General features: G+C 38.4%; 2 protein-coding genes and 3 long non-coding RNA genes across 14 annotated transcripts in view; 3 read left to right on the forward strand and 2 right to left on the reverse strand.

The window, feature by feature from the left end:
* Positions 1–272: 272 nt before the first annotated feature.
* On the forward strand, positions 273–49936 carry HFM1 (helicase for meiosis 1). 8 transcript variants are annotated; one of them, XM_068199860.1, is made up of 38 exons: positions 17679–17824; positions 18703–18801; positions 19175–19296; positions 20752–21058; positions 21858–22123; positions 23655–23702; positions 25398–25468; positions 25947–26079; positions 27709–27860; positions 28238–28315; positions 28459–28620; positions 29055–29255; positions 29337–29425; positions 30079–30122; positions 30214–30315; positions 31671–31816; positions 32223–32317; positions 33093–33226; positions 34105–34152; positions 36108–36188; positions 36810–36901; positions 37719–37825; positions 37907–37954; positions 38140–38237; positions 38327–38458; positions 41278–41363; positions 42288–42371; positions 43389–43546; positions 44260–44363; positions 45009–45164; positions 45404–45499; positions 45914–46032; positions 46838–46920; positions 47009–47325; positions 47757–47847; positions 48113–48218; positions 48588–48745; positions 49010–49936. In XM_068199860.1, the coding sequence occupies exons 2-38, from the start codon at positions 18731–18733 to the stop codon at positions 49074–49076; spliced, it is 4452 nt and encodes a 1483-aa protein (XP_068055961.1). In that variant the 5' UTR covers positions 17679–17824; positions 18703–18730; the 3' UTR covers positions 49077–49936. The 8 variants fall into 8 exon arrangements, with proteins under 8 accessions (XP_068055960.1, XP_068055961.1, XP_068055964.1 ...); XM_068199859.1 differs by lacking the exons at positions 17679–17824; positions 18703–18801 and adding an exon at positions 273–585; XM_068199863.1 differs by lacking the exon at positions 18703–18801 and having other exon boundaries at positions 17709–17824.
* A 25545-nt stretch (positions 49937–75481) lies between these two features.
* LOC137479406 (uncharacterized) lies at positions 75482–77542 on the reverse strand. The gene is made up of 2 exons (XR_011002217.1): positions 76402–77542; positions 75482–75751 (listed from the first exon to the last, which is right to left on the reverse strand). It is a non-coding gene; the product is annotated as an uncharacterized lncRNA (long non-coding RNA).
* A 31937-nt stretch (positions 77543–109479) lies between these two features.
* Positions 109480–111083, reverse strand: LOC137479408 (uncharacterized). The gene is made up of 2 exons (XR_011002219.1): positions 110830–111083; positions 109480–110759 (listed from the first exon to the last, which is right to left on the reverse strand). It is a non-coding gene; the product is annotated as an uncharacterized lncRNA (long non-coding RNA).
* An 8932-nt stretch (positions 111084–120015) lies between these two features.
* ZNF644 (zinc finger protein 644) lies at positions 120016–136301 on the forward strand. 3 transcript variants are annotated; one of them, XR_011002218.1, is made up of 7 exons: positions 120016–122345; positions 122775–123330; positions 123501–124106; positions 126629–126751; positions 127387–131037; positions 134014–134116; positions 134610–134687. XR_011002218.1 is itself a non-coding variant. In XM_068199866.1 (6 exons), exons 1-6 carry the CDS (start codon positions 120333–120335, stop codon positions 134800–134802), a joined length of 3594 nt encoding a protein of 1197 aa, XP_068055967.1. In that variant the 5' UTR covers positions 120016–120332; the 3' UTR covers positions 134803–136301. The 3 variants fall into 3 exon arrangements, 2 of the variants coding, with proteins under 2 accessions (XP_068055967.1, XP_068055966.1); XM_068199866.1 differs by lacking the exon at positions 127387–131037 and having other exon boundaries at positions 134610–136301; XM_068199865.1 differs by lacking the exons at positions 126629–126751; positions 127387–131037 and having other exon boundaries at positions 120016–123330; positions 134610–136301.
* A 6754-nt stretch (positions 136302–143055) lies between these two features.
* Positions 143056–144179, forward strand: part of LOC137479409 (uncharacterized) — a 9804-nt gene continuing 8680 nt past the window's right edge. Inside the window, exon 1 of the long non-coding RNA XR_011002220.1 lies at positions 143056–144179. This exon is cut by the window's right edge and continues 63 nt beyond it. This is a non-coding gene — a long non-coding RNA (uncharacterized lncRNA).

Here is a 144179-nt window from a genome sequence, read left to right on the forward strand (position 1 = left end):
TGTTTTGAATGAGAAGATTCCTGAAAAAAACACCTACTTTTCATGCTAGTTTGTATAACCACTTATTTTATTTCTATAACATTGAATAAGACCCGAAGACACTACACCTAAAGTATTCATTGCATTAATTTCTGAATAATAACTCTGTAACTTTCATTTCTGGAGTTTAATTAAAAAGAAAAAACTCAATACAATAACGATGAGCCTGGTCATCCCCACCTGGGGCCTCTCTCCACCCTGCACACCTCCCTGTTTCAGCCCAGCCTGGGTTCATTGCCTTGGGGTTGGTGATGTGACAGTGCTGCTCTCTTGCTCCCTCCAGCCCTGCTTGGTTGTGGGCTGATGTCCTGGGCTGTCCCTGTGCCCAGGGAGGTGACAGAGGGCTGTGGGGGCTGTCTCCTCCCTGCCCTGCTCAGGTCCTGCTCACACTGGAGGTCCCTCCCAGCACTCCAAGGTTATATTATGCCTGGATCATTACAGGTGAATTTTACTGAGGATGCAATGCCACACTCGGCTCTCCTTTACTCCTCTCCTTCAGAGCAAAGATGTTCAGCAGAGACTCTCCGTGCCAGCCTTCCAGAGCAGGTGGGTTTTGACCCAGGTTTCCAGCCTGGCAGCTCTCTTTGCACATAACTGTATGTGCTGCTGGTTCAGACTCCCAGGTTCTTTGGCCAAAGGAAACAAATACAGAAATTTAAATTAGTCATCACATATCATAGTCTGGGCAACTAGGCAGCCTAATTTTTAGGCTCTTACAGCCCAGCAGTAAATTGGAAGAATTCCTTGCTCTGGACTGTGATATACTTGTAACTTTCTCCTGTTGCCACTTCAATTTTTCCTTGGGGCAGAAACACTAAAATCCGAGAAAAATTATTAATTTCTTGTAATCTCTCATACTGAAAGTAGTTATATTTCCAAGTCAGCTGCCTCCAATGCTACTGCAGTGCTTGCCAGCTACTGTAGGAATAACAGTACTGAATTTGAATATAGAGCCTTTTTTCAGTTATTTTTTGCTTTGGATTGTTTTTCCTTTCACTGAGAGGATAATATGGCTTGGAAAGGCTTTATTTTAAGTGTGTACTGGTGCACTGCAGAGTTTGTTCTGTATTACATTCCAAAGATGAATTCTCTTGTGAGTAGTTTGCTGTGACTTTACTGATTCATTTATTTTTAAAGACAATTGTCTGGGGTCTGGTTTTTGTTGTTTGTTTGTTTGTTTTGTTTTGTTTTTTTTTCCCTCCCAGCTACAGGTGATGAAGTGAAAACCAGCTTCATTGTTATTATATGAAAAACTACAATGAGGTGAGTTTTCTAGTGCCAGAATGAGATGGTAACTTCTGTGGGCTGGCAGAGGACTATGTTGAAGTTTACTGTGTCTTCAGCCCCATGTGACAGGCACAGCTCTGTGTCAGGATACAGCAGAAGGCTTTTCTCAGGCTCTGGCACAGGGAAGGCAGGGAGGTGATCATGTGCAAAGGCAGTTCTGCTTCTCTTCCTCCCTGCATGGAAAAGCATGCCATTTTTCTAGTCTACTGTGACCTCTGGCAAATAAATGGGAGCCACATTCTCCTTGTTATCTAGTTACATGTCCAGGTGTCTCAGACAAGCCCTCTCCCCACAGGTGAGGCAGTGGACCAAATAGCACATATGGCTGCATCTGGGATAGACAGGACACTCACTTAAAAAGGAACTTTTTTTGAGCCCTCAAGTGCCTCAATCTTCTAATGTTCCTTTAAGCATAGAAACTCACCTAGAATATTTTATTATGTGACACTGTCTTGCCTGTATCTCGTTGCTTGCTTTCTGCTGTAATATGTTTTTTGTGGGGAGGCATATAGAACATTAGTTATTGCAAAATTCCTCCTACACAACACCATTTCTGGAGTTTGTGGACCCCTTTCATATCCTCAGTGAGGAAACATTTTAGTGCTGTAATTTGGTGTGAGCATGCTCCAAATAGTGGGGTTTGCTGCACATGAGCTTTCCAGGGGGACTTTTGGTGACTACATTCTGGTTTTAGTTCTGTTTTTCACTCTGGTATGCAACCCACAGGTACCATACAGCCATATGGTACAGCCACAGAAATATGTGCACTCATTATGCAACTGCTTCCTATTACAGCTATAAAATATGGAAACTTTGAGTTAAATTGATGGAAAGTTATGTCACTATTCAAGAAAGCAGCAAGCCCCAAACACTTACCTGTGAAAATGGAAATGTTGTCTAATAGGCATTTCTAAAATATCTAATGTTAAGAAGAAAACTGAAAATTAATTTAATTCACAAATAGCACAGGGAGTACTCCAGATATTTTACCTGAGAACAGATTTTCTACTAGGATTCCCTGAAAGAGGCATGAGGGATGCAATGGTTGCTGTTCATATTTTGTCCATAGGAGCTGTTAGCTACCTAGTAACTAATACATGTATTCAACAAACATGGGGTGTTGAAATGTCCATGCTTTTGGTACAAATGTGGTAGCAAACTGACCTTTATGCAAGTCCGTGGCATTCTCAGACATTGCTCTCTGTCACTGACATCTCTCATATTCTCTCTTTTGACCCTCTGTTAACTGAAATTTGTATCAAAGTACAAGGAGTCACTCAAAACTGGTATTATCAAATGAATTCTGAAAACAAATGGGAAAGCAATAGGATTGGATGGAAGGACTGAAAAAAGGTTTTTTTTACAGATAGCAGAAGCAGTTTTGTAAACAATGCTGGTGAAACTCTAACAAAGGACAGAACAGACTGGAGCCAGTGGTGCTTAATGGGGGGGTGAGAACTCACAGGACCATTACAGTGCTCATTTGGAGTGGCTGGGGAGAGCTGAAGTCTTCATGTTTGTTCTTCTAGGAAGGACCGTGAAGGTGTTGTGGAAATGCACAACTTAGCAGGGTGTCTTCCTTCAGAGATTTGAGTAAGGGGAAGGAAATAAGGCAACTGTAATGCCTCCCTCCACTATGAACACTGCCTTTCATGCCAGAAGAAAGGCATAGCCTCTCAGCCTTTCTGATCCCTATTATATTCAATATTTGTATAGCCACAGGCTTTGTGTCCTAACCATTCCCTCTCAACTCAGAAAACTCAATTTCCTCTTGGTTTTTATCCAAAATACACCCTTTGGGTACAGTTAGGGGTATTGTGTTGAAGATGGTCTGTTTATCCCAGGGCATTCTTGCATAGCACTGACCAACGGGACCTTATTCTCTGCTGACTTTATCTGCATTTGCATATATACAATGCAAACAAAGCTGTGTGTAACAGTTTTACTTGATGGCATTTGGTATCCACACAGCTCTGATGAAAGTTACTTCCTAAGGAGAGGTGGAATCAGCCTCAGATGAAAAGGTAGTCTGGAGAAAATCCATGGAGGAAAACAAGGAGAGACATTTTTTAACAGATACTGCAATCAATGAAGAGCTGGTAGGGATAGCTGAAGATGAAAACTGACATAATTTTACATTAAAATTGGCCTTTAGAGGATTAATTTTAATGTTTCTGCAGGGTGCTTATACTGAGAAACATTAAGGTCAAAATACAAGTATTTCAAATTAGGAAAGCAAACAGCTTGGATGATAGCTTGAAATGATCAGATTTCTTAATGGGAGACTTCACTGAGGATGAAATTACGGTAAAAAACAGACTGCTAAAGCAATGAGAGCAGTAATGTGCAGCCACAGGAGAATCGGGGTGTGGAAGAAAGCCAGGGTCAAGGATGAAGTCAGCATCCCAGCCAGCAGGGACAGCCAATAGGTCAGGCTGGAGCAAAACAAGAGAGGGAGCAGCACATGTATAATAAATGTGATAGGCAGGGCCAAATCCTGCCCGATTCTACATCAGTACAACTTCAATGGCTAAAACCTCTTAACACAATGTCACTTCCAATATGATCTAACATACGTGCAGGCTTGTATTTCATTCAGTGCACAAGGCTAGATTTTCCAGTCTCCTATGCTGTTTCTAGGCAATTGTAACTTCGTTGTTCCACTGTTGTTACTATTGGGGTCTTAGATGCTGCTGAATTTCTTCTCTAGTGTATCTTCCATGAGTAAAAATTCACCTGTTTCTGGCCTTCTGTTTTAGCAAGACTAAATTCTTCAAGTTAAAAGATCATTTTAGGAAAGCATGCTATTGTCCACTATTTCTTGAATAGTATACTATTTTATTCAGATTTTAAAACTGAATTATTTGTGCTTCTATGCACTGATCCTCATTTTTTAAAAATTGAGGGGTTTTTTTTGGTTTTTTTTTTTTTTTTGCTACACTGCTGGTATTCATGCTTCCCATATTTTGGCATCAGTGGTTTAAAAAATGGTGATAAAGAAGAGAGTCAGCTCCCAGAATTAGTAAGCTGGAAAACGGACTTTGTTTGAAACACCTTTCTTGTAATATCTTTTATACTTGTAGCATTTATATTATTTCTGAAGTTGTCACTGATGTGAGAACAGTTATTTTAATCTAACACTTGGCTTTCCATACAAGTAAAACTGTGCCCACTTATATGCAAGTATGCATGCACACAAGGATTTACTACTCTAAACCTAGAAGAAGTTTTATGTACTTATGGCTTTGTATTTATGTTTTTGAACTCTAGCTTTTAAAACTCTGGTTCTTTTACTTTTGTTGTTTGGCAAAAAAAGAAACAAACCCCTACGGGTGATGTTACAAATAAAAATCAAAAAATTGCAAATCTCTAAAAGCCGCCACATCCCTGCCCCAAAACTCTAGGCTTTAGTTACTCCTTTTCATGTACTCTTTCTCTTAAATTAGCATTATAGAGAAGACTCTATTTCCTCCTTGTTTCCATCAGTGTAACAGAGGTAGAGTTAACCCTCAGCTCACTAAGGCACAGCCACAGTGGGACCGCCTGGGGTTTCCCTGTGCCTGCTGCACTTTCCTCCCAAGAGCTGCCACCACAGGAGCAGAGAGCCACGGTCCCTGGCAGAAGGGTTCCAGAGCTGCATGCAGAAGGAGGAGGAAAGGCACACAGGAAAAGCTGTGCTGTGCCCAGCTGGCAGCATCCCTGGCAGAGCTGTGCCAGCATCCCAGTGGGCACAGGGAGCCCCCTGCAGATGGTAGCACCGGGGCCCTCGCACCAAAGCAGTCTGTCAAAGAGGAGTGGGATACTGAAAGGACAGTAATACATATATCACTTAAGGCATCTAGCTTGAAATATTAAAAAGGAGGACAGAACTGTGGGAAGGAGAGTTCTTTTAGAAAATTGCCTGTGGACTGTATTTTAATGTACTGAAGCTGTTCCCTCAAGCTATTTTACACAATACCCAGTTTTCTTGACTTTCAGAAGTACTAATGATTCAATGGATGAAGAATAACAGAAAGCTCCTGAACTCATCTCATACTCTCCACCACTGCCTCGAAGTCTTATTTTCAGCTAGTGGTTCAGAACTATAGAGCATTGCAAAGGGGCAAAAAATTCTCTGTAGTGTTAACTGATACCTTCTTTGAAATAAATTAATTTTAAACCAGAGCAACTGGATGTATATGGATGAAATTTTGTTTCTTTTTCCTGAGAGCTGGTAGATTACAAACATAGATGCTTGGTTTAACACAACAATTATAGTAATGAAATGCCGCACTGTCTTTTGTGTTTGGTGTGAGGGTTTTTTTCTCTCTTTTCCAGTATTTCTGTAGATATTGCTTGAGGGTTCTTATGTTTAAAATAGAAATTACTTGAAACACTGTAAATATTAATAGAAATAATGTAAGTAGCAAGCCCCTGTCCCCAGTTGAATATGAGGATAGTGCTTTTTTAATCCTTTCCAAACATATGGCAAACAATTCCTTGTATAATGTCAAAATATAACCTAGAAATACCATTTTATGCAAATTTCAGTTTTATAGGACTTAAGATACATTCTGCATACTGTCTAGCTATAGAAATCATCAGGGGAAAGTTGGCTTGTTTTTATGACAATAGCAAATAATGTTTCTGAGATTTTTCACTATTCACGTAAAACTAGGAAAAATTTAGATCATGCAAAAATAGAACTGAAATTTTTAAAAATCCTGCATCAAAAAAAATTTTATTTTAATGCTTTTTTCTACAAGACTGTTCTGAATTAATTAGAAGCTACTGAAGTACTATTGAAGTGAAGCCATGATCTGCTGAATTTTTATTATAAGAAGAATATTCCACTTGAAGATAGAAACTTGGCCTAAGATTTTTATGGAAGTCTCAAAACAATTGGATATTTTAAAATAGAAGTAGTCTTAAGTAAAAGATTTTACCAGGTTGAAAACTCTGTTTTTCAACCTGCCATAAATAGAAATGTGCTGTTTAATTCCCATGTCATTTTAATTTCACTAGCTTTTACTTACCTGTCCTGTCAGCAATGAAAAGTGGTCTTGGTCTGGAGAACAGACTTCACTCTATCTTACTCTACCATATTGTTTGAAATAGTCTTCAGCAGAAAAAAGGCAGTTTTAACAAATTAAAGCACAAACTCCTCAATCACCATCTTGAATCTGTACCAAATTGTCCAAATATAAAGACAAAGCCAACAAAACTGGCTAACATCAGTATCATGTATGGTAAAATCTTACACTGTGATTATGATGCCAGTAGGCTTCCCAGAAATCAACAAAGGTATCATTAGTTATAACCATTAAAAATAAAGCTATGATTTACTATCAGAGAAGTGAGGTGGCAGTAACAGGGAAATCAGTCTGAGTCATTGAAATTCCTTGTTTTTCAGTGACACATGGCAAAACTGTTTAATTGGTAGGAAAGGAATAATGTGAAAATGCTGATTTCAGGCTGAATGTGCTGCAGTGGTAGTTTCACAGGAGAAATTGTGCTGTCTCTAAGCTAACTGTGCTGTGTGTTCCCTAAGATAATGACTGTAGTTTATGCTCTTAGAATGATATGTGCTAGTACATGTGTGTGTTTATGTTTCTGGGCTTCCCATGTATGGGGGTCTCTGTTTAGTGCAGGAGGCATGTTTCATGCCCTCAGTGTCAGGTAAAAAGGCCCAGGTAACACCCCAGCTGTGTTTTCAACCCTTGAAATAGACACAATGCACGCCCATAAGCTAATGATAAATCCCCTTTAGACGCCGGGAAACGGATGACAAGAAGCAGTAGTGACAACCTTGATTAAAAGCTTGGAACACATTTGGAGAAATAGGAATTTACTTTTGAAACATGAAATACCTGTAAGTAAATGTAACCAGACCTTTCTTTTGGTGCTGATCTAGGCAGGTGCTACAGAAGGTGAGGCTTCAGGGTCCAGGTGCCCCTCCCAGGAGCCCCAGCCACTCTTGGAGACCTTTGCTATGTTTTTGTTTGTTGGTTGGTTTGGTTTTGGTGTGGTTTTTTCTGGGGGGGGGGGTTTGTTTGTGGGTTTTTTTGAGTAAACTTCCTCTGCTTTTCTGCTGTCTCCTGTTTTGTTGCAGAGTTGTTCTTGTGGTGATGGATCTCAGCTCCATCAGGATAACTGCCTTGTGCATCTGCTCTCCTCTGGCATCTGGAAAGCAGTGGCTGGAGCTGCCTTGCAGAGCTCTCAGCTCTGACTGGCAACATGATTAATATGTGCTCTAAAACTGCATGGTTGCTGGGCTTTGTCTTAACATTTGAGTGCATTTCTCTTGCTCATGGTCCAATTTTTAATTACTATTGTTTTTAACAAATACTGTGAGTTTTAGTTAATTCTGAAGTTCTGTAGATATATATTCTGTACCTTGTGCACAGGTGATAAAGGTTCTTCCCCATAGCTATAGAGTCGCTATAAGGAACACCTTTTTTTTTTGTTTTTTTTTTTTTTTGGTTAGGATGAGATTTATCCTAACACTTTGTTTTCCTTGGTACTCCTGCTGTTACCGCTTCTATTGCCCAAGGAAATGTTTCTACCTCAAATCCCTCTGCTTCCACAGTCTATGCACAGACTGTGAATCTAGGCCATAGGTCACAATTTGGAGAAAACAGAAGGGTGGAGGGACAAGGAAAAGCTACAGGTCTCAAAAAGGGGGTGACTTAGTGAACTTTAATGGCTTTTTACATGAAGCAGCTCAGGTTGGGGATTCCTACAGCCTCCTTGGTCATACCATTCTGGCTTTCCAGAGGTAGTCAGAAGAAAGAGCTAAAACAAGGAGACAAGAGATGGATTTCTTTTTGTGTGTGTATATATATATATATAAGAATACTGTCTAAATATCATGAGAATTTTATCTATCAGCAACTTGTCAACAAAGAAAATAAGACTTTTCATGAAAAAAAATTATTTTCAGATTGGGTATTTTGTAGTCAGCTTATGAAGACCAAATGTTAAAGTAATTTGCCTAGATGTGGCAAATCTAGCTTGTTTAACAGGAAAGCACAACACTTAAATAAGTACAAAGAAGTGATGAATGGCTAATAAGCACTTGAAATTCACACTTTGTAACATTTAGCAATGCTACAGCAATAGTTTAAGTTAGGCTGATATTTTTTGTAAGTTAGTATGACTTGCAGAAACATTCTGATAAGGCATGGGTTTTTAATCTTTAGTTTCTTTCATACTAAATTAAACAGTTTAAAGACCTATATAAAATCCACTCCTGCAATTCAATGTTATTAGCATGAGAAATATTTTTCACTTTTAAATAGTGATTTGACTTTTTGGCTTTTCTTGCAAGTGTGATCCAAACATCACTGATGTCACTAGAAATACTTTGCTTATTTATAGCGGGTATTTAGTTCCCAGATATAGTGGATTTAATTCCTTTGCACAAAATAAACATTTGGGCAAGAGCACAAATGACTGTATTCTCTTGTAGCTAGGGGAATGCAGTGATTTGGTATTGGGGGGGGGTGGGTCTCAGAAGTCTAAGGTGATCTTCCTGAGTCAAACAGTGGTATTGGCACATATGTGCTCTTTCTGTCTAAGGTTTAATTATTCCATACAACTTTAAATGGTTTTACCCTCAAAGAGCTGGTACAGGCTTGGATCACAAAACCCAGTAATGAAGTAACTGGAGTAATTCATGAGCTGGCAGATGTGAACTGAAATCACAGAAAGGGAAGGGATCTCAAGTGAATACTATAATGCTGTTTGGTAAAATGAGAAGGGAGAACCCTACCATACTTCATAGTACTGGGCTAGACTTTATAAATTCCCAAGTCCTCTTCAGAAATTTATAGGAAGCCAGGGCTTTCAATTTTCTACAGAATGTTCCAGCAGAAAACACACATATCACCTTCCAGAAGAAGACTCACAAAACTGTCAGATCATTATGACACCCTGAATTCTTCTGTAGACAAAGTCCAGTGATCATTCCATCTTTTCTTTGTGTATTTGAATGTACATGTCCTCTTCTGAACAACTTAACCCAAAATTTACCAGTAGGTCTGTATGGTCTGAATTAATACATGAAAGGGTTGATTAGTGAATAGCTGGACTAAATATGCAAATTACAAAGTTTTCTTTGAGGCTTTATATGAGAAGATGTTTTAAAAACTTTATCAATGTCAACATGTCAGACTGCATTTCTCTGTGAAATCTTGAAACTGCTCTTTCATCTATGTTGTAAACACATCAACAAGTATGTACAATGTCTTGACTTTGAAATGCTGTCACCTACTTTCTGTATCGTTGTCAGTAGTCAGCTTGTTATAAAAGTGTTTCATATCTAACTCTGTTTCTTTTGGTACTGTCTCGACATACTGCATTTTTCAGCTGTGCTCCTTGCTGCCTCTTCCATTTTTATCAAAAATTCTGTGTGACAGAAGTTTTTCTTTGCAACATGTTGATATCTCAGGTTCTCCACTGTCACCAAAGCAGTTGTACTACTTTGAGGATAAGCTGAGTATGTGTAAACCATCTTCAGTGTTTTGTGCCAAAGTGCAGTGGGATTTTGTACTCAAATGTTTTTGTGATGATGAGAAGTCCCCAAGCTTCTGTCATTGTCTTTACTTCTTAGTTTGGAAGTTTCCCAGAATGTGTTCTGTTTAGTACTGTGCCTACTTCTGAGATGCTTGGCTGTTTGGAGTCCACAGTTTGCTTGGAACAAACCCATCTGGTGATGGACAGTTTCTTAAATGTGAGTGTACTCAGACATTCTATTCTGCTGTTTCTCATATAGTTTTTTGTTTTGTTTTGGGGTTTGTTTCCAGAACATATAAGGAACAATTGCCTCAAGTGCCCCAACTGGAATCTGAACATCTGTATTTAGTTACTGCGTTCCAAAATGTAAGACACTTGCTACTTTAAAAATTTGAATTATACTGCTTCACAAGGATTTTCAGTTCCAAAATACAATACTACTGGAGTTTACAGTGGTACAAATTTGGTTGAGTTGGAAAAAAATACTCTGTTCAAATGCCTTTGAGACTTGTGCAATGGAATTGCATAGATTTGTACATGAAGGGCAGTGTGCCCATGGACTGTGATGAAGTACTGGACAGATAACTTAATCATAGAATCCTTTAGTTTGGAAAAACTTTTGATATCAAGTCCAACTGTTAACTCAGCACTGCCAAGTCCACCACTAAACCATATCCCTCAGAACCATGTTTGCAGGCATTTTAAATCCCCCCCACAGATGGCCACTCCACCACTTCCCTGGGCAGCCTGTTCAATGCCTGATAACCCTTCCCATGAAGAATATCCAGTCTATATCCTGCCTGGTGCATCTTGAGGCCATTTCTTCTTATCCTGATATCAGATACTTGTGTCATTCTTGTGTATTGCATCTTGCTGCATCTACAAGAGTACAGTTTCAAAAGTCAAGTCATGTTGAGTTCCTACATCAGTTTGGTTCCAGTGCTGTAGAACACAATTTCCTGGTATCTGATATGAGTTGGGGGGTTGGCTTGTGTCCATTCCATCATCTGCAAGGATGCACAATACTTCTGCACTTGTATTTTCTGTTGTGTGTTACTTGCACTGCAATAATATCCCAATGATCTCCTCAGGACTGGACCACAATTTGTTACCTGTGTACAAGACACACAGTTTTGCACTTTACCTTCTTGTGATGTATCAGTAAATATATTATCAAACATTGAATTGGTAAATTTAAAATCATTAAGGCAATGATCATGAAAGTTGATACAGGAAGAAAATATAAACTTTGAAGAATGTATGCTTTTACCTTAATGCAAGGAGGATAAACTTCATTTTTGAAGAAAGATCAGTGCATGAACTTGTTTCCTCCTCTATCAGTATAGATAACATTCCTGATAACTAACATATAAAGAAACATTTTCTAGTTATGGTATGTTTCAAAACCAGGTTGACATGAACCAGAGATCAAACAAAATCTGTATACACGGACCTACTTTGAAAGAGCGGAGGATCTGTAGGGTGTTCAGATCATATAGTCTGCAGAAATTTAATTGGCATATTGTTGCTGTTTAACTTAAAATGCACAGCATAGCTACACTATGGAAGATTATTAGAAATAACTGAGTAGGTAGGCTGTCATTCTAGGAAAGACAGTTTCAAATTAAAAGAATTATCTTTGGAATACATATGTGTCTTAGCCCTGACTACATCAAGCCATTAATCATATTGGCTGGACCACCCCACACTTTGCATATGGATCACACTGCTGCTTTAAACACTGTTTGTGGTTGAGTTGTTTTATTCCACCTTAATCAGTATAAATTTAATAATTAGGATGTGACCAGGGAAGGCAGAAAGTGAAGATTAAGATTTCTAGAAATGTTTAGATGAGCATTTCAAAGAGAACAGTGCCTAAAATAATTGTTTCTCTCTTTTTTTTTTTTTTTTTTTTTCCAAACAAAATTGAGTGGACACAAAGCCAAGAAAATAAATTCTGTTGAAGAGGAATCAGATCCATAGTTGGTAAGTGGCCATAGTATAGCCATATAATGGTTTCCTCAAATCACTGTTTGCCAGAATCATAAATCACATTTGAAAAAACAGAAACTTTCTTGGTGAATAAAAATGCTATGTGTAAAACAAAATAGATTCTAGAAATTCATAATATACCCAACCTGTATTTTCAAAATTCACAAATTTTTGTCTGTTCCTTGACTACAGACAAATATTTATTTTTTGCAATTGAAAAAATTATTCTAGGGAAATAATCTATAAATTTCCTAGTACACATGTATTTAAAGGAAGAACTCTAAAATGTGTTAACTTTTCAGGAGTTCTGAATATTTTTTAATTATAGAATTATAATTTCTAATCCAATGCAAGAATTCTTGCTGACAGCAAACATTTTCAAAGTGCATGAGCCATTAGATGATCTGGAATCCAGATGTTAGCTGTATAGCTGTAAACAGAATTGATTCATAATAATTTAAAACAAAAAACTTAAAAACAAGTGCATTTGTTGTACTTCTGTTGAGAATCGGCTTCAACAAAACAGGTCTAGCTTAAAAAAATCCATTCCATCCCTACCTTTAAAAAAGTACATTGTTGGAATTGACAAGATGGAAACAGCCAGATATTTTCCAAAACAGTGGTTGCAGATATAACTTTCGGGTTTGTCATCTGTGCAAAAGCAGACTCCATGGACGCTTTTCAATGAGACATTTTTGTTTCATTTTTAAGGGAAGCAGCAGTGACTTGGCTCCTAGGAGGTGCATTGCAAAAGAGCAAATACCACTACAGCATTCATCTCATTTTCTTTCCTTCTGTGTATGTCTTATTTTATCAGCTTAGCATTTGATTTAGATATACAGAAGTTGTAAATTATCAACTATGTGAACTATAAAGTCTATATTCAATGTGATATCTCCTTTGTCTATGTGCAAAATTGCTAATGTCTCTAATTAGTATGGGACATACAATAAGTGCGCGTACATGACAAGATTTGTTCGGGGTGGGGTTGTAAATGTGGAATGTGCTTGTTTTGTTAATTTGAAGCATGAGCCTAATGCTATACATAATGAAAATAGTTCTTGGTTAGCCTATACCTGAGGGGTTCATCTCTTAAACGTGTTTTAAAAAAAATCAAAACAAAGAAACGTGTATGGGTAAGAAATTGAAAACGTAAACAAAGGTAAAAAGTACAGAAAAGAGCACTTTCTCCACTTCACCATGAAAAAAAAACCCAATAGTGCTAAAAATATTTTAGTTTAGCCACATACGAATCAAAGCTCAGGAGCTAAGCTTTCCGGAGCAGCATCTGCTGGGGCACGGCAGAGCCGGCTGCCGGCAGCGCCCTGGGAGCCGTGCCTTGCCCAGCGCTGGGACAGCCCTGGGGCGGACACGCAGAGCGCGATTGCCGCGGCCCCGCGGGAGCCGCCGCCAGCTCTCCTAAGGCCCAGCCCTGCGAACTCAGGCACGTGAGCCACCTCAGCTGCCACAAATCTACTTATTCGCCTGTTCTCAGGTTTTGTGCAACATCCGGCCCCTATTTGTAAATCCTACATTTAAAAATTTTGGTGTAAATCCACCAAAGCCAACAGGATAAAATGGAAGGAACTCCCCTTTTCCTCACCTAACTAGATAACTTCATATTTGCTGTATTTTTATTTGTATTTTATTTTACTGGAAAAGGTAAGAGGTGCAAATACTTTTTAATTATTGAGTTTTACAATTTCTTTAATAAATTAACGATTGCAACCACCTCAAGCACTGATAAAAGTCATGCAGCTCGGGGGCTGCCTGTGACTTCATGCCTTCTAACCTTTCCCAGTGATTTCTACCATGAGGAAGGGTGCTTCCTAGAGACCAGTGGTTTTGTCATGGCTCTGAAATGGTGGATAAAGCTCAGCTAAGGAAACTCAGAGAAGTCAGCACTGATTGTGAGCTCACTTACATCTTCCTACTTCTCTACACCTAATTTGTCGCTGATTTGTTCAGTTTGTGAGTTCTGGAGAAAATGGAATGTTCTAACAGCTCTGTATTTAGCAAATATGAGAATTATTCTGTTGTCATATGGATCACTGACCGATGTCTGGTGTTCATGATTTTCTAGTTGTGTTGCTCCAGAACACGCAAGTTTATGACTTAGTATGTGATGTCCATGAGCTGGAAAGACTCAAAACATATGGCGGATCAGATGTTAGGCTTGGGGAAAATCAAAAATTAAACTGTCTCAGAGCAGTCGAGAGACTGCTTTGCTATATATTTTATGGGATTTGTGTGTGTGTTGAGGGAGATGTCACCTAGGGAAAGGAATCGAAGGAAAAAATAGCTTTAAAAAATGAACTGTTTGTATTATGGCTTTAAACATTAAAGTCTGGTCAGCTAAAAGCAGATGTTGTGAACTAAGATGGAAACTTGCCTGAGGCCGGAATCAAAGAAGGCATTCACTAATAGTAAGAAGGAAAAATGCTTTCTGGTTTCAGAATTTATTGTAAGCAAAAAAATGAATGCTTGCTGCATGCTTATGCACATTTTCCCACTTTTATTCAGATTATTGAATAAGATTGATGGCTTCAGAATCTAATTTCAGACAATGGGTTCATTATCAATCCTGATTGTATTCTAAGCTCCTTATAAAATCTTTTGTTATTCCGTGCTGGCCGAGATCCGAGATCCTGTCGTGTTGGAAGTAGGAATGAAGTGCTTCTCACCTTTGGCTGTCTGCCCAGTAATTAGATGGGGAGGTGGGTTAAAACATCTAAATGTGTGATATAAAACTTGGAATATTGTAATATGACACAAGTCTGATGCAAGTCTTTTCAAAGGAAGAATAAATAATGGAAAGACATAAATATACACTGTATAGTAAAAATAAACATTATATTTCTTGCATTGACCTAGGTCTTAATTGATCTGGGCTTGCACAATTTGAGTGAACACACATTAAGTAAATATACACAAAGTGTAAGAATTTGAAATGAAAAGTTAAAAATTGATATTTTCAAGAAAGAAAAACAAAAAAGTTGATTAAATAAAAATTATTTATGTTAAAATCAATCAATATTTGAGAAAATATTCTCCTTTTCATCTATTTATGTATGAGGAAATACATATTTACAGTAGCTGCCTCTATAGTATTTGTTGAATGTCATGAAGCTTTGAACCAGCTTAAAATTTAGACTTTCTTAGACAGTTGTGCTATTTATTGAAAATTTGCTAGTTCAAAAGCTATGCTCTAATGGCAAGTCCAGAATTTTAAGTTGCAGTATTTCAGGGAGGAGCAGGGTAAGTGACCTAATTCTGCATTTTACAAAAACTTTGTCATATTGTTTCAATTCAAATAATTTGAAGAATTTTGTTGCACCACTCGAATAGCAAGGGAAAAAACCTTATTATTTTCAAAAATCCACTAAAAGGATCAATATTTTTGCTATCTATATTTCTTCCTGCAGGAATAATTTTCTTAACCGAGTTGTATGGCTCAGGGATCAGCCGCCTTTTCTAATTTACATCAGGGTTGAAGTGAGTAAGGACTTCTCAAGAGAGTAATTCCCAATAAATCCATGCTTGGACAAGCTCTAAATCCAGCAGCAGTGGAGTGTCCGCACATTCCTCTCTGGCAGTTTTACGGGGAATTTAGGCCAATTCTTTCCCATTAGAGGATCTCCGAGTAGGGGGTCTGTCAGGTGCTGGGCCCGGGCCGCCCCTCAGAGGGCAGGCAGCGGCCGTGAGGCGGGCCCGCGCCCTCCATTTCGCGCCGGCGGGAGCGCCGAGCCCCGGAGCGGCGCGGGCGCCTCGGAGCGAGCGCCGAGCCCCGGAGCGAGCGCCGGGGCCCTCAGCGAGCGCCGGGGCCCTCAGCGAGCGCCGAGCCCCGGAGCGAGTGCCGGGGCCCTCAGCGAGCGCCGGGCGCGCACAGCGAGTGCCGAGCCCCTCAGCGAGTGCCGGGGCCCTCAGCGAGCGCCGAGCCCCTCAGCGAGCGCCGGGCGCGCACAGCGCGGAGCAGGCGCGGCCGCCATCGCCGCCTCCCGCCGGCCCCGCTGAGGCGGCTCCAGCGCGCGGCCCCCGCGGCCGCCATTTTGCGCGGTAGAAGCGTCGGGAGGCGCTAGCGGTGCGGCGAGAGGCACGGAGTTGTCGTTCCTCGGTGGAGGGAGCCTGGCCGTGAGGGGCCTCAGGGCCTCGCAGGCCGGGGGAGCAGCGCAGTGAGCCGGGGACGCGCTCTGAGCCGCCGGGGCACCGGGCCGTTGAGGTTTTTTTGGGTCAGCACCCTTGAAGGTTGTGACTTTAACTTTGGGCCCCTGGAGAGAGCACTGTGATGAAATACGTGTACTAAGGAATGGATTTGTTTTAGGAGGAAGGTGAAAAGTAAAGTGGCTTCAAAACTGAGCACATTCCCTCGTGGCTTGCAGTGTTTGTAGTGTTTGTTAAAGCAGATACATGAGAGAGGTCTTTGCTCCCAGGATTTGGCAAACACCTCTCAGTAAATGTGATTCAGCGGTCTGTGCTACTCCTGCGAACACCTACTCCCTCATTCTGCCACCTGGAATATGCATTTTCCCTTTGCAATCCAACAGCACTGAAGCGTGTGGAACACTCTCTTTCCTGGCCATCTTGGAAACGTTTCGGGCTCCTCCCCACCCACTCCCACACCCGCCTGTTTTGCGTTCTTTTTCTTTAGAAGTGTGAGGGACTTTTCACTGTTTCCCAGCTGGAGCGGGTGGGTGAATGCAGAGCTGCTTAAAGGAGTGTGTTTCTTTTAGATTCCCAGTCTTGTAGAATGACCACGAAAACTCTTTTTATTTTTATTTACATTATCAAGCAATTGGGATTAATAGAGCTGGTCAAGGAAAAAAAATACACATAGAGAGCAGAGCAGGGGCCCGGGAGATCAAACATTGTACATTACAAAGGCTACTCAAGAATGGGAATCATAAATCCAGACTATTTAAATGGAAGTAGCATAATCACATTAGGAGATTCCCCACCTGAGGTGGGAAAACCATGTCATACTGGTGTGCTGTGTTTGAAGCTCCTTGTAGCTGATGGAGCAGTGGTTATTCACTTGGATAGGCACTAACACAGATTATTACTACTTCAATAACATCTTGATTGATTCAATAACATCTCTTCACAGATAATTTCTGCTGCCACTATGGATACCAAGCCTGAGAGTTCTTGCTTGAGATTAAAAGCATGGAGGCAAAATTAAACACCTTTGTTAGATTTATCAGTGTGATTTCTAAATTCTGTATTTATTAATGTGAAGGGGAAGGTGGCAAACCCTGGCAGTGGGGGAGTGGCGGAAGTTGGCATAGGTGGTACTGCAGTCTTATGGTTTGTAAAACCTGCATTGACAGATCTCTGGTTTGAAGTTCTTCATTGTGTTCCCAGATAATTTTGATTACGTGCTCTATATTCTGGTATTGGGAAATGTTTTGTTTTTTAAATTTAAAACCTCTCTCTGGAATATTTGAAGGTTTATAGATTCTGTGAAAGAAAAGTACTTTTAAAATTTTTTGATTCACAGCTGACAGTGTACAGTAATTAAGTAAACCTGAAGCCTATTTGCAAAGCACTCTTAAAGATCCTTTTCATATATTACTAATGAGATGCTGGAGTACAAAAGAAGTGTCACATTTGGTTTTGTCTCTGTAGATAAAGAAGAAAGCTTTGCTTTGTTATTTTACCCGCAGAGTTGGCCTTTATTGAACTTCATAAACTTAATTTGTATTTTACCGTTTGTTTCAGTGAGTCTCAGGTTTTTGATTCATGAAATCATCTGTGTGATATTCTTTTAGTAAGATCTTAGCTTTTTAAAGTTGTCCTCAATATTAAGAGCTGTAAAACTTCTCAACAGAAAGGCATAAAGAAGCGTTTCTAATGCCTACTGATGGTGCTAAATGAAAAACACTGAAATTAGCTGGAGTATTTTTAATACTGGTGTATACAATAAATAATTTAGAAATAATCTCTTGTCCTGATGTTTCAGAACAAACCTGTTAACATCTTTATGTGTTGGGCCCATACTCCAATTATCCAGGTAAGCAATTTGCATGTATGTTTTAAAAAGTCTAATTTGCTTGTAAGCTAAAATAATTGTTGGGGTAGCAGTATAATTTTATTTTTTTAGATAATAGTATAATTTTGTTTCGCAAAAACTTGACAGACTGTGATCATAACAAAACAATTGGAGAAAAAACATACTGGCTGCAGTTGTGTAAAATAATCACAGAATATGCTGGGTTGGAAGGGACTCAGGGATCATCGAGTTTAACTCCTGGCCCTGCACAGGACACCCCAAGAATCACACCCTGTGCCTGAGAGCATTGTCCAAGTGCTTCTTGACCTCTGTCAGACTGCTGCTGTGACCACTGCCCTGGGGAGCCTGTTCCAGTGCCCAGCCACCCTCTGGGGGAAGAACCCTTTTCTAATGTCCATCCTAAACCACTCCTGACACAGTTTCAGGCCACTCTCTTGGGTCCTGTCACTGGTCACCGCAGAGAAGAGATCAGTGCCTGCCCATCTCTTCCCCTCATGAGGAAGTTGAAGAATGTGGTGTGTCGCCTCAGTCTCCTCTTCTCTAGGCTGAATTTTAGCATTGTTCTTAGAATTGAAATACTTTAACATAAACTTTATCTGGATCTTCACTCCTACCCACTTTTTCTTCATGATATGTCATGGTAGTAAAGGTTGCTTCAAGTGCTGCCCTATAGGGCTTTTTTAGCAGAAACAATAGGAACCATATTTTATCAGGAGAGAGAGTCTCTATTTGAAGAGGGATTAAGAATGCAGTCAAGAGCTCTAAAAGATAACAATGGAGAAATTAAATATTGACACAACTAATAAACTTTGTATTGCTTTAGACAGGTTCAAGTCTAATAATTTCAGTTTTATATTTTCTTGTGCTGCCCTTTGCAGACTAAGAGACTTCACATTTGATCTAAAAATGTTCAACTCTGCAGACATGGTCTTTTCACTGGATAATTTATTTTATGAAAAACCAGTTATGAGACAAAGGTAAATCTTTATTATTCGATATATATAATTGTTTTCCAAATAGAATGATTTTGCAGCAGTGCTTTTTCTTATGACTCACTTTTTCGTCCACTCATAGAAATCAGGGGCTAGAAATTTCTGGTTCTATAACTCATACTTTGAAATGTTTCTCCAAGCACATTCAATGATGCAGATGTATCTTAGGGCTGTACGAAATAAGGGTTAGCCCAAGTTTTGCCTCTGTAATTTTGTTGTTAGAAGTCACATGAATTGAAGAACAAGAATATGTTTTAGAGGGAGAAACAGTAGGTTATTTATGACTAGTGATTTTGAGCTAGTTGTTGTGGAGGGTGCTTAAAAATGCTTTTACCTCACATTTGTGTGTTAAAAATAGGTGTCTGGGAAATGAAGATCGTAAGACTTGGTTTATTCCACCTGCTCCAGCTATTGCTGAAATTCCAGCTGCAGAGGAGTTACAGAGGGAGCTGGAAAAAAACTCAGCCAACACCCACATGGGTAAAGTATCACAGAATAGAATCACAGAATCATTGCAGTGGTTGGAAAAGATGTTTAGGATGATCAAGTCCACCCATAAACCTAACACTGCAAAGTTCAAGTAGTGTCGGACAATGTCAGGTATTACTTGATTTCAATATTAAATTACTCAATAAATAATTGGTGTGACAGATCATTCCTCTTTTGCTGTGAAAAATGAAATATTCTAGATATGCAAGTAGAGACAAAGAATGTATTTGAGTTGAGAATGATGGTGTTAGATGTGCCAGAAGCATAGCAGTCCTCTTTAGGCATATACATGCCACAGGTTTACTGTGCAGAAATGTGCAAGGTAAGAAGTATAATCAAAATATCAGTTACTGCACATTGTTTCATGAAGCATTGTAACACAGTGCGAAGTGGCTGTAAGGGCATAACGTTGTCACATGGATGATGGCCTGTCTGCCACTCAAGGAACAGAGAGTTTATATGAAACTCACTTTTTTCTTCCCCTTTTTGGGGCGTTAATCGAATTGTTCAGGCGGTCAAATCTGAATCTGGTCATTAATCGCTGCTAAGTGGCATATTCCTAGACATTCAGTATTATCTTAATGAAATGTATTTTAAAGAATGTCATTGCTTTATTTCTGTCAACTAGATTTGTACCTTTCTTAGCTGCTGTGCTGATTTATAATATTCTCTATTTAGGAATTATAGTAAAGGAGAAGGTGGGTTTTTTTCTGCTTTATGCAAGAATAATGCCATTAAGAGCTACTTATTCAAATAAGGTTTTGATGTTTATAGAATTAGAACTGTTGGGGTTGTATCGCAAACAGGGCATTGTAATTTTGAGTTTCTGGATGGATACCATTGAAACTGAGACATAAGAATAGAGCTGTTGTTATCTTGTTGCATTTAGTTGCTTATTTCTGTTTGTGCCTTTCCCTTCCTGTTGCCAACAGCAATGCTTGTTGATCTGGTCAGCCAGATCAGGACACTGATTCTACTGAGAATTAACCCTGCAAAATGTGATAATTAACCAAGAAGGTTATGAAACCAGCCTGTCACCAACATCAGTACCAGTACTGACTGTTGAGATTGCAGTGTTTATCTCAGCTATTTGTACCAGGAACTTCAAGCTTGGTCATTGTGTCATTTTTTTAAAAGACCATTTTTGTTCTGGGGCAGGGTGAAGAGTTCTGTCATACAAACTGTTTTGTAATTCTGAAGAATAGTTTTTATCCTTTATGTTGCATAGGAAGGAAAGAAAGGGACCTTACTTTTATAACTTTTTAATTGACAACACATGCATTACATTCATTAGCATAACTCATAAAATACACACTAAAGTTCTTGCAATAAGATAGAAATACCAGTTTGTATAATAGATAATAATTTGTCTGATTCTGTGTGAAAGATACTTGATTAAATGACTGTGAATAAGAATATGAATATTAATGAAATAATAATTTATAGTTTTTGTAGGAGGGAGAAAGCAGGAGAAGTTTATACAACAATGTAAGAGTAACACAGAGAAAATAGAAGATAAATCATCAGCACCTGTTCATTTTGGCATAGCCCCTGAAAAAGAAGTCCTACAATTAAGTCTAGGAGAAAGAGATAAAATTAGTTTTCAGCATGAAAATCTGAAAGTGGTTTCATCTTTTCTCTCCTTTGATGAAAATAAATCTACAAGAGTAATAGATTTTTCTCAGCAACCACAAAATAAAGCATTCAGTGAAAACAGTGATGATGAGAGTGTCCATTCAACATTAAGAAAAAGGTATGTGTCTAGTCAACTCAAATAATTTATCACTGTCAGAATCATCTTATTATTTTAGATAAATCTGTTGAACACAAACTTGGGATCCTTCGATTGAAGGTACTTTAGTAGGCTCCAGATGCTAATTCTTTCAGTATAAGGAAAAAAATGTTTCATTTTGGCAGTATTTTAGTACTTTAATTAAATGTGAGTCCTGAGTCCTTTAGTACTTTAATTAAATGTAAGTCCTGAGCTCAGCCTCATTCATGAGAAAATTAAGCATCAGTTTGTTGCTTCAATTTTAAATAATTTTTTAGATAACAAAGCTTTTGGAAAATACTGCTCTGAATTCTTTATCTGCATGGGGATAAGGAAGAAGGCTGAGATCATTTGCTTTGCTGAGCAGAGGTCAGCCAGTCAGGAATACCTTGAGCAGCTCTCAGTGTGATTTCAGTGCTGCCTGGGAGGAGAGGTTTTATCAATAAACTAAACTGCTCTTCTGTGTCCAGCTCCTCCCATTCCTCAGAACCTGGATGTCTCTATTGGTTTTAATGATGCAGAAATTCAGAATTAATCTGCTATCAGGAGTCAGAGCCCATCTGGACAGGCAGTTTATTCTTTCATGTTCTTTCTGGAATGAAAGTGAAGTTAAAATGTATCTTGAAAGGAGTCTTTAAGTCAGATTACATAAAGTTAGATACAATTTTATTATTTATCTTAACTAGTTCTGCTGCTAATACAAATGTATATCTAATATTTTTAAAATATTAGATAAACTGTAACATTGCTACAAGCTAAAAAAATTCTGGATCTTTTGCAGCTTATTTAAAAAGTCTGGCGATGTGCATAAAAATACAGAATTTAAAACTGATTCTGTTGATGTGAAAGAAGTTGGTACTTACTTAAATACAAGTGAAAACATGAAAGAAGTGACAAGAGAAGGTTTTTTGAGAAATAATCATCATGCTTCAATAACTAAAGACTCGGATTTTACTTTGCATGGGGTAAATAATGAGGAGATTGTGTCTGTAAATGGAATTAAAATTCAATCATTTTCTAATGCTTCAGAGATTCTGGATATGACAGGTAATTATTTTTACTCTATTTCAAGAAAAATTGTCCATTGTCTGTCTTTGGTATATAATAATAAAGGGTATCCAAGATCTGAGGTAGAGTGAAGAACATTTTCCCACCAGCTCAAGGTGAGATAATTGGCTAAAATTGATACAATGTTTTGCAGTCCTGTGGAACTTAATTGCATTGTTGTTTAATATGAACTGGCTAAACAATTTATGAAGAAGATTCACATTTTCACAAGTGCTAAGTCATGTAAACCGGTTTGAAAATGTCATTTCACATCCCCTCAGCAGTTTGAAAAAAAAACAGCCTTGTCCCTTTGTGTGGTAAAGAGTTTAATCTTCATTTGAAAACAGAAATTGAAAATGAAATGTCTATTTGTGGTGTTGCTCATCTTTGTATCTTTGTAGATATAGATTTTAAGTAGGAGATTCCTAGAAAATGGAGGGAAGTGGTGAGATTTTGATGAAATTGTAAAATATGTGGTTTAGAAATTATTTTTGCGTTTTAATAGTTTTTAAGTAAGTGCAGTTTATTTCTAGATTTTAAACTTTTTGGGACATGACACATCTGTGGAATGTACCTTAAATGCCTGACTACTACAGAAATATGGAGTAGAAAATTAGTTCTAGCAGAAAAATGTAGGGCAGAGCAGTGGCTTAGGATGGGATTTGGAAACAGGTCAGGAATGAAAAGCGTGATTTGTCTGATTGCCATATGAGCAGTGGTGGTTCCATTTGTGGGTGAGGACAGCAGTGGATACTGTTCACTTTGCCTTCAGCGAGGGTTTTCATACCACACAGTGGTTGCGAAACACCCATCTTCCACAGCATTCTGGTACCCACACAGAGCACTAGGAGTGGATCAACAGCTGCCTGGTGTAAAAGTGTGGCCAGGCTCAAAGGGTGGTGGTGAATGGGTCACAATGCCCACGTGCCAGCAGCAAGGGGAGTACTGCAGGGGTCTGCCCTACAGGAGGGGGATGACAGCAATCTCAAGAAATTCACCAGGAACAAATCCACAGTCCTGCCCTGGGGAAAGAGAAGAACCCCTGGGGTTCCTCTGGGATGGTTTGGCTGAGGGCAGCTCATGGAAGACTGCCCAGGGTCTGGCGAGCAGCTTGCTGAACTTGAGTGAGCAGTGTGTCCCAGCAGTAACAAAGGCCAGCAGCATCCTGGGCTTTGTTAACAAAGCTAGGAAGTTTGGAGAAGTGATTATCTGTGGTAGTAGCTGTAGCTGGAGTAGCTGTGGTACTTTTGAGACCACAGCTAGATACTGCATCAAATGTTGAGTCTCTGATACTTGCAAGATATCCTTAAACTGGAGTGAGTTCATCAAAGGGCCACCACTGTGGCCTTTTTAAATGATGAGCTAGTGACCTCCCTGTCCTATCCCATCTTCTCCTTTCTATCACCTGGACCTTGTTGCAGCCTTGAAGCTCTTTTACAGAACGTACAGCTTGGGGTCAGGAAGATACTTCTCATGGTTATTGGTTGAAAATCAATCTGATTTTATAAATGTTCTATTTTTACTTCTTTAGGAACTACAGGAAGAAAATTGGAAATTTTGAGGGCTGTTACAGAAATACGTATCCTTGTATTTGCTGGATCTGATTTTCCTGATTTTATTACAGTGCTTTTACATTTGCAAAATTATAGTGCTTAATTTGTAGCCATAGGAATTAATGCATTATATTGTAATAGTTTCAATTTGTAGCATAATGCTGGGAATCAAATGTTCAATAGGTGTTTATCCTGTTGACTTCCAAAGCAAGAATGAAAATAAGACAACTTGTAGATCATTCATTCCTGAGAAAGCTTATTCTTATTTCAAACATTCAAATTTTATCCTCAAAACTTTATTTTTAAAATATTAAATGTAAAATTTTAGTTTGCATAATATATATGTCAGACATTTTCTATGCAAACACACATATACACATATATCTCCATACACTTTAAATAAAGGAAAAATGAATTATTATTTCGGCTTATTAGGAAAACTGAGTCTTACTTTCTGTCCCATTTTCTTAGAAGAAAATTAATGTATTCCTTGTTGGTCTGTACTCATGTTGTAGTGTGCCTATACTGCATTTCCATTCTTTAACCAGATTTTACCATAATTTTCTTTTTTCTTGGCCCTGCCTTGAACATGAAATATAATCAAGCATTCATTTATATCTATCAAACTTCTGGATTTTTTACACACTCTTTTCAATACTTTGTTTCTAGGAACCTTTCAAATGGCAGGTTAAATATCAGGAAGAGGAAATGTCTGAATTTAGGCACCTTAAATTCATGTAAATAGCTTTGAAAAGTCACAATTTTCAAAATTAGTAAGGATTCCATTGTTGTGAATTTACTAATTAAGGATTATTAATGCTTTGTAGTTTGAAAGCATATCACTTATTTAGAGCAGGGAATTTAAATAAGTTCTTTTTTAAATCCTTATTTTCTTTAGTCTAATATTATTTGCTTTTCTTTACCCATTTTTAACTGCTTTTATTTTTTGTTTTACTTCTGTATCTTTTCCCTTGTAGTCTTTTAATGTGACATGGATCTGAGGCCTCGGCAGTTGATTGTTCTGTTGCTGTCAGTGTCACACCTGACTGTGTGCTCACCCTCAGCCTGAGGAGATGGTCACAGTCAGGCTGCTTGTGTGGCTGCTCTGCGCGTGCAGGCAGGGATCAGCTCACTCCTCTGGAGCTGTAAGCTAACAGTGCTCCCTTTTCATCTCCCGCATATTTTAGATAATAATGTTGTCTGAAGAACACACATTATTGGCAACTGAAAAATATCTTTAAAACCACTTTAAAAGTAATCATAGGTGAATTTTTTTGCTACTGTTATTTCTGGGCATACAGTATTATGATAAATAATTTTTGTTGTATTACAAATACTATGTGATCACTGACACCTTAGATAGACTGACAGCAGTGTTCTGCTTGTTCATGTATCTGGTTTGTCCCTTGCAGTTTCACATTCCAGAATTGTCTGCCATTCCATGAAGCCTGTGCCAGCAAGGAGGTTCTTAATCATTCGGATAACCCTAAGACCTCTCAAATAAGTTGTGGTTTTTTCAGTGATACGGAATACATGGCACACCAAGAATCTAAAAACTACTGAATCATTTAATAGGTTACTTTTGGGTTACTTTTTACAAGCCTGTGTGATATTGTGGTATGTTTTAAGTTTGCATTTAGATTGCAAGGACAGGATGCATTTGCATTCCTCCAATTTTATAATTTATGCTTTAGTATTTTAAATTCCTTAATGCTCTCAAGCAACCCAATTTAGAAGCATTTTTAAGGAGTTCCCATATTTTAACTATGCACAGTCAAAAGCTTTGGATGATGTAAGTATGGAACATAAACTGCAGCTGCAAGTAGTACTTTGTAGATAAATTTAGGTGGTACTTTGATATTTGGAGCATAAAAGGAATTAGAAAACTATAATATATCTAGAACTTCTTCCTGGAATAGTTTATCAGGGTTATTGCACTTAGCTGGGAGAAGGGACCAGAAGAACTTTAAAAAGTGTTTTTCTCAGTTGAAAGTACGTTTGTGTGAAGATTAGAATTGTATTTATGCATACAGATTGGTAATATATTTGCACGGAGGAGGAAGGGTGGGTGAATGATACGGGTGAGTGACACTGCGGAGGAGGAAAGAGGGGAGAATCAATCTTGTCAGAGGAAAATGAGGGAGCTTGACATGGACATACCTGGCTTCTAAGGTGGTCGTGGATAAAATGTGTGGGAAGGAAGCACAGTCATGCAAACCTTTCATTTGTCATTATTGAAAACTTAACAGAACTTGGCAATTCTTTCCTAGCTTTTATATACAGATAGGAACTTTGTGATTTGTGCTCCAACTGGCTCTGGAAAGACTGTAATGTTCGAACTAGCAATTACCAGATTACTCATGGAAGCCCCACTGCCTTGGTTAAGTATTAAAGTTGTTTACAGTAAGTACTGGTGATTTTGTCCCAGTTTTAATTTATTTGTACACTGATATGTTTGTCAGCCTTGCTATTAAAGGTTTCATCCTTATATTTACTAAAGCTTCATATATGTTTTTTTATTCCATTTTGTTCAACTTCTTACAATAAAGCTAGTGTTGCTTTAGAGTTTACTGTGTATTGTAAACTGATCTTAGAAGCAGGCATGTGCTACAGGTTCTCTGTCAGCTGGACCAGGTTGAGTATATGGTAATAGTTTCCACTTACCTTGTTAGAATTGCTATGACTTGGTTGGTTGGAACTGTCAGTAAGGAGTTACCTGCTAGTGGAGTTAAATCTGCTGACCTTCCCAGTTTCCACAGTGACGGAGAAGGAGACTTGTCAGTTTTCTGAATGTTGGAACAGAGACGGTAATCAGACTATGTCCTGCTGATGTGAGCACTGGTGCCTGGTTCATCAGTGGCCCCATATATCTGAATTAGCTTGCAATAGTTCTGTGGAGTTGTTTTCCAGTAGCTTTACCTTGAAGGACTGGTGACTGTAGTTCCAGGAACAATCACTTGCTTCTCACATTCTTGCATTGCTGAAGATGATTAGCTCTGTGATTTTGTGAATTACTTGCTGGTAGCTTAATCAGTTTTCTGGAGCTAATTGTTTCTCTGATACTCTTATGCAATTTTACACCTCTTTCTGAAGCAGAGACTGGTTCTTTAAATCTCGTAGTTTTAGAGATCATTAGTGAGCTAATATGCAGAAATCATTCATATTTCAGTGCCTCTAACTAGCCTAGAATGTAATCACTGCAAGATCTACTATACTAGGGCCGTTTAGGGGTCATGCATAGATTGCCTCTTTCACTTAAATCACTGCATTTTCTATCTAGATTAATCATCTAGTATAGCCTTACGTGTATTGTTAATATCAGTCCTTATTGAGAATGACATCTGATTTCTGGGAGAAAAGAGTCTGCAGAAGTACAGTGTGTATTCTCAGGAAAAAAAATACGAGTAGATTGTTTTAGGACTCTGTTCATGAGAACCAGCATGAAAACTGCTACCTGCTGTGTTAGCTGCTTCTTATGACCCTACACTTAACTATACATTTGATTTTGATAGAATACCAGAAAAAATAAAAGTCTGTCTCTTGCTCTTGGATGGTTTCTCACTTATACTTTGCTCTCTGAATACAGAGTACTCAAATCATTCTTAACTGGGAAAAGGTTGGTATTTGTATGACCTTTCATTAGAAAATATGTATTTCCTGTGGTTTCTTCCACCTGTGAGAAAACATTTGATAGCTGAATGATTGTTTCCATGTGGTACTGCAAAGAAAATCAAACCCAATAGGATAAAGGATTAAGAGAGAGCATAAATAATCTTGATTAAAGGGTTCTGTTCCTGCTTGCTGATGGGAAGAGCTAAGGGCCCAAAGCTCAACATGGATTGTGCACATGGAGTATAATAATGAGAACAGTAATACCAGTTACAGATTTTATGGTTCTGGAAGCAAAGCTGAAAATTAGGGAAATTAAATTTAAGAAGGCATCTTGCTAAAGAAATGAAATGCATACATTTCTAATACAGCAGAAGATTTGATTTTCCTGATTTAATTCTCATTATTTGGTGTTGTTTTTAGTGGCTCCAATAAAAGCTCTATGCAGTCAGCGTTTTGATGACTGGAAAGAAAAATTTGGACCTATAGGACTCACCTGCAAGGAGTTGACAGGAGATACACTGATGGATGATTTATTTGAAATACATCATGCTGACATTATTATCACTACACCTGTAGGTTTCATTCCCAGTTCTTACAAGAACTTAGAATAAACAGACATTAGCAGTCTTCTAATTGTATGCTGCAAAGGAGTGCTCTGTTTTGTTTTGTTTTGTTTTTTGGTAGTGCACAGTAATTTTATGTTTGTTTGCTTTTGTTTGTCTGCACACTGCTGTACACACTCTCAGTTCATATAAACAAAAGTTAATAATATAATAATGTGCCTGATGAAACATAGACTGCATTAGCTTGAATGCATTTAATTGTTTCTGTTTAAAGATTTATTGAAGTTTAAGCATGTCTCCATGTACTATAGTTGTGGCACATGTTGGTATTTAAAACATTTTTCAGCTTTTGTTGTTGTTTTGATGTGTTGTTTTATTCCTCCAAGGAAAAGTGGGATAGCATGACTAGAAGGTGGAGAGACAACTCTATAGTCCAGCTTGTGCGACTGTTTCTCATTGATGAGGTAAGAAAATGAATGAGGATTTATGCACTGCTTTTGTATCTTTTGTGAAGATAAAAGGAACCTTAGAAAATATTAAATGTATTTAGCACATGTCCAGATTGTAACTGGAAGATATTTAGCACATCTTTTAAAATTCCTGATAGGTACATGTTATAAAGGATGAAAGCCGTGGTGCAACTTTGGAAGTTGTAGTCAGTCGGATGAAAACTATTCAGTCTTCTCTTTGGCGTCTCTTAGAGAAGCATGATGCTGTTCCTCCCTTGAGATTTGTAGCTGTTTCTGCAACAATCCCAAATACTCAAGATGTAAGAGTTACATTTTAACTGTATTTTGATCGGTGGAGTTGTGTTTTATAAAATTTGTCTGGAATTACAATTTTAGATTGATAGCAAAATAGTAATTTTTAAGCTGTCATCTGAAGACAGCTATGAGGCTGCTGCTAATGTAAGATTACCTTCAACCATATGGAAATGTCAGTCATGTATGGACATGCTTCAGTTTTAGATTTCTGCTTGTGATTTTTGCCTCTTACGTACAAATCACAACAGATTTGAGATTTCAGTCCAAATTATATTGGTCCTGCAAAAAGCAGAACCTCACCTGTGATTTTAAATTATAAAAAAATGTGTTAGTAGTTTACACGTGACAAAAGCTAAGTTAATTATTTTGTGATGCTATTAGAGCTGGAGTACAATTAAAAGAAGAAATTTATCTTTTCTGTTCTACTTCTTTTTTAAAGATTGCAGAATGGCTTTCAGATAGTAAGATGCCTGCTGTATGCCTGAAAATAGATGAGGATCAACGACCAGTGAAGCTACGCAAAATTGTGCTTGGTTTTCCTTGCAGTGACAATCAGACAGAATTCAAATTTGACTTAACTCTTAACTACAAGATAGCTAGCATTATACAAACATACTCGGAGCAAAAACCAGCACTTGTGGTACAACAGCTTTTTTAAATCATGTTTAAAATTGTTTCTTTCTTGAAAGTGTTGATTAAAAAAAATATCTTTTATTTATAGTTTTGTGCCACAAGAAAAGGAGTACAGCAGGCTGCTTCTGTTCTTGCAAAAGATGCTAAATTTCTACTGAGTATAGAACAGAAACAAAGGTATTTTTCTATTTAAATTGGAAATAAGTGTTTGTACATTTTAGTAAACCTGTGATATCTGTGAAGAAAGCTGTTGAGCTAATACAGTTTCTAGCAGAGGAGTGTGCAACAAAATCATCACCACAGTTGACATTCTTTTTGGTAAATTGGCACTCTTCTTGGGAGGTTTTATTTTCTTCTCAGAGTTTTAGGATACCTTTCACAAACATTAAGTTGTTTCTCAAAGCTGCTTTCTAAACATAAAAATGCTAATTCTTATGGCCCTCTGAGACCTTGTAGTGCAAAGATTTAAGCATAAGAATAGTTGAATTGGATGACTTTACTGGTGTTTTAAGTTGTCTTTATCAGATACTGTTATTAAATGCAGCCACATTAATTATTATTTACTTCAGGGTTGCCTAGTCATGGCAGCTGCAGAAGCTACTCCTGACTTTGGACCTGAAATATGATCTTATTTGCTTTATGTGAACAGCACATAAGGATTGTTGATTGTCGCTTGGAAAGATGACTAGACTCGAAAAGCTGCAATAGCTGCCCCAGAGAGTCAGTCTCTTCTTTCTGTGAAGATGGGAAATGTGGTGGTTGAAAATAATCAAAGAATGTATATTTTTAATTTGATTTTTCTTTGTTTTGTGTGTGTCTCTGTTGCTTAGATTACAGGGGTTTGCAAACTCATTGAAAGACTCCAAACTGAGAGGTAAATATAACCTACAACTTCTCTGCTCTGTGATTGAATATTTGCTTGAGTAAACCTAGTTAAATGATGTATATAATAATTTCATTATCAGACCTTTTGACGTATGGTGTGGCTTATCATCATGCGGGTATGGAGATAGCGGACAGAAAAATAATTGAAGGCGCTTTTACTGTAGGAGACTTGCCAGTACTTTGTAAGTAAAATTAATTTTGAAAGCCAAAATTTCATTTATGTATCCTGAGAAGATTGCAGTTTGGAAGTAATATTTTATGGTTCTGTAGTTTGCTTAATCTTTGGAAGTTGTGAAATCCAGCAGAAGGTGTTTTTGTGTTTCACATGTACTTTCACCCTGTGAGCCTACATACGCACTGTTACTAAGGAGCATAGAACTTCTTTTCACCACACATGGAGGTCACCCCCCTCCTATGTCCATATAGGTCTGGCCTTTTCCTCCCATTGATCCCTCCCATTGAGGTGGAGTTCTGTGCTAGTGAATCTTTCCTCTGAGTTTCCAAGATGTTTTCTTCGTCTGTTTTCTTTGCAGCTGTGGTTTCCCTGAAGGTAATCGTCTACATTTATGCCTCTTAGGTGGGCAGGAGGCTATTTTCAACTCCATGTAAGGTGGTGTGACTGGGGAGGTCCTTAAGAAATATTCCATCTGTTGTTACGTGAAATGAGAAGGGATCTAAGATGTGATTGTCTCATCTCATCCAGGCTTTCTCTTTCTGTAAAAAAAGGATCCAGACCCTATAAGGAATTGTCTGTATGGTTCACGTACAACGTTAAATGATTTGTGTATTTTTTTCTTTCCTGCTACAATGGTCATAAGAAAAAATAATATAATTAGTGATTTTAATTTTAATTTCAAAAAGAATTGGAAATTTCAATAATCCTTCGTTTTCCTAGCAGAATAGTAATATCAATTGGCCCATATGACTGGCTTTCTGTGTTGAATTCTTGCCATTCCATATATTCTTTAGAGAGAGTGAATTAGGAAACATGAATGTAAGATTACTTACCACATATTTGACTGATGTTTTCCATGTGAGAGTGTGTATTGGTAAAGTGTGGTAATTGTACTAGTGGTGATACTGGTTTGGTACCATGGATATAAACAGTGCTAATGACTGATGACTTAAAAAATATATCTTAATATTGACCACTACTAAGCAAGATGAAGCCATGGCTCTATTCAAATACATACCCTGGAAGAAGCAAGAGTAAGGTTTCTTCATTGTGTGTCTGTTATATTGAACAGGAATCATATTCTGGATTATCTCCAAGTATGAAGGAATGTTTAAGTAAAAGTATCTGGGATGTAATTTGTTAAAGAATATGAGAACAAATGAATGCTGATGATCAGATAAACAGAAACTGTTATGCAAGTACTTGTCTGTAATCTGCATCAAAATTTTTGTGGTGCAGAATGCCCGCTGATTCCACTAGAAGCTAAGAAGTCTTGGGCATCAAGAATAAGTTACCTATTTGCTGCTTATTTAGTGTCTGCTAGACATTCTGATGGTGTTCATATAATTTGATCCAATGCAGTTACTACTAGCACCTTAGCTATGGGAGTCAATCTGCCTGCACACCTGGTGGTTATAAAATCCACAATGCATTACGTTGGAGGAGTGTTTCAAGAGTACAGTGAAACTGATATTCTGCAAATGATTGGGAGAGCTGGAAGGCCTCAGGTAAGTGAATGTTTTATTGTATTGATGCTGTCTATAGGCAGATTAGTAGAAATTGTTTTTGCTGAAGAAAGTACAATGCCAGGAATTTTACTGCAGGATTTGGTTTTTAAAGGGTTATTAATACTTAAATTACTCCTAGGTAACTTTTCTGTTGAGAAAGAAATCTATTTGCTTTTGTATTGTCCATCAAAAATTACTGCTTCACCTTGCAGTGGAAAAAAGATCTGAAGATTACATTTGGGTTATGTAGTGAATGGGGATTAGAGAGTAGGAAACTGGCATACAATACCCATTTCAGACAGGATTTTAAGAAAAAAGTTTTAATGGATTAAGGTATATGATGCATGTTGTTTTTTGGTTTTTTTTTTAATAAAGAGCAGCTTTTATTTGGGGTTTTATTTTTCAGTTTGACACTACCGCTACAGCAGTTATTATGACTCGTTGCAGTACCAGGGAGAGATACATACAGATGTTAAATGGTGCTGATATAATAGAAAGCAGGTAACTAAGTATTTTTTATAAGACTCTGTAGATAGTGGCTAAACTTCATAGTTTTTACAGAATGTGTTTTTTTCACATGGGTTTTGGGCTGTTTCTTTGGTCTGCTTAGAAGAAATCAAGAAAGAATTAAGAAAAATAAAGCCAAGCTATTCAGTAGTTAGTGGTCTCTTGTATTATCAGCCAAAACAACCTTTAGGACATCTTAAGCTCAAAAAAAAAAAGGTTTTAGATTCCTTCTGGAAAACTGAGGAAGCTGAAAGAGTATGTATTGCAAAGACAAAAAGCAGGAATTGAATGCAGCCCATATCTCTGAATTTCTGGGTTATAGAATCTGGAAAATACTAGACCTATATTTGTTGTTAACAGATTATCATGAGAAATATGTAGCGAAGTTAGGACGTTAAAAGGTAAAATAGGAAATTTTACTAATGTAATTTTGTTAACATTTAATTTTTCAAATATATTTAGAATATCAACAACACAGAATGTCTGTGCTGTAATTTTTAAGTGTATGTAACTTTGTTTTCTAGTAAATGTGGAACTTCACAGTTGACAGTTTATTTTTGCTTGCTAGGCATTATGCCATAAAACCAATGACATTGTTGATTACTCACATAATCTTTACTGTATTCTATCAATTTCACTGATTACTGTGACCAGTTGTGGTTTGGGGGGAGGGGTTTGTTTGATTTTGTTTCTTCCCAAAAATTAGTTTTAGCACTTTTTGTATTGCTCATTGGTAAATGTCCTTAACTCTTGTTTTTTTTTGCACTAGCTTGCACAGGCACCTTGTTGAACACTTAAATGCAGAAATAGTGCTGCATACTGTCACGGATGTCAGTGTAGCTTTGGAATGGATACGATCAACATTCTTGTACATTAGAGCCTTAAAAAATCCAACTCATTATGGTTAGTTTGGTTTTATTTTTTTAATTCATCTAACTATGGCATTAGAATGTGTTATGTCCATATTGCTCATTTCTATAATTTTCTTAAGGGCTGTTATTTCATAATGTGATGAAAACAAGATATGCAGTGTGGCCAGTAACATTTTGTTCTTTAACATAAGTAGTGGGAGTTTCAGTATGGTATAACATTTAAAAACTGTGAAGAAGCCATTTACAGCTTCATAATCCATTTCTTTTTATCTTAATATGCTGGACCATGTATTAATACAGTATCAGCCATTATGTATTTTGCACTGCTGAATATGTAATCTGCTAAGAAAAAGAATAGTCCAGTATTTCATAGTTTTTTCTAGAATAAAATTCTAGTTATCTTAATTCCGGTGTCTTCAGTTTGTCTTGTCCAGAGCATAATCCCAGTCCCCAGCCCTGACCATATCTATGTTCCTGCCACTTTTGAAGTTATTGTGTAATTGCCGGAGACAATTTTTTATAAGGATTTATAGCTGGAACATAGCACATCTAGTATTTGAGTGGATGCTACAATTCAGGTGGCTTCCTGTATTTCAAAATAAAAAAACTGTACCTGGAAGTTTCTACTGACATTTCTGAAACGTTTAGGACTCTGATATTTTCCATGGGGGAATGTCTGCAGCTTTTACCTTTGCACATCTGTTCTAGCAGCCTCTTACTGATACTTAGATAGTTACACTCTGTAAGACTTCTGACTTGTTTGCAGTATAATAAATATTCCCACATTTTTTACTTTGGGGTATTTGTCTGCCTCCTAAAAATCAGCAAATCAGTTTTAATGGGTAATGACTTTAAGGAGAAAGTGTATGATAGTACTAGGTTAATACAACTTTTGTCTTTGCCATGAAGGTTTTTCATCTGGATTAGATAAAGTTGGAATTGAAGCAAAATTACAAGGTAAGTGCCTTCTTAGTTTTTTTCAGTAAAAAGCTACAATTTAGGGCAAGTTCACCCATGTTTATTATTAATATCCATTAATTTCGATAGATCCATTTGCAAAACAATTGTAATTTACTGTGTGTTATTAATTTTATTTTTAATTAATATTTTTGAAATACTATCGGTACATTTTAACTGGTAGAAAATTTTTTCTCGTATAGAGGAAAATCATTAAATACCTTTACCCACCTCATTTCCATATACATGCTCTGAAATAATCAAACTTTTATTTTGATTACTTGTCATTCTTCCTAATTTTCCTTTGATTTTTCTCACTTGCTTTCATTAATTTCTGTTACTGTACTCTCAAAAAAGTTATTTTCAGAAAATGTCATCTTCCATTCATAAATTAAGCCTTGAAAGCAAAGGATATAAAAGGTAAACTTCTTTGCCTTGTCCAAAAACAATTTAAAATTGCATGGGTTTCAGAGGCTTTTTTTTGCTAAGACTTAAATAAAATGCAGTTATTAATCTTTTTCTAAAAATACTGCATTTTAGCTATTTACAATTCCATTAGAAATAGAGCTGACAAAATAGTTTGGGAATTGGTGTCCATTAACTTTAAATACAGAAATAGCATACAACTCTTCAGGTGGTTTTGTTTTGTTAATTTATTTTAATGTAAGTTTTCTGGTACTTTAAATTTTAGTATATTTATGAAAGAGTACTTGTTGTCAAGTTCTGTAAACCTACAAATACAGTCTTCTTTCTTTGATGAAAGTCCTCATGTCCATCCAGACCATTTGGTGCTAAAATATCTGGAGGAGGGTCTGGTCCATGAAAACATGGACAGATAAAATGCCTGGAAATTTGTAGAGCTTGTACTTGGACTCCACTTACACATTTTTTACATAATTGTGTAGGAAACATTTGTGATTGATTTTGGGCTTGGTGGAATGAGGCTGTTCATTGTGGAAGGGCTTCAAGGGCCTTCAGGAGCACAGTATATTTGCTACCACTTGAAATCCCCAAATGTGAGAGATGTTGACTCTCACTTGAAGACAGTGAGGAGTACTTATCAGTAGGAAAATTTGCCTCTTTCAGTAGTTTTCTGTCTCTTCCTGTCCTTTACATCAGGACTTTTCTATTCTTGCCGTGTAGGTTGAAAGGAATAGAGGGAACAAATCATGATACTACCTAAATAAGCTGCTATGGAAGAAGGCACGGTTTAAAATTTACAGATAATGCTAGAAGAATTCAATTAGTGCTTTTTCGGTGTGGATTATATTTCCTTGAAGTTCTGATGTTAAAAACTAGCTCCTCTTGCCTGCAACATGAAATATTTTGTAGTAATGAGTATAATGTGTTCATAGATTTCATTTGTAAAGTGAATGATTTCAGGTTGCTAAGAGAAATATCTCTTTGAGTGCTGTTCTAACTGACTTTTAAATTCTGAATATTGCCTTGGTCTTGAAAAAGAGAGAACAAAAGCACTTTGGTCATTCTTATGCAGAAACCTGACACAATGGGTTTAGTGAAATAAATACAAATGCAACTGATACAGTACAAAAATTTCTAATGAAGGATTCATGAATATTTGTGTGTATTTGAAATTTGAACCATTTAGGTGTTAACTCTGTAGCAGAAGTCTTTTATATAAGTGCTTGTGGGCTCTCTGATCTGTCATTCAATATTAAATATGGCAACCTACATTCCAGCATCTAGTTTCTTTTCCTTTGCAACTTTTGCCTTACGGAAAAAGAGTTGGCTTGTCCTGTATCAATTATCTTTGAGTGAGTTTCCCCAGAGAGAAGTTAACCACCAACTTTGATAGAAGGATTCCAAAACCTTTACTTGAGTTCAGTGGAATTACTTGGATATACCTTCATACAATTTGATGATGATGTTGCTGGTGTGTACATGGATAAGGTATTTTTAGTACATGCAGAAAACATTTTTCAAATTTTTGACAGAACTGTGTCTGAAGAACTTAAACGATTTATCATCTTTTGATTTGATCAGGATGGATGAAGCAAATAATTTCAAACCAACAGGTAACACTTGCTTCAAATAAACTAATTTTCAGAAGTGATGTAGAGATAGTAGTGAACTATGAAGGATCTCAACTACCCTTGTGCCCCATTAATAATAGTACATAAATGTCGTAAAATCTGAGGGATTGTTTGAGTAGAATATATGGATAAGTTTGTTGACCAAGTCATAGATGTTCATTCTCGTAATCTTGTTTCATGAATAGATCTTCTCTTGTTGCTGAAAATTTGTTGCAGATGAGAAGATTGCGGAACACTGTGACAGGATAATTGGTTGTGGCACAGTGCAATGAAGGACAGGTTTTACCAATGCCTGCTCTTCTCTACAGTCCTCTGCTAGAGGTGTTTGGCTTCTTAGCAACCACAGTTCTCTGCTTGGTGTGTTAGTGGACTTAATCTCCACTGGAGAGAATTGCCACTGGCACATGGCTCTTTCTGCCACTCTGTGATCGCGTCAGTAATGTCCATCACACAGCTGGGGGCAGTAACATACTGAGTAGTGGGAGTAAATCTTACAGAGGCCTGTAATAAGACAATTAATTTAATTTTGTGGCTTAAAAAGCTCTAAGCCAATGAAATATACTTGACATATTTATTTTTTAAAGGTATTTACTTGTTTTACAGAGACTGGAAGATTAATGGCATGGTATTACATTGCATTTGATACAGTGAAGCAATTTTTCACAATTAAGGGAACTGAGACGCTAAATGAATTGGTAATTTGGCTTTTGTTTTTCATTACATGTGTTCAAATGTTTTTAAATAGTCTAAAAAAGAAGCATAAGGTTATTTATTTTAAAGAGCTGAGGCTTTGTATAAAGTTTTAGAGAATACATCTAATTATATTCTATATGGAGTATCTTTGAGGCTTTGTACTGTGAGATCTTTTGATTTCCAACTCTTCCTCCCCTCACTAACCTTACTTATGAAAATGCAAAGTTGTTGAAGCTGTTCTGTTTATATATTAAAAGCCTTAATGTTTTCTGCTTTACTAGGTTTTTTTTGTTGCAAAAACCAGCTGCATCAAGAGCAGGTTTTACTTTTTAAGGGAATTGTCTTTCTGTTTCAGGCAACTGTCCTCTTTCAGGTAACAGGTTGTTATCTGAATCACAAGACATTTTGTTTTCTAACAAATACCATGGTAAAACAGATTTGCCGTGAAAAAATGGAACACTTGTTCTCCTGTGACTATCTTTGTTGTTAAAGTGTGAAGAAAGCAAGGTGGAATACATAACAGAAAAAGTTTGTATTTGCCTTGTATAAAGTGTTCACAATATGTGTGGATGATTTCAAATAACCTCAACTGAAATATTAATCTAAAAGCTGAAAGAAAAATTTTCCCCTTTCATTAATAGCCTTTATAGGAAGAAGAAAGAAAGTTGGTCAGTATTAAAAAGAACTGGTGGATTGTGTCTTCATGGTCAAACTGCTGAGGCAATAAGTTTTTTAAAGTGTTTTTTAAAAAAAGTTAGAAGAAATGATAGAAAAAATGGCAAATTAAAAAAATTCCTAAAAAAACTTTAATTATTACAGATTACAATGATCTCCAACTGCACAGAATTTGTGGATGTGAAGTTAAGAACAAATGAAAAGAAAATATTGAATACTTTGAATAAAGACAAAGACAAAATAACTATCAGGTATTTTAAAAGTACATTGAAAGTACCTTTTTAACAATAAATAAGATGAATTGTAGAAAATATGTTTGTTTTCATGCATAGGTTTCCAATGGAGGGGAAGATAAAAACAAGAGAAATGAAAGTAAACTGGTAAATATTATATTGCCTTTTAATTTTATTGGAAAGCTGCCATTTTATAGCAGTTGAAGTCCCTGCTTAATTTTTTGTCATTTTGCATAGGACCAGATCTTGTATTCTGTTGTTTCTATTCTGAATTTTTTTCCCCATTAAAAACTTTATGTTGTTCTTTGTTTACAAGCCCATTCTTTTTCCAGTCTCATTCAGGCTCAGCTGGGATGTATTCCTATTCAAGACTTCACTTTGACACAAGATACTGGCAGAATATTTAGAAATGGCCTGAGAGTTACTAGATGTATGGTAAAATTTAATTTTTTTTTTATGGTACATATCCTAATAAGCTACATTTTAGTTTATTAACATAAGTCAATCTTCTTTTTACAGGGCTATCTGACTTTCTGGCATCATCTAAGAACAACTTCTCTGCTTTATTAAACTCTTTGATTTTAGCAAAGTGTTTCAGGTGCAGACTCTGGGAAAATTCACTTCACGTGTCTAAACAATTGGAAAAAATTGGTAGGTACTAGTTAAATGTTATAAAAGTGTACTCTTGACAGAGAATCAAAAATCATAATTAGCCTTCTGATTTCTGTGGTATCGCCGTACATAATTGAATTAGTCTGCTAATTACTTATTTGCCACAATTGAGTACCACAGTTGTCAGAAGTATCTGCCATAACAAAAGCAAGCTGTTTAGTAATTCTCTTAAGGCTTTCAAAATATTTCAGAATTGTTCTTATTCCTTAATGTTCCTCTCAGTATCCCAGGCATGTTCCACATTGATGTGATTGCCTGTCCCTGACTAGGCTATGCCTTCCTTTCCAGGCATCTGTTGCTGTAGGTCCTCTTACTTGTATGCATTAAAACCTTTTAATTCACATTGAAAAGGACAGCAGTCATGAAATAGAAATCAATTTATTATGCATGAGGTTCTTATACACATGATGATCAAAAGTTTATTATGATCTTCCTTTCACTGTATCATGTTATTGAATGAACTTCTAGCTGGAAGTACAGGCTTGTCATAATTATTTGAAAAGGAGTTCAGAAATGTTTGAGTCCTCTGTTTTATAAAAATGTAGTCATACTTGTTTGAGGTAGTAGTGTATCTTCCTGCTTTGATGTCTGGTCTTATCATACCTTCATGCTTTGAAAATTCACTGCAGCATTCTCTGTATTTCTTCTTTAGAGACACATCAGCTCTGCACTGAACCGTATAGTACAGAGATCTGTAAATTAGAGAATGGCTAAAGCCAGAGGTCCATTGGGTACAGTACCTTACAGCCTCGCCTGCTCTAGGGCAGAGGCTGTAATGCTTCATTCATGTGGATTCAAAGCAAGGGCAGGGCTTGTTAGCCTGTGCACAGCACAGTGCTGGGAACACATTTCCACTATCCCACCTGTGGCAATGTCAACACAATCATCTGAGGAATCTGCCTCATGTTCAGCTTTTCTGTGGAGTGAGGATGAGTGGGATAAATATGGCACTTGCAGTGTAGACAAATCCTTCCCTGTATACTATATTCAGTAGAATAAAGTCACATTTAGTTTTTAATAAGAGGTGTATATACAAACATCTCTGTCCAATTTTCCTTTTCTTGGGTACTTTTTTCTTATGCTGTCATAGCTCTTGCAGCATATGTTACAAAGAACTGCTAGCTTCCAAAGTGTCATTTGTTCCCCTCACAAGCTTCTTTTGAACATTCTTGACAGTTCACTCTTTTTCTGAATCAAACACAGAATTGACGCCTGTAGTATGATGTGATTTATAACCTCTGCCTATGGCTGCTAATCATCTTCTGTTTCTTTCTGAAGTTAAATGAATAAAGTTCTTAGAAATCTGCTGATACCATGTAGCATATTCAGAAATCCTTAATTTTTAAACTCTTATCTCAGTGTGCTATTTTTGAACCTTAAAAGTGCCTTATTAGTTAGTATTTCCATTATAAGAGTTGACTGTTCTTTGACTGACAATTGGCCTCACTGAGACTGATATTTCAGTTGAATTCTTACTGCATTTCTACAACTCTTGTCCAATAATGATGCTCCCTCTTGTTGCTGAATGGTAGATTTGATTTCTGTTTGCTTGTTCTGACAGACAGGATAATGATCAGTTGTCATACAGGATTTATGATGTTTACTATTTGCTCAATTTTATTTCCACCCCCATTTTTTTTTTTTTGCTCAGAAGTGTAGATGAAAATAAAGAGAAAAATTCTTACTTATTTCTGGTATTCTCTTCACTGGCAGAAATCCTTCTACCATTTTAGAAATTAGGATAAAAGAGTTAATCTTGAGCTTCAGTTATAAAGAAACAGGGCAGCAGCTCTAGCAGCAGAAGTAATATGTGAGAGTTTTCAGTATTCAGACAGCAGAGCTTCTGCAAAGGAGCAGGAAGATGGTAAGAGATGTTTTCCCTAAGTCAGACCCAAAAGATGTTCAAATACACATAAAAATACAAAAGGTCTTCTGTTTCTCTTAATTATTAAATTCTTGAGTTAAGTATTTTCTTATAAGACTTCTGTAATGTCTTCCAAGAAGCAACCTACAAGTATCTAAAGAGGTTTCCCACTTAATTTTCAGATTTCTTACACTGTTTAACACAACTGTGTGAGAAGCATCTAAATACTCATTGTAACTATTTGGTACTATTTTTTACCTACAATCATTGCAGTTATTATACCAGGCTGCAATGCCAGGTGAGTTAAATGGCTTTTCATATGCTGTGATAACTCTAAGTCTCACTGGAAGTACTGTGAATCACGAAGAGACGTAAAAGTGTATTTGGAATTCTCTTCGCTTGTGGTGTACATGCCATGGGAAAGTTTTTTGCTAACGATGGAATGACTTGTAGAAGATTATAATAAAACATCTTTTTCAGTGAATTTCATTATTAACTTGCTCAAAAACATTGAGGTCTTTATGACTTTAACATAATTAAATAATTTCTTGAATAGGGAAAGAGTTCTGAGACAAAGAATACTGCATGGCATGCTTTTTTATCATATATATACAGAACACATTTCTTGACTCCTGCAGAAAGTCATCTAAAATCTGTTCTACTGTAGAAAATGCAAAAGTTGTCATAATTGAAATATTGTATATTTTTATGTTTGGTTTGTATTGCATTTCTTTTTCTCTTTAGTAATGGATAAATTAATACTGAAATACTTAAATGAAAATGAATTTAGTGATTTGCTGGGCAGCAAGCTGTATCAAATGTAACATAAAATTATTTATGCTTTGGGTTTACCTGCTCTAATGCAGTTGTTAGAATAATTTGAGGTATTGATTGTCCTTTAACAGCATAAAACTTGTATACATGTTTTTCACAGGTGTATCATTGTCAAATGCTATGGTAAATGCTGGGCTGACATCATTTAAAAAAATCGAAGACATAAATGCAAGGGAGCTTGAATTGGTAACTTATTATTTTTTACATATATAAATATGATAAGGAAAATACTGAGGATTATTACTGTTACCAGTAAAAGCAGTATAGTTAATATATATTTGCTATATGATCACAGCAAAATTTAGATGTTTAGGTGATTTATTCATTTTAACTAGTAGAATTAAAAAAATATGTAGCTACTGCAAGTTTTCCTTGAAAATCTGTATGATGTTTTGTTGTAGCAAATTTAATGTGAATGAGGATTTCACTGATTTGGCTGGCTGTGGAAAGCAGATGCTTAAATATGTAGAGTTTCATCATTAACATGCTTTGAAACAAAGGACAATGTGCACTTCTCTGTTAGGTGTGTTGGAAAAATATAAAAGGGAATATGTATTTACAGTTTCTCTTAGTGTATCTTAATTATGAAAATCCCAAATTTCCATTATTGCAAGTTTGAGACAGAAGTAGAATAAAAATCTTCTATATCATCTGTAAAGCACTTCTTATTTTAGGAAAGGTAAGTGCTACCCTAGGACTGGTTCTGTGGTTTTGGCTTCTTTTCTGTGGAAACTGTTTTTCCAGTGTTCTGGAAGATGTAACAGACCCAAGTCTTACCCAAGTCTTACTTGGGTTTTTCTGTTTTGACTTTGGAAATTTGATTTCTCATTTCTGGCTCCTTTTGTATTTTTTCTTGTCATTTGTTCTGTTTTAGTTAAAGCTTGTACAGCATAGAAGAGTCATCTCATATAAGACCTGAGTAGTCATTGGTAGTGGATTGGCTGTTAACTGAACAGAAGCAGTAGCAACATGTAAAAGTGTTGGAATTTTCTTTTGGTAGTGTTGCTATTCTGGGCATCACTGACAGTAGAGAACCAAGAGTGAAAGGGGCTTTTGTTGCTTACATAATTACTCAGGTGACTTTGATTCCTTGTATTTACATCTTTGCAGATTTTAAACAGACATCCTCCTTTTGGAAACCAGATAAAAGAGACTGTTTTGCATCTTCCAAAATATGAACTTGAAATTGAACAGGTACATTCTTTTATATTTATTTTATGTTTTTATGCTGTTATTATTAAATGAAAAAGCAAGTACTGGCTTAAAGCAATTCTGAGTCTTCATGGATAGAAGATCACACAATATTGTGACCTCCTTCCAGCTTAGCAGGTAGAATGAAACTCCTAAATCTCAAAGGAGAGCCTTGGAACAGACATTCCCAATAATATATTGGACTATCTCGTTGATAGCATTTTATGTTACAGATGTATACCGGTATATTCACATTCTAGCATTATATGTGAGTCTGAGAGGTCTTTTCTATCTTGAATTTAAACAAACTCTAGAGATAGCAAAACATCCAAATACAGCTTACTGAAATGGTATTAATGCATGTTTATTTTCTACAGCATGCTTAGGAATATAGAGAAACAGTAAATTACTACATTAACCTAGCTGGTGCCCTTTCAAAGGAAGGGTACAATTCTATGTGTAATCAAGAGCTTTGAGATTCTAATATGCATTTTGTCTTTATATGGATGAAAAAGACACTCTAGCTTTCTAAAATGCAAAATTTTAAAAGTAACCCTAAAGTTGGTAGACATGAAGACACATTTGAAGTTAAAAGCTCAATAGATGTGTGAAATTCTATTGGTATAACAATTAGTTCTAGTTTATTTTTCATTTGACATAATACCAGATGACTATTACTCTATACTCAATTCTCAGAATGGAGATTTAACAGTTATAAATATCTTATAGAGGAATGTTGGGATGCCAAAATATAACTTCTATATAACGAGTCTTATTCTTGCATATTTCTCTTTGCATTTGTCCTTGATTCTCAGTACTGAATCAAACTTAGGATATTCATCTTATGGCCAAGTTAGTACTGATAATCAGTGTCTCAGAAAAACAAATAAAATTGTACCACAAATTCAAATTGCTTGAGTTGACTTTTTGTGCTTGTATCAACAGATAGAAATTTATGGAAGGGCATACATTTTACTTTTCATACTTTAGCAGTTATGTCTTCTGTATCATTTTCTCTAGCTTCCCAAGTACAGTGACACATCGGCCGAAATCTTAGTAACTGTCAAATTAACAAACTATGAGCAGCTCCAGACAAAGAGAACAGCGCCAGACTTTCACTATGTTACATTGGTCATAGGAGATGCTGACAACCAAGTCATTTTTAATCAGAAAATTATGTATGTATGATCAGGGTTATTTGTCTCACATAGTTTTATGGCGTTGACTTTTCATCTGTTCTGTGACTTGCAGATTTTCAATACTTCCCACTGATGTCTAATAGTACAGAATTATTCTTTATCGTGCAGCATTTTCTAGTTACTGTTGTCATTTAAAAACGCTGCACAAGATTCAGAAACTCCCAAAACATGCCAGTTTGCTTGTCAGTGAAGAGAGCACATGTAAATAACTGTTCAACATCAATGTCATACTATGGAAAAGTCATAATAATTTTCCCATAAATATAAAACAAGTAAAATACCTATTAAAAGGACAGCTAAAACAGTTGTTACTTACTCCTGTTAGCTATATTTCTTCAATTATATTTTTAAAAATCTTTTTTTCCCCTCAGAGATGGATTTTAATTCTCCAGTTGGCTAAGAGATGCTTAGAGCAAATGGGAAAAGGGGAACAAAATCTTTTCTAACTGCTTGACCTTCATGAGAATTCCAGCTGAAATCTGGCACTTTTGGCAAAATAGAAACTGATCTGTAGGATCCTGGCCCTCTTACGGCCGTAAATCGTACATTATTGAAAAGTTATTCTTGGCCAATTATCAAGCAAAACTAAAGAACTAGGACCAAATACAGGCTGCTTCACATGGTTACAGGTACCATAGTGTGCAGTCATGTTTTCATTGTCCTTGTCTAACAACTTTGCTGATGCATTACAGGGATTCTGTGCTCCTGAAAACTGGAAATTGGATGAAGAAAATTGAAGTTAAAAGAGCTCTTAAATCAGAAGACATTAGTATAAATTTAATTAGTTCTGATTATGGTAGGTTAAGGTATTCTTTGAATTAAAAAACAATATGCATAAGATTTTGGAACAAATTACTAAAACACTTTCTATTAAGCCAAAGTATAATAAAGTGAGCCCGTCTGGAAACAAACCTCCGTAACATGTATTTTACTGGGTTGCATACTACCTCTCACAATTACTTATCTGTTTATCTAATTTACTACCACATTAAGGAACTGGGAAGCATCAAAACTATTACTAGGAGACAGTTGATACAGACCAGGATTCTCTTTTGTCTTTCTCCGTCAAGTGACTTAACTGTCAGTAGGGATACCCTATCAGCCTGACAGGTTATTTATGCTGAGCAGAGCTGTCTTTGCAAATGGTTAGGTTTTGCATTGTAGTAAAGAGGTGTTGGATATGGTTCATCTCCACTTTGGTAACTAATATTGTTTTTCTTCTAGTAACTATGTCTGTAATCCTAAAAAATGTTTGGGTTTTTAATCTCAATCCTAAAGAATCTAGTCATACAAGAGTGTGCTTTAAGAGCAAATTATCTTTAAAAATTTCCATGGTCTTTGAGTAACATTTACTTGCTTTAACACTTTAGAAAGCTAAGATAATTGTAGTATAGAAACAGTTTAAAGCAGTTTTAATATTTTTGTCTTTTTATTTTCCAAGTTGGCCTTGATATACAGCGAGCATATACAGCCTTCTACTTAACACCAAAACCAGAGGGACGTAAGGTGGTTACAAATCAAAAATTGAAAGCTGAATCTGCACTTGATATATGTTATGGCTCACCCCAAAGCTTGCCAGCAGCAAAAGTAGATACAGGTAAATGGTCAGATCACAGTATCTGGCTAATACTAAAGTCAACAGAAAATTGAATTTTGCTTTCACTAGGGAACTAGATCTTTATTTATCCCTGCTGTTTCTTTCTCAAAGGTAATAAAAATACAACTCTGCTGCTTCTATTTGTAAAGTACTACACTGCAATTCTTTGATGATTTTGAAAGTAAGAAAAATCATGGGTGTTTGGTATTCAATATTACTTCTGTATTATATTTGTCTAGGAGGCAGATCTAAACAGGAGATTGCTTACAAGAAATATGGAAACAGAGAATGCAACCACCGCTGTAAAAATAAAGATGTGTGTGGGCATGACTGCTGTGAGTTTCATTAAATCTACTACTTCTTACAGTTTTAGAGAAATGCAATTTAGAACAGCTCACATCATACCAATGGCTATGTTAACAGAAACAATACAAGCAAGAGAATGGAGCCTGAGTTGTCATAATGCAGTCATAAAGACAATTATAAGTAGCTTTGATATTAGCACTTTTATAGGCACTACAATGATTAATAATAATTTTTGTACTTAGCATATGATTTTTAAAAATGTCAAGCTTGTTTTACTTTTATATAAATACTGTCTTAGATCTTGTAGTTAGCATGCTGAATCTTTTAGAATCTTTCAACAGAAGATATTAAGCTTAGTGGCAAAGTTTTTCAAAGTAATTTGAAAATAATTAGGATTTATCTCTTATAACTAATCTAAAGATTATTTTGCTTCATTTTCTCAGGTAAAACTGGAGTACCTCCAAAGTCACAGATGAGTGGAGACACAAAGTTTTCTTTGTACCTAGCTGATTTAAGGAGCAGGAACTCAGTTTCATCTATACCCCCAGCAAAACGTCTAAAGGTTCACTTGAATGCAGTCAGCCATTTCATTGGTTTATTTTAATCTGTTACATATTTTTAGGCATTATTCGCAGAGAGAATTTTATCACTGAAAATGAACATTCAAATTTGACTTTTCTGTGTGTAGTGCAAAAAGTAAAGAAGTACAAAGGTCCAGGAATCTTTGAGAGGTTCTGCTGTTCTTTGGATGATTTCCATTGGTCCATCCTCTATATTTTTTCTTTTATAGCATTTGATAGGTGTGGTTGGTGAGGTTCAGAGGCATTGTTGGAAGGTACTGCACTGTGACTTTGGCAAAATATGACCTGAATGAACCAAATTGTTTATTTATGAGTCATGCTACTAAGAGTCCTTTTTTCACTGTCAAGTAGATCCACTTGTTTATAAGAAAACCTTTCCTATTAGTTTTAAACTTCTGAAACATGTCATGGCTTGCACTTTATTCCTCTGAATGTAGTGTTAAACTAGGTCTTTCTGCAGTAAGAATGACATCTGAGGTATTGGAGGCTTTTATTTCCACCTCACAGTTTTGTTTGCTTGTTTGTTTGCAGTAGAGGATTATTTAGCCTACAGCTAAGACAGATGAGAGGCAACCAGTCTGGCTTTGCCAGGGTGCTTGGATACCTCCACTACAAGCACATAATTCAAACCTCTTTAACTGAGTGCTTTAGAGAGAGATCAGAAAGTTTTATGACTTTTAAATATTACGCTAACTTACAATATTAATGATGTCATTAAGCTTGTTAAAAAATAATAGTTCTTACTATGTTTATATCTTATAAGTTGAAATATTTTGCTTTCTTTAGATGCAGATGTTAAATCAAGCTGAAAATGTGCATCTCAAACAATTTGTTTTTACACCTAAGTCTTTATTGCCAGCCTTGCCAAGGTACTACTAAGAATAATTTTGTGAATAAAATTATTTTGCAACTTTCTGCAATTGTTCTATGAACATGTCACTGATTTTTTTTAAATAGGTCTAGCAATAAACTGTCATCTTTAGCACCTTCAGTGGATCAGGCAGATAATATTAATACCTTAGAAGTAGCTCAGAAGCAACTGCAATCCTGGAATTGTGGAAAGAGTGAGTTATTGCTAATGTTTAAAATTACAATGTTCACTGGTTTGATCTTTAAATTAATACTTCATACTTCATGTTTTTCTGCCACAGATAAAAGCAGATACTGTTTTTCAGATGCTTTGAATGTGGACTTTGAACTGAGAGATGACATTTGGGATGATATTGATGATGAGAAATTGGTATTTGCCAGTAATTTTGTCAGTAGAGAATCAGGTAAGGTTATTTCAACAGACCATTTTCTTTCCTACAAATTATTCTTCTGGCTATTATTTGAGAATAAATTATTATAGTATACAATGAATAGAATCACCTGAATTTTTTGGTTAATTGACTAGACTGACAGGTTTATTGTTCTACTTGAATGTCACATATATTGTGACAAATCCAATACAGAAGGAAGAGTTGAAAAACTCACAATTAAAATTTTTTTATGGCCTGCAACTGCATAATCATTGTTGCATAATGTATACTGACTGTATATCTCTGCTTATCTTTATATTAGCCCAAAACCCAAAGAAGAAATATTTCAAGTGTTAAGACACTTTCATAATTTTCAAAGTGTTATTTATCATAACATTGGAAATATATAGAAGGGGTTATGGCTACTTCTCAACGCTCTTTTTAAAACTTTCATTCTTTCACAGAACATGGAAATATCTGCCTTCAAAGTCCAGATGAATGTCAACCCGTCTGCCAGTATACAACAAGCAAAGCCACAAATAACATTTCAAAAGAGTAAGACTTAGATAATTTACTACTATTTTATTCCGTTTAAATATTGTCTGTATTTCACAGGTATCTGTGTAATTAAATATATAGAAGGTTGTTCACTCATAAAAGTGAGTGAAATTTCAATGTTTAAAGCTATGAATTGCTGAATTATTTAAATTTGGTTCTTATTTAAGTGTGCAGAGAAATAAGTAGAAAATCCTGAACTGAACAGCAAGTAATTTTTCCCCTTCTATAAAAATACTGAAATTATTCAACTTCGTATTTTCAGTTCATGCACAGTACAAGATGAGACCAATAGTCAGAACTCAGATGTTTCTGTGGTCAATAGCACATCAAAAGTGAATTTATCTGTACAGAATAGAAATATAACTTTGGTGAGTAAAAATACATTGATAACATAATTTTCTGTGATTAGAGGACTTATTGTGTAAATATATCTGCCATATCTGACTTATGAATAAATTAGGATACCATGAATTTCAAATTGTACAAATCATTCTGTGTTCAGTGGGATATTCCTGATACAAAGAAATAGGATATGAATTTACTCTATATAGCATGATCTCAAAACTATTTACTCAATTTAATTGTTTTTCTGTCCAGTATATAGCTAGATTCATCACATGCTTGGTCCTTGTCAAACACCATAATATGAATTAAATACCAGTACTACATTCTGCAATAATCTGGGAGTTTCAGTTGGTTTAACCATATATACTTTCCTTTAAACTTCTGTGTTGCAGTTGAGTTTTCAAGAAAAAGCACATTCAAGTCCTTCTCAAGAGCAAAAAAAAGTACAGTGTTCTTCCATCCCAGAAATAATCTCAGGCTCTTCTAAATTCACTAGGAAAGAAGATTTTTTTATTTTCACCAAAGAACAGGAAAAAGGAGTAGATCCTAGGTAAGAAAAACTTACATATGTTTCTTCAGTGTTCCAGTGCTTCGTTCTTCATGGAACACAGACTTTTAAGCAATGTGTTAGTTTCTAAGATTCAATGCTAAAAAGTTCGGTTTTCATAATAATAGTAACAATTAATTTTTCTTAAGAGACATTACTTAAAATTATATTGCTTGTCTTGATTTCTCTTGACTCTATACAGTGTTCCTGATTCCAGAGGTTTTGATGGCCTATACCTAATTTGCTTGTTTGCTTAATCTTCTTTAGATTTCTTCTTGATGACGAAACCAATGATGTCAAGCCCTTTCTTGGAATATTTGATGGTATTTTGTAAAACGTGTAAACAAAAGGCATTTTAAGTGCTGGGGAAAGAACTTACAGTCAGTTTTACAGTGAAGGCTTCAGAGAATTTGATTTCTGTTGTATACCTATTTATTAATAGCTGGATTGCTGCATAGAATATATACTAAATTAGACACCAGTTTTGTTGTAGAATTTATAGAATATAAGAAAAATATCTTGTTTAACAAGCATTAAAGTATTTCTTGTTTACCTTGCTGTTTTCAGGATTATAAAGAAAAATATTGAAATGTGTCAAAGGAGAATAGCTCATAATTTGAGGGTATTTTTATAAATAACAGAAAATCCCATTGGAGAAAGTAAAGGATTAAGTGTTTGTAGTAACATGTCCTGCTTCTCAAATAATCTTTAAGTGAATGAAAGACTCTCCTTGGAAAATTTGTAATGTTTTTTGGGTTTTTCCTTCAGTTTCTCTAAAGCTGAATTTTTCATAGTGCTAATTCTGTAAAATAATAGAAGTAATAGAATGATAGATTATCCTAGATATTCCTTTTGACAGTGCTATGAATGTGTTAATAAAAAAGTGTAATTTAAGCAGGTATGTTTCTAGATTCTCAGCAAACCAGTTGTTAAATGTCTGTAAAAATACTCTTAAAACTCTCTTGCTGGTTCAGTTTCATACCCAAGGTCATAAAATGGACATTCATGTGTCCTAATACAGATTTAGGCACCAGGCATTGGATTTGGATATCTTTTTGTAGCTTTAGTGTTTGAATAGTAGACCTTGCAAGTTCAACAGTTAGTAGAATATATAATATTGCCTAAAATCCAAGAGAATGTTAATTTTTTCTGTTAATTATTCAAAATGTGAGGAATTAAAATGTTACAATCACATGTGAAACATCAGCTGTCTGTTCTTTCAACATTGTTTGTGGTACAACTAAATGCAGCAATGTTTTCTCAACTAATAACATTTTGCTTGACTCCAGTGTTTCCTTATGCTTTTTACTTAATATAACTCTTTCTCTGGATGAAAGAATGGCCTAATCTAAGCTACCTCAATCCTCACCCCTCAATATGTTTTTGACTCTGCAAATGCCAGCAGGCCCAAGCTTAAATCACTTTTCTACACCTCAAGTATTTTATTACATCTCAAAGTTATATTAGTATGTCAGATCTCTTTTTGTCAGATTTGTTAAAAATTAAGCTTCCAAGCTGATGTAACTCAGAATTACTGTACTACTACTACATTTAGCCCAGCAGTCCTAGTCATGTACACCTTCCAATTCTGTGTCAGGGTAACATTTAAGAATGCAGATTTTATCTCCTGCCCATTACAATCTTCTGATTTCCATGAGAAACAGACGGCTCCCAGGCAGATACAGTGGTGTTTCTCAAAAGATGCCTCATATGAGTGACCAGGAGACCAAAACCCCCAGGTCACTCCCCAGAAGGTAAGTGTTGACATAGCTAGGGAGAGCTGTAATTGCCATTGTTTAATTGAATCCCATTAAGAGAAAAACTTAGTTCACCTGGACTCCCTGTCTAGTCACTAGAAAGAGGCAGACATTGTCAGAAGATATTTCAGATTGTAAATGGGCTGAATTGCTCTCTGGTGGAACTCTCCAAATTACCTGTGATGAGAGTGACATGGAGAAGCTGGTGTGCTGGAATTTCACAGACAGGCTCACTGAATATTGCCTTGCTTGTGCATGTGAGACACTGAATTCCTTTATCCATGTAAGGATCTAACTTTCCTAAGGTGAATAAAAGGGCGAAAGATGGCTGTGCTTTGTTTCAGGTGCTGACCAAATGCTAAAAGAGACAAATTCAACAGGATATCATCAGACATTTTCACTAAGCTACTAACAATGAGTAAAATAGAGACTAAAGTACATAAAAACATTGTTGGAGTCTAAATTTTAATTCTACGTAGAGTGGAAACACTAAATGAGTGGCATGAGTTTCAGTCAATGGGATTGTGTAAGTAATTCTTTGGGGATACAGCAGGATGCCACAGACTTTAGTCTGGGGATGATTCTAAAAAATTTACATTATAAAAAATACTGTTTCGTATAATAGAATAGTGAAAGAAAATTCAATGTGATGAGAAGTCAGATTTTACTGTCTTACTTGTGTGATTCTCCATAATAAAATACATGCTTATACCTGCTTTTAATTTAACTTCAACTTCCTTATATGCTTCCTTGTCCTATCACACATATTGATTTCAAAATATAAACTGAGGTCAACCATATCTGTGCCTGAAGAAAATGCAATATGCACTCAAAACCCATAATCTTCAAAAATAATGGGAAAATGAGTATAGTGTTTAAACATGTTGCCAGACATATTTGTGTATAAGGTAAGTTTCAGCATACAGAATACTGCAAATATATTGTAGCATAATTTTCCTTGTGTGGTGCATGTCTTGTGCACATTTTAATTATGTAGCTTTTATTTCCGTGTTTGCCGATTTTAATGAATTAAGCGTTACAGTAATTGTTAAAATAAGAGCAGTTGCAACAAGTTGGACTCTTGTTATTTGGGTGTATTTTTGCTTAGATATACCTTCACATAATAGTTATGTGATGTATAAAAGTTGGTGCTCTTAAAGGCAGTCAGAATAATGATAAAGAATGAATAGAAGTCACCGTATGAAAGCAATATACCCAAAATATTTGAAATTAGTAATTTTGCAGAGCACAAATGATACCATGCTAATGCATGATTATGTCAGTATCAATGGTACCTCTTCTGAAAGAAGGGGTGTCTTGCATTAGCTCTTTATGTCACCCTGTCTGCATGTTATGTAGATGAGCAGAAGAGTTGTATCACATCAGTTGTTTTACTGCCAGAATCTTTAATTATATCTCTGAAATGAGATCTGTGAATGCCTAGTTTATTTCCAAGCTCTTTTGCTTAACAAGGGAATAGAAAAGAACGTACTAATCAGGGTAAAATTCTCTTCCTGCAGCGGGCTAATAACACACTGAATTTTTGGAAGACTTCCATGAGAATTAACTGAGGCACATACAGTGCTTTCAGTGATTAATTTGAGCTTGACTGAAAACAATCAGATAGAAAAAGGGCAGGTGTTTATTGGCTGCCACTGTTCAGTTGAGATAAACCTGGCTTAGCCATGCTTCTGTATTTGTTCTTGAAATCTGTGTGACATTAAATTGGATCAGTTTAAGCCTTCACTTTCTCCCAGTGTTGTAACTCCTGGTTTCTCACGTGCCCTGGATGGGCATTTCAGATGGAATGGGCTGGGATAAGGAGAGCACCTCCATAAGCACTTTTGTCTCTCTAGGCAATGCTTATCACTGTTGCTCTCCCTCTGGTTGTGAAGAGACTAGAAAAGATGTGCTACTGATGACTTGCATTCCTGCCCTTAACAGGAGTCCCAGTCCAGACTGTTTATACCAGTTAAGGAGAGTTGTTTCCCAGTTTGCTTTAGTGTGCTACTTACCACACTGAAACACTACACTTTCACTATACTTTGAGGAATGTGCTGTGAGTGGTCTCAAGTCTGTCCTCTTGTGCTTTTTAAATGCATTATTTCCATGTGCCAGGACTTGAGGGGGCACATCTCATTGGTGGTGTGTGAAAATGTTAACATGTTTTGCAAAAATGCAATAGATGGTACTGGGTGGACATACTTCACATAAAGAAGGTATATGCCCTTTCAAATATAATAAAATTGTCTAGATATTATAACAAGTAATTTCTTCCCATATTTAACATATACTGCATGGAACTAGCATGTCTTTTTGAAGCTAGATGGCAATTTCTATATTTTAGATAGCTGAGCATAGGGAATAAGGCAAAACATTTTGTTTTGAAGGCTGTAAGGGTATTTTGTTTATATAAAGGAAACAATGTTTCCTTTGTAACTGTGAAACTTCCTATTAGAGGATGTGTATAACTTTCAAAATAAGAAGACGCTTGTAACTGTAAATGGCTATGATATATTTGCTGTTCCCCCACCCACTTAGAGGCAAAACCTATTTATGAGGCTTTATTAAGTGCAAATAATTCTCATGGCTTCTGCACAGAAGAATCAGTTGCAGAATATAGTCTGATTTGCATATAAATGACATTATATGATTTCTGCTCAGAAAAGTATATTGAAAAATACATATTTCTGCATTGGAAATCTGATATTCACACATATTAAGGTCAGCTTGCGTCACTTGTTTTAAGCTGCTGCATGTTGATACCTGATCACACCTCTAGCTGGATTCAGGCTTTATCCTTTGAAATTATGGACTTCTTCTTTTGATCTAATTAAGCTATAATTTAGAGAAATAGATTCCAAAACATTTATCTCATCAGTTTAAACACTTAAAAGTACTCAGAATATTCATCAGTACAAGTGGAAAACGCCAAACTTGGCACTTTTCCTTATCTCCAGTAGTGTGAATTTGTGATGTGAGAGAATTCCTGTTTGAGTGAGACAGGAAAAGGCTGCTCACTTGCTCTAGTCACTTTAATAAATGGTAGGATGTAATGAAAGTAGACACAGAAATATTACTCTTTTTTATGCTTTAATCTTTGTAATACAATAATTAATACAGTGAACCTTGCCATTGAACTCTGTATATTTTCACAGATTCTTATTATATCCTGCTTTGCCAATACCTTTGATGGTGTTTTTTAAGCAGCCAAGCCACTCATTCAGGACAAGTGTCCACTTACTGACAGGCTCCTACTGCTTCTTAGATCCTTCTTAAAATAAAAGATGTTGGACAGACAAGCATTAAAAGGTTTGGAAGAGACCTGCCACACCTTGGTTTTCAAATTCCTGCCAGGCAAAGGTCTTAGTGAGCTGAATGCCATTGCCAGAAGCAATAGGTTCTCTGCTTAAAGAGACTGATTTGCCACAGTGAATTGTCATTAGTTTTGAATGCCTCATGGAGATCTTGACACTGTCTAGTAAAGAAAAAGTGAACATAGTGCTATCCAGAAACTTGGATGTGCAAATCAGAACTTCCTTTTTAACAATTTATTTCAGTTTATAAAGGCTATTAAATTATCTGAATGAAAATGAGGCAGTACAATTTATTACTATTTTTCCTGGTTGTGGTGTAATATTTTAGCTGTTTTATTCCAGACTTGTTAGGTTCCTGGGTGTAGGAAATACACTTCTTTTATCCCAGAACTCTATCCTTGTGTCTTATGTGCTATGCCTGGAGAAGGGTTTTTTGTCTAGTTGGGAATTTCCACTCAAAGAATAGTCACCCAGCAGCTATATCATTTATCATTTTCAGTATCTTCTCAATTATAAAGATTTTAGGCTCTGAGGTCAGTTTGGTTTCTAAAAATTGTACTTACAGATGTAAGAGGTGCATTGATCAAAGCATCAGCACATTATCAAATAATTTTATTTCTTAATTATGGCAGCAGAAGTGATAAAGAATGTGTCGGCCATGAAATAGATATGCTTATCTTGTGATACATCCCAGAGATGCATTTCAGAGACTGGAGGCTTGCTTAATGAGGAAAATAACCTGTGTTAGGAAGATAAGAGGTACTAGTGGGATGGATCTCCCTCCCTGTCTCCTGGGTGTGATTGTCTCAGACAACCATATTAGCAGAAGCTTAGACGCATTCTTAGCTCCTGGAATGGATTTGCTGAAGTGACAGTGCATACTGAGGATGATGGCAAAAAGATGGGCAGTGTATTCTGGAATAAAATAAAGTTGGCAGCTTGCAGTGGTAGAACACAGCTTCCGATAACTATGTGGTTCAATAGAAATTAGTCTCTGTCCATCGACTTTATAGCAGCCGATCAGACCTGCTCTTTCAGTTCAAGCAGTTAATAACATCTCAGCACTGTAGCTTAAGGGATACTATTTTCAAATTTATTGTAGTGTGGGACCGATACTTTTCAGCACAAAGAAGGCACTATTCCATATAATTTATTTTAGATTTCCATCTAGGGTATGTTCTGACACTCCACATGAAAGTCAAATTGTCCATGTAAAATGGTTTTCAGGTGATAAGTTGACCCCTGGGGTTTTAGTAAAATAATAGGTTCAGAATTCCATCTGACTCTCCAATCTATAAAAGCTAGTTATCAGCTGTTTGAAGGATTTGATAAGAAAGCAAAAAAAAGAGAGCGCTTTTGTATAGTGACATTTTTCTCATTAATGGAGACGATGTAAGAATCACAAACTCCTTCTGGATTTGGCAGTAAATACTCTGCTGACGTGTTCCAGGAGGTAGTTGTTCTGTGTAAGGAGTGTATGTTTCTAATCCTCCACATGCATATGGAACAAGGAATATTTCTAATAGACATGTACAGCCTGTCAAAAGAAGGACGTTTACCGTGCCATCATCTGGCCATCATTTCTAAATGCATTCCACCACCAGAGCCTACTTCGGCAGAAGTTTTGCTGCAGAATGACTGTCTTACAGTGCCTAGAGACACGGTAGAATATTTAAATGTAGTGCAAAACAAATGGTAACCTGAAAAGAAATGAGGTGTTACTTTAAGTTCTCGTCTGAACACTTGTATAGGACTTGCTGTGATTTTTCCCCTAGTTTTGTTATTTAATTGTATTTTCCTGAGAATACGTAAAAATAGTTCCTATTGTAACTTCTGACTTTACTGTCAGTTTAAGCAGATCCAAAGTTGGGTAGAGGCTTTGTTGCATTTTGTTTTAGTAGATGGGTGTATCTGCATGTTCATGCAGCATTAGTGAGTAACTGGGAAAAGGCGACAGTAAGATAGAACCGGTCATTGTGACAATTGAAGCAGCTTGCTTAATAAAATGCACTAAGCATGTTTATGCTTAGTGCATTTGAGTGCCTGTTTGAATTTTGAGCAAGGAAATTACCTCCTGCTTTAAAAAAATAACTGTGCTTAAGAAAATATGACTTTTCTAAAGTCTATATAAAAAGGATTGTCTCAAAGCAAAACCCAAGTCCCTCCTCACTTGTTTGTGATGTTCCTGTATTTCCCCTTCCTGTGTGGGTGGTGAACATTGAGCTCACTGCAGAAGTACTGTTATACTCTGTTGCTGCTTTTGCAGGTGTGAGGAAAGCTATACAGAGGGCACCTGTTTGCCTCCTGTGTTCTGGAAGGGGCAGACATCTCCTCCTCTAAGAGCAACTGAGCAGTGCTCAGGGGTAAAGATACCTGATGCTCCCAAGTTGGGTAGAGAAGGGAAATGTAGTGATCTGAGATGATGTAGGCAAGTATTGTGGAGGAGCTGGGATTTTGCTTGTGGGACAGAGCAAACTTTAGAAGTGACAGAAGAAAGGTAAGTTTCCTAGAGCAGGTGTTCGTGGCACCTCTGTGAACCATTCCAGAAATTTTCAGATTGGAAGAAGGACTGAAAAGAAAGATTTGCCCTGCAGTGACACAATGGAAACATTAATTTTCAAGCTTTTTTATTAATTCTAGCTCTCCAACAGATCAAACTTGTCGTGATTGAAAGAACAATTCTATCCTCCCATTCCAGTAACATTTGCATTTATAAATCTGGACTGTGTATGTGCTTATCAAACAGAAAAACATCCCTAAACACAATTGTTAGTTCCAGGTCCTTGTGGAGATGATGAAAAAGAGCTAACTACTCTTACACCTTACCTCTTCCTGGTTTTGTTTGGTTGATTTTAGCTTTATAGAGATAACTGGGTTTTAGTCCTGCAAGTGGGTAAATTATAACAGATGTGGGACAGGCTGGCTCCCTCCCTTCAGTGAACTCCTGCTCGTCAGGTGTATGTGAATGGTACTGAAATCTACAGGAGTGTGCTCAAAAGCAAAGCATCTGTTGCATTCTTGAAGTCTTTTTCTTTTGGAAGAGCAGATCTGAGAACCAGAATTTATGAATAACTCCTGCTATTGACTGGATTTAATCTGCATTAACACTTTCCAAAGTAGCTGTATATTTTCCTTTGGGTTGTTTGTCACTCTGAAACTGATTTGAAAATATGTCACCAAATTTCAAGCTTTCAGGTGTTAGTGCTGAAATATTTACCTCTCCACTGAGGTAATTATCATTTGTATTTGTGGCCCTAGTTAATTGTAGGCCTCACTTTTTGCTTACTTAAGCCCTATGAGAAATTGTTTTCTTTCCTGGAGTGGGAATGATGCACAAAAGGAAGTAAAGTACTTTATCTGCATTCCTCCATATCCATAATATTGGGAAATGCTGGGCTGATACGGTGTCAGGTGCTGTAGCTGTGTAAGTATTCACTGAAAAATATGTGAGTGCAGCCATAGGTAGAGTTGGTGTCAGACATGAACGCATCACGATCCATCCCTGGAAGGAGAGTCCCAGAGCTCTGCATCAGGGAGGGCACACAGAGCAGCCACATACCCAGCATCAGCCTCCTCCAGGACAGGGACAATAATCCATTACCCCAGCAGAGTAAGTTTACTAAAGAAGCATCGGATAGATGTGGTTTTATAAAAAAGTCTCTCCCATAACCTTTAATTAACTGCAGGAGTGGGGTATCTGTTCTATGACTTTTAATTCAGGACATAACATGACTAAAAAGCAAAACAGGAGAAAAAATAGTGGACAAAGTATTGCCTCCTTCAGAGGCACAGCTTTAGTGCTTCATATTTCTTACATGAAGCACTGAGGCTTCAAGGGTAATGCTGAGTTTGGGACAACCCTCACCTTCATGCCTTTATTTTGCGTTTTCTCCTCTGTAGACAAACTTCATGCAGATGCCATTTTGTCTACTGCTAAACAAGGTTGTGCTGACTGGCCAGATACTTTTGAAAGTATGACTGGAATGTGCTTGTGAAGACGTGGAAACCTAATCAGTAATGAAAATAGTCACTGAGTGTAAATCTGTGTTCTGTCAGAAAAGCTTATTGACGCTGTGGAGCTCCACTCTTGCCCCGTGCCACTCAGCTGTTGTACCAGGCCAGTTGTTCTGTAAGGTTGTTATGTGAATTATCTTTTGAGAAGCCTGTCTCTTATCTCTTGGCAATGCTGTTATTGCCAGAAGAAAGAGCAAAGCAGACTCAAATGTTACCTTCCACGGTTGTATTGCACTCATCCTTGAATTGGAAAGTAGCCTTTGTTTCATGTATGTGGCAAGTGAACTACAGAACATTAATGAAACAGAGATCCTAAATCCTGCTTAGAATTGTCATTGGCAACTATTAATATATTTTCAGTAGTATTTTTTATTTGGAGCTTAGTCATAACTCACCAAGATGTAGTTCTGCTTATTAGCTATAGAGGTAGTTGAAGGGGCTTGGGATACTCCAAGATTTCATCCCAGCTTCATAGCATTCCTCATTGCCTTGAAACTGTGCTAGACTTTGTATCTGTAGTGAAACAACTGAAAAAAGAGCAGCATTAAATTGACATTTCCACTCCTTGTGCAGATGGAACGGGAAATGAGGAGCTCTTTGTCACCAAGTGGAATGGGTAATGTAATTCCAAGTACCATTTGTAAACAGCTGTGCCTTCCTGACGAGATTTCAGACCGTATTTCTTTAAAAAGGTCTTTGAGGAATACAACCCCCAGGATGCACCGCACACTAAGTGTTTTGATGTCTTTCACAGAGGGCTCACATCGGACATTTCCCCTCCGTTACTGCGCTCACAATCGCCGGCCTGAGGCGCGTTGAGGAATCGCCCATCGGCCGTGGAGGAACCGTGCGTGGAACGAGCCCTCGTTCACTGCGCACCCGCGGGAGCTCCGCGCCCCCGGCACAGCGCGGGGGGCCAGTGCGGGGCCGGGCCCCGGGACGGCGCGGGGGCGTTGGCTCCGCGCCCGCTCCCTGCAGCCCGCGGGCCGGGCGGGACGGAGGCCACCGCCTCGCCGGAGGCCACAGCCTCGCCGGCCGTGCGCAGGGGCGGCCCGGGACGGCCGGGGGCGCCGCCCTCCGGGTGCTTCAGCCGGTGGCACGCGCGTGTCACCGTGCGCTGCCCCTCGGCGCTGGCACCAGGCGCAGGGTGAGACCGAGGTATGGCACAGCTTGTGCTGCAGGCCCCCCATGGTGTGTTCCACGGTGCTTGTCCAGAGGGCTCTCGCGTCTCGGCACTGCTGGGTAGGTGACACACTGACCCGCGGGCAGGGACCAAGGGAGGGACCCGGCCGCCACCGCCGCGCAGCCGCGCCCCGCAGGGACCTGGTGGCAGGGCACGCAGCTGGCCTTGCCTCGGCCAGGTGTTTCCGGACTTAAAGGGAGGCCTAAATACTGAACACCCTTGCAAAAATGGAAGTTAAAAGCAAGGGCGCCGACTATATCGTAGCGCTGGCAAGAGCTGTAATTTTAAATGGAGAGAGGCCTACGTAAGATGGCCAGTTCTGTGGGCTTGCAATGTATTGTAACCAAATCGATTCAGTGGTTAACAAGGGACTGATGTGCTGCAGAGGAAGGTGACCTACCATCCTTTCGGGATTTTTCCAGACGAGGGAGTCGTGTGACTTACTTCAGCACCGCACTTCCCTCCTGACTCTTATTCTGTCACTCTTGGGTGACAACTGGGCCAGCCAGAGCGGACGGCCGAGCTGGGGCACCATTTCCAGCCACTGCTGCGGGGAGCGCCTCGGTGTGCGGTTCCTGTGCAGCGAGCCCATCCGCGTCTGCCCGCCCCAGCCAGCCCGTCACCCTTCCTGTGGGAAAGAAGGGAAAGAGAAGAGCTTTTCCTTAATGCAGAAATAGGTTATGGGATAGTTGTCTCAGAATTTATGTTCTCCCGAAAAGGAAAGCGTGTGCCCAAAGCAGCTGTTGCGCCTACTTCCCTTCCCTGTGTGCGAGGTCCCCGTTGCACGCCGGTAGGAGAAAGGAGAGGCGGCAAGACCTGGCCTGGGGTCGTGGCTGCGACCTTGCTGGGTTTGGCTCTGCAAACGGGACTCAAGAGGCCGGCGGTGGCTCTGGGGTTGGGGAAGGCTTGGGTGTGCCTGCGGTCGGAGCTGGGCTGCACATAGATCCTTCCCTTCAGAAAATTTTTGTCAGCACATGGACTGGTACTGGCTTCACATTCCTTCCCAGAACTCTCGAGATGTTAACTTTCAAAAGGGAGGTCTCCCTTGTGGATTTATGTCAGTGATTTGGGGTTTTAAACTATTCATGCATGAAAAATTACTTAGGAGCTGTATACTCCCATGTATGAATAATGACTACATGGGAACACAGATTACAGCAGTTTTGCACTGAGACTGCTGCAGTTTACATGCTCTCTTTGGGAACATTATGAAACGTTTTTAAATGCTGGTTCATGTTAATGCATTGATTTCAATCAGTCTCTTTTTGTCCCTTTTGGATTTGTTCAACTTACCAGCTAGCTTGTTTCATGTTTGCTCTAAGATATGCTTAGCAAATTAGGCAAATAAAAAAATGCATGCAAAAAAATATGGTGCTATGCACATGTATCAGGTTTTTTATTTATTAATAGACTCCAATTTCCATACGATAGTCTGCCTTTTTTTTTCCTTTGGCTCAATGGATAGTTTATGCCAATTGCACATAGTTATACAGCTTTGAAATCTGTTTTTGCTTTTCTAACGCATGAAGACATTGATTCTCTTTCAGGTTTTAATTAAACTCTACACTGACTTTAAATTCTATTGTCCTTTTCATTTAAATAGGATTTTTGTTAGATCTTTAACAAGACCTCAGTGGGGTAGTAAATCTAAGAAATTGTCCTTATTAGGAGTAGATTATCCTCAAGAGATGGAAAGTCACAGAAGTAACTAAAACCATTTGCAGAGACTGAACTAAGGCTTTTTCTTCCTAAACATTAAACAGACTTGAAAATTACTTGCTTGGGCACTCAAATTAAATTAAATGATATTTTGTTTATTTTTCACATTTTCAGTGTAGGCTATTTGCATTTACTTAAAATGTGAGTTTCGTTGAGTAGAATTCACTCCTGAATAAGGATCCTTACTTTCAGTGTACAAGCTGTATAAACTCAGTATATCCTGCCATTTCTTTTCTTATTAACCCTTGCAGTGCTTCTGTCAGGACCTGCTGACACAGTGAGTGTATTCTTACTTCATTGTTTTTGCCATAGAGATGAGTCTTGGCTGAAGAATTGGTCTTGTGTTTGTCCCACACCCCAGCCAAGGAGAGCTGTGGAGTATGCAGGAGTGTGGAGCTTGAGAAAGATCTCACATGCTGGATTTAAAACGCAGGTTCTTGGAGAAAACCTGTCACACATTCAATAGTTCTGTCTAGGTTTGACCTTACTGTGTTTGCATGCTGCTAGGAGGTGGAAGGGGATATAACTCTAATGATTCTCTTTTTTTTTCAGCTGTTTGCTTCATTCGAGGGTATTCTATGTTCTGCAGGTGCTCCAGGTTTGCTTTGTTCCTGGCTTTAGTCATTGGTTGACTTCTGATGGGACAAGGCCTCCTTTTTACACACAGTCAAATCCTGAATATCTCCCCAGTGTTTAACTCCCAACTTCATTATACGCGTTGTGGTGCAGTTTCTATAAACATTCCGTAGTGTGGAAGCTCCATTTTGGGAGCTTCATTTCTAGGACTTAGTGCTACAAACCAAGGGGCAAAGGCAGGGGTGTTGTTCAGGGACATTCTCCTAGTGAGCCCTGCCGAGACAGCGCCGTTTCCCCGCTGGCCAAGCCACTGCCCTGCGCGGGGCGCCGCAGGAAGCGGGGCTGAGGGGACCGGCCTCAGGGCCACGGCCGCAGGAAGCGGGGCTGAGGGGACCGGCCTCAGGGCCACGGCCGCAGGAAGCCGGGCTGCGGGGACCGGCTGCGGGGCCACGGCCTCAGGGCCATGGCCGCAGGAAGCGGGGCTGAGGGGACCGGCCTCAGGGCCACGGCCGCAGGAAGCGGGGCTGCGGGGCCACGGCCTCAGGGCCACGGCCTCAGGGCCACGGCCGCAGGAAGCGGGGCTGAGGGGCCACGGCCTCAGGGCCACGGCCTCAGGGCCACGGCCGCAGGAAGCGGGGCTGCGGGGCCACGGCCGCAGGAAGCGGGGCTGCGGGGCCACGGCCGCAGGAAGCGGGGCTGCGGGGCCACGGCCGCAGGAAGCGGGGCTGAGGGGACCGGCCTCAGGAAGCGGGGCTGCGGGGACACGGCCTCAGGGCCACGGCCGCAGGAAGCGGGGCTGCGGGGCCACGGCCGCAGGAAGCGGGGCTGCGGGGCCACGGCCGCAGGAAGCGGGTCTGAGGGGACACGGCCTCAGGGCCACGGCCGCAGGAAGCGGGGCTGCGGGGCTGCGGGGCCACGGCCGCACGTGACGCGCCCATGTCCGCCTCCGCCGGGAAAGAGCCCGCAGCTCTGCACGGCTGATGAGGACCAGCCCCTCTTGGTTGTTGCAGCTCTACCGCCTCTCAGCCAGCAGGTATTTAATGTCTCGGAGCCCTCCTGTCCGTGGGCTCCTCTGCCCCTGTCGGGCAGGCTGGCGTCTCTACAGAGCCAGGTCCTGTCAGCCTCCAGGCTGCTGCTCTCCACATGGCAGCTTGCTGTGCTTCTCTACTAAGAGACTTCACCACAAACCTTCTTGTCTTCTAAGTGATACTCAAGTGATACTCTGGGTCAGAACGAATTATGTTAGAGGAACATAGCTAATAAATATTAATTTCTAATTAGACTGTATTTGCTGCATAATCTAGGCAGCATTACAGGTTTTGAGCCTTCATCTGCCGCTTTCCATGTCACTCAAATAGCAGAGATTTTGGTATGGTAAATCACAGAGGAAGGTGGAAAATCTGATGCAAGGTGAGATAATGTAGGTCTTCCTTATTATGGCTCTTCTGTGCCCTGATAGAAAACTTTAAAACATAGAAGGTGCTGACAGTAGGTAAGTCACCTAGTTCCTGCTCTGCTTTAGGTATACAGTGTGGGGAAAGTGGAGTAAAGGAATGCACACCCTGGTTTTTAGGTTCAGATTGCAACTCACCCTTCCTTCTAAAGCAGTGCAGTGGAGGAAGTGTGGCAAACCTAGGCTGAGTCCTGCAGTTTATTTAGTATGACTCAGTGCACAAGATTATGAGCGCTAAGAGTGCTCAGCCTTTGGGACAGAGTCTGGGGAATTAAGAGGTTCTTCATGCTATCTTGCATGGCAATTATACCTGATTTAGGCAATGCATACCTCGGACAAATTCCACAGGGCATAGTTTTGCTCTGGATTCTTATCAGGATTTGGGATTTTCCCTCTGTTTTCCCCAGCAGCAGGGCCAGGAGTTTGTGGCACTGCAGGGTGAGATTGAGAGGGCCCAGCTCATTCTCTTACTAGAGATTTGTCTTATCTCTCCGTCTCCTCTCCACCCCTGTTTCTGGGGATGTATGCTGTAGTCAGAAGCAAGTGCTGTGACTCTGCCTGCAGTATGAAAGTGATGTGTCTGTAAGAAATGCAAGGCTAGCTAAATGGACTTCCACTGCTTGCTGATGTGCAGTGAAAATAATCCCATCTTGCCTTGCACTCCGCAGCAATCTGTGTTGTTTTCCAGTGCCAAGTACATAGCACAGCATCGGATGTGGGGAGCTGCTGTTTGCACTGTGGTGAGCTAGCAGCATTCCCCCTGTTCCAGCAGCCTCCCTGGAGGGCAGCAGGCTGCTTAAAAGGTCAGCGGGGTACCTGTGCATCACAGGCGTGAAAAGCTGCCCTCTTTAGGCCCTGAGGCAACAACCTGCTTTCACTTTGTGAAGCCGAGCAGAAAAGCTGGGGTCCGACAGTGGCAGGTATCCCTGAGCACAAGACAAGGCAGCATGGCGGTATAAGGAATCCAGTTTGCTTCTCAACATGAGTAGATGAGGTTTGGGTGGGAAAGGAATGGGAATACTAAATGTTTACTGCTAACATTTACTAAAATGATGGCAACTCCCATCTGTATTAATGTTTAGCTTTTGAGACACAGTGGAATTTTACTTTGTTAAAGAAGGTAGGAAGCCTAGAAGTAGCTCTTTAATCTTCATCTGGAAAATACAATTTTTAAATCCCTTCTCTTAGAAATGGAATAATCGAACAGTGATAATGGATATTAAACCTACTGTGAATGTTATTTAAAGGATTTCTCAGATGGAAACTAAAGTTGATAGGATGGTGTCAGGTTCAAATGGACATCACCTTTACTTACACAGTTGTTCACATGGAGAAGAGAGGTTGATCAGCGTGTATTTTCTGGTTATGTGATTGTTTAGGAATTACCAAAATTCATTATGTGATTCTTAAATACTTCCATTTGCTCTTTGTTCCAACAAAAGGCTGTTGGAACTGTATCCACGTGTTTTACAAGCACAGGTCTATGCATGAGGACTTCACCACAAAGGGTATCCAGTGTCCTGCATCTGCAGGAGTCTTCAGCATTGAGGAGAAAAAAAAACTGTTAGTCTTTCCCTTAGTAATGGTGAGCTGTTCCTCTTGGCACATTTTTGATCTCCCCTGGTCAGTGTGTGCCTGATACCATGTATATAGGTCTTGTTGTTCCCACACTGTAATGCTCTCCTTTTTCCCAAATGTTACATTTCCTTTCTCCTTCCTCTATTTTTCATTTCTCTTTCCCATTTGTAATGTATCTGCTGTCTCTGTAGTTTTTCACTTCTAATTTAATACCACCAGTGAATTTGTGTCTCTCTGCAGATCATTAAAAAGGGGCTATGTGGGACTACTTGTAAAAGAAAACACTGCATTCCCAAGATAGGTTACAAACTGGTGTGTGTCAATACTCTGTTTTGGAACTTTTAGCTTTGTTTGGTTCTTTATCAAATGCAGAGTGATCTGTGGATCTCATTTGCAACTCCAGCATTGCAAGAATACAAGGAACAAATTCAAGAGTTGCAGGACTTGAAAGGACCTGTGCAGCCCTAGGAAAAGGGCAGTTTCCTGTGTAAAGCAGAGCAAAAAATCAAATTAACAAAATCCCCGTCCAGCCACAAAATTTATCTGTCCTCAGCCTATGGGCAGATTATGGGAATCCTTTCTCCTTCCTACCCTCTGTACAGGCTGTTTCAGCCCACCATTGTGATCACTGGCTGGCGAGCTGGCGGAAATGGATGTTTGCCTGAAATACCACCACATAGTGAAGGGCCACACCTGTGGTGAGAGGAGTTCTGCTCCTCTGGGAAGCCAGGAGTCATGTGCTTGCTTTAATCCAGCACAAATCTCTGTGGCTGATGCAGCCAAAAGGAGCATTTGTTTTCTGTGGTGGGTGGCAGAGTTGGATGAGGGAACAAATCCAACTGTGAGCTACCACGGCCGCTTGAGGTGGACCTGAATGCCGGTATTGACACAAAGGAGGGAGTTGTTGGGGCAGGAAGCGAAGACAAGCAGTGTCACCACATGGTCAGTGAAGAGAGAGGGTCTTGGAGCATGAGTCTCTTCCCAGTGCCTGGTTTTAGGGTGTGGATGGCACTGCTGTGCCTGTGTGGTCTGTATGTGTCAGCTGATGCCCAGGGTAAATCCGTGCCCAGGTGTTACAGCAGCGTTGGACTGACCTATCCCTTCATTTTGCTTGTGTTCCCTGCTGGAGTGTTTCACTAGGAAAACTCACATTCTCAGCCCTGTTAGGGAGGACAAGATGGGCTCATAGTCGAGCTCCGACTGGGTTAAAGGATGGCCTCGGGCAGCAGCAGGATTTCTGAAAGCCCCTGTAGGCTGCATCTCTTGGCACAGACTCCCTGCTGCCCTTGGTCCTCCTCGGCTGCAGTCCACCAGGAGGCAGGAGGCAGGAGGCAGCCACCATTGCCCGGGTGGTAGTTTTAACTCTTCGTTACCTAAAATTCAGACAGTTTCAAAGTAACACAGCATAAATAAACCACTGGCCCCTTTGTACAGGCACATCCCTCATGTTGCCCCTGCCACCAGTGTTAATAATGTTGTGCGTAATTTCCCGAGCGCAGACTGGGAGCTGGGGAGTGTGAGGTGTGCCTTAAGGGGCTGGTACCAGCAGTGAGTGTTTGAGGCTGGATAATACCCACTGGTGTGCGTGAGCTTGCTGTCAGGGAACTGTTCAGATAGTGCTTAGCATTGGTCAGTGTCAGGACTGTAAACTGAAGCAAATAGCTTGGTCCTGATTACATTTTCTAGAGGGGATGATGCAGAAGAAAATTGAGTTTAAAATTAGCTTTTAAATGAGCTGGAAGTTTTTTACCAACCTCGCAGGACTTTGAAACACCTGACATTAACAAAATAACCTATTTGAAGCAATAGTAAACTGCCATCTGCTGGTAGAAAAGTAATGCATGTAATGAACGTGCAGACTTAGGAAGTGATAATTCTTTTGTGTTTGACATGCTGCAGTCAAATACGTACATGACATGGAAGCTGCATATATTTATTTAACCGGTGGTTTTCATCTCTATTTGCATTTTCATATAGAATATGCTAAACAGATGCCCATAATATAACTAACTTTAACGACAAGCACAGAAAACAAGACAATAAGAATAAAGAATGAGGACTAATAAAAGCAGATGAGCGATCAGGATGATGACAGGCTCCAAATGTGTCCTATTTACATTGCTAATAATGAATCACAAGCACTTCTTTTTATTGTTTCCCCCCATCTTAGACCCTCCTGTATGACCAGAATTGTAGCACTGAGAAACATTTCCTGGCATCTTTATTGTGATTTGTGTGTGTGTGTATGTGGTTCCTTACACAAGCCTGTAAATAGGAATTGGGTCTTTAATTGTTCCTGATTTAAGTAGGTCATCTTCTCCAATACACAAATCTCATGTCTTCTGGTAAGCCAGGTCAGCTGTTGAAAAGGATATGGAAAATACTTACTACACAAATATGACCCGAGAAAATGATTTCACAAAGGACCACTCCCAAATTATATGGCAATACAGAACCAGTTTCCATAAATCAGCAACACCTCCTCTCTGCAGGGGAGAGACTATCAGATTTCATGTTTGTAGAGTGTGTACCAAGTGGGTGTGCTGAGCATGACTGTGTCCCTAAGGTGCTGCTGCACTATAAATAGCAGTGTTAGCGTGAATTACCTCTAGTGCAAACATCAGGCCATTTGCCCTTTTCATATGCATGCAGTTTTGTTTTATGATTGGGATTATTCCAAACACAGTCTATTGTTTTAGTAAACTGATCTTCTCATAGGAAATATTTTAAATGGGCAAAGAAAAAATAGGTCAGTTCTTCCTTTGAAATCAGAGAGAAGTGTGTATTTGTAATATTTCCCAGGGTTATTTCCTTGGAACAGGTTTGGCAGGTATGAGAGGAAGTTAAAGATTTATTTTTGGTGCTATGTACCAGATGTCATACCTGCTCTTCTGAGACAGTTGCTTTTATCTCCAGCAGTACCTGCTCTAGTAGCAATGAAAAAGTGACTTGAATCCCATTTAAAGCATGTAGTGTGCACTGTTTTTGTGCCACTAAAGCAAAGGGAAGGCTTGTTTGGGAGACTCCAGGCAGAGTCCTTATGCGTCATTATAAAGCAAACATGTCTGCATCGCTCTCAGCAGTGTTTTTGTCTCCTTGAAGATGTGGTGAATTAATATGCCCAACTCCAAGGCTTGTGACCCCAGCAGACACTGAAGGGCTACAAAGATGTCCAGTTTGAAGTGCTGTTATATTTATGAGATCTCCACATTTATGGCTCATTTTGTAGCATCCAGGTGGTTCTTTCTAAAGGACCATTTCTGGGGAATTTGTGATGTGTGCACACTCCACTCACATTGGCCTTAATCAAATGCTGTTCAGTGTCTCGCCTGAAAAGGGCCCTGCTTAGTGGCAGAGTAACATTAATACTGTAGGGCCAAATTCTCAGCTCAGGAAAACACCACAGCTTTTTTTTGACTTGTAATCTGTGGAGGATTTAGCGTTGGTCCGTGGTCACAGAGGCAGACACGCTGCTCTGGGTCCTGTTTACTGAAACACTCCAATAGCAGAACAGCACAATCAGATGGGAACAGCCAAGGGAACAGTGGTGCCCATGGATACCTGTTAACAGGTGGGAGCTGAAGTACACAGTTACCATCAAAGACACCACTGTTCTCTGCTTTGCTCTGGAGTCTCCCTGCCAGCAGGACTCTGCCTTCCAGCTGAAGAGTGACTGATGGTTGAAATAACAGTCCCAGTTTATTTCAGGTATGCCACTGACCCACATGACCCATAGGAAGGATAAGGTGAAGGCAATCAAAGCAGCATGTTCCTGTAGCCTCTAAGGGTTATAAAAATGGAAACATGGGAAACAAGCTCATAGATACATGAAATGAGAATGAAGGTTCATTGTTACCTGCTATAGGCTAAATCAGGAGTTCAGTGAGACTGAGATTTGAGCCAGCAAGAGAAAGGAGGTAAGAAATGATCAAAAGATAAAGCAGGAATTTCCTTAATGTTATGCTAGAATCACTTTGTTCAAAAAGGCTCCCGAACCATGGAGAGCTGGGGCAGGCAAGGGTGAAGAGGTGGGTTATGGTGATGGAAGGGTATTGTCATTACATAAATTGGAGCATTTCAAGTCTGTTTAACTGTTTGGTGTCATATCCTGTTAGTCTTTTCTGAGCTTACTTTGCAGTGGAATGGGGGAAACTGTGCTGATTGCACAACTGGTTGTTTGGCTGTTGCTTTTCTCTGTATTTCCAGCAAATTAAGCACTGTGTCCTGCCTATGCTATGTTCAAGGTTTGGCAAAGGGCTTTTGATAGGTTTACCATCCTTTTGCCCAGCACTTAAGCCTGCTTCCTTTAACTAGTATGGTTTCTGTACCAAAATGCAGTGATCAGACTGAGTAACAAATAAAGCTGCTCGTGATTTACCAAAGAGCAGGAAAACCCTTAGTCAGGAGTTTCTAGCAAAGTGTAGTTCTCAAGATGAACTGAGGTCCTTGTCTTTGCAAGGATTACTGCATGGTGGAAGCAGAAATGATAACGTAGCCGTTAAGTGCTGTTCAGAAAGCAATAAAACACTCACTTTAAAAATCAAGAAGCATGAAGTAGATACTATTTTACTGGGGCAGCAAGGGGGGAACACTAGGAGAATCATGAAATGGCTGCATATTGTTAATTTCTGTGGATATAGTGACATTTGGAGACCTTTGGTATATATTTGAAATAAGCAATGAAATAAGGCTCATGTGCTATATGCTTGTCAAAGCCAGGCATAGGGATCAGCTAATATGCTTATAAGTCAGGCAGTGTACGTGGAGATGCTCTGCTTTCACTCTGTCTGCTGATTGGAATTGGGCCCATGAAGAAGCCAGGTGATTAATCTACAAGGGTTTATTTTTTCTGAACTGCTAATGTCCTCTGTTTCAGAGCAACAGCCCGTGGCTCATTAAGCAGGGAAGATTTGATTGCAAGTGTGAAGGGCAGCGCACAATGATTCTCCACATCTCTTGTTTGAGCCTTAGAGGGTAATAAAATGAAATATTGGAGAAGTTTGTCCTGTGCTGGGGCAGAACCAGTGCTTCATGAAAAACAATGGTACTGTTAGAAAAGATGTATGTATTTGAGTCAACCAGAATAAAGTTTAAAGCCACAATGCTCTTGTAAGGTGGTAGCAGGCACTTGGTACTAGCCCAGAAACGCACAGCTGCCATTCAGCTGACCTGCTGTGAGAATCATGCTCTTCTTAAATCTGTTGCTCCATTTCTTTGGTGATGACACCTCGCTCTTGCTGTGTTTTTTCCACCCATACTGTTGTGTACTCTAGCATCTAATGCTGAGAAAACAAATGGGGCTGCTGAGTCCAACTGCCTCAACAGAAATGCAACAGGGGAATTGAATACTCAGTCTGAAAGATTTTGCAATATTAGAAGAATCTTAAGGGGATTATTTTGAAATTATTAGCCACCATTTATAGTCTGTGTTGTACCTGTTTGTAAAATTAATTTCATCAGTTGAAATATTTGATAACATGTTGATTTAGGAAAAATATTTTTCTGACAATACAGTGTTATGTGAGCATTCATTTATTAACCCTAGTAACTTTCTTGAGAAATAGGGAAGTATTTAAACATTGTTTTTACAGACTGGGATATGTAAGGCTCAGATGTATAGATTTAGATCTGTATATTCTAGTGTCTGCTAACTAGCATTTGGCCCTGCTTACTTTCACTCAAGTCTTTCCTCACCTGAACTCCTGGTCATGGAGCAGCTGTGTCCTATGCAGCTCCTGGCACCTCTCTGGTTGCAGCCTGTGAGCAAGTCCATGCTGGGAGAGAGCTTAGCAGTGAGGATGGGTTATTGTGGAAGAGGGGCAAGGAAGATAAGCGAATTGCTGTCTTGCTTTAGGCTCTAAGAATGATGTACGAAGCTCCCATTTTGAACATGGGAGCCAGGGAAGGAGAGTGGCTGCACGGGAGGGAGCAGACTGAGGTTCTGTGTTTCCATTCTCAGATGTCCAGATCTGACAAGAGAAGACAATGAACCAATATTGGGAATATGGACAAAATCGTGGGCCCTCTAATAATTTACTGTTTCCAGGAACAGGAGAATGTTGTAAACTGTAATTATGTCAGACAACAAGGTCATTGGAAACAGGAGTACCCAGGATAACAAAACAAAACAAGCCTCCCAGAAAAGACTTCTCAGTCCTATGGTGCAGTATTTCTATGCTCAATGGGCTGCTCTGAATGTAACTGTAATATTATTAGATATTTACCAATGATCTAGACTTAAACTGTGCTGTGGAATGCAGTGACAGTGGGGAAGGATTGAGAATACTTGTTAGAAAGGGCAGCAAGACAGTTTCAGGGGTTTCTGGGCTTTGCTTTCTCCTGAACCTCTTTTGGTTTTGGTTTGGTTTTTTTTTCCTTTATTTTTCTTATCTTTTTTGCATTAAAGTTCTACTATAAACAATTAGAGGAAATTTAGCAATAATACTGTCTGTGGAGGCTAGGAAAGCAAGAATATATTCTACATCACTGTTTTCCTTTGTTTGTCTTTTTTATCTTGTTTATCTTTGATCAGCTGCAGATGAAATAACCAGCTAACTGATTTCCCATACAGGGCTGCCACTCTTGCTGATGGAACTGTGCTGACATGGGAGTATGCTCTGTAGCAGTCTAGCAGTATCCATTTCTTATTCCAGTACACTGACAGGTCATTCAGGGAGACAAAAAACGCTATTGTAAAGTGGAAAAGAAACTGCAATTTCAATTTTGTTTTGATTTGAAATTTTCCAGCTACCTATCAAGACCAAATCCTTGAACTATTTACTTAGAGTAACTGAAATACCCCTATTTGAAATAGTGGATATGAAAGATTTAGCCATTAAAGAGTTGGGGTAAAATTAAAATCCCCTTCAATAATAACTAAAGTCGGAGAAAATCTTTCAAGAAAATTAAACACTTGATCAAAAAGAGAGAAGGGTTATTGTCGAGAGCATAAAGATTAAACAGAAGAGTTGTCTCAGAGAATAACCATCAATGATAAGTAGCAGGCAGTTAATAATATCCCCTCAGGGATCTACTTTTACTCATGTAGGTTTTTGGACAAATACAATATTACTTTTCTTATAGTTAAAGTGTGAGGGAGCTTCATGTCATTCTAGAGTAGCAATAAAGCTTCAGTGGAATAAGGACAACTGGAGTAGTAGGGAAGGGGGGACCCAGAAGCTGAAACAGCAGGAAATCAGAGACAGTTTTTCCACATAAATTTCCTTTTTGACCTGCACATTTGGAGATCTCTTCTCAGTCTCCCTGACATGCCTATTTTTTCATATCCACAGCACTGTATTAGTGCTGAGATTTTATATGGTACTGGCCCTCAGTATGGAAAAGAAGGAGAGACCAAGTAAATGAAGAGTGTGATTCCATGTTGTAATTAAGAGCTGGTTTAAAGCTTGATCATGCAGATGGTTGAACTGGCAGAGTTAAAGGCATGGTGATCTGTAGACAAGGGAAGGCACACAGGGTGGAAAGGGTGGGGGCAGATGGGTCTGGAGAACCTCTGAAGCCAGCTCTGCAGCTGGAGAAACTGTAATATGAAACAACTCCCTTGATCTCTCATTTTTCTTCCCTTATTCTCTCCGCCTATGTAATTGCAATAATAAATCTTTTTTGTTCCTTAACCATCTTGTGGCCATTGCAAACATTTAAGAATTAATGCAGTTCTCACACATGATGCACATGTTCTTCATGTCCCCTTGTGTCCCTCCATTTATTCATTTATCATGTACACACAAAACTCCCATGAAATATTAATCTGAAATACAAATCTCTCTTTGCATCCTGGGAGCATTTGCATATAGTAATGTTAACGAGAGTATTAATTCTGCATGTACAGTCTGTGGACTGCACACAGGGCCAAATCTCTCTCAGCAACTGTACTGAAATCAGTGACAAATTAAGAAACATTATTTTCATATTAAAAGTGCTGAGTGGAAAGTGACAGTTTCCTAGAACTGAAATGTTGTCCTTAAAAGTCAAACAAGAATATTTGAAGCCTTATTTTCAATATTTCCTTCTAAGAATTCCTTTGTAAAAGGAATTCTGTACTGCTCCATATTTCTACACAATGGTTCCTAATAAATTGGTACAGTCTAGAAAAAAAAGGATTTAATTTTTTTAACAGTGCTGTAATTAATGGGGAATCTGAACATTTATTTTGCTTTTCTTCCCTGTTGGGAACATCAGGAGTAGCTACACTTCTTCCAGTTGGGGAAGGACATGCAGTTGCAGATGGACCAAAAATAAATCAGGCTGGAGAGAGGATCATTTGCTCTGGGGTAACAAAGAATGAAAACTGTCTGAGCAGGCATTTGATGAAATAGAAATAGCAGGAGGATCTCCTGTGGCAGAAGAAATCGTTGCACCTCACCCGTGGCTGTGAGCACAGGTGGAGTTGTCCTGCCTTAGACAGTGGTGAGAACCCTAGGACACCTTGGAGGCCATTGGGAGCCGTGGCAATGCCTCTGGGACAAGGACACATTGCTTGGCCTGGGTTTTACTCTGGAAAGAGGAAGGGAGGGAACAAACTTGACTGATCCTTCACTGTCCAAGGCAGGCTTAAGACAAAATTAGTACCAATGATGAAAGATGGGTTCTTTGCACCCAAATCCCACCAGACACACAAATAGAGGGGCACTGTTACATGCATCCCTTGCCCAGGTTCAGTGCATCCCTGCAAGTAATTTTTTTCTCAGTAGTGAATTGTTAAAGGGTTGCATTTCCCTCAGTAAAGCTCATGCCACTGAAGGTGTACAAAAGATTTTTTAAGGGAAAGGCCCCGCAGCTGAAATGGGACCTTTCTTTCTGCAGGGACAGTCTCTGGTGAGAGGCAGTTGCCAAAGCAGATCAGATCCCTGCTGCCAGGAGCTGCACCCCTTAGGGGGAAGGCTGGAGCTTTCAGCAGATCCCTGGCTGCTGTTTATGGATCTTGCAATTCTCTGTCTTTGCTGCAGAAAATCAAAGCACTCATGTTTCAGGAACAATGTATTTTGAGTTTGACTTTATTTCTATTCTGATACTCAAATTCTGATGTCTGCAGTTCATGAAAACAGTAAGTGCCTTACTGTCTTCAGGAACAATGCCATTGATCCCTCAACTCCTTACTGTAAAGCATTCATTTGACTATACAGCTTTTAAAACTATTATAAATGAATCATGTGGGACAACCTCCACAGCTGGAGTTAAGCACTTCCATGTGCTTGCTGAATCAGGGACCAAGTTGTTAGGAAGATCTTTTGGGACTCACTAGAGGTCCATAAGAAGTTGTCTTGACTTAACCAAGCTGTGGTATTTCTCTTAGTCTTTCACTTCCTTCTTATTCATGCTTAAATGAGACACATCTGTTTCCATTTTTCACATTGTTCTGTTATGTGAGTAACGATATCAAGCTTCCCCCCCCCATGCACTGTGAAATAATAAATTAGTGTTAAAGTTTTGTGAAGTGCTTTAAAACATTAAAGCAAAACATCTGTTTCAGCTGCAGGTCATTAAGATAAAAAACCCTAGTCTATGTGCAGTGCAAAACTGCCAAAAAATTTATCAGCTCAAACACATTTCTTTACCTGTCTTTTACTATAACAAGTGAAGATGCTGAAAGGACAGTAAATCTTTGTCAGGGATGAAGCAGTTAAAAGTGTTCAGTGTAGTAATCCACAGCAGTACCTTGTAGTAATGAATCTGATCTGGAGATGCCTGGAAATTGCTGCAGTGTTGCAGACTTCAGGCTGAGAGTCTCGACCTCCACATCTTCCAGCCAGGCACAACACTGTGTAGGGTTGCCTTATCTCCTGTACATGTTTGTGTTACTGAACTTCAGCTATGAATCCTTGCACCCGCCCCCAGTAATATAATTGTTTCCAGGGCAGGTGGCCAGAGTAAAGCTGAGCTGGCAAATCTGCTTTACAGGTGAACTGTGACACTCTTTCCATGCCAAAGCCCAAACCTTTGTTGGTAGTGATCTCCTTTATAAAGCATTTTGAGGTATAGAGATGAAAAGCCAGCAGCTACCTGAGAGCTTGACTATTAATAAATAATCAATATTATTAACAAGGAGTGCATTCCCTGGATTCTATAGGAAATGCCAAACCTTGCAGGCAGGTCGTGGCAGGCAGCTAATAACTTACTCCTACAAGAGGCAGTGTCCACCTATGTTTCCCTCTGTCTTTAATTAAAAGATCTAGCACCTTCCTTAGTGTAAAGGAGGTGTTGTGTATCATGAATGTGCTCCAAAACTGGATGTGGCTTTTTTGGCATCTTAAGAAAGTACTTATTGTTCTTCCAATCTGTCAAAGCAGCAGCCAGTGAAGTTTTGAGCAATTCTGCTCCACTATGCTCACACCCTCCCTGGAGCAAATGAATGGGATGTTTGGGGTCTTTAGCAGCCCTATGCACTTTTTTAAAGCAGCACTGTGGCTCCCCTTTCATTTAAACCCTCAGTTTCTGAGACAGGAGAATGTATACATATTGCTGCACTGAATCTGTTCACCTGCAGCTCTCCCCACCCCCAGCTTATGAGCATAATTTCCTTTTATGCACTGCTCTGTCACAGCTTGGCAAGTTTCCCAAGACAATCCATACCAGAAAGGAGAATATGGCTGCTGAGCAGCATAGGCAGGAGAAATACCTTATGTAACAGATTCATTTAAATACTATGAAATGTTGGGACAGGCGAGACAACTGAAAGCAAAATGCAGCCCTTAATCTCTAGCATCAGTTCTGCTTGCCCTCACCATCATCAGCATCTAATAGTCACTGCCTGTTTACATTCACAACTCCATCATTTTCAAGAAACTGCCTGTGGCAGAATGTACAAACAGCTTGGCAAGTGGTTTTAGGAGAAGGGGTTTTATTTTTTTTTTTTCTCCTAATTCTTTATGAGCCTCATGAGCATTTCCCCACTAATATGCCTGTGGCATCATTAGGTGTTTAATGAGAGTGATGTTGCTTGAATATTATTGTTTTTATTGTTCATTTTGTTTTGACAAGTCTTCAGTTCTGTGGCACTTTATGGTGTGCAGACTTTCCCTTCCTGTATCTTACAGATTTTGCAGAAATATTATCACAGAGGTGTTGCCATAAAAGCTGAAATAATAAATTGTCAACATTCAGTATGTTTGAGTGCAATATGTGTTCAATGCCACAGCAGTTTAATGACATCAATTAATTATTTTAGTGTATTTCTTTTATAATAGTGAAGCACCAGGAATACTGCGATTAACAGCCATGTCTCAGACAGCAGTTCAGTCCATTTCTGCACAAACAGTTCTGTTTGGAATCTTCTAGCAGTTCCCCAAAAGACCAGCTTGTACTCCAGTGGATAGTGGATCAGAGTCTTGTTCCTCACATCCAGAATCTGGATCATTATAGGTTGTGCTCAGATGAAAAATGCCAGCATTCTACCTGCAGAAAACGGCTGCTGAAGTTGTAAGTATTGAATAGACCCCTACAATGTCATTTTACCCCCTGTATTTTGTCTACGTGTTGATGGTACTGCATCCATTTCTTTACTAATTAAATTAAATGGATACAATGCAAGAAAAATGACTGTATTTTTAACATACTAATTAATACCCATTAAGTTCTCACTGTTATGTTATCTTCCTAGTAATTTTACCTGGTTTAGGCTGCCAGTACTTTCTTACTACCACAGTGGCAGAGCCTTTAAAACAACTAGCTGCTGTCATGAATTTGGCTTGCTGGCCTTTACTAAGATGAGGGGAGTTACTGGGAAGAAGGACTTCTTGCTGCTTTCTCGTGCAATGTGTCCTGCCTGACAGTAAAGGGGAAGAAGCTGCACCTCTCTGCAGTCCCTGTTCTCCTCCCACCACTCCACAGTGTGGCTACACAAATATTTTGCTCTTGGGAGTCCTGCTGCAGGTTCCAGGGGTCTGTGCCTGTGTTCCCAGCACAGGCACTGGAGCTGCACAGCTCCAGGAGTACACAATGTTAACAAAGCAGTAATTGTATACATAGCTACTGTTTCAAACATTCATATACTGGCTTCCAAGGACCCTACTTTTATGTCTTTGTTTATATTTAATAGCAGTTACAGTGGTTAACTAGCTTTATTTTGGAAACCTTGATGTTTCTCTTGCCAGTACTGGCACTGTGAGGATCAGAAACAAAGATGTGCCTGTTTACTCTGTGTCTTCTGATAGGTTTTGTCATTTGGCAACTGTAGTTCTGTTAGATTTTGCAGAATTTGGACAGGATTCTGATCTCCTACAAAGTGACACACAGACTTACTAGAATACAGGAACAGGTTTGGGGCCTTTTTTCTGATTACACCATGCTGAGTGCCATGCATGAGGAATTAGAGGCTGTCTGTTATTGTGCGGCCAAACAGCTGCAGGAACTTCTAGTGAGTGCTTTTAAATACTAGTAAAATAAAAATCAAAATAACATTCCCATGAAGCAGAATGTAAAGCACAGGCACGCCTGGAAGTCTCCCAGGCTTTGGAAAAGAATGATCAGATCTCGACTAGGCCAGTCTTCTTACACTTAAAGTTCCATTGAAGTAAAATATAAAATAAGGAGAAATGTTGGGGTTTTCCACAAGTTCTTTTGTGGTAGTTCCTTTTTCTAGGCTCTTTTCAAACCCAGCCCAGTGTAAGAAAAAAAAAATCAAAATTTTAATTTTTAAATTAAATGAAACTTATGGCTTGAGTTTGTGGGGTTTTTTTGAGATCCCATAGCTAGGAGGCATTTTAAGTTGAGGTTGATACATACTACATTTTATATTAGGTTATTTTTCCTTTTAGGTGCACAGGTAATCACTCACCTGACATTTCCAGTGGGGTACTCCCCAAGCCATTTAATTTTCCTGCTCCTGCTGAGAAATGGGACTTGTTCAGTCAGCCTCCCCTCCCTGCAAGTAAAATATCCTCATCTTCTCAGAACAAAAGAACTGCCAGATGTAAGCAGGCCAAATAGTTTTGTCCTTCTGTCCAGTAAAAGCGCTCCTGTGTTACCATTAAGGCTATGTTGCCTGAGCATCATGTGCCCTCTGGGACTCCCTGGGAGTGCTCCAGCTGAGATGCTACAGGAAAATTACTCAGAAACCTTCTCAGTTTCCCCCCAACATGCATAGAATCTGGATCATGTCCACTAAATGACTCTCCCTGAAGCACCCCCATGCCTGTCCAACAGAGCCACGTGGCTTAGTCTTTACACTGCATCTCTGCACCTGTGTGTGTGCCCCACCTATCCACACCTGTTCAGCACCAGCTGGCCATGTGGCCCTCTGCTTAACAGTGATGTGTTCTTCGTCACCCCTCCACCTGGCCCTGGGCTGCCATCTGCAAACACTGTGCGCTTCTCACAGTCTTCTTCCACATTTGGGAGGCCACAGCTACAAGCCAAGCCTTTTCTGCATCTCCTAACCCAGAGGAGGATCAGCTGTCTTCCTTCCCAGAAGGAAAAGTGACCCCTCCTTCTCTAAATTGATTGCAAAGCAAGAGGGGAGAGTACTACAGATTTTGTTTCTGAAGTGAAAACCTGAGTGGGTCATCTCAGAATGGACTGAGGGACCACAAAGGTGCTCACCATCCCAGGGAGGACACCAACTGGCTGCTGCAGCAGGATCAGAAGGCTGGTCATGGATGAGGTTTTTACATAAAGGTAGGGTTGTGTAGGCTGTGGGTTGTATGTGGTATGTGGGTACTCTCATGTGAGTACTGGAAAGGCTTCACGTGGTATCCTGCTGCTATGGGATAGAGGTACCTACAAGCCAGCCCCTGTGCACGTGTCGTGGTTGCCCTACCTTGATTCCCAACCTCTCTGCATTCAGGAGCTCCCCAACTTGCTGCTGCCCCAGGCTGTACTTCACAGAGACCATTTGTGGCACAAGAGGTACAAAGGGGCCAGAGCTCACGTACACCTGGGGTTAGAAATGGTGGCTCTGTGTCCTGAAAGTTCACCCTCATTTCCATCCTGGGCCTCTTGTTAACACCAGGTATCAATCAGCTCCCTGAACTGCTATGAAGCACTGCGATCTCCTGTTTCTGGGTCCTATGCAGCAAAAGCAGGATGTGTTCTCAGAGGGCGTTTTCAGCCTCTCTGCTCTCTGCAGAGCTGTTTGATCAACACAAGCTTTGACAGCCAGGCATCATTAATTTTCCACAACCTACTACTTGAAACTCCTGAAAGGATGGGCTGTCACTGTTCCTTGTAGCTCTTGCTGGCCTGAGTTGCCCTCTGCACTGTCCTGCTGCAGCACAGGAGGGCTGTGTGCCTCGAGCCACTGCTCTCCTCCCTTGGGCCTGAGATTTAAATTCTTTTAGCTCTGTCAGGGAAAAAAAGGAATTCTCAATATAGAATTATTTCTTTTTAAAGGATGAGATAAACTGTAATGCATTAATGGTGGAAGTGATCATATACAATTCAGGCTTAGTGAGTACCCATTGTCTTAAATTAATCCTAATAAGCACTGTTTTCCCCAGCATGTGCCATTTTAACAGTCAGTGTGGAGAGCTCTGCCTCCTAAAACTATCACAAATGAGATGACACCCTCCTCTTTTGGAAAGTATAATTGAAAAAATGTGACAAAACATGGTTATTACTTATTTGTAAATGGGATCTTTTAAAAAGCACTCTCTTACATGGATTAGGTTAAATGACTTGCTGATTAAGGCATCTACATGAAATATTAAACCACCATTATCTGGCTCCTGTTAAAATTTAAAATCAGGATTCTCTTTTGTGTAGATTAAGTAAAAACTTCTATGCTGTTTTGGAGTACAATATAAATGTAGTAAATAAAAGCTAGAGGTATATTTGAATGACAATTCACACATAATGTCTTAAGAAGAAATTCCAATATGCTTGGGATGGAATTAGAGGGACACATTTGACATGCTAATAGACAGATCTGGGTGCTTCCTGAGTGTTCAGATATAGCTTCTTCTGCTGAAATTCTCAAAATTACACTACTCTGCTGACTATTGCTGCTTTTACAGATACCCCATTTTTACTCTATGAATTATCTGCACAATCTAACTAAAAATACGCTTCCAAAGCTTTATCTGAGTCCCTTTCCACACATTTTGTTGGAACCCAGAGCCAAGGCCTGTGAAACTGGGACAAATTTTAAAACTGAACATGACTGCTCTCTAAGTTTCCTCACTCATTCTTTTGTCTGAGAAACTACTACTCAGCATGCATTCCAGGATACTGAAATAACAATTTTACAGTTATTTTAAATACTTAGATTTTTGTCAGTAGGAAAATTAGTGCTAGAATTTTAACCAGAGCCTGGTTGAAAGCTTATTAAAGTCTTTGCAGTTATTTCAATGAGCTTATAATGAGACACTTTATGTTCATATGAGCTTCACACTAAAACCAGTAGTGGTATAATACAAGATCTGCCTGCAAATCCCAAACCTGACAGCATTTCCTGAAATAATGACACATGAACTGCTGTTCAAAATAATTCACCTGAGAGTTTAAGTGGGATGTGATATGGAAATACTGGATGGACAAGAGAGAAGCAAAAGTTTTAATGTAGCTTTTGATCATTGCACTGAAGATACTTTTTTAGCAGATGAGTGGTAATGGATGTGGGTCAAAGTGCAAAGCTAAGATGTTCCTCTTCCTTTGGCATAAAAAGGGATTGGCAGGGAGGTTGGAAAGGAAAAAGTTACTGGGTAACAATGCTGTCATTATAATAACCCTAGGTTGTACCTTGGTCTTGTGTTTTTTGTTAACAAACCATGCCATATACTGATTCTGTACAACCACAAAATTTAACAAATAATTTTTCACAATTGCATATTAACTCAGACTCTGTAGAACTATCACAATTTTATGTAGTTTTTTCCCCCTCTTCTTTTCAGGATTCCATTACAAAGATGTCTGTTTTTATGCCCTGAAGATATATACTTATCCATACACTACAATATAATCTAAAAAAGCTTTTCTAGTTTTTTTAAAGCTTTATCCCTCATGTTAGAAAACTCAGGTATATTCATAATTAATTGTCTTGATCAAAACCAAACTCCTTACAATTAAGAAACAAATAGAAGGTATAGCATATCAAACAGACTTTCTGCTGCTGTGATCCTACCTAAAGACAAAATAAGATCCACACTACTTCCACATTAATAGTGGTAAAATGGTTTTTTTGCTTTCTTTACTTGTTCTTTAAAAACGATTGCTGTGTCTTCCCATACAGAAATCTCTGGCACTTTACAAACAAACAATAATAAAGCTTTTTGTAATTGTGTCAGGCATAAGGACGGGAAGGTGTGTATGTCCATGGAACGGTGAGAGAAATCAGAATTGCTGATGTAGCAATTGCCTACCAGGCAAAGGAGTAGGAAATTGCAGGGAAAAGAAGGCAGTTTGAAATCCTGCCTGGCAATGATTTTGACGAACGAGAGACGCTGTTAATTTTTCAAGTGCTGCTAAAACATATGGAACTTGCTTCTTAAGGCAAAGGGTTTTGGTGAAGATGTCTTCACTTGGATCTTTGTCCGGGTTCCATCTGGCCAGATGACTTTGAAGTACGGAAATGGTGGGGGTTGGCTAGCAAAGCCTTTTCTTTTTGGGAAGGGTGTTGAAATGGATGTTGAAATGGTCGCCTCTCTTTGTCTGAGGGAGGTGACTTCCCTATATTGTGCCACCTGTGTCCCTCACTGGACATAGAAAAATCACAACTTTGGAGATGCAGTGTGCCTGAAAGGATTCTTGTCACTAATTCTCCACATTGACATTGCTCTGGTCTCTAGTACATGCTGCAGTCACCAGTGTGACCCTGATGCTAGTCACAGAGGTGGATTTGGGACGTGGGGTGACACACCGTGAAGGAGACAAAACGTGACACTCTCAGGCCTAGTGCACTTTCCCTCTCGTCACTAGCGCTCTGCCAGCATAGCACAGTCGTGGCCAAGGTCCGGCACGTGGCCCATAGTTGTAGGAGCTGGATTCATTCCTGCTGTGACCTCTGCAGGGGGACGTTAAGGCTAACAGTGTGACACTTGAAACAAGGATCTTAAAATTACTATTTCTGTCTTCTCCCTGTGTATCATTTTGGCACTAATGTGAACTGAATCATCAGTTAAGCAGAGCTATGATAATTTATACCTATTAGATCTAGGTTCTTTTCCATCATCTATTGAAGGCCAGTTTATTGCCACTGCTTCCTCTCACACTAAATTATAATTAACAGATTCAGGAAGCAACCTGTTACAGTTTCGTTGCTCACAGTATATTTTCATATATTAATGCTTCCTGTGTGTGATGCAAATGGCAACTCTCCAAGGCAATGCATTGTTTTTAAGAAGGTCAGTGTTATAATGTATGGTAGTATTTTCCTACACTAATCTGCTTTCTTGTGATCTTTGAATTCCGTGAGACTTGAGTTCAGTAACTCAGATGTGAGAAGAGAGATGGCAGATCCTCCTGAAAGGAACACACATGTAGGCTTAGCTATTGTCTTTTTAATGGAGGATGAATTAGAATACCACCTGATGAAATAAAATAAATATAAAGGCTAAGGTTAATTACTGACTATTGATAATTAATCCGAGATTTGTAATTGATAATGTTCACTGTGGTGGTACCTGTGGAACAGCTAAGAATGGAGCCTGGTGTGCCAGACAGGCAGTGCTGGCCCAGCAGCTGCTCCCCTGTGATCAGGGGCAGATGACAGGAACACTCCATAGTGGTGAGACTGAGAACAGGAGACGACTGTGGGAAGCAGGGAAGGGGCTGCTGTCCTGACAAAAGCTGGTTTGTAGTTGGCAGCACAGGCCTAGCTAAGAGGAGCAGGTCTGAGCAACAGACACGGAAATTTTCGTACCATTGCCAACGGACAGAAGCTGAGCAGTGAGAAAACAGTGGCAGTTGTCTTTATTATGTAATCTGAGCAATCTTCTCGAGATTTCAAACACACACAACAGTAGGACAGTTCTGAAGGCAATCCACAGTGCCAAGCAGTAATGTTTCCCTAGGCACACTGTCTAAACACCCTTCTGTTGCAAAATACTTTATTTCAGGACTGATCTTATCTTGGGATCACTGTTAAGAGAGACATAGGTTTAATGGTAAATGGTTTTTATTTTACCTATATGCTCTTACTGCTCTCTTATTATTTTACTGGTAATTTTAAAAGTTTAATTCATATTGACAAAGATGACTAGAATATTTTGAATTATGGCAGAGACTAAATTTTTAAATAAAATAAATTTTTTGTTCTGTCTGAAAAATAGACGAGACTATCCTCTTTAATTAACATTGACAAATGTATCTCAAAAAGGCCTGTGAAACAAGCAAGCTAGCAAAACGTGAATCAACAACTCAAGCAGCAAAAAAAAAAAATATTAGGAAAAGTCACTTTCCCCCTTTATGTTTTTACAATGTTGAAATAAATCAAACTGCTCCAAATAATTCTTTTATTAGTTCTTCTAATATTTCAATTGAAATAATGTTGATTACTGTTTGTTGAAACAACCAGTACATTGAGTTCCTAAATTTATGGATATTAGTGAAATCAGCATTATTTCATTGTAAGAAAGCCAAGAAACCAGAAACATCTCTGAAGAGTGTAAAGAAAAACTCTGTGGCAAGCTGAGCAATGAAACATGGATATATTTCATATCTTGTTTCTGTGTGCCTGTTTTTGTAGTTACAAGGGTCTAAAGGCAAAGGCAAGACAAACTTTTACATAAAGATAAAGGATTTTATTAGTACAACCATCTCATGTGAAAAAAAATCCCATCACTATATCTCAGCTACTCTAAAACTCTACTTTTTCAGACTGTAGTAGTGTATTTCATAAAAGATGTTACTTTTTCCTATAGAGACCATTTTTGTCTGAAATTCAGACATCAAGAATCATTTCAATTTTGAAAATGTTATGGAAGACAAAATTTTCTACCAAGGGCTATGGTATAAAGATGAGATTGAAATAGTAAATGGAGAAGGAAAATTAATGGGCTAAATGTGATTTATCCATTACATGATAGCATTTTGTAAACCATACAGCCTTAAATTGTTCTATAACTCAAAATTATATAGCTTAATAGTTTATCTGTTGTTGTTTTGTTTGCTGTACACAGGATAACCAGAATATATGTCAACTGAGAATGAAATTTGCAAGGAATGATGCATATAGTGGCTATATTTCCATGGTGAAGCTTTTTGCATAGAGTTAATGAAGTGCTTGGGGTCCTAGGGAATTAAAGGTGCTATATAAATGTAAGAAATTATCATTAAAAAGTTTTTCCCTCCAGGCATTTGGGATTTTGCTATGTGTTACAAGGAGGCATTTGCAGTCTTCTTTCATTCAAAATGCTTCAGCTTAAACATTTTCCAACTCTCTCTCTGCAGCTTCAGCTACAAAAACATTTATATGAAGAAGCAGTTTCTAAATTGATTCCAGTTAATCATACTTTGCTGCTAACTTGAAAGAACCTGCCTTGGTTTAAGCTTTTTATAGCCATGTTGAAGATCAGGAGGAACTAGGAGCATCATTCTCTCAAGGGATTGTCAAATGCTGTTTTAACCATTATTAGGCCTTGTCTGCATTGATGGAGAAATAATACAGGACACAGCCAGAATTCCTGCAAACAGAGAGCCAGCTGTGCAGTATCTGGCTTGATTTTCAAGGATCCTATTGTGTGGTTCTTTACTGGCCATACATGTTCTTTTACTGACATTAGAATGCTTCACTGGTCCTAAAGCTTCTATTTTGTGCAGACATGAAATCCCAATTTTGTGTCATTTTGTGTCTATTTCTCAAGTCTTCTTAATCCATCATGCAATCTTTAAGATAATCTACTACTTTTCACATACTATAAATGGCAACAGAAGTGGAATTAAAAATCAAAAAAAGACTTCTGACACTATTGGACATAATCTTTTACCACAGTGCCGTTTTAATGAAATATTGCATTTATGTTCTTTATTCATTCACACCAAATGTGGATTTTTTGATCCACTGATTATGTGAATTATAAGTATTTTTAAGAATCTACTAGTGCTAATGGAATTTGGCCTCTTAGTTCAAGAATTAAGTTGAGAGATTAAAAAATTGCTAGATATCATTAAACTATTAATGCATTGTGGGATTTGGCAGTATTAGAACTGAAGTTCCGGTTTTCTTATGCTAAGCATTTTACTTGTTCACAAATATATGTGAACTATAATAAAACACTGCATCTTCTGTAAGTTAATACTTTTATGGAATTTGATGATTTCCTTCAGTTATTAATTGCAGAATTGAATCAAGAATTGCTATTCCTTAAATCTTACCTTCTATGGGAAAAAATATATTTAAATTAAGTAAGTGTGATGACCTTAAAATGATTGGGCGCAATAAAATACATGATTTTCAGCAAGGAGCATGGGGTAATATTAATATTTGCTTTTTCTCATTTTTATTGTTTGTATTTTGGTTAGCATGGAGCACATATGATGTAAGAATCTTAGAAGGAATCTGTGGATTGCACAAGATGATAATGTTTCTTTTGTTTAAGAGCAGTGGAAAAACTGTCCTTAAAAGCTCCAAAATAATTAGAACTCGATTTTATAAATGTATATTTTCAGAAAACAAGCTTAATTCTCAGAAGAATAATATTAGCACTCATTAGGGGACTGAATGCTTTGGGGTACTGTTAATGAAATTCATAGCCTTTTGCCTGTGGGCTATCAGTTTGAATTCAGTCTAACTCAGTGGAGATTGAAAATTGGCCTATTTAATGGCCTTTTAGTCATCTCTAATGAGTTGAGTTTGGTGGGTCTCAGTCCCGCAACATAAACCACTCAAACCACTCACACTGCCTTCGCCTGACTGGCAAGCTCCAGAGAAACCCCTGAATTTAATGGATTTTGGGGAAAATTAGCCTCTGGTACCATGGAGAAAAAGCAAAGAAAAGCAAAAGCTGTGATAGATGATGGTTACATGTGCACTAACACACACAGTTTTAAATGTGGAATTTATAGTGCTATATAAAGTTTATAAATTAGCAAATTAGCTGAGCGTGTGACATATGTTGCTACACAGCTATACTGATTGTAACATGACAAAGACTCCCAAAGGGGATATCTACACCTGTGCATAAGATCATGACAACACATTAAATGTTTAAATGCCTCTGGGATTCACTTTTGTCAGAAAAAAATAGCATCAGAACAGATATCTAGGTGTCTGGATAGTAACTGCAGCTACAGAAAATTATGCTGAAAACAATTATTACCTAGTGTGCCTCCATTACTTCACAGCAGTCAAATGCTTCTATATTTCCTTATAGATATTTAACTTAATATTAAAAACCATATTAATACAATTTCCAGGATCCTGTAGAGAATATATGCCAGTTTAATTTATCTGTATCACAATAGAACTGTTCCTAATGTCTAATTGAAATTTCTCAGTACAATTTAAAGCTGTTATGTTTAGCCTTGTCTGCAGTGGACTCAGTGAACAATGGATTCTTCTGCCCATGGTCTTTTATTCTCTAGACTAAAAAATCTCACACATTCCTATTTTCAATTAGGGTCACATCTTTTAAAACGGTGATTTTTCTCCGCCACCACCTCCCCCCCGTACTGTCTTCTACTGGAAGTTTTTGAAAGAAATTTTTCTTGAAATGCAGAGGCCAAATCTGAACACACAGATGAGGCTTCACCAGTATTAAAGACGAGGAATTCTTCCTATGTCCTAGATATGACAGTTCTGTTTACGCATTTCTCTGTACTGCAGCTTTTTTCACAACGGTGTGACATTGTTGATGCATGTTCAGTTTGTGATTTACTCTGATCCCCAGCCCCTTTTCTGTAAACCTGGTGTTTATTCATCTGTTCCCAGTCTTGCAATTGTGCAATTGTTACTTTCCTGCTTAAATGTTGAAGTTGGCACTTGTATTTATTCAATTGCATCATATTTCTGCAACTATTTTTTCAGGAAGGTTTTGAAGTCTTAGCTTGTGCTGTTACATGCTTCCAGCTCTGCCAGTCTGGCATTGTTGGCAAATCCAATCCATGTAAACTGTATTCTGTCACATACATAATTAGACTTGGGCGCACAGTCATGACATACCCACCTCCAGGGAACCGTATTTGCTGTCCTGCTGTTTGTCACAGTGAAACGTTGCTGATCTAATTTTGCACCACTGCAGTCATTTCATTATGTTATGTCTTTTGCTTGCTCAATTAAGACTTCTCTGAGATGGTGTCAAAAACCTGACTTAAGCCATAACCGACCTAGCGCTGCTCACATCCAAAGCCTGTTATTCTGTCACAGCTTGGGATAAGTTTGGCTCGATGTGATTTCTTTGACAAATCTGTGTTGGCTGTAACTTATCTGTTCATTAGCTATCATGTACTTAAAGATGTGTGATTATTTGCTTCAGTACTTTTCTGGGAACAGAGGCTGGAATGATTGACAGTGCTTGGCTCTACCTATTCCCCCCTTTTGAATTACATGTGCCGTGTTTTTCCTCTTCCTCTCTCCTGACATCTGTTGTGTCCCTGAGCACTCTGACCACCGCTCGCACCTCTAACGTTGCCTTTATAAGCTTCTCACTCGAGTGTGAAATTCCCCGGGCCCAGCAAGTCTGAAGGGAAAAAAAATTAACTCATCTAAGCAGTCTCTACACAGTTAGCATTCCCCCCTGACTCAGGGAGAATTCCGTCTGTGAGCCGGGGTTCGCTTCAGCAGCATTGGTCTGAGGAGAGAATGGCACCGAACGTCTTTTTGTCACCTCGTGCCTTCCCCCCGGGCAGTGCCCGCTGTGCTCAGGTTCCCCGCGCCCCCGGCACCGTCCGCCGCAGCCGGAGCCTGAGGCGGCCTCGGCTCTCCGCCGCCTCGGGAGCGCCCCGGCGCAGATCCTGCCGCACCTCACCCGCTCTCCCAGGCCTCTGGGAAGGGCAGCCCGCAGGCCGGGCGGCGGCCGCGCCGACAGCCCGCGTTGTGCGCCTGGCGCGTTTGGGGTTTGGGGAGCCGCCCGCGGGGACATTTCCTCCGAGCCCGGGGAGGGGAGACACACTCCCGCCGAGCCCGGGAGGGGAGACACACTCCCGCCGAGCCCGGGAGGGGAGACACACTCCCGCCGAGCCCGGGGAGGGGAGACACATTCCCGCCGAGCCCGGGGAGAGCAGACACACTCCCGCCGAGCCCGGGAGGGAACACTCCCTCCCGGCGCGCGGGACCGCGCGCGGGACCGGGAAAGGCGCGCGCGTGCCGCGGCGGGGAGGGGGCGCGCGCTCCCTGCGGGGGAAAGGAGGGGGTGCCGCGCGCGTGCGCCCTTCGCCCACCGCGGGGCGCGTGCGCGCGTGTGTGCGTGCAGCCGCGCGCGGAGCGGCGGGGCGGTCGGGGGGCTTGCGCGATGACATCACGACGGCGCGCGCAGGACGTAACCCCGGCGTGACGCACAGTCCGGCGAGCCCGTGAGTTTCCCGTTACGATTTAGTTTTTTGTATCGAGCCCCCGCCGCCCCCGCCCGGCCGCGGAGTGAAGGGGGAGAGCGGGAGGCGCAGGGCCCCGTGGGCCGGGGGGCGCGGGCCGGGGCCGAGCGGAACCCACCCAATCCGGGCCGGGCCGGGCCGGGCCGGCCGCCCGCCCTAGCGGCGGCTGGCGGAGCGGGCGGCTCTGCCCCATCCTGCCGCATCGGGAACATGGCGGCCGCCTCCGACCTGGTGCGGCACCGCGGCTCGGCCGCAGCCACCCGCGCCGCGGTAAGTGGCCGAGCCGGGGCGGCGGCGGCGTGGCGGAGGCCGAGCGGCCGCGGCAGGCGCTGCCCTCCCCGGCCCTTCCTTCTCCACTCCGCCTTGTCGCCTCTCTCGGTCCCCACAAGCGCCTCTCGCCACCTCCCCGAGCCGACGAGCGGCGTTCCCGGTGCCCCGGCCGGGCGGGACACAAAGGGCTGTGTCGAGGAGGGTTTTGTTCGGTCACATGAAGCGGCGCAGCCAGTGAGCGCGGAGCGGGGAGGGGGAGCGGGGCCGCCGCCATTGCCAGGCGCGGAGGAGCCGGGCAACCCGGGGCCGCCGCTCGAGGCCTGGGGCCGGGCCGGCGGCAGCGGGAGCCAGGTAATGCCCTGCGGGCGGGGGTGGCCGGGCGGGACAATGCCGTCGCTCGAGGGTGGCCGGGGTCACCCTGCGGGGCCTGCAGGCGTCCGTGCTCTGCCGTCGCCCGCCCCGGCGGGTCCCGCGAGGCCGCCTGTGCTCCGCCGCGCGTCTCCCTGGTGCGGTCCCGCCCGCGCTGCCCCCCTTTGCTGGCGGCCAGCCCGGGAAAGGTTGTGCTGCCGTCCTGGGACAGGGGGAGCGTGCGCTCCTCACCCTCCCCTTCGCTCCCTTCCTTCTTGGCGTGAAGCGGACAGGCTCTGAGACGCCTGGTGTCGGTACAAAGGGCTGGCGCGTCCCGGGCCCGCCGCGGCTGGCCGGTGTGCCCTCCGGGAGCGGTGGCAGAGCTCCCGGCGCAGAGGTGGTTTACAACAGCGAGGGAGAAGTTACCCGTTCAGGTACCAAAGTCGTGCGTTCGGGCTTCGGGATCTGGGGGTTTCTCTGACAAAGTTTGTGTTACCGTCTTGCAGTGATGAGCATCATCTTGACGAATGGAACGTGTGTGAAATGTAGAAAGTTTTTTTTCTTCTTACGGCTTGTGTGTAACCTTCAGCCCATTGGCAATACCTCTGTCGTGGTGGTGTGGTCTGTAAACTGACAAATCAAGTGATCATGGAAAACAAGTATGATATATCAAAATAGGTTTCCCTCAGTGCTGTACAGCTCTAGCCCTTTAAGCAAAACCTCATTTGTGGTGATATTCTGATTCCTGCCTCCCTTTCCAGCCCATGATTTAATTGTGAAGATTGTGTCATGGAACTTTGCTTTCAGACGCTTATGAGGAATGAATGTGCACCAGATTTTAGAATGAGAAGTCATTTCATGTTGTATAGAGTAATGAATTGGCACATTAATTAATTGTCAGGGTTTTAAATACAAGTTGCAACATATTTTTGATTCAAATTATAAAACAAAATTTAAAGAGAATATTTTTCATAGTGGAGGGCAAAGTACTTCAGAATTTTGGTAACTTAAAGCAATTCTTCTGTGTAGAATTCTTTACTACCTGACTTGTGCGATGTTGGTGATTCGAGGACAGAATAAGTGGACTGATTAGACAATGCAGGATAAATCTGGGGAAGCTTTTATTGGGTCACTTAGGTGCAGAGAAAATGCAGCAGTTTTCTTATTGGAGAAGAGTTTGAGGAGGGTGCATCAAAGAGCAGTGCAGTGTGACAATCCTGTTACACTGACTTAGAGTCAGAGCTGATGTTGCAAACCTGTATAATGTAACTGCAGAGGGATATGGTGCAGAGTTACACAATAATTACAGTGAGAATTGAAATCAATAATCTTCAGAGTATCTTCTTAGAATAGTTTCTTCTGATGTCTAGTATTCATTCCAACAGATTTCATTTTTACTAAAAAGACCTACCCAAGGAAGACAGTTTTGTAGGGGAAAACACCCATAATGCCACCAAAGAGACTTGACTTGTCTTCTTATACATTTTTTCTTTTGTTCAGTCTGCATGATTTTTTTTTTAATTAAAAAAAGCCCTGGGCAAATATCGCTGTAAAAAAAAATCTCCAAACTAGCCAAACAACCAAGGGTGTAGTACTCAGACTGTTTTTTTGAAGTTTCATGGAATCCAATGTCTGATTTATTCTTAGTAGCACTAGGAGGAATATGCCTAGGAAAGTATGCATTATCTTAATGCAGAAAGGTAGTTGAACTCTCAACAGGTGACCTAGCTGGTAGGAGAAGAAGGCACTGACCACTTGGAGCATCTTTGTGAGGTTATTTAATACAGAAAAGACTGATTGAAGTAGAAGCATCAGCAGCTGAATAAACAGGATATTAAACAAGAATGGCAATGTCTTTGATTTTAACTGAATTTCATATGGACACTGAAGTCAAGGGTTGTTAGTGGAGTTTCTTGAGCAATAGTTTGTGCTTAAGCTTACAAGTATTAGCACAGCCTACTAGTGTGTATACTTTTTTAATTCAAGCCTTTTCAAGTAATTTATGGAGAAAATGGAACTGAAAAACAGATAAAATTCTCTATAGTAATAAAGCGCACACAAGCTCACACACAGTTGTTAGTTTCAAACTCTTTCAGGTTTTTAAAAGCTCTGAGAACTTAAAACTGGAGAAAATACAGAATAGTTATGTTACTTGCTCTGCAGCTTCACCTGAAGGTGGTTTGAATTAAAGTTTTTTGAACAACTGCTGATTCACTGTGTCATTAACAACATCCTCATGTTTTTACATTTTCAAGCAAATTTTATCTTTAGCAAAGTTCAAGTGATGTGGCTATCAGAGGGCTGCCTTAAGATACTTGTTTTATTCTCTTTATTATTTTAGTGCCAAATGCATTGCTCCAAAGTTAGTTACTACAAGCCACATTCAATTAGTTTCCTTTGTGCTCTGGATTGCAGAGCATTTTATATTATGTATCCAGAGACTGGGAAAATGACAATAAAATTAAACAATGTTGTGCTCATTTAAAATGATTTTGAGACTGGGTAAACTTGGCATAACCTCCAAAACTGGATTTGTTCAGATGAAAATAATGTCCACCCTACTTCAGAGTGTAAAAGAATCCCTGGTGAAATAAACCAAAACCAGTTTGTATTCTCTGAAAATATATTCACTGGTCTTCTTGGGCACTCTGCCTATAAGCCAAATATATAATCTGATTTTTGTTAATTAACATTTTTCCTTGCTGCATTTTTTACCAATGTAGATGTGAATTTCGTATTGGTACTGCATAAAGAGCTTAAGTTACCTGTGGAAATTGTGGTTGTTGGTCACTCTGGCTGATATACATAAAGTTACTGTCAGAATGAGTTAAAGGATTTCATAAGTTGTAGCATCGTGAAAAAATACCCTTTTTATGCCTAATTAACAAAAAATACCCAAAAAACCCAGACAGAAAGCTCACATAAATGTTAATGCCTGTATACATTATGCCCCTTAGATCAATTAATAGGAACCTTTTATGCAAGCAGTGATAGTGGCCCACATGGTTCACAGAATTGTAGAAAAGCTCTTTGATGTGAAATGGCCACATAAAACCAGATGCAAATACTGTGCACCTCTGTAGTGCTGTAGTCCTATGGGATGTAATTTGATGCTCAAATCACAGTTCACTATCAAGAAATACCATGTAATGAGTTTGAATAAACTTCTAATATGTGTTGTTTTCAAGATTTGAAAAAGCATTATAGGCTCTGTTACTTACCTAGTCTGCAATTCAGTGTCATGTAGTGAATATTTCATCTTGGTACAAAGTCTACCCAGAATCGATAGGATTTACCTGTAGTGGTAGAGGAGAAGGAGAACAAGCTTTTTAAAACTTTCATCATTACATATATTATGAAATAATTTCATGTAAAACAATTTATTTTAAATCCAGTTGTGCTGCCTTCCTGTCACTAATCAACTCTTAGGTTGACAAAGCAGCTCTTAGGTTGACAAAATGTTGCAGCTGTGCCCTTACATTGCCAGTGAGGTAAAATGGGGGAAGACAGTGCTTAACAGTGTGTATGTGTGTTCTGGTTACACTAGATGTTACCTGTCATAACAGTTCTGAGCAAATTTGGGATTACAGAGAACTTTTGCTCCAGCAGAGGTAACTGTAATGCTCTTGGTATGGGAACTGATGGTTCATATTAAATCCAGATACTGGAAATGGAATTCTCTAGCTGATGTTTATTGATTGATATTGAGTGCTTTGTCTTACAAATAATTGACTGTTTTAAGGATGACGGGCTATTTAGTAATTCAGTATTTCTTGAAACTCAATCCAGTTTATGTGAAGTTCATGCTCAAATCAGAATAAAGGTCAGATGGCTGGGTTTAGGAATATTTCAGGCCCCTTGTTAGTGTGTTGTAACTTTTCAGTATGCTGAACACTACGAGTTAGATACTTACCCTACTTAATTGGATTTTTTTTCTTCATAAAGGGACACTATTTTGGGAGTATTTGAATGACTGGTTTTTTTGCTTGCCTTAAATGGCTACTTGATAATCATTTTTACAAAGCAGTAGAACAGGAGAGAGGGTGCATTTTGGGAAACAGGATGGGAGGAATTACAGGTGCCTTACTGATTGGTCCAATTGTAGTTGAAGTCATTAATCAAGATGACTGTACCTTCCACTGTTTTCTGGGCCAACTTTTAGCACCCATTTATAAAAATACTTTTCACAGCAAAGTATCTCTTGTGTAATTTATGTTTGTTTGCAGGCTTTTACCTGATGCATCCATTTTTAGTTTGAGTGAAAGACCGGGAATTCCTTAGCAAATGTAATTGTTGAAATGTAGTAATGAATCCCTTCTGCCTGCATTTTCACACAATAATATTTTGGTACATTGATGGCATTGAATTGTACTTTATCCCATCTACTTTCCCAGTGTGGCTCTTTGGTAGAGACAGGGTGAGTTTTCCAGAAAAGGCATACAGCAGGAGGTCAGGTGACTGCTTTTGGAAAACTGATCCTTATGTCTGCTGGTAAAGCGTGGCAGCTCTGAAGCTGCTCCTTGCTGCTGCTGGTAGGAAGTGGCTGGTGTCTGTTACTTGCCTGGCTGAAGTCAGTGGGGTGGTGGGTGCTGGTTATGGTTTAGGGTTTTCATTGGTTTGGTTGGGGTGTTCTGGCTGATGGGGTTTTGTTCCTATTTTAGCTTTAGTTTTTATTTTCTGGAGTTACTGTCCTCTGTATATTTCTGCTGTTTGCTTCTGCTTCTCAGCTCTCCTAGGAGCACTATGTGATATAATTTTTGATGCTTACTTTTGGAAGTATAATCGTTGTTGCAGATACATTTCTTCATCTTCAAATGTAGGCATATGCAACAGTTTTGTGACTGTTGAGTTTCAGGAACTGTCTCTGATATTAGCTTAGTTTTCTGGATTTATCCTTTTCAGTCAGAAGAGTTTGGAAATTTATAGAATTTATATCCTAAAATTAGGCTCCCAACAACCAAAGCAGTGGCTATGGGTTGTTGTATTTATTATTGTGTTTATACTTATGTAGGTAATTTTATTTATGCATATAAGACTATTGTGTATTCTTAGGAATGTTCTTAGGAGCCTTCACCAAAGACACCAGATTCTGTGTTCTCCCCTGTGATAATTGGTAGGGAGGGCAGAGAAGGGGGATGTTTTTTCCAACAGCTGTATTTTTGTTGTTGCTACCCAGTTGGCTTGGTATTAAAAACAATATTTTCAACAGAGGACAGGCCCTGCCTGCAAAGTTCCAATATAAATAACTTTTTTTTTTTTTCACACAGAAGTGCTGGGTTTTTTGTTTTAATACCATAGCTGTGAGTGTATCTTCTGTGAGAAAGTCTTGATTGTGTGGGCTATCACAGGGAGTGGGAAGTGGCAGTTCTGCAGCTGGCTTCTTGCACTTCTCTCCCACACTGAAGTGAGTACTCTGCTCTCTTTGGCTTCCTTTTTCATAACATATTTATTGACATATTGAAATCACCTGATCTTCTGTGTTCTTGGGCAAAACTTTGAAACTGAGAATCTGTGGCATGTAATGAAAATAACTTCACTGTGTATGAATTGTAGTGAATATTCTGAAATTACTTTTAAAACAGTTTCTCATCTTGTAGAAAGCTGAGAACAAAATGGCAGTTAGAACTCCCTAATCGGGTAGTTATTAACAGGAAAATATATTATGTTTTAACAGTTTTTTTGCTGGGATAGAAGGGGGAAGATAAGTTGGGGAGACATGTGATGGTGAATTAACCTATATAAGCTGCAGTGAAAAAATTTTGAAGGGTTTGGAGCAATTACAGTATGGGGGGGAGTAGAACTTGAATGTCTGGAATGCAAGTTGAGCTGGAATGCTGCAGAAACTGAAGTGGAAAGGTTGCTTTTGTTGCTACATAAACCAAGGATAGTAGGTACTGTCCATGGTCTTTCTAGATCTTTGCTTTGGGGAAACTGTTGAATGTTTGCTTTATTTAACTTGTTTTCTTACAAAAGTGGTTTAGGATAGTGATTGTCATTTTCTCTGTCCTTGTAAAGCCTTGACTGTTGGACAGTAGTGACTCAGGTGATAAAAAGTTGTAGACTTGTTGGTGAGCTGCTTTAGCATGGATTCTTAGAGACCTTTCCTTTTGTTAGTGTTTTGGAGTAAGGTAAGTACATCACTAGTGTTCCATGTCACGTTCCCCCTAAATGCCTGGCCCTTATTCCCAGACTTCGGAGGTGGTAAGATTTGCTGAGGACGTTCAGTATGATTCTCACTGCTGTACATGTGGCTGGAAGAGCTGGTGGATGAGAGAGATTGTTTCTTTCCCGGCATGTGTGCGATTTGGAGAGGAAGAAGAACAGCTTGTCCTGAAAAAAATTGTTCTCCAGGTATCTCTCTCTACCACAGTGGTAAGACTGCTATTGCTTTTCAATGTTTTACTAGCAGTAATGAGCACTGAAAGGTATAATGTGTTTTGCACAAAGGAGAGTGCAAAAAATAGAAATGATGCTTGGGAGAAGCTGTCCAGGTTCCTATATAACTGAAATGTCACAGTATTTCTAAAAATACCATACAGGTATTGTGATAATTCATTTTTAGAATTGTCTTTTAGACACTAAAAACAACTTTGGAATTTGTCTTCCATTTCTTAGTCCAGTGAAGTGTTGCCAGGGGTGAGCAGAGATGATGCCTTGTCTAGTAAGGAGTTATGTCAAGAGCAAAGAAGCAGTTGTGTTCATTTATCTTTCTATCTTTACAGATATTTATCAACATTTGTATGTAGACAATTAGAAGTTGGAATATTGTCTTTTGGAACGTCATACAGAGTTATAAATGAAGGCAATATTTAGGATAATGTACTGACATTCAGTAAAACTGAAGGCATCCAGGTTCTGTAGTCTTTTTGAAAGTTCAGCTATGTCCACTAGGAAATTAGAGAGATGAGTTGATAGTTTTGCAAAAGAAGTACTGCAGTAGCACAGCAGGAACCTTCCTTCATGTCATTTGGAACTTTAATGATGAGTTAGTTTTTGGGTTTTGGTTGTTGTGGGGTTTTTTTCTTGTGGAGCCATTTAGAGAAAAGATGGTTTGTTTGACTTCTGCAAGCTGATTGCTTTGATCTCTAGGATACTGAGTGGTGTTATAAATAAAGTTCTATTTAATATATTTCTAGTAACTTGGCTTTAGGTCCATTTAGTAAGCTGCTCCTGAACGTATTGATGCATGCTATTTTCAAAGGATGTAAATGTAGAGGTGGGAGGATTAATTAGTGATCACCTGTGTTGTGATCGTCTTTGATCAAAGTTTTCTTCCAACTTAGTGATACTAATACTTGGAGTTAGGGTGCTTTTGTCCAAAGAAATATCTCTGTGATTCCACTTTTGTTATGACAGACAGTTTTACTTTAACTTTCCTTCCATTTTTTAAAGTAATTTTCCAGAATGCCATTTTCAGCAGGAAAGAGTGCTCTGGTTTTTACTTGCTTGAGGCTGTTCTTTTTCTTCATGTTTTCTGTCACTGTAGATTCATTAGCATTTCTTCCTGTCCTTAAAGGAGATTTTAGCATTCAGAAATAAAAACCAAACCTGTATGGTGTTAAATTGGCAGCTATTTGAAAGAATGCAAAACTGTTAAAGTTACCAGTACTTTTCCACAGGACAGTCCTATTAGTGTAAAAAAACCACCTCATTTCTCAACCCTCCCCCCCTTCCAAAAAAAATCCCTGACTAGAACAAAAAAATCTCCACCCAAAACCCTCTTGACTTTTCAAGACCAAAGTACAAATCTGAGTGGTTTGTGGCTGTCTATACCTCATAAAAAATCAAGGATACAAATATCGCTGTTTCCGTCTAAATATCGTAAATTCCAAAGAGTTTTCTGGTTCAAGGAAGAGCTTTGGTTAGGATATTCTGAAGGCTTTATTTTGGAGAAGTTGACCTGTTCTGTGCTGTAACTTCCTTTGTTTTCAGTTTTATTTGTTCTCAGAATTTCTTTAGTTTTGTGAATCTGAGGGTAAAGACAGGTTATTTCTGAAATTTTTAACAATACCTTATGTATTTCTGTACTTTTATCAGAGCTCTGCAGTGTTATTCATGGCTGTTTTCTCTGATGCTGTTTAAAGTAGGTATTGAGTAAGTTCTGAACCTTTTTATCAGAATTGCTTTAATTTAGTGTGCTTCCGTATGTTGTCTTTGAACTTGAGGAAAAGTTACTCTTGCTTCTTTTATCCATTTAAACTAGATTTCATATTCATTCATATTCTCTCAACATTTAAGTGTTGGTTATATTTTTTCAGTGTCTCAGTGGAAAACTAACAGAAGGTCTTGAAATCTAACTTGTATGCTTACAAAATTCCCAGTAATGAGGAAACATAGTAGCTCTGGGGCCAGTCAGTAGACAGTCAGCTGTATTTATGGGCCCAAAAGAAGACACAGAATTTCTGTTGATGTAGAACACCAAGCTTTTGGGACATAGTAGTCATTCTGAATTTATGAAGCCTTTGAACAAGGTATTCAGAGGCTTTTTAATTGTGAATGTCCAAGACAAAGGCAGTTTCCTTTATCTTTGGTGCTGACTTTGGTTTGTTTTAAGAAGCTCTGTTATTACTGCAAATAACATAAGCTGTTTACTTGCTAGAAGAAAATATTTTGTCTTTGGGTTATGTCCTTTTTAGGGTGGGAAACATGCAGGTTTCTTTGCTTCAGTTAAACCATATGTATATTCTGAAACAGAGTAATGATGTGAATGACTTGTGCCATTTACACTCTTGGATTTTATGCAGTCTTAGCCCATGCAGATCCAGTTCTTTTGTGCTATCCTAGTAATCCAGTGTAAAGCATATGAAATAGGCTTAGAGTATCTGTCTTGTCTGTCATGTTTCTTGAGCTACTTTTGAAAGTTTGGTTGGGAAACCTGCTCTGGTTAGGAAAACTGACAAATCAAGGACAGCCAGTGGGCTGGATATGCACAGGTGAGGATATGGTGTGGCATGCTGGAAATACCACGTTTTTCCATTTGCCTTTGTGTATTTGGAAGAACTAATTAAAATAGCAAAAGAATCAAAGATTATAAGCTTTTGCCTGAAACTAAGTGAATCAAGGCCACAAGTATTTAAAGGGTTCAATGCTGAAAAGAGAAAGATTAATTAAACCCTGATCTTGAAGTGAAACCTGCATAGAACTGCTGCATCTTCTTGCAGTCTTGCATGGAGACTCCATAGATGTTTATTAAACAGTTTAGAAAGTAGTTCTCAAGGTAGTGCATAACTTGAGTAGAGTCCTTGGGGTAGGTCTTGAAAACACCTGCTTCATAGCAAAATGCCTTTCATGGAATAATTTTTGTAGCAAAGGCAGTAACTTTAGTAAACTCTGAAATTTCACTATAGGAAACACTCCTGTATGGTGACTATATTAGTAATAAAGCTTGTGTATATTTGTAATAAAGCCTGTCCAGTTGAACACAGGGACCATGAATAGGAGCTTACTAATGAGATGTGGATGCTGTGTCAGACCTGAACTGTGGTTGTGGTGCTGGTGGTGTGGGACTGGCTGGATTGAGTGTTCATGACAGTAACTGGTGGTCACAAACTGCATTTCAAAGAGGGATGTGGAAGCATTTGCCCCAGTTTGCTTGCCAGGTCTGGTAGAATAACCTCAGTTGTAAAATGACTGTTGTTCCTATTCAGAAAACACTAATGCAACTATCTGGAATGAAAGTGTAAAATAAAACACAACTGGCTTAATTATGTTGCATTGCTACAGCTTATCTAAGGTAGGAAGGAAGTAGTTTTTACCTATTTATGTAGGCCATGGACAATGCTGGAAACTTACAGTGTCATCAAACCTAAAGTGAACACTGAGCAGCTCAGCAAGGAATGGATTTTTTCTGTTTTCAAGGGCTATTAAGGTGATAGTGTTGACAGCATATTATTACTTTACTTCTTCACCAAAACCATTCATCTGTTACCAAAAAGCAGGCTCCTGTGAAACGAAGGGAAGTCCTTACATTACTGGCTAAGTATATGTGGCTCCCCAAAGTGCTCTTTCGTAGATTGTAAAGATTATAGCTTTTATATCAACCCAATTATTAAAGCGTTTTGTAGCTTCACTTCAGATCTGTTAAGCAGTGGCTGAATCTTATTGTATGAAATATATGTCTATTTTATTTGTAAAAATATTTTGCTAGAAGAGTGGCAGTGTTGGAATTTATATTTTTAGATGATTGGTTTGGACTTAGTGTTTTTTTAGGGATTGTTTTACATGGTTATTTTCTTCATCTTGGAATGTTCATTGTAGTCACAGCTTAGTCCTGTGATAAGGAAGAAGGCTGTTTGAGAGTTAGCAGTGCTGTTTACAGGGAGTAATACTCCAGAGTGTCTACTCTGTCCCTCTGTCTTCGGGATATCGGCATAAAATCACTGCTGCACCAATTCAGAGATCACTGTAAGCCTTCCTTCATTTTAAGTGTCAACCCTTAATGAAATATTTCTTAGCACTTAATGAGCAAAGCTTTGCGAATACTTACGAAAAGTGTGCATGAAATCTCTAGGAATTTTTTGTTAGATTTTGCATTTTCACGGTCACAGAAAATGCACTTCCTCTGGGGCTAGGAACAGGAGATTCCCTTTCCTGCTATGGTCAGGAAATGTCAGAAACGCTGTCTAGACAGACAACAGCAGGCATTAGAGCTCGTGATCCCAGCATAGCTACCTTTTCAACTGGAACAAACTTGTGAGGAACTGAATTTGGGCTTAGGATCCTGTTTTGTAGGGGGTTCTTATGTGCTAATACCAGTTCACTATTTCCTGCCATTGCACTTACTAATGTTTATGTAATTCACTTTCTGTTCTCTACTGTTTTTTTTCAAAATGTCATGATAGCAAGAAGGAGAGATTTTATGTAATTTTTTTTTAAGGAATGAAGAAAAGAGTCATTTATCACTAATTTTGAGCCGTAGGATTTTAGGCTCAACCTTTTTTTGAAATCTGCATTGCAGTCTTAATTCAAGAAAGTGTTTCAAGTTTTGTCATTTTTAAGACTTTAGAAACACAGAAGACTTGGAAGTGAATGTGTACACTAGTCTGCCTTACAATGTAGAAAATGGAGAGATATTCAGAATAAGTCTATTAAGAAATGGGTTTTGGCTCCAGCACTGGCTTTGGTGCTGTAATGTGTGATCTGCGGAGCTTGGGTGGCTGCGGCCGGTGCGGTGAGCGAGGCGCTGCCTGCGGCTTCGTGATCCTGGGCTGGGCTGCGTGTCCTTAGCGCCTGCAGGTGAACAGAATGAACTGCAGCTGCTCTTCCCTTAAAGTATCCTTTAGTAGCAAACTGTTCTGTCTCCTAAATGTGGGGGTTGGGTGGTTGGGAGTTTTTTAAAAAGGGAACTGCCGTGCTGTCCTATTTCCATTAGTGTAAACTGAAATGGAGTGGAGTGCAGCGCTAGAGAATACTGATAGGTGAGTACGGTGGGCTGGAGGGAGGGAGGAGGGAGGCATCTGAAGAGTGTAACCAGAGAAAACTGCAGAGCAGTTTGCTGCCTTTGGGTTTATACAGAGGTTGCAGGAAGGACTGTTGGCTTTGAAACAGTGTTAAAACTGGAAAAAAATGGCTACCAGAAATTATCGTTGCTACAGTAAGAACGTGGTGTGATTCTTGATGTGCTGCTTTGACTACTGTTGGAAATGTTGTGTGAGATACCGCCTTGAAGTAAAAATGTCATTGAAGGGAACAGATATTTTAATCCATTTAGATATAATGGATATCATCAGGCATTTTTGTTTTGGTATGCCAGTCTGCTTAGTGAAGAAGCTAATTTCTAGTAAATATCTTTAAAAACCTCATTACTGCCTTTTCTACACTAAAAAAATTGCTTAATGGTTTTAAATTTTAATAATAAACATAATGTCCCTATAAAACAACTTGCAGGAAAAAAACAGTAATGAGATGCTATTTCACAAAATATGTTGTATATGGTAACACAATTCTGGCTTTCTAAAATTAAGTTCTGAATGTTTTTTCTTCATGCAGGAAAGCTTTTAGTTTTAAGATTTTTTTTATATTTTGAGTTTGAAATAAATATGCCCAACCTAAATTCTATTTGAAGATTTATAAATAAGGTTCAAGATATATAAATAAGGGTCAGATTTTAGAGTGGAATCTACTTGGGAAACTGTATTGTACTTTCTTTGGTAAGGACGTAAGTGGATGCATTGTGTCGTAAACTTCTTGCAGGTTTTCGATTAATAGGTTGCAGTTACATTTGAGGAATTTCAGAGTTATTTTATGCATTACATCAGGAAAGGGATATGTCAAGTTCAGTGGATGTGTGAAGAGTAATTTCATTCTCTATAAGGATTCCACAGGTGGCAGATTGAGGATAGGTATGGTCTGATAGTAAACTGTCTGCTCTTCTTCAAAAGTCCCATATGTGTGATGTGTGTTATACCTAGAGAAGATCCCATTTTTTCTGTACTTTTTTCATCTTTTGGGGTTTTGGTTCTTTGTCAGACTTCCTTGACTGGAAAGGCACTGGATTCATTTGGTAAGAGATGTGTCTGATAAACTGTTTACAGTAATGTGTCCAAATATGCATAAGATAAAACTTGAAAGTTGTAGAAAAATGAGTAGTATGTGAAGACAGATGTTTGAACTGTAGAATGGTGTTGCTTAGTGGTACGCTAAAGGGGATGCACTCATTTGATGAACACAATCTTAACTTAAACTTTTTTTATTTTTATGCTTAACTTTAATAAAATCTTCATGTTTTTATTAAAATTCTGTAGTTCTGGAGAAAGGAGAGGACAGCACTACAAATGTGTAGCATCACTGTGCAGTTCAGTATTTTAAAAATAAACCTTGAAATAGAAGAGGTTGCCTCAGATGTTTTTAAAAGCTTGCTTTTTTGGTTTTAAGATAAAAATGCATGTTTTTTACTTAAGGCTGTTAGTTCCTTAGAAAACACTTCAGTGATCAGGCTTTCGTGGTTTGCATTTTCAGTTACTTTTTAGCTGAGAAATGAGAGGTGCAAACTTGGACTAAAATTTTTTAAGGAACCATAATCAAATTTCTTATGAGGAAGGAAAGATTTTGTGTAAATATTTTCTGGAACGCTTTTTTGCAGTGCTTATAGTCATAGGGTATGTCACTGTATTTTGTGGTGCTCTGTGTAAAGCTTACATGATGATGTATGGTGAAGGAAGATATATATATTACTGGGTATAGAGTGATTGTGTAACTGGAAGAGTAGAGGCAGTTCCTGTACATGTGATGTATTGATGAGATTTTGCTGACAGCAAATTAAAAAAAAAAAAAACAGAGACGTGTTCAGAGTTAAGGATAATGCCAAGGATGTGCCATTAGGAGTTTGGAGTTAAACGGAGAGATGATGTCATTCTGGGCTTTAAGCTTTCCCTATTTAAGAAAAGCTGTTATATTTAAGGTATATAAGTGCAGTAAATGAAGAGCTACTTCATGTGGTCAAAATGAAGGGTAACTGAAAATGTATGGATGTTTATTATGCAAGTGGTAGATTAAGCTGTAGCTTAAATGGGCAGAGAAATTATAAAGACGGTGAATTATTTCCCTGTAGCTTATTGCTTATGGTAAATCTCATTGTGAAGAATGCCATTCAATTTAGTAGGGTATTGATGGACTGTAAACTTTTTAATATCAGTGATATTTAGAATGTTGTACCCATCTTAGCTGAGGGGAGAAACTTCATTGATAAGTAACCTAGTATTTTCTCTTAAGGTCTTGAAATTCTAAATGTTTTCAGGACTCCCATCTTCAAATTGATGCTTCAGTTTAGTTCTTTTACGGTGCTTTCATTTGTGTGTTCATTGTTACATATTTGCTTACTGGATAATGTATGCTCAAAGTAAATAGCTCTCAAATGGTTTGTTTCCCCTTGCTTCTCTGTAGACATCTGTGTGTCTGTTGTGTACATCTTTAAATGTTTGCATCTGATCTGTTTACTGATAGAGAGGAAAAATAACCTTTTCAGCCAATATGGTTTGGTAGTCCAAACTCCTTCCTAGCTAGAATACTTTTTGCTGTGATGACTTTTCAATTTTTTTTTATTTATAGTATGCACATTTTTGAAATAATAATTAAATCTCTCATTCGACCTAATTGATGATATAAACAGAGGTTCCTTTTTTTCCATTCAAGCTACTCTGTGAGATTACTTTTTTCCCTACTGCGATATTCCTATTATTGTTGCATTCAGCTTGTAATCTTGTTTGGACTGAAACAGCTTCCCAGTCTGAGGTATGATCAGTTGTGTTCATTTCCTATGCTGTCACACGTTTTCTTGAAGTGCTTCACTGTCCCATATGGGGTGTTGTCAAAAAGCAAAACTTTCTAGGAGTAGAAAAATGAGAGATTTCAACATTTCCACGTGAAAGCCCTACCACAGCTTTGGGAACTGTGCGTGTGGCTTTTACTGTGATGAACAGACAAAGGAAGAACTGTAACTTTGAACTGTTTTTCAGATAACTCTCAAAATCTAGCAGGAGATTCAAAATGCAAGAGGCAGTCTTCTCTTTTGCAGTCCCTTGCTTGCTTTTGTTCACTCGCTGCAGATTCTTTGAAGTCAGAAGCATCTTCATTTAAGACTTAAATTTTGTCTCTTCATGTTACAAAGAGTTAGGCTTTTGCTTAATTTGGCTTCTGGGTAATTCAGACTCCAGTATAGTGCCTGCTCTTAAGTATTGCTCTTCATTAAGTATTTTAAAAAGAGTGATTATTATTTTTTCTTTACAAATTTAATTTTGGTAAATGGGATTGTGGCATATATCATTCAGCTGGTTAAAATACAGTTGGAATAGCATAGATTGAGAGGTTCTACAAATTCTCGAAAGGGATTAATTTTGTGGTTTTAGAAAACCTCATGTTTAAATTCAAATGATTATTTAATCTACACTGGATGTTAGTTCTAGATATTTGTGGGTACAGAATGTAGATTAAGTTGTTTTTATACTTTTAAAATAGAAATCAAAGACAATCAAATAGAAAGCAGGAAACTACATTTTGTACAGACAAGGTCATTGCTGACTACTTGTTTGGAAAATGGCAGTATAGGCTTGCATTTAAAGAGCTTTTCAGCTGTATCAATTGATGTAGGACTCTCGTCAGCTAAGTTTTTGCCTTTTCAGTTGTCTTCTGAAATTACTTTATGTCTGATACTGCATGTACAATTTTGGCAGGAACTTCTGGCTTTCTTGTAATAGCCTTTTCTTAGTAATCTCTGCTTTCTGCTGGCTATTTTTTCTTGCATTTATATTTAGGATTCTTAGATTTTTGTAAGATTATAGATTTTTTCGAGAGCTGCAACAGGTACTAGAATGAAATTAATTCCACACCCTGCATTTGAATTTAATGCTGAGATGGTCATACCTTAATAAATGTAGTTGCCACTCTGGACTAACTAATCAAATCTTCTAAGCCATGAAGTCAAGTCTACAGTTGCAGGCCTTTTTGGTATGTTATGTCAAGCTGGTGGATTTGACTGTTTAGCCACAGCTGATATCAACAAAAGTAGTTTGTATAGTTATTTTAGTCTTTGTTTCTTCCTCTTTATTTCTCCCCACACAGGCATGATCAGCTTTAGGGGCAAAACTGGTTTTGTGTTAAACAGCAACACACAGCAAAACAAAACCCATTGAATAAACCACATAAAAAGCTTCTGTATGAATTACGTTCCCAGCTGCAGTCATTCTAGGAGAAGGTGGAGTTAAAGGTGATGGTGTCTTTTCCCAGATGGATGTGGAAATAACAGTCAATTATAATGCAGATCTGTTGTGAAATAAGGGCTACATAATAAATAAATGGGTCAAAAGTCTTATGATTAGAACAAACTTTACTTAGTCATTGTACAACTTTGCTTTCTAGTGTTTCTTAAACTTTTGCCTCAGAGAGGGAGGGGATATGTTGTTAGGAGATAGCAAGAGTTTTCAGTCCATCTTTTTATCTTTTTTGGCTAGTATCACTGGGGGTGCATTTGTGGTCTCTTTCATCTCTACCATTTCAGTTTTCTTCCACTTCCTGTTCACTGCCCATATCAGAATAGGAAGCTACTGGTCAGAAGCCTGACCATTTTACAGCAGTCCTTTTTCTCTGCTGCACTCCCCCTTCTCACTCTTTGAATATTGAGGCCTTCAAGTGAATGCTCTGTAAGTACATTTCTTACTCAGTTCTGTGTCCCTTTTCATGCCCTTTTTTATTACCTGGTATGGGAGAATGACTTTCATTCCCACTTCCTTTCCTGATAATGGGAATTAAGACAGGCAAATTGAAGCAAAAGCATTTATGATGTTGAAATCTTTGCCTTTCCCTAAGGAAATTTTTGGAGAGCTACCTTTCTCAATCTGCTGGTAAAGAATGTCAGGTTATTTCAAATGTCATCACCCTTGAAATTAATAGTAGGTGTTAGAGTTTGATTGTAGTGGAGTGAGAGAAATTTTACTTGACAGCAGAAAGACCTTTGAGAGAGATGTGAATGCTGGTTAACACTATGGGTGGGTGGCTTTAAACAGTCTCAATTCAATCAATAGTTTGGGCTAAGATCTGGTGTCCACAATCTGGTGGATTGTGTTGCCTTCATGAAAATGTTTGCATGACACTGCAAGTACCATCTCGCATTGGGTGGAGCTTTGTACATCAGAGGGTTTGAAATCCCAGAAATGAAAGTTAATTCTGTAGGGCCCTTTGAAGTTTTTGATGCAGGGCTACAGTGACCAGGCCTTTGGTCCTTCAGCAGTTTACTTGCTGGTGATCTCTTTGTGAAACTTGTCACCTCTCCTTCAGCTGGACAATACCTAAATTATGATGGCCCATCTTCTCTTTTTCCTTCTCTTTCCCTCTGTGCCAGATGTAGAATAACACCAGATTTATCCCCAGCCTGGTTTGTGAGCTCCCTGTGATCCAAAGAATACTGAAATGCAAGAGTACCTTCATTGAGTATGAGAGTATCCTCTCAATAGATTGTTCACATAAAATGGGAAGTTGTACCCTATACTAATTCAATTGATTGATCCAAAGTGTTCCTATTGAAGGGCTATTACAGAGAGTAGGGGGTGATGTGACCCAGTACTGCTGTATCACCCCAGTGATCTGCAGTTGTCTGGGCTTGACCTTTGACAGAAAGATTCTGTCTGCACTTGAGTCACAAGCCATAAAATCTGTGTTGAGAACAGTTTTTGCTAATGTTTAGTTCATTGCAAAGTTTAGAAGTTGTAGGTGTTGAGGCCATTTTGCACAGGGGCAGAGTCATGGTAGTTCTGAATTAAAGAAGTGTTAGACTGGGGTTGTCACTTCCCAGCCAAAGTGCACAGGCTTACTGAGATGTCTGGCTCACCATAATGTTTGATCATGTAAAGCCATGACCACTGACTTTTTTTCTCATTTTTTGAAAGGTGTTTTTGCTCTTTGTATATGGAGGCTGTTATTTTTGTGGGCATATAACTGTAGCTTTACATTTACTTTTTGTAACATACAGTAGAGCTCCACTGCTGTTTGGAAGTAACACTTCTGCTTCTCTAGGTGAATGAATATTACCTTAAAATCTGACCAAAGAATTGTATTTTTTTCTGTAATAAATCTTACTTGAGAAATGAGTATGTATATTGAGTGACATTCATGCTCAAATGAATGAGCTACAGCTACAGTTTAATATGATACTTGGGACACAATCCTGGGGCAAGGAAGAGGAGCTCAAATACTTATCTTCTGTTGCTTTATATTATCCAGGCCGACTTTTTTGAAAGGTCTTATCTTCCCTTATTATGTCTTTGTAATTTAGGCAAGGGGCTTTGAGACAGTTGCAGGTTGATTGGGGAACTGAATCAAAAAGCTGTGTGTGAATAAAATGAGATAAGGATGGTGTGTGATGATAGTTACTTCATTCAGAGTCAATTCTAATGATGGCCTAAACATTTAGTCTAGATAAGAACAACCTATCCTTTCTGTAAAGCTCTGTGCTAGTAGTTGTGTCTTCATTAATAGACCCAGTTCTGTAGAGATACCATACCCAAATCCATTCTTGCTTTTGTGCAGCTTCAGTTGCTTTTGGAGTCTTTTCAGAATTTCTAAATAGGAAGTGAAAAATGACCTTGTATAGTTAGTTCTAAAGATACATGAGCAAAACAAGTTCATCTGATGAACTTGTTGGTCAGCTTTCATGCAGACAAATAAATTATAATTAAGTGGGCCAGCTAACCTTAGAATCATAAACGCAACTTTGCCTTAGAAAAAGTGAGAAATTAGAAAGGCCCAGGCTTCAAGTCCTCCAACACTTAATCTCAGATATGTTGATCATTTTTGCTAAGATTTTTTTAAAGCGTTCATTTGTAACAATTTCCTTTCTGTGCATCATTCCTTGTTCAGGGACCTTGATACAGCTGACTTTGAAGGCACTAGCAGCAAAAGCAGAGCTTTTCTTGCCATGCAACTTCTTTTCCCTTGTTCTGCCCACTTAATTTAATAATGTGTATATTTGATACAACTTCTTGGTAGATTTTTAAAATTAAAATGCCAACAGCTATGTTGTTTGGAAATTACACGTGTTTGAGAGATGACCACTGGAATGTTGATACTTTTACCCTGAGATCAAAAAGATAGAATACTTTTATGGCTGGAGATTTCTTACCTCTCTGCTTTGTCTGTCTTGTCTGATAGTCTAGGACACAATCAGAAAACAATGACATCTGTACAGTAAGTTCCTTTTTTATTTTGCAGGTTTGTTTTAATGTTGAAGTGGATCTTACAGTATAATGTAAATCAAACAAGCAAAGGTGAGTAGGAGTTTTGTGTTGGTGTTTTTTTTTTTTTTTTCCCAAAAAATGCCACTTGCATGTACTGCTAAACCTGCAGAAAAGTGGCCGGTGAAAATTCTCTTGAAATTTGGATCTTGATGACTATAATGTACACAGTCTGTGTACTGTAATGGTGCAGTGTTACTTCTACAAAACCAAAAGAGGAACAAAATATATTTCCCCCATTATTTAATATTATGATGATAATAATGTTTTTCTTCCATAAATTATTATAGTTTAAAAGCCATCAAGGTGTTCTGCTAGCTGTTGAGGGACAAAATTATGTGCACTTGAAATAATTTAGTTCTCTGCATATTATCCACCTGGTTTCAAAGTACTGAAAGTGTACTTTGCACTGTAAAAGGTGCATGTTAAACTTGCACTTAATGTATTAATAAATAACTGCGTGGGAAATCAACTATCAGAATAGCATTTCAAATTTTAAACAATGAAATTCTGTTGGAATTTTCTCCTCTCTTCCTGTCTTTAGGAACCCATTTGCAAGCTATTTGAAAGACAAAGTTTATGGAGATCTACTGCTGGTAGAACTTAAGTGTCTATTTGCAATTGCAAAGTGTCCATCTAGGAAGAATTTTCTGTAACTGGCATTTTCCTCCTTCCTCCCACCCCCTTACATTGTTATTTTGAGAAAAAGAATTAAGAAGCTTATCTTTTTCTCTTCCATTTACTTGCTACTCCAGGAATAATTTGAACTATAAAATTAACCTTGTCTCCATATAATTGTGTGAAACATGTAACAGTGAGCTTTAATCCGTTTTAACTTGAGTCTTTCAAGAGAATCTTTAGCTATGGCCCGCAGTTCAGTAAATTCTCTACTTTGGAGACGTGGGATGAAGGACTCCCCTACAGAGACCTCTGTAACAAACCGAAGCTGTCACCTCAAGTTTCCTGCTTGCTTTTTGACTTACTTGCCATCTCAGAATGTAACTGCTTGCAGTGACTTGATATTTTGAAGAGGTGAGAGGGAGATCCCATTTGCTTAAAAGAGCTTGTTCCTCAATTCCACGCTGCGATTAATATGTAGACTTAATATTGCCTTGAAATTGTAGTATGTACATATTAAAATAGACATAAACTGCTTTGTTCGTATCTTCTGTTCCACTAAGACTTCTTCAGAGCTGTTGCTGTCAACTTTAAAATACTCATTATAGAAGAGTGCTTTGTGGGGAATTTAAAATAACTCTTCTATTGAGTGTTGATCTTTTGTATAATGTATAACTGATTCAGGACTTTGATTATGAATTGTCTTCTGAACTATGAACAATTAAAAAGAAGCTCTACCATTTATGTGTAGAAGATGCTTACTGCTTTAGCCTGACTTTTTGCTGGTTTCTGAAACATGCTGCTTTGAGAAAACAAATGAATATAACTCTGCAAAAGGAAATACTTAATCTAAGGATGAGTGTAAAACAAGAATTATGACTAGAAAAGGGAATTGAATTGACAATTAAATTCAAACTGTTCCTTGTGACTTCTGATGCTTTCAGTACTTAAAGCTTGCCATTTATGCTCTGTTTCTTTTTAATTAGTGTGGTTATCTAATTACTTGTTTAAATACAGAAAATTAGATGAAAAGTCTTATGTATAAATAACTGAGTGTGCATTTTAAGCATGAAGTCTTCTGAATGAAACTGAAGACTTTTCATCTTAATGGTGGTTATCTGTGTTTAGTAGGAAAAAACTGGTCTCTGAGAAGAATGCCTGTAGGATTGCATTCACAGCAGGAGGACAGAAAAATGTGTAAAAGAATAAGTGAAAACAGTGTAATAATGTTTGATCAGTATTGCTGTTGCTTGGAGGAGATCTTGAGGTTCCCAGAGTTCAGTAAAAATGACAACTGAATAGTCAGTAAATCAACGAAATTACTGTGCTTTATTAGGGAACAAAACAAAACCCAGATTTAGTTCTACGAATTTGTGGTGTACTGTAGCTGCATTTCATTGCAGTGAGTATTGCTTCTTCTAGTCAGGTCATTGAAAAACAACATGGAAGAGCTGAAGAAGGTTCAGAGAGGGGCAGCAAGGATGACTGAGAGAGTTTTATTTTCAAGAACAACCTGCATTTCCTAGCTGCCTCTGATTTCAGTCTCCACTTGTGAGTGTAGTAGCTGCAGCATCTCAGAGGCTTCTAAACAGTAATTTTCACTCTCACAGCTCAGTGCAGACTCGCCTTTTTGTGTAAGCTTATGTCTTCTAAAGCAATAGTTGAAAATGTGATTTAGTTACTTGCTCAAACATTTTTCTTGTACACTTGACCATAATGCATTTTGTGATGGCTCTGCTATTGTACTTTCCATGTAGGGTTTGTTGGTTTGGTTTTTTTGTAAAGGGTTTGGAGTATTGTTCTTACAGTTTCAAATCATTCACATTCCTAAGGCAAATATAAACTCTATCATATCCTGACTTTTGTAAATAAATAAAGAAATCTGTTACTAGTTAAAATAGTAAATAAGATACTGTTTACAAACAGTGAATGTACTTTATTGGGGTAACCATAGAATTTGTTCTTAAAAGTCCTGATTTACAGACTGCATTTATGAACTCCACAGGAGAATATGTGTTGTTTTAAATACAGGGGAAAGTTAGGAAAAAATAAGCTTGGTTTCAGTGTGTTAAAATGCAATGGGCCACACTTCTGTGTAGCAGGATGGGTTGCAGAAGGTACATGCTTGTGCTGAATTTCCCTGTGATTAAGTGTGTACCGTGAAGTGAGGTCATATTTTAAGCATTTTAGATAACAGGCAAACCAAACTTGCTTCCAGAAACTGCCTTGAATGTATTTAGTATTGCTTTACCTGAAAGTAGAAGGATGTAATTAGTGAATAGTACCATGAATACTGAAGAAGGATAGGTTATATACACAATTCTGCACAGGCTAAATTTTAGTACGTGGAATTTCTGTTTCTTTGGCTCAGAGAGGATGTCATATAATTTTATCTTGTTCGTATTACCCTGGTAACATGAAGTTGAGTTTTCTGCTGTTAATCACTTCTGGTGATGACTTTTTTGTTTCAAATTAAAAAAATAAAGAAACAAACCTCAAGTATTAGTGGGCTGACCTGAGCTTTTCTTCTTCAAGTCAACAGAATTTTTTGTTCTTAATCTGAAAAGGTACAAGATGGCTTTTTTTTGCCTTGCCTGATACTGCTCCTTAGAATCTTACTAGCTTTTAAATCCTTGATAACTGAAAGAATGTAGGGTGAGAGCCAGTTTGCTGATAAGGATTAGTGAATATCACTAATGCGTTTCATTAAGTTCTGAATTAAATTAGTAAAAGCAGAATGTTTGTTTCAGATAGTGGTTTTATAATTGGGAAAGATACAATGCTTTAAAAGTTAAAATAGCTGTTTACATTAGTAGGAGATACAGTCTGAAAATTTGTGATTACATTAACATTTGTACAGCAAGTGGTTATTAGCCAAAAAAGCAAAAATCATGAGCAACTGCTAGATTTCAGGTCATGCTGGATAAAAAGAATGACAACTTTTATTTCATGTAACAGTAAATAAGGTCAGAGTTGTTCTGAAGTTGAAAGATGTGTTGTGTTAATTGGGTTAAAGTGTTCTTAATATCATCTTTAAGAAAGTCGCTCTGTGTAAATCCATTACACAGCAGCATCATGTTGGCATTCAAGTTGTCATCTTTGATCTGTTGGATTGACACTTCACTACTAGTTCATGCAGGTAACCAACAATATTGCTTAATTAACTTGTGAAATATTCCTGTAAAAACAGTCAAATATATCTAATTTCTAAAAATCCCTCTCAGTCTGATTGTGATCTTTACATACTAATGAATGTAAATTGAGTGGGTAGCTTATCCGGAAAACAAGCTGGATATTTATACCTTAAGAGGTCTTTTATGTCAGTTATAGAATTTTCTTTTTCCTGAAATCATGAAAATAAGACCTCTCTGGTAATATAGTTGTAATCATTGGGAGTTTGCATAAAGTTATATAAAACACCTAATTGTTTTATTGGTATATATTAGATTAGTATTGGAAAAAAGGGTTTTTTACCCAACTGCTTACGAGCAGCGTCTGAACAAAAGGACCGAATAGTTGGAAAAACCTTTGTTTTACATTGAAGACCAGTTTTGGATGTGGATATCTGGGCTCTGCTTTGATTAATTTTTAAATGTCTTGTGTTAGCAGAACAGTAGTGCTCATATTTGGCAGTTGCAGGAATGTTTTTCAGTTCTGTATGCTATACACGTGGGGAATAACTGGATTTGCAAATCCAAATTTCACCACCACTTGGTGGCAGTACCTGGCTTCAAAAGGACTTGTCTCTGAGCAGATAAGGTGGCTGATCTCGTAAAACTATAGGTTAAGGAGGAGTAGATTAGTTTTTAAATATTTGAAAGTTAGTTATGTGTTTTAGAAATGAAAACACTTTTTATTTAACTCACTGGAAGGATTTGCATTTGTATGTCTCTATGGAAAATCTAGCTATCATGTCTGATATGCAATTTAAGAGTATTGCTTGTGTTAATAGTATTCTCAGAAGATGTATTTAATGTTCCCCAGTTGAATTATTTTAGCATTTACTTCCAGCATTTTGCTTCATTTGAGTAGTTTAGTTCAAGTAATTTTAGAACATAAAATTTGCTTTATGGTAGAATTCTTTATAGTACTGCATTCTGCAGTTTAATAGAGAACTGTCAAAGCTTCTTTTTTGCCTTATGAAATATTCTCTACATTTTTACTTTTTTATTTATTCATGTAGATTTTAGAAAAAGTTTCCCCAGTGGATTTTTCTGTCAACAAAGCTAGTAAAATTTGTGTCCTTACCCATAGCTGTCGCCTCTTGACTGTGCCAATTCAGCAGTGTTTGGGCCCCAGCCTTTAAACTGGATAATGAAATGGTTGATAAAGTGTGAAAAGAGGAACCTGGGAGAGTGGAAGGAGACAGCAATTATTTAAACTGGCTTTGCTTCAAAGAAAAGTGTAATTCCAATGAATAGCACAGTAATTTGACAATATATGATGCCATATTGAAAATATTTCCTCTTCTCTGCGATCCAAAATCTTCTGTAATGGTCAGCAGGTTCTTTAATTTTAGTCTGATACCCCATGTAAGGACTGTAGTGGTGATCTTAAAGTCTGGAAGAATGCTTTCCTAAACATGGTCTCTTATGAAATGTCTCACTTAGTGTGACTGGAGAGGAACATTGCTGGTGGCAGTGGGTTCTGTAGGGAGGAAGTACTTTTACTGTAGTAAAAGTACACTGACACTGAAGAGCTGACACTGAGACGCCTCTCTTGAGGTGTGATACATCAGGAAGGTGTTTAAGTATATGGTGGTGAAGAAGAGGGATTCATCCTGTGTAAAATCTAAAATTGTAGAAATACAGCTAGAAAACGAGGTGGGACTTGGGAAATGCGTGTTTATAAATTTGAGTGTGATAGTAGTACTCTCCTTAGTGGTAATGTTATTTTATTTAGTGAGAGAACTCTGGAAAACAGGGTCGCTGGAAAAGAGGTAGAAGGGAGAAGAGCATTAAATTATAGTTTTGCTGTCAATATATTCTACATAACTTGGGAGAAAGAGAACATTCTTTTACCGTATGCCTAATAATTTTTGTTTCATTTTCTTCAGCTGTCAGAGTGATAAATTCAAAGTTGGTAGTTGGAAGTCATTTTAAAAATACTTTCTTGCCTATATTGATATTTTGAAATTGAAAAATTGTGGATAGTCTGAGCTAAAGAGGACTAAAGTAAGCAAGAATTGAGATACTCTGTGGCAAAGTGTACTAAAACAGAATCACAGAATAGTTGAGTTTGGGAGGAACCTGTAGCCATCCTGTCCCATCCCATTGTCCATGCTGTTGAGGTCTCTCTCAATGGCATCACAGCCTGTTGGTGTATCAGTCTTGTGTGGTCAGCAGCCTTGCCAAGGGTACCTTCTGTCCCATCGTCCACGTGGTTAATGCAGGTGTTGAACAGTGTGGGAGCTGGTACCAGCCCCAGCATACAGATTTAGTTCGTGGCCGTGCACACTTCATACCACTGATCACAACCCTTAATTTTTTGGCAGTGTGATAAAGATAGCTTACAGCAAGGATAGGAGCAGGAGTTTTATTTGTAGACTGTAATGAAGAAAAGCTTTCTGTTTTTAATAATGGTGCTGGTTAATAAAATTATTTATTGTGTTGTGTCTAGAGAAAAGTGATTTTTTGTACCATACTTGAGGCTTAGGAATACATTTCACTGAAAATCACAGGTAATGGTGCTGAAAGAGATTAATAGTGTTTTCTCAGACATTTAGTTTCTTTAGAGAGAAAGCATGTGGGCATGTGAGATGGCATCAAGGAAGAGCATTTACACGTGTAAAAGTAAGGGAACAGTGTAGAAGATAAATAGTGTATATTTTCACAGAGCATTAATTTTGTATTTTTAATACTTCTGCGTCTTTATTGGAATATTGCTAGTCATTGCCATGTATGTCTGCATTTAGGACAATTCAATATTTGGTTGTAGTTCTCGTCTCTAGTAGAGCTAATGGCAGTACAATTCAAACTACATTGCACTACTAAAAATCCAAACTAGAGAGCTGCAGGGACATGAAAAAAAGTACCTGGCTGTCCTCTGTGAACGGGGCTGTGGAATTCTGGGCAGGAATTACAAAACCTGTGGAGTTGCCAGACAGTGTGTGACTGTTCTTAAGTTAGCAGATTCAACATCTTGGTTTTTTTCAACATCTAGCCAGAAAAAAATCATGTTTTAGAAATACCTACTTCATTTTGAAAAGCACCTGCCGATGAAACTTCGTAAACTGCTGCATGAGCAGTTAAAACTAGAGGAGTATTTTTTATAGTGATACATGTGGTTCTTGTCACACTTAAATTGTACTGTCATTTATTATTATTGATTTCAGTATTGAATTTTAGCATGATGCCCCCCATTGTGACAAACTGGTTATTTCCCCAAGCAAATCAATACTAGAGGAGTAAGGTTAAGAATGGTTGGTGGCAATAACGGAATTCTCTTTTGTGATTCGTAATTGTATGATGGTTATTCTTAAGTTTTGTTCAGTTTCCTTTCACATGAGATGTTAACATATCATTCTTAGATGTTTTAGACCAGAAATTGAGTTTCTGAAATTTTGACATTTTTAAGGAATTTTTGGTTTCCTTACTGTTCCTGACAGAGCGCTTTTGAAGACACTGTTGCATTAGGAACTAAGTTTAAGGAAAATAACTTTCTGAAAAAGTGTGTTTTGAGCATGATCTTCCCAATTATAATCTTACTGAAAAGATGAGCTGCTTTTGTCAGGGCTGCTCTATAAGGGAGAATATCTCTATGGTCACCCTTTTCCACAGATACTTGACAACTCGGTGAACTTTCTAACAGTATTTTAAACGGTTATACTCTGGCTGGCAGTAACTTTGTATTTATTTAGGTATAATACAAATATTGTATTGGTAATATTTCATACTGCTTTAAAAAATGTAATATGGCAGTCTAGTTAGCTGTGAGAGTTCTCCAGTGTTGGTATTGTTATGTGAACAGCTGTGGATTTGAATTGTGTTGAAGATAACTCGTTTTGAATGGAGCTCTTCATGTTGTATTTAGATTAATAACTGTGGACTGTGTGTAAAGTAGTTATGGGGGGGCAGTAGTCATGGTGTAAGGCATCTTAAACAAGCTGTCTCTTAAGTTTGAAAAAATGCAGAAGTGTTCATTTGTAGATTTCAAAGCTAAGTAAGGCGGTCTACAAATAGTGTTTCTGCTGTGCAGAAGGAAATGTATTTTCAACAACTTAATTTGCAAACAAATAGAAGCTGAGGGAAGGCAAGGTGAGTCACTGACTCACCTCCAGTTGTCAGACTTTGTGGTTTTATTTCCATCTGAAGAGTGGAGTGGGACAGCTTTTTAAAAAAATACTAAACTGGAAAACAAGTAATAGGTATTCTTCTAATGATCAAAGTTTCGTGATTTTATTGATTTTGGGCCATTAATATTGCTAGATAACACCCAAAGCTCCAGAGGCATAAACTCTGTGCATTACTATATGGAGGAGGCAAAAATATTGTGCAGCTGTATTCTGAGGTTGTTCTTTTTTCTCGAGATGTGGCTGGTTTGTACTGATACACTAACAGTTCCTCTATTACTCTGTCGAAGCCTTCATTTTCCAGAGGTTCTTAAACCTTTCTCTTTTGGCAGAAGTTCTGTGCTTGATGTTTGCCATGATTAAGGTTTTAAAGCATAGACTGTGATGGGGCAAAATGGAAGGAGATGCTTTTTTAGTCCTGTACCATGATGTACTTAAACTCTCTCTGGTCTTCTCTTTGTTGCCTAAAAATATGTGACTTTGGTTCCATCACCTTTAATACAATCTGTCACTTGAGAAAGCTTTATTACAGGAACACTTGCAGAAAAATGGTAGGTTTTGTTAATTTTCACTATTTACATAATGAAGTCTCAAAGACAAATCTAAATGGAAGCAGTGCCAACCTGAAGCACCTTTCCTATGTCTTGAATATTACAGCACTGCTGAAAGACACTGTATTTCTTCAGTTTCTTTAACTAGGCTGATTAAATTCAAACAATTTAGGAGATTGCTCCTAAGTTTTTGTGCTGCTTAATAGTCGCTCTGTGCTTTTAGCGCATTGGCTCATATTTATGAATTCAGTGAGAAACTTGATATCAGAACACATAAAGGCACTTCATGCTTTTCACAAACTCAGCCAAATTCTCCTGTCTTAATTTTTCCGCTCCAGTGTGCTTTCAAATTTATTGTAAATCCCTATTAAATGACACTGGGCTTGCAACAGAGGCTGAGAGATCTCTTGTTTACAACTGCTAGTAGGCAGCAGGATGGTATGCTTGGTACTGAGGTGTAAACTTTACTGAACTAGCATTGCATGAAGGCAGTGCTCCTAATTTGGTGTGTGACCCTACTATGTAGTAAGGGTTGTTGTTATGAAATAAGAACTTGGAAAGGTCATAAACCTAGTGGTAATAAATACAATTAATAATGTACATAGAACAATGGATTTAAGTACATTCCTATCAAAAAGAATTATTAATGAACAGAAAGTGGACAGCATAGATCTGATGACAGGAAGGTTGCATCTAATCTGAATTACTGAGTGACCTAGGAAGCCTGCTTGGAGGGATTACCAAATAATTATGTTAATATGCAATTATCACCTCATTTCTTCTGTAGTAACCTCAAGATGTAGTGTAGTATGGGTGTTATAGCAGGCGCTGATAGTTTGCAAAAATACTGATGTTCAAGATTTTTTAAGACAATAAGATTAGCTTAAGGCATTTAAATTATGATCTGTCAGCTTGAAGATAGATCTGACCTTACACTTTTTTAATGCTGAGACTGTCTGGCCACAGGCAATCATATCTGCAGAACACATTATGATTTTTAAAACTTATAGTTTATTAATAAAAACAGTATTTAAAATTAGGTAGATTTAAAATCAGTTAATAGAGAGTGGAGTGTGTCTTAGCTGAATAAATAATTGGTTTCTTTCTACTTTTGAATATGAAACAATTTCTGTATAGTAAATAGCATAGCCTGTAAACCAAGAATAACACTGTTAAGTGCATTGCAGTTATTCTAGGCTTAACTGAAATAATTGAATTTGACCTAACCTTTAAATAAAGTGTGTTTAAAAGGTAGGAGCTGGGATTGTGTACACGTGTGTAGGCTTTTCCAGAGATTTTCCATCACCATTTTTACATGTGTATATCTCCTAGGTATATTGCACTAGATGCTTAAATAAAAATTACCTGATGTAGTCCTGGGAGTGGATATGATAAACAATGCTTTCAAAAAATTGAAAATTTTACCTCAGTTTTTAATTTTTAAAATACACCAAGTATTAAATGCTACATATTTTGACAGAATTAATAATTTTGTATTCCTCATATGGTATAGAGAAGATAATTTTAAACTCTGATGAAAACATCTGAAAAATATTACATAGCCTTGGTTACATCTTAGTTACAATGATTGATTTTTCTTTTTTCCCAAGAGACAAGTTAGATGGTAACATTTCTTCAAAAAACATGGCATTGTGTCTTTAGTTATACCTATCATTGTTACGGCATAAATTCTGACGTGTGGAGTAGATAATGTAACTGAAGTATTGAATCTTGGTTCAGTGTTATCACAAGACTAAATTACTGTAATATAAAAATACATTTTCTGTTTTCTCTAATGTCACACTGTTAAAACTGTTAACTTTATTGTTGTTGTCCTGCACAAAAAATAGTGAATTGCACCACCTTGATTGCTGGAAAAATAATAATAGATGATGATAAGAATAAAAGTGATAATTAGCTGAAAATTTTTAAAATGTAGCAGTGATATTATTGATACAGTAAGAATTTCAGGCTTGATTCAGAGACTGAAATCTGTAGGGATACCTGTTTTACCACCGAAGACTTCTAATCATACCCATATGGAATAGTTCACAATCTCCATAATCACACAGTACGGAGAGGAGTCTCTTACAAGATTGCATTAAGTAATGCTTTAGATATCTCTGATAACTCTGAAGAGAATTTCATTTTAATGGTGATCACGGGGTGTCCTAGCCACTTTCTTAACTTCAGCTTTAATACTAATATTCATTAGCAGTATGATTTTGTATGTAGAGGAACATAATTTTGTTTTCATCTTGTGAGAAGTTTTGAGGAGCCATTCTGATAATGAGGATTGCAGTCTCCAAGCAGCACAATATTCTCAGTCTGCCTCCCTGCTGTTCGGGGGTACCAGTGAAGTTGCTTTAAATGGGAAGCGTCTGTTCTTCCTCTGAACCCCTCACACCAGAACAGATGGGTGGAACTTGGAACATGAAAGGTTTTACCTCAGAGGTGGTAACAGTGAAGCTACTCATTAACACTGAATTTACCACTTCGTTAGCAACATTGCTTCCTGTTGAGAAAAACTAATATCGGCTTTCAGATTGACTGAGCACACGTTTGTCTGCTTCTGCAGCAATAAACTTAGAAAAATGCACATCTTCCAGGCAAAATTGTCTTACTCAATTTCTTACTAATGTTTTGTGAACAGTTTTATTCTTTGCTGTCTGATACTATATGAAGCCTACATTACTGAGTTGTAAAATTGCTGGAGCTGTTGTCATCATTGTAGGCTTCACTTCTTTTAATTGACTTTTGCATTACTGATTCTTAGCGCATGTTTGCACTGCCCATTTCTAACTTCTGTAGGTGATGTAAAGACTCCTGCTGGGTGGTGCATTATCACCATTTTAGGGTGATAGCTTTGGATGTGATCTTATTGGAAGTCGTTATTATAGTGAAAAATGACCCATCTCAAAACAGCAAAGAAAAGCAAAAATCTAAGAAATGGCAAGATGAGGAACTGGGTGTCTAGTAGAACATTTACGTAAAGGTATGTAATAGGTAATAATACAATAAAATATTTCACACACATTAAACATTTATTATGGCTCTGATGTGAACATTGCTATATTTCTAAATTGGTTCATTCAGTGATGGAGTAGCAAAGGAAATACTTTGTCACTGACTTAATTTTTCATTGTATTTCTACTCCAAATAGAATTACTTTTATCTGCAAAAGTAAGTTATCTTACATAAAGGTTTGTTTTTTACAAACTCAGAAGAGGCTAAATAATTATTTTGTCCTTTTGCTGATTTGAAACAAAACAAGTGCAATAAAAGAGAATTTCTGTGAAGCTGTAGTTAGCTTTGAGTTGTGTGGATAGCTGTCATTCTGTTGAGTTTAAAATACTGGACATATTTTTAAATGTTATGTATGAAGATGAAACTGGTGTTGTTTAACTAGGTTGTTTTCTCTCCTTAGGAAAAAAGGATGTCCAAAGTGGTCTTCCTGGATTTCGATAAAGGACCATTGCAGGAAGCCATGGATATTAGTTGTGAGTTATAACATCTTAATTCAAAGAGTCTAGGTAATTCATTTTAACTGAGTTCCATTCAAAATGTTAATTAGTAACTGAAACTATGTGATTGCAGGAATCAAATCCCACAAAAGATCAAAGTGAGTAGTACTCTCTAAGGGTAAAATACGTGATTTCTGTATAATATAGATGTCCTGACTCCTAGATTAATGTTTTAATGCCTTATGCTCACTGTGTTCTGAGGACCCGTATAAAAAATGAATACCAGGGTAGACTAAAGTTTACATTTCTGTTGGTCACACATTGATTTTCATGTGTAGGCAGCTCCTTTGTGCTCCCTATGCATTGAATAGATGATTTGATGTATGAGTAAGAGTCACTTGTAGAAAGACAAGGCCACCCACGGGGAGTTAATATGCAGTAGTTCTCTGTACTGGAAGATATTGTTAGTGTCATGCTCGGATTCAACACGGTGACTTCATCTGGTAGGTAAATCCTAATGAAGTGTTTTGTTCTTACAGTATTTTTTCCCCCACCTTTGATAAGATGTTGTTTAATTTGCTTATTGTTTAAAATAGCCATATAAGCAAATGGGATTTATTTGCTTTAAAGCAAGGAGAGTTGTTTTGTAAGAAGAGAATAAAAAGACATATAGTTTCCTTCAGTGAGTTTGATCATTTGTTGTGTCTCTGTCACTAATCAGATGCTCAAAATCAGCTTCATTGTGTTTTTCCCTTCTGCAGGCTTCCATGTAGCATCAGGTCAGTTGTATGGAAGTACTTTGGAAAAAATGCTACCTTGAGAAACATAAAGACTGTTTAAGTTTCCTAAAGAAAGTATGCTTGAAAAAAAACCCAGAATTGCTAGTAGATGTCTGGGTTGCCTTTACTCCTTACTTTTACTTCAGGTGAACAACTGAAGATAATCTGTATTTATGTACATATAGAATGTATTTGCTTTTGTTTTGACAATCTAATTTTCCCCATCTTGCTTGTGTGTAAGTCTCAGGCTTCTTTGAACTGGGATACTTGGCGGTGCCTAGTTTGCTGTATGGTTATTAATATTGCATAGCAAAAAAATAGTATTTATTGCTTCATTGATTTACTATAAATGTCCTGGATATCCTAAATGAAAAGTAGATTTTGATAAGTTTAAAACATCTTTTTAGATTACAGTGTGAAGTGTGATCCTGAAGAATAGCTGTAAATTAAAGTTGTCATTATTTATTTCTGCAGTTGCCTGATTTTTTATTGTTTGTTTTTTAGTATAAATGTACTTAATGGACAGACCAGCAATATGGATGATATAGAGACAAATACTGGAGTCACTGGTGCTAAAGAAGAAATCCTATGTGATGATAATTTTGTATCTGAGGAAGAAGGTGGCATTCCCAAACCAGAAGAGAGTGACACATCATTTCAGAAGAACAACACATTGACTCTGACTGAGGAGCTATCAAGGGACAGATCTGAAAAAGCCTTAAGTGGAGGCCAGGCTTCTCTGTTTATACACACTGGTGCTCCTACTGTTTCTAGTGAAAACTTTATGTTGTCTAGAGGAACTGCTGTTAATGGACCAGTTTCACACTCCACCTCAACAAAGACTTCCATTATGAATACAGGCAGCGTTTCATTAACTGCTGGACAACCTGGAGGTCATCTCGCAGATTCCTGCTCAACTTTGACAGTGGTTCAAGATCTTCAGCTGCCTGCGAAGAGTACAACACAGAAATCCAATCAGCACCAAGTTTTATTTTTGTTACCTGATGTAGCACATGCTAAAAACCTGACTCATTCCATTAAAAATCTACCTACCTCTGCTTCAGTTGGTTGTGATTCACAGAAAACAGTAGGAAATAGTGTAGATAGCACTTTAGTAGACCAAGTAGAAGTTTGTGAGGATGATAAAAATTTACTATTAAAAGATGATTGTGTCGATACGTTAACAAGCATTTCCTCAGGTACAGGCGGCTTCAGATCGGGATGTGATCCCAACTGGGATCCACAGAAAGAGTTCTTACAGTTTCTTATGACTAATGAAGAAACAATAGAGAAGTCTCCCATTCACTGTAAGGTAGGGCTAGAAAAGAAACGAAAAAGGAAAATGGATGTTAGTAAAATAACACGCTATACTGAAGACTGTTTTGATGATAACAGTTGTATTCCTAGTAAATCAAAACTATTAAATGTTGAATTCTTAGAGCAGAATGAGGAGCTACAAATAGTAGAACCACAGAAGTATTCGTTGAGTAAAGTAAAGCCTGAATCTACAGATGAAGAGCTGGAAACTGTTGATGGTATCCAGCAGCTCATTTATAGTCCCACTAGTAACTGTGCAGAAGATACTTCTCCTGTTCACACTAGCACTTTTCTATCCAATACTTTAAAAAACAAATGTGAAGAGAATGATTCTGAACCACCATCTACTTTCAGTACTGATGAACCATCGTTTTATCCCTGTACAAAGTGCAATGTGAATTTTAGAGAGAAGAAACATCTGCATAGGCATATGATGTACCATTTAGATGGGAACAGTCATTTCCGGCATCTCAATGTCCCCAGGCCCTATGCATGTAGGGAATGCGGAAGGACATTTCGAGATCGTAATTCACTTCTTAAACATATGATAATTCACCAGGAAAGAAGGCAGAAACTGATGGAAGAAATCCGTGAGCTGAAAGAACTTCAGGATGAGGGTAGGAGTGCGCGGTTACAGTGCCCACAGTGTGTATTTGGTACCAATTGCCCCAAAACATTTGTGCAGCATGCAAAGACCCATGAAAAAGATAAAAGATATTACTGTTGTGAGGAATGCAATTTCATGGCTGTGACAGAAAATGAACTGGAATGCCATCGAGGGATCGCTCATGGAGCAGTAGTCAAATGTTCAATTATTGGTAGTGACTTGTCCCAGAGAAAAACTCAGAAAAAGGCATCCTTGAAAGATCCTTATTTAGGGTCCTCAAGAAAGTCATCGACATATATGTGTAAGCTGTGTCCGTTTGCTACTTCAGCTAGAAGCATTTTGAAAAAACACATGGCATATTTGCATTCAGCATCATGCCTTGATCCCTTTGGTAGCCATCTTAGACTGGAGAAAAGAAAAGGCAGTATAATAGAAGAATCTTTAGATTTTCGTAGCAGGACAAAACAGTTGATCAAACATTCTTCTACTTTTCCAAAGAATTCTGCTTTAAAACAGGATGTAAAAAGATCATTTGGCTCTACTTCACAATCCAGTAACTTCGCAAAACTTCACAAGAGACCCTACAGGATACAGAAGGCTCGGAAAAGCGTTTCACAGTCATCTGTAAGTGTGTGCAATCTAAATTCTACAAACAAGAACTTTTTTATTAGAAGTAGCATTGACCAAAAACGTAAATATTTTCATCAAGCAGCAAAGCAGAAAGCTAGTGCCAAAAAGAGTAATTATTTATATAGACACAAATATGAAAACTACAGGATTATTAAAAAATCTAGTGACTCTTACCCTTTGCATTTAAAAAAGGAAGAGTCCAAATCGGTCAGTGCTTTGCATTTATTTTCTTCATCAAGTAATAATTGTTTTGTCATGGATTCAAATAGCCTTGATTGCAAAAGGGCAGAAGGCTGTAAAGATCATAGGCATGTAGCTGTAAAAAGAGTGGTTAAAGAATCCAAGAGGGAAGGCTCTGTTACAGGAGATAATTTGGATTGCTATCCAGATTTTCTGCATAAAATGACTGTTGTTGTTTTACAGAAACTAAACTCTGCTGAAAAAAAAGACAGCTATGAAACGGAGGATGAAAGTTCATGGGATAATGTTGAACTATGTGATTACACTACCCAGTCTGTGGAAGATGAATCTTACAGTGATATTAATCAGGAGCATGTAAACCTATTCCCCATATTCAAAGGTAAAATGGAAGATAATGAAGCTGGTGATAAATCTTCACTTGGTTATGAGCAGAATGATGGCTTTTATTTTGAGTATTACGAAGATGGTGAGGGTAGTAACTTCTTGCATGACTTGCATGACCCTCAGAATTTAGAAAATGTAGGATCAGCATTGCCAAAGCATAATTCAGTTTTCCACTGGACTGATTTGTCGCTTGAAAAGAAATCGTGCCCATACTGTCCAGCAACCTTTGAAACAGGTGTTGGCTTGTCCAATCATGTCAGAGGACATCTTCACAGAGCTGGACTAAGCTATGAAGCCCGTCATGTTGTTTCACCAGAACAGATAGCAACAAGTGACAAAATGCAGCATTTTAAAAGAGCTGGAACAGGGACTCCAGTTAAACGTGTTAGAAAAGGTAAGATTTGGTTTTTTATTTGGGTACAAAGTTGGGTGGACAAAGGGATTTATTGAGCACTGAACAAGGCTTGCTTTAGGTTCTTGTAAAGCCTCTCTTCTTATGATTTGCAGTTGTCATGTTTAACTGTATATAATTGTCAAAAAACATTATAATTATTTTCTTTATAGCGATTGAGAAATCTGAAACTTCCTCTGAGCATACATGTCAGCTCTGTGGTGGCTGGTTCGATACTAAAATTGGATTGTCTAATCATGTGCGAGGACACCTGAAGAGGCTTGGCAAAACCAAGTGGGACGCACACAAGTCTCCCATCTGTGTTCTGAATGAGATGATGCAAAATGAAGAGAAGTATGAAAAAATCCTAAAGGCTTTGAACAGTCGTCGTATTATTCCCAGACCATTTGTTGCTCAGAAATTTGCATCAAATGATGACTTTTTATCTCAGAATGTTATACCTCTTGAAGCATACCATAATGGCTTAAAGACTGAAGATATATCTGTGTCTGCATCGGAGGAAGAAGGGCTGAGTTTCCTAAATGAATGTGATGAAACAAAAGCAGTACTACATGATGAAAAAAGAAATCAGTCACTTACACTGATAGAACTCCTGAAAAACAAGAGGTTAGGAGAAGAAAGGAATCCTGATGTTTCCCCTCAAAAGATTCATAATCAAACGGCAAGAAAGAGGTTTGTTCAGAAATGTGTTCTTCCATTAAATGAAGACAGTCCATTGATGTATCAGCCACAAAAAATGGACTTGACTATGCAGTCAGGTAAGAAGGTGTTTCTTGACAACATTTCCAACAAATCATATAATTCATAGAAAATGTACAAGTGCAGAGTATTTTATTTGGGATTCTGTTCATTTAATTCTTGTTTCATTTCCAGAGGACACTTGACTGCGAGAGGTAGCACAGCAAATTTTTCTGACATGTTTTTCCTAAAGTGAAAAAACCCCTCAGCAGCACTGAAGGGTTTTTGCATGGAATATAGTTCCTGTTCTGCATATGACTGGGCATGCAAATTGAAAGCGGACACAAAGTGAGCCTCAGTAAGGAAGAAGACACATCCTGCAGTAAACAAGTTGAAGTGTCCATGCGTATTTGGTAGACTAACAGTTCTGAAATGTTTGGGCTTTCAACCCTGTTTTTGGGCATTGAAACAGCTGGTTTAGGAATACTGCATTTAAGTCTTCAAGGTTTATGCAAGGTAGCATTTGCTCAAACTAACAGAACTGTTGATACCATTATAAATGCATAATACTGCAAATTGGTGAATCACTGTCACCTAATTTTGATGGTTTTAGGCAAACATACTCTTACAACTTAGATTAATTCTTGTTTGTTGCAAATTGTGGCTACTGTGAGAAACTCATGCTTGCTTCGGACCTGTCTGTCCTGAGTGACAACCTGTGCTGGTTCAAGCTTTGTTGGTGTACAGTTGTAGCCGGCAGGTTTCCAATGCACAGCCTCTGTCTGACCAATAAGGACCTAGATTGTCCCTCCACTGAGAATTGTGCTAATAAAACAATTCTACAATCAAGTTCCTAGCTACTCTGTATACTAATAGAGCAGGCTTTTAGGGTGATGTTTTTAACTTGCTTGTTATATGAGAATTATTTCCAGTCTTGGGGAACTCTTACAACATCCTTTTTAATGTGTATGTAGAGCTCGCATTTACTGGTTTCTTGGTTGGACACCACCAATGCTGCAGGATTCTCTAGACTGAAGAGCAGGATCTTATTTTTATACCCCTGACTTTTTTTGTGCTGTTTCTTTTCTTGTTATTAACCAGGCTAGTAAAACTGGCAGTGCCTAGTACTTTTTCACTTGTATTCTTTTCTTTCTTTAAACAAAAAACCCCAACAATCTGATGTGCTCAGAAGTTCTTTTAGGGGCTGGCAATAAATCTCTTAAGAAAGGTGGCTTTCTAAAATGACATAGTAGAAGTTGAAAAGAATTACATTTTATGTCTTCTGTACGTCTGTGGTTGTCCCTTAAGACAGGAGATTGCTTAATAAAGGAAGTGTATCTTTGACAGGTTTAATGATTTGAAAAACAATGCTCAAGGAATAGCTTGCCAAACCTGACACTGTGTTTTGCTTTCTGTGTAATATTTACTGCTCAACACTAGGTAGAACCTGTTTGGTTTTGATGAACAACCAAGTAAAAACAAACATACGCTCGCATAGTACTAACAGTTCTGAATGGGGCCCAATAGTTTTCTGTGGCTGAGGTAACAGAATTTGATAACTAACGCACTGTGCCATTTGAGTTAATGAGAAAATATTTAACATCAAGTTGGAAATCTTCTTTTTTTCCTAAAAAAGGCAAATATTCCTAATTTTGGATTTACTTTTATAAAGGCTTTTACCAACCAGGTGTTCTTCTTCTGTAACTTGCCTGAAAAAACAGCATGTCTTCTGCGGGCTGCTGGAGAATAGCATTCTTTCTTTCCTGCAGAGACTTTTCGGCTGAGTAGTTTTAGCTATTTCATTTATTCTTCTAATAATTTATTAGTAGAGAACCTGAAATATGAATTCACCAAAACAATATATCTTTGGTAAAATGCAGGGAGAAATATGGAGAAGTTGAGCAGGAGATAAGTTATAATGGTTTCTTTGTAAGTGAGGAGTTCAGTATTGTTTCATTGTTTTCATGTGATAAATAGCATGTTGCTTTGTTGATATTTATTTAGCACGAAGATTTTTAGCAAAAAACTTCAAATCATTTACTTTCATTATCAATTGTGCATCTAAAGTAATGAATAGAAAATGCACTGAACAAAATGTTTTGTCTAACAGCTGTTCAGTGGTGTGTGTTTTACCACCTTTTTCTCTGAGCCTAATTTTAGTATTTAGCGCTTTAGTCTTATGGGTAAAACACTTTTAATTACCACTTTGTGAACTTGACTTTTCAAATTCTCTTTATTGGAAATTCTGAAAGCTTTGAAATTTCTCAAAAACTGTGCTATTCAAATTGCAGGATTGTATTTTGGAATTAGAGCTTCATTATGTGGAGATCTGTAGGAGCTTGGTAGTAGGTATTAAATGCAGAGTAGCCTACTGGGCTCAAGTTGCCTCCTTTCTGTTCTTTTTCAAATAACGTGGTTTGGCTTAAAGCACTAGGTGGAAAACTAATAACGGTTAACTTGGATCCTTCTAATATACTAAACAATTGCGTCAATGCAGTGAATATATTTTAAACCATCTTTATTGCAGAAAACTTTTTACAACGCTTTGAGAATTTCATTTTTTGAAGAGAGAACTGGATTATAGTTTTCTTTTGAATGATAGGTATGCCTGTGAAGCTTAGAACGTGTGTGCATTGCAATACGACGTTTACAAGTGCTGTTAGCCTGTCCAACCACTTACGCGCTTATGCACGAAAGAAGAGTGCTGGACTTTTGACTGGGACAGGTATGTTTTGTTACAGATGTAAAAGCAAGTCTGTCTATGATACATTTTCTTCATCAGACTGGACAAAAGCATATGTTAATTCAAAATAATTTTGAAGCTTCTGCTGGTAAACAATTAATTTGCCATAAAACTTCAGCAACTTGTAAGAAAACGTATGTTGCTGTTGTCCACTCTCATGCCTGATTTTCATTCTTAGTCTTTGATTTTGGATCCAACACTTAAGGTATGTAAGCAAAACTAAGAGATGGTTGCTTAAATTAATTCTCCTGTGATATCACAACTTCCAAACCAGATAGTTGGCCTTCTAATAAAGTGTTTTAAAGTATCTCAGAAATGAGAGCGGTGGGAGGAAAAAAAGGCAACGCTACAACAAGTAGTTTTTACTGTCTAGTACATATAGTTACAAAGAATAGTCCAGTAAAATAGGAAAAGCAAGTCATTTTACATTCTGTGTATTTCTAACCACATATGATAGGTAGTTGATTTAATGTCTTGTTTGGCTCACAACCCAAAAACTACCTGCTCTGACATTGAGTGAGGGTAGTACAGCATTTGGCAGTGCTATTAATGTTTTTAATTAAAACACACTTCATTTTGAAATTCTTCTAATATGCCATATTTTGACTTGTTTTCAGAGACCTGCAGCTTGCTTGGCTGTAGGCAGTTTCTGAGTTTACTTGGATTATTGCTGAGATTAGTGGGACTTCACATGATCAACAGCAAATTGACGAGCAGAGATACAATATAATGAGGAAAATTTGGAGATATGAAGCCTGAAATATTTAGTAATTAAGAAGGGCAACCATCAGTTTTCTCTATCAACAAACACAGACTTTTACATAATGCTCTTGGAAAATGCATAATCCTTTTTTGATCTGCAAATGTAATTTATTATGCTAAGAATGACAAACTGAGTAGCAGGCTTTCTCTGTAGAAGGCTGAAAGCAATATTTTTATAATATGGGCCTGTGGCTGCTAGGTCTTAGGTTGCTTTACATTAGTGCTGTAACAAAGCAGATTTGGAAGGAAGTCAGCAGATGCAGTAATACCTAACATGTAGAAGAATATGCCATTAGTCAGTGATTCTGAAAAAAAATTCATATTTATTCAATAGAAGGGTGATGGTAGTGAACTTCACTTACCACTGCTGTCATTTGATATTAGCCCTGTGGTAAGTTCCTTTTCGTATATACCTACTGAAGAAATATTTTTCAATAGCTATATATTTAAATTGCACACGAATAACTTAACAGTAATTCAATGAAGAAGACAGTGGCAAATAGGATAGTATAGAGATTGAATCCTAGACAAACACTTTGTACCTAGCTTTCCTTTTGCTAAGTGGGAAAAGTGAAGGAAGCTTATTTAGGTACTTTCAGGGATTTTTGTTTGTTTTCTCTAATAAATGTATTTTGCTAGTGCAGTAGTTGCATAGTCATCAGAACAGGTACCGCTTTTCTTAAAAGAATGGAAAGAAAACTCATGAGTCTTGTATCATTGGATCTAGAAGTTGGTTTTGAATTAGGTTGGAAACAAAATGGGGTTAGAAACAAACTTTAAATAAAAGTTTAGAAACAAAAGTTTGGAAAAAAAGAATCTTTTGCTCTCAGAAGCTGGAGCTAAGCCAGATAAAAAAATAACTTACACCATGGATAAAGGCCTGTTCCTGAAACCATTGACTTAAAGAGTCAGGGTTGAGTTCTAGCTATAAGATCATGCAACCAATTTATATTAGTAGCAGCTTAGTCATTACTCTGCTGCAACTCTGTGAAGGTTGTAAACTTTGCTCATTGACTTCTCATTCAACCAAGCTTAATGTAGACCAAAAAACACGTTTTTAAACAGTTGTTCTGTTTGATATTCCACTTTATAAGTTTTGCGAAGAGAATTATTTTAATGCAAGATTTCACTAGCACACACAAGTTTTAAAGTACACTCTTCTTATGAGTGGTGCTCTTGAGTAGATCTTGAGTTTTCTTATTAAAAGATGGTTGCAGTTGAGAGCGATTTTGAGATGTCTTCAATTGGGCCTCAGCCATGGCTAAACCTTTAATGGTCTTCAACCATTATATGGAGACAATGAGGACATGTTTATACATGTTACTTCTCATTAAGCCTTTCTTATATCTTCTAAAGCAAACATAACTACCAAAAATAAATCACATCAGTTGAATAATTATCTCAGTTTCTTGCTGTAATAAAATAATGGTATGTAAACACGAATGCTGTAATTCTTTTATCTGGCAGTTGTTACAGGACCTCTCTAGGCACTACTATTTATTAGGAGAAGTAACATGAGAAATACATGATCTCTGCATGCCACCAAAGTGAGACCTTTCAAGGCATTACATTAGCTTATGTACTAGTCTCAGATTTTCCATTTGTCTGCACGTGTTTTTGATATTGACTGTTACCATATTGCTCTTCCAGCAGATATTCTGCTTCTTCAGTCAGTAATGTCATCATATTTAGTTAAATCTTAGCCTATTTTTCTTTTCAAATGCAACTTGACAGTTTTAACAGTATAGTAGACATAGTCAAGCATAATGGTAGCTTTGGAGAATGGACTCAAGAGAAACATCCTAGAAGTGAAAGTTACTAGGCTATTGGCTATTGGAGGTTAATCTTTATTAAATTTATTTGTGCCTATACCAATGCATTATAGATCTACTATAGAGCAGATACCTGTGACTTCAGATGTCTGGCTGGAATTTTTTGTTGTTGTTGTTATTCAGTCCAATTTTTAACAATGTAATCGCTCATCTTGAGTAGATGTTAATTTCCTTTTATACCTATTTTGATGTATAGCAACACATTGGTGTTTTTCAGAGCAGGTGGTCAACTTGCTTCTTTCTTCTGAGTATCTTTAGAGCATTGGACAAACCTACATAAAATCTTCAAAATGCATCTCTCTTCTTCGTTATAGTTGTATATTCAACTTCAGTTCTTTTTTTCTCTCTGGGCTTCTCTTGCTCCCTCCTGCCCTGGCTCTCCAAGTATATTGATTCTTTCTTGCACCCTGGCTTTTTACATCTTCTCTTTGTTGACACTGTTCACATACTCAGTCTGTTCTTACTGGCTTTCATCTTATGGGAATCACCACTTTCTTCTTTGGTCTCTGCTTCAGTAGGTGGAGATTGCTTTGTCAGAAGTTTGGGAGGGAACAGTAATGTTCAGATCAAGAAGTCTGGCCTTCAAGCCAACAGTGTGACTAAGGTAGTGGTTCATGAGGGCTACTATGTATTCAAAATTTTAAATGTAGTTTCGTCAAACTTGTAGCTTTGGGATGTTTGCAGTGGAAGCATATCAGGTATGCAGCAATCTGAGATCCGCTGGCTTTGTGTGTTATTGTTCTGTGCTATTACAGTCATAACAAATCAACTGGTGTGATGAGCTCATTTTCAGCATCCTATAAAATCCTACAGAGAGCAAATGATTGGAGGGGTTTATTTAATGTACTTCGCTGTGCAGTAGTGATGAGGATAGATAGCAAGTGATTGAATTTGAAAAATTAGTGACTAAAGGTACAAGATAGTTCATTATTTTTTACTTGGCAGTGTTTTCAGATGGTTAATTATTTCCATTTCTGTGTCCATAAGCTAAAAAAATTGAATAATTGTACACTTTGACAAAAGTACTGAAGTCCGAATAAAAGACCCAGCTTCAGTTTTCCTGAAGTAAGAAGCATTTCATGTTGGGGGACATCAGGAAGCAGAGCATTTTAATTTGGAACTGCAGACCAAATGTCATGGCATGAAAGGGCATTTAATTGTGCCCTGTATAATTCACTTAGGCATGTTCATTGAAACCTCCTATGTCCATCTGCTTGTAGTCTTTCTTGATAAGTCACCACAGAGATTTTGTATGCCATGTTTTTACCTAGCATATATTTTTCAAGGAAGCGTGCTCTGAAATTGTACATAGGTACCTTAAGTAGAATCCTCCAAAGTTTAATAGTCTTCTGTTTTAAATGGGTTGTTTCTCCATCATGTTGTATCAGCAGTTTGAGGACGTGATGTGACTGGTTATTTATGAGAAGTTTTTCAGTTATCAACTAGGAAACACCAGGTGGCCAAACTTGAAAGAAAGAGAGTTCTTCCAGAAAGAAGTAGGCCTTTATGGAGAATGAGGAATGATAGTTTGGAAGCTGTTGTAACTACAGAGTAGCTGTTAATCAGCGGTAATTCCTTCCTTTCTCTAGCAATTTGCTGCAGTTTCCATGCAGCTTACTAGAGCTAAATTATCCTTGGTCTCTTCCCAGACATGATAAAAGACTTTCTGAGGAGGTCATGTTTTGTTACAGTAAAGGCATAGAAAAAGCAGGAACTGAGTTTTGGTCAGAACACGGCTATTTTATGGGGAGGCAATGGCTGAGGCAATTGTGTGATTTAGATGATGTTTGCAACTGCTTGTAAGCATTGTATCAACAGAGTACTCAAGTGTGTGCATGTGACTTTATTTAAACTTGTTGTTCTCTGGATAGACAAAATGAAATTAATGTGATATTTATTGGTACACATGCCTCATAACTGCTGTTTGAATTGTAGTTTTCAATGAGCTTTACTCAGATATTCCTCCTCCTTCACTCACTTTCCATCTTCACTGGAGTAACTTCAAAACATACTGGTGCTGCTTTGAGCTCCCTAAAATGTGAAAGAATATGTTCTCTATCTCAGAAGACAAAGGGAACAAAAAAAATGACCCTTGCAGAACACAGGATTTGTGTTCTTAGTGTTTTATGGCTTTTATAACAGCTTCTTGCTTGGGCAAATCTACTTTCAAATTTAGCTAAGTTGCTCTGAGAATTCATAGCGTAATCTGAATCCTTTTTTGGGATCTTTTACTGCTTTATAGTTTCCTTATATAGAGAGAGAGAGAGCCTCCATCATAAATGGCTCAGAGAACATGTCCTTTGTTTTGTTTTCCTTGTTTTCTCACTGTTTGTGGAAAAGTACCTTTCAAAGAAGTAGAAACTACCTCTCCTGGTTCATTATGGCAACTTCTGTCAGTATTGCTGTTGTTTGATTGCACAGTAGTTCAGAGGTGGTTTTTTCTTAGAAGATTATACACACACACTCACAAACCCATTAGTTGTCAGGAATCTGTTGCAGAAGACCAACCCAAGTCTTAGAGGAAAGGGAGAGCTCTCTGAAATGCTCCAGATGCATGTGAGTAGAATCAAATTTCTTGATGGGAATGAATGTCTTTGTCAACGTGAAGGGAATCAGCCAGTTCTTGTTCCAAATGCAGGTTGGCCTCTCTCGGAGGAGTCTGTGTCACTACTGCTTCTTTTTTTTTCCACTCATATAAACTGACATCAACTAACTTGTCATCAGATGCAACTCATGGACATGTTTGCATTCGGGTAATACCGACTTCTGTTTCCCTTCTTCCCATGATGTTCCACAAAATGGCAAAGGCAAAGCTTTTGCTGTAGTAACTGCTGCAGATAAGTTGCGCCTCATACAAACAGTTCTCTTCAAAGCATGGGTGTCTGGGTTCCAGTATTTTATCTGCTTACATTGCTGATGGTGTTACTGAAGTTGTGGTATGTAAAACACTTACATATGTGGTAGTTCCTACCTGATACGATAGTTAGCTTTTTTCTTCCTAATTAAATGAAGAATATGTTTCTCATGAGAGAATGAATTATTAAGAACCCCTTGATGCTCTTCCAGAAGCATCTTGGCCATTTCTCTCTCTCCCCCCTGCCACCTTGGGTTACTGCCTTTTTATCCAGACTGGTTTTGTTGTTGCTGTCAGAAAAAAATGCTGTTAAGCCTCATTTTCCTAATGTTGATCTGAAGAAGTCTCTCTAGGTTGGTGTCTGCTTTCCACTTATTTTATTGGTTCTCTGATTCCTTCAAACCTCAGAAATTAATTTTAAATTTTAGATAGGTAGGAATCTTTAAGTCTGGGGATAGAACTGGAAAACATCTGGTATGTCTACCAAGTTTAAAGTTGGGCTACAAGATTAAAGCTTGAGAGGTGCTCCTTTGGAGGGCATGAGAAAAATGAAGGATACAATCAAGACTGTGTTCTTTAAATCAACATGTTTTACCTCACCAGACAATGTCTTATGCTTCAGAATGCTAAGAGGTTAATTCTTCTGTTTTATATTCTAGGAGTCAAAGCTTTAGCCAAGTGTAACAATTTTTTTTCCCATTTGACTATTAAAGACGCTTCAGTAGCATAGCATTATGCCTTCTTGGTATCAATAATACCACCTGGTACTGTCTTTTTGGTTTCTGTGGAGTTTTTGTTGAAGTGGTGTAACTGGTTGTTTGCAAATTTTTTGTGTTGGAGTTACATTGTTGGTGTCTTGTGTTTTGGAATAGAGTGTAGCTAGATACACTTCTCAGTTAAAGCAGTCACAAACTTCTTGAGCTTTATCAGCTGTTTGTATCATAACAATATTAATTCAGTTTAATCCACTCATCCCCCACTTTGGCTGCTTCTTAGAATCTCCAGGTTTTGTTTCAGACTCCCATTACATTTATTTATGGGAGATACAGACCTCAGAGCTGTCTGAACTCACTTGCTGTATGTTTCCTTTTCACACATGTTACTTTCATACACAGTTTCAAATGCTTAGACTGAATTTCAAAAGTGGCCTTGTCATCCCTGTTGATTGTCCTAATACCAGCTCCCACTGCCAAGGACTAATACATACTTTTTGTAAGCTTCATTAGAATTCAGACAGGAGTGAAAGGGAAGCTTCATTTGAAATTCTTAGAACAAAAGGACAAATTTTTGCTTTGTGTTGAAAACAAATGGCAGGTGTTTTATTCAAACTAGAAATTCCTGATTGTACTAGCTGAAAGCTACGACTTCATAAAGTTGTAACTTGGTTGAACATGAGTGGTCTTATGATGGTACTTGAACTACAAAACAAGTTCTGAGATTTTGACAGTGTTTTATGCATGAAAGGGAATTTTCAGTGGTGCTTTGCTTCTGTATAATTTTGCAATAGGTTTGTAGGTGCTTGCTGATACTAAAATAACAGTTTAATGCTGTATGTCAATTATCTAGTCTTTCTAAGAGCAAGCACAATGCTAAGCTAAAAAAACAGCTTCAGCTGTTCTGCCCAGTATATTTCTTAGAATACACTGTAATTGTTTTGGATTTACATTATAATTAAATATATAATAACAGGGAGGTAGATGTCTTTTCATTATTGCTATAGGGAATACTTACTGAATATCTGTTTGACTAACACTCATTGAAGTATTACTGTCACATATGAAAATTTCTCTTCTTAGCTTTAGACTGTAAGCAAAAGAAGTCAAGGTCAAGATCTGGAAGCAAGAAGAAAATGCTGCCGTTACCTCATAGTGCTGATGAAGTTTACATACTCAGATGCAGGTACATAGTGTTACTTTATTGGCAAAGTACATTCTTAAGAGCTTACTAATGTTAGCCATAAAGAGATTCATTATTGTATCCGTAAATGTTTGTGATTAAATTGAATAACGAGGGGGGAAAGGAATTGCCTGTTTTCATTAATTTGAGCAAGATTATTTGATTCAGCCACACTTGGGTGTTAGATTGCCAGTTGAGTCTCTAGCTAAAAATCTTACTGGTCATGTCTGAGTAATATTCTGTCCTTCAAAAGAAAGCTTATATAAGAACAACAGATTGTTATTAATGACATTGAAAGTGTGAGAATGTGAGTTGTATAAGCTGCAGGGTTTTGTGCTCACAGTTACTACTAACGAACTCAATTACTAAGTTTTTCAGCTAAAACATGTAGAAACAAACCTCAAGAAAATGAAGATTTTCCTCTTACTGTCTTTATTTTGTAATTTTTCAGTAAAGATACATCTATCTTGATGGATTAATTTTAATATTTGCATAGGTTTTGTGGTCTGGTCTTTCGAGGACCTTTGTCTGTTCAAGAAGACTGGATAAAGCACTTGCAGCGACACATTGTCAACGCAAATCTTCCACGGACTGGAGCTGGCATGGTTGAGGTCACATCACTACTTAAAAAGCCTGCTTCAATTACTGAAACTTCATTTTCTTTACTGATGGCAGAAGCAGCATCATAGAACACAGAAACATTTTAAATTTTAATTGGATGTAAATTTGAAATACTTCATCATTTTTTAAAATAAATGGCTACACTAAATTATGTTTATAAATGCTAAAGACAGAAAATAGAGGAAGTGGATTACAGTAACATCAAAATAAATTGAATACTTAACAGTTACAGTAAGTAGTCTTTATATTTTATATAGGGTGGAAGATGTGTTTTTAAGATTTATTATGTTTTTGTCAGTTACTGTGTTCACTATCAATACAAGACCATTATATGTATGGCAGCCATTTTTAAATTGTTGCACATGGGTACTTAAAGGACAGATTTTAATAAAACAAAGAAACCACGTTCTCTTCAGTGTTACCCAAATCAAGGTTCTGTTTATTCCAAAAAGAATTACATAGTAAAATAAGATACTATTATATTTTGTTTGTATGTATGTAGTGTTTTGTATAATACCAAGAACTGCTAATACAATTTACTCAACTTAGGGCATTAAATACCATGTACTTCATAGTTCAAGAGACTGTTTCATTCAAATAGGGCAATTAGTACTATTCTATCTAGGTGTGTAAGTGTTTTTTTTAAATCACATGAGGCTTTTTGTACTAAAAAGTGGAGGGAAACTTGTTTAAACAAATTTCTAAGAGAAATATGTACATAATACTGGAAATTTGTGGTAAGGAAATAATCTTTACTTCAGTTGCATTTCTCACTGACAATAAAGTGGTGCATCCATGCTACCTCCTACTTGTCAACAAAGATGGTATTTACCCTTATGTTTTTGTATCATAGTAGATTCAATCCAACTTTCTTTATTACAAAGCATCTTTTTGTTAACAAGTTTGTTACTTTTATGACAATTTACTTAAAGTCTGACTTGCTTACAGAAGTTTGCCTCTACTATTTTATTTAACACTGTAGAAATGTACTAATAAGCATTGCTCACTACACGGTTAGAGTAGGATTTTCATTTATAATTCTGTTTAAAAGATTGATCATTTTAGAAAATTCAAACAGATTGAAATGTTTTCACATATGAAGAGAATGTTTACAACTTAAATTTTAGAGCTTGTTTTGGATGTGATTATATGTATGAAAACTGTAACACTATGCTCATGCTAAGGACCTACTTACAGAATTATTGAAATAAATGTGCTGTGAGGATGGAAATATGGTGCAGGTGTCTTGGTCATGATGAATTGTGTTTGTTCATTTAAACTGTCTTCAGAACATGATTTTTGTTTAAATCAAATTAGATTCCTCTACAAATCAATTTTGTATGCAAGTAACATTTCATTTTACTCATATAGGGTAACAGATACTGTAGTTAAGCCAAGGATATGCATTGATATTTTCTTTATATGTAAATAAAGTTAAAAGCAGTTAAAGCAAGAGGAGTATTTTGGTAGAGTATATACATACCTCACTGCCAGTGAAATTGCTTTCCTATGGTATATCTCCTTACCAGAAAAATCTCTAAATAAAAAGGTTTAAAGAAAATCTAAATGTCTATAATGTGAAGCATTTATTTGCATTGTGTGAATTAAGTTTGTGGAATTGATTTGTCTTGCTTGAGATTAGAATCTTCTCATGATCTTAAGTACATTTACTTGCAATAAACTGAATTGTTCAGAGATGCATTACATTTAATTGGTGGAAAGTATGAATAAATGTCTGTCTTCCTGGATGCACAGAGTTCAGAGTTAACACATGAGGCTTGTTAATGTTCTGATAGATGGGCTAAAAATGCACAGCTGTGCAAGACAGAGGCCTCAGACAAGGCCATCCTAGCACTGTCAAGGCTGTCATTAAATTAGTGGTGTCAGGTGTTTAACTGTACAAATCGCTACAGTTAAGTTTAGCTTTCTTGTTGAAATTTATTCTCTTGTAAGTGAAAAATCTACATCGTTACATTTAAAGGCTGGAGGAATAAATACTTTAGAGATTTTAGAAAAGATAACTGGGATGTTGATGTGTATTGCAGACAAATCGTGTATGCAGTCTAACAAAATTCTGAATTTGTGGATACTTGTGGAACTTTTTTATGCGATGTGAAAACTGAAGATCTAAAGCAGTGTATTGAAACAGAATAGAGGGAAGTGATCACATCACCTTGAATGTTTATAATGCTTTAATAGAGTGCTTGTTTACCCTTCTCACCAAAAAAGGTGCTTGTGAGAGCACCATATTTTATGGCTGTTTAGCAAATGAAAAAATCAATGAAGTGCAAATGATATTTATCTAGTGTTGTTAAGAATGCTTGTAAGGTGAAGCCATACCATGCAGAATTTTGCGTTAGCAAAAGGTTCTTACTAGATTAATAAAAATAATTTTTAAAACCCTAGTGAATTCTATTTAATTAAGCCCCAATTGTGAGCTACTTTATGTAATACTAAAATTAAAATGCAAGGTTGTGTTTGAAGAGCAGTGAGCTCTAGGGCTGATCAGTTTCCAAAATGAGATTCTATTGATGAAGAACAGTTTTCAGTGACAGGCTGTGTGCCCTGCTGGCATCAGATCCTTGTGGTATAGATCAAAAATATGTAGGAGTTCTAGAACTCTTCCGATTATTAAATTAATTGTATATGTGGTTGATACAGGCTGAATAATCTTTTTTAAAAAATAGTGTTTTATTACCTGTCCTTAGCCTCTCGTCCTCAAGTGGGGCTGTTTGTTTTCCTGGTTTCTGTTGTGCATAAAAAATATACTGATATTTTTTATCATTATCTACAAGGAAATATAAATCCACCTCTCTGGAGTTACCAGAATTCTAAATAATGTGGTAGAAGAAGGTAAATTAAATCGGTCCCTTTGTGATGCCAGTCTGATGTTATGTGGCTTGAGGGGCTCTGTGGCAGTCTGTGCTAAAGGGCTGGACTTCCAGAGCGGCTCATCTAAACACGAGTGTTAGTCTGTTCAGGTTGGCTTAGGTTGCTTTGGGGCAAAGGCTGCAGTGGCACAGTGATTTCTGTTTGGTTGATTTTGGTTCTTTATCACAGTCCTACTTGTTTCTGAAGTTATCCTAGTTTCTGGTAAAGGTCTCTTTAGTAGTAGCCTCAGGAAAATTGTAGAAGACCACCCATATACACTTTTCATAAGATGATGGCCTATATTCCCTAGTCCCAGTGATATTTCCAAATCTTGTTCAAGAAGTAAAACTCTGCTTGCATTCCTTGAAAAGATGTTTCTGCAGAATCTTGGGTAGGTGATTACAGTGCCCATGGTAGCTGCTCAAGAGGTAGTGTGTTCAGGCATGGAAAATGGAGGCGAGCAGACAGCACATGTTGGGCGTTTACTACGGTTTGGCCGGTCCTGCTTCGTGTGGCTTGGGGGAACTGTACGAGGTGGGCTGCTCCCACGGGCTGAGGGAGTCCAGCTCTGCCCGAAGATCCGACTTAGTCCTCAGGTCTCGCCTTCTGCAGGCAGCAGGGTCAGGAAATGAGCTGCCAGCTCCTCCCGGTGGGAGAGGAAGGACAGACGGACCGTAGGTGTCGTAGCTGCTGGGGAGGGGGAGCGAGCGCGGCCGTGCCGAAGGCAGGCACCGTAACAGGCGGGTGCGAGTCCTGGCCAGGCGGGCTGTGTTTGAGCTGTGTGCCTGCGCTAATTCCTCCTGTCTCAGCCAAGCTCAGGGAAATCACCAAGCTTTTTGAGGTAAGTGATCACGGGAGAAACGTGAGTTATGAATTGGGGGTCAGAGAAGAGCATCCAGAGTTTCTAAAGGTCAGTGTTGCGGGATTGAGATGGAAAGATGCAAAGCTGTTTCGACTGTGATGCTTTTCCTGGTCTAGTTAATGGTTCTAGGTTTCCTGCAGTGCTTTCAAGAGGGGCTATGCATTAAATCTACCTGATTCTGAAAACCTACAGAAGATAAATTGGGCTGAACAAATGTGGAAATACTAGCAGTGAATAGCAAGTACTTGCTTTTAACTAAATGGTTATTGGCTGTGAACAGACCCTGTTTAGTTCAGCACTATGGTTAACAGACTTTTCCACTTTGTTATAACAGTAGTTAGTGGCCTGGATATTTAAACACCAATCTCATATTTTAAAAATTGATTTATATAGTTTTGAGTTTAAAGAAAACCCCAAACTTTTTAGGGTGGTACTTACTTTAAAAAGCTGACTGCATTATGATTTGATATTTCAATCCACCGTGCTTTGTAGGTGCTGTTGCCTGATACATGGGTAGCAATTGTGATGTAATGGAAACATTTGGCCATAGTGCCAGGTTTGTAATCTCTTGCAATAAAATGTTCCTTTTTAACACTGCAGGCTTCTTGGTGTTCTTGCCATTGCTCGGAGGTGAGCTGCACAGCATGTGTCATTTAACCGGGGAATTCGCCCTAGCCAGAACAGTTGTGTGTTGGTGCAGAGGGCAGATTGGGCTGTAGCCACCTGGAAATTCAGAGAGGTGAGGCAAGAAGGGGGATATTTACATTCCAGTGTTGGAGACTGAGGATGAAAATCAGTGGTGGCGGGAACGCCACCAGAGCCAGGGGCCCAAATCGGAAGCTGAATCGCAAGTGACAGTGGCTCTCATCTGTGCCCATCTGCCCACTTTTCACTCTGTACAATCTGGTCTCTCTGCTGCCTTCTTTCCCAGTTAAGAGCAGTTTTTCCTTGCAGCTTTGGCTGTGCAGTGTCTGCCACATGTACCTGGACAGAGCATACTGAAAAACCCAGTCTGCCTGGTGCTCTGCAAGTCCTGCTCTCCTCCTGCAGCATGAGAGGATTCATTGCCATACCACAGCCATTCACACACACTGTAAGAAAGAAATGCAGAGAGGTTGATCAAATATAGCATAAAAGACTGTTGAGTTTGTTTTAAATAAGTGGGGATCCCTTCCATGTTTTACTGAGGCTGAGCTTTGGCACTGCTCATTTTCATTTCTAGTTGTGCTATAGGCTAATAAACTTGTGTTTTTAAAAAGTAATTAAGAAGTCTCTTACCTTTAGTGCCCTATCCCCTTACTAAGATTTGAGCACAAGTCAGCTAACAGCCTTTTTATAAAACTGCTTGGTAATACTGAAGTCCATCGAGTAGAAGAACTTTGTGGTCCAGTAGCTGGTGTCTGGCTGCAGTGCTTACCCCTCAGGGAAGTGGTCCTGGCTGCCTTAGCTCACGTGCAGGTGGCTCCAGTGTGCCAGAATGGCAGTGGAGGGATCTGGGCAGCGTGTCACTGACTATGAGGGTGGTTTGCACACGTTGCCTGAAGACAGACTTGGAGTTACTTTGGCTAAAAATAAAACTGGAATGAAGGCATTCTTTACTTACAGATGAACATTCCTGTAGGAATGTTCATCTGTAAGTAAAGGCAAACTTTTTTACAAAAGCCCTAAAAGATCTTTCTCATGCAGGTTCCCTTGCTCTTTTCACTGCAATTAAAACCCAAGCAAATAGCATTCTCACTAACTCTGAGCCCAGAGGTTCCAAAATTCCTGCTCTTATATCCAGTTAGGGGACAAAGGGAGCCTTGGAGCCTTTTCAGAGCTTCCAAGGTGCTTGCACTCCTTATGTTGTATAAATCAACACTTTTGGGCTTTCTACCCTATATTTTCACTTAAAAGTATACTTTCAACTCGTAAGGTCTGAGTGATGATAACCCTTCTGCTTTTGTATGAGAGACCTGCAACATGAAACATGCTTACATGATACTCATGGTAAGTGTTCCTAAATATAATCTACCTCTTTTTAAAAATCTGTTTATTGGAAGCTGGAAATGTCACATGTAGACCTTTAATTATGTATCTTTCAGTCAGCAGCAGCTGTGAATCGTGTTTGTATCTCTCTGTAAAACTTGGCCAAATCCATCCTCGCTGCTGTAGCAACAAATGCTGAAGCTTTGTGTCACCCTTGCTCTGAATCCCACTGTGCTCTTTGAAACAGCTTTAGAAAATGATAGACTGCTAAAGGAGAATGCAATCTAACACCATTAGTCTGTGTTTTAACCAAATAAGGAATTGTGTGTCACCCAGGTACAAGACTTGCTGACAAGAAGTAATTCTTTCATCTGTCTTTTCCCTGCAAAAACTTAATTGTGTGAAAGTAGGAGAAAGAAAACTGCATTATTTGGATAAAAAAGCAGGAGAAAAAAATCTTTGAAAAACAAACAAAAACCCCATAGGTTGAAAGAGAAACTGCAAAGAGGAGAAGACAGTATAAGCCTGGGGTTGACACCTGTTTTGTAGTCCCTGAAATATAGCTGATGGCGGCCTTTGCTGTGCCTCCAAATCTTCAGGGATGCACTTGGGTTCCTGGCACAGAAGAGGCTAGGGCAAATATTATTCTTAGAGGAATGGACAAGGAAGGAGCTTTCACCCAAACCTATTAAAGAGATAGGCAGTGATGGGAAAAAGGCTTTAAATCTGATTTCTTGTGTTGGAAGTCAACTGTACCCATTCCCTTTGCCATCTGTAGTACATTTACTGAAGCTTTTTAAGTGCTGCATATAAATCCATAGACATTAGTCCAGTCATGAAAGAACATTAACTGTTCTTCCCATGTGTGGCCTCAGTTACAAATTTGCTATTGAAATCTGATTTTTCAGGTTCTGTTCATGACACATTGCCTCTAAAATTTTTCTCCTTTTCTATTTGACATCCATCATTTTGCAACATTCTGTTCTCACTCAAATAAGCTCCACTGCTAAATCCAGTGTTCTCTACAGCTGACCATGAGTGCTAATAAGTGACTGAAGACCCTGACCCAGAATGTGAGTGTTCTTGCAGGATCCCAAACTCATTTCGTTGCCCTGAGGCCCAGGTTCCCATCTGGGAACGGCACTTAGCTGCGTCTCACTGGGCTGCTGACTTGACCGTTTTCATTATCTTCACTCCTAGCTTGGTTTGCTTTCCTGTTCCTCAGTTTTTGCTTATATCCACATTTGGGCTTTTGTCTTCATTTTTCATCTCTCTTTAAGACTTTATTTTACCACTGGCTTGCAGTGAAGAAGCTTTTTGTTTACTGTGAAAACAGAGTACTGCTTAGTATTCTTAAAAGCATAGCTATTGGCCTGATTTATGATTTATTTTATATAGAGACAGTAGCTCTCTGTACTTAAATGGAGGAGGAAATGTTTAGATTTTAGAGTGATTTTGGGTTACACAAATCAAAAATCCCAATTTACACGGTAACCCTTAATAAACTGGGAGCTAAACCCATAAGCTTCCTTTCTGTTTTGTCTGCACAGGGCTGAATTTACTGTCTTTTCTTTTTTCTTCTTTTTTTCTGGCAGCCTTTCTGAAATCACAGAAGTGTTTAGAAAATTGAGCACTTGGTTGTATGATTTTTCATTTTTCAACACAGCTGGTTAGGTTCTTCAAGCAAAGCAAAACAGGGGTATCTATTAAAAACTGTTTAAAATGTTGGAGATAAGAATCTCATCCCATTTACTTATACAAGGTAAACGCAATAGATGGCATGAAATACTTAGGAAGTTATACTGTGATTTCAGATTTAGGTGGAGGACTGTGCAAGAAGTATGTGAGCAGCCCTCTCCACTACCAGCAGCACAATCAGCAGCCTACAGGTTTCTGTCATTTCCTATGTTATGAAGCAGTTGGCACCCAGTTCATAAAGGGTGGGGAGAAGAGAGGTCAGCCCTGCTTTCCAGTTGCTCCTGCTGCAATGTATGTTGTGTACTGGGCTGTTGAAGTTGTATGATGGCCCAGACTTTTCTTCTTGCTGCATTAGAAATTGAAAGCAGTGTGTATGTTACAGGAGAGTATCTACAATCTGGATGAGTGTGATACTTGCTGCTGTAGTACCCAGATTTACAGTGGGCAGGTTTTTTTCCTCTTCTGAAATGGGAAGTGCTTCTCTTGCTGTGTCTTACAGATTTCAGACTTCCTTCCTACCTTAACAGATTAAGAATGTCAATCCTGGCTGTCTGATGCTAGGCACTGAGCTAGAGTCCTGGTCTGAGAGAGATGCCTGAATGGCCTGTGAGAATTGCCCATACTGAAGCAGTCAAGGCTGCATTTGAATTTAGGGGCTGTGTTGGGTTTGTATGACAAGCTTTTGATAGCAGGAGGGGTCATGGGGTGGTTTCTGTGAGAAGGTACTAGAAGTTTCCCTTATGTCCAGTAGAGCCAGTACTGGATGGACCCACTGCTGGCCAAGGCCGAGCCCATCAGTGACAGTGGTCGTGACTCTGGGATAACATAATCCAGGGCATAAAACTGTCCATCTTCAGCCAGAGAGAGGAGAGAGAATATGTGAGAGCCACAACTCTGCCGACACCACGGTCAGTACAGGAGGTCCTGTGGGTGCCAGAGCAGATTCTTCTGAAACCCGTGGTGAAGACCATGGGGAGGCAGCTGTGCCCCTGCAGCCCGGGGAGGTCCTGGGTGGAGCAGAGCTCCACCTGCAGCCTCTGTGGGACCCCACACTGGATCCAGTGCATGCCTGAAGGAGGCTGTGACCCCACAAAGGACCTATGCTGGAGCAGTTCATTAAGAACGACAGCCTGTGGGAAGGACTCATGGTGAAGAATTTCCTGGAGAACTGTCTCCCAGGGGAGGGACTCCACTCTGGAGCAGGTAAGAGTGTGAGGAGTCCTGCCTCTGCAGAGGGAGAAAAAGCAGAGACAACCTGTGATGAGCTGACTGCAGTCCTCATAGGGAAAAAGTTAAGCCCAGGAAAAACAGCGGGTGGGGGGAAGGTGTTTTAAGATTTATTTTTTTATTTCTCATGATCCTACTCTGATATGATTGGTAATAAATTCAACTAATTTCCCTGAGTTAAGTCTCTTTCGCCCATTGGTGAGTGATTTCTCCCTATCCTTATTCTGACCTATAAGCCTCTTGTTATGTTTCTCTCCCATGTCCAGCTGAGAAGTGACAGAGCAGCTTTTGTTGGCACTGGTTATCCAGGCAGGGTCAGCCCACCACAGGTGCTTTATTTCAGCTTTTTGTCTCTGAGAATTTGACCAAAGCTGAGAATCTGTTCTACTGTTGCTGTTATCACTGTTGCACAGAGAGAAAGCCTGACAGATTTGGAATCACAATAAAAATTGAGCTGTTACAGAAAATTGAACCAGATGTATTCAGAGCTTCAATTGCTTCATATTTCTGCTGCCAGGAAACAGCAGCACGTGCTGCCTGCAGCCAGAGCTGCTGTTTGCTGCTGTCACAAGGAGCTCACTTATTATCAGAGAAAACCTGAGCACTTTCCCAATTTTTTTTTTTAAATTTTCCTTGCATGTACTTTCTCTCTCAGTTCCTTTCCCCTGCCCTCAGGAAAGTGTTAGCTGTGTTGTTTCTAAGTGAAAAGGTTCTTGTTAAAATTCTGTCTTAATTCCAGAAGACTTGCACAGGTGAGATTTTTACCCCTCTTCACTCTGCAGATCTGAACTGCTGCCCTACCCGAAGGTGGTCTCTGCA

Source organism: Anomalospiza imberbis, chromosome 9, assembly GCF_031753505.1.
Source record: "Anomalospiza imberbis isolate Cuckoo-Finch-1a 21T00152 chromosome 9, ASM3175350v1, whole genome shotgun sequence".
In the NCBI taxonomy this organism is placed as follows: domain Eukaryota; kingdom Metazoa; phylum Chordata; class Aves; order Passeriformes; family Viduidae; genus Anomalospiza; species Anomalospiza imberbis.

What these genes read in the sequence shown, in the direction of transcription:
- HFM1 (XM_068199859.1), top strand. Translation starts at nt 497, where the DNA reads ATGCAATGCCACACTCGGCTCTCCTTTACTCCTCTCCTTCAGAGCAAA. An exon ending in CTCAGCCAACACCCACATGG is followed by an intron (nt 19,297 to 20,751) that starts GTAAAGTATCAC and finishes AATAATTTATAG; the next exon opens with TTTTTGTAGGAGGGAGAAAG. An exon ending in GAAAGACTCCAAACTGAGAG is followed by an intron (nt 30,123 to 30,213) that starts GTAAATATAACC and finishes TTTCATTATCAG; the next exon opens with ACCTTTTGACGTATGGTGTG.
- ZNF644 (XM_068199865.1), top strand. Translation starts at nt 120,333, where the DNA reads ATGGATGATATAGAGACAAATACTGGAGTCACTGGTGCTAAAGAAGAA. An exon ending in AGTTAAACGTGTTAGAAAAG is followed by an intron (nt 123,331 to 123,500) that starts GTAAGATTTGGT and finishes TTTTCTTTATAG; the next exon opens with CGATTGAGAAATCTGAAACT. An exon ending in GTTTACATACTCAGATGCAG is followed by an intron (nt 134,117 to 134,609) that starts GTACATAGTGTT and finishes ATATTTGCATAG; the next exon opens with GTTTTGTGGTCTGGTCTTTC.